This window comes from Molothrus aeneus, chromosome 5, assembly GCF_037042795.1.
Source record: "Molothrus aeneus isolate 106 chromosome 5, BPBGC_Maene_1.0, whole genome shotgun sequence".
Lineage (NCBI taxonomy): Eukaryota > Metazoa > Chordata > Aves > Passeriformes > Icteridae > Molothrus > Molothrus aeneus.
Genome location: NC_089650.1, coordinates 68,954,776 through 69,096,164, shown reverse-complemented (window position 1 = coordinate 69,096,164; position 141,389 = coordinate 68,954,776). Strand labels below are relative to the sequence as shown.

At 49.3% G+C, this 141,389-nt stretch overlaps 3 protein-coding genes across 3 annotated transcripts; 1 reads left to right on the top strand and 2 right to left on the bottom strand.

The window, feature by feature from the left end:
• Nucleotides 1-8,397: 8,397 nt before the first annotated feature.
• TUBAL3 (tubulin alpha like 3) lies at nt 8,398-17,541 on the top strand. The gene is made up of 4 exons (XM_066550140.1): nt 8,398-8,406; nt 13,872-14,115; nt 15,214-15,362; nt 16,230-17,541. Exons 1-4 carry the CDS (start codon nt 8,404-8,406, stop codon nt 17,211-17,213), a joined length of 1,380 nt encoding a protein of 459 aa, XP_066406237.1. The 5' UTR covers nt 8,398-8,403; the 3' UTR covers nt 17,214-17,541.
• Nucleotides 17,542-26,274: 8,733 nt separating this feature from the next.
• Nucleotides 26,275-33,565, bottom strand: UCN3 (urocortin 3). The gene is made up of 2 exons (XM_066550352.1): nt 33,447-33,565; nt 26,275-26,978 (listed from the first exon to the last, which is right to left on the bottom strand). Exon 2 carries the CDS (start codon nt 26,967-26,969, stop codon nt 26,505-26,507), a length of 465 nt encoding a protein of 154 aa, XP_066406449.1. The 5' UTR covers nt 26,970-26,978; nt 33,447-33,565; the 3' UTR covers nt 26,275-26,504.
• Nucleotides 33,566-41,441: 7,876 nt separating this feature from the next.
• Nucleotides 41,442-137,314, bottom strand: LOC136557330 (collagen alpha-1(VII) chain-like). The gene is made up of 82 exons (XM_066551065.1): nt 137,239-137,314; nt 135,168-135,351; nt 134,450-134,609; nt 133,691-133,784; nt 132,523-132,696; nt 130,826-130,980; nt 128,329-128,458; nt 126,005-126,121; nt 125,345-125,500; nt 123,939-124,055; nt 120,697-120,843; nt 120,415-120,534; nt 118,586-118,744; nt 116,232-116,360; nt 115,853-116,002; nt 114,215-114,352; nt 113,265-113,411; nt 112,421-112,540; nt 110,161-110,307; nt 109,819-110,007; nt 109,002-109,141; nt 107,705-107,828; nt 106,381-106,524; nt 104,897-105,087; nt 104,382-104,450; nt 103,756-103,836; nt 103,634-103,660; nt 103,390-103,434; nt 102,681-102,749; nt 102,508-102,585; nt 101,012-101,038; nt 100,811-100,864; nt 100,109-100,180; nt 99,811-99,870; nt 99,589-99,624; nt 99,040-99,075; nt 98,740-98,775; nt 98,147-98,179; nt 97,024-97,086; nt 96,679-96,738; nt 95,569-95,604; nt 93,906-93,968; nt 90,876-90,920; nt 90,457-90,528; nt 89,392-89,445; nt 87,925-87,963; nt 87,719-87,754; nt 85,784-85,909; nt 82,912-83,028; nt 81,242-81,355; nt 76,963-77,151; nt 76,114-76,149; nt 75,576-75,620; nt 74,998-75,042; nt 74,555-74,599; nt 73,202-73,237; nt 72,404-72,463; nt 71,684-71,809; nt 70,970-71,041; nt 70,777-70,812; nt 70,424-70,483; nt 69,595-69,639; nt 68,472-68,507; nt 67,543-67,578; nt 65,530-65,586; nt 65,327-65,398; nt 63,850-63,921; nt 63,348-63,383; nt 58,677-58,757; nt 57,502-57,555; nt 57,192-57,245; nt 56,120-56,182; nt 55,630-55,692; nt 54,384-54,500; nt 51,793-51,870; nt 50,518-50,571; nt 48,640-48,688; nt 47,796-47,834; nt 47,172-47,336; nt 44,525-44,581; nt 42,953-43,123; nt 41,442-41,717 (listed from the first exon to the last, which is right to left on the bottom strand). Exons 1-82 carry the CDS (start codon nt 137,312-137,314, stop codon nt 41,704-41,706), a joined length of 7,119 nt encoding a protein of 2,372 aa, XP_066407162.1. The 3' UTR covers nt 41,442-41,703.
• Between the last annotated feature and the right edge of the window lie 4,075 nt (nt 137,315-141,389).

The window sequence follows — 141,389 nt, the reverse complement described above, 5'->3', positions numbered from 1 at the left end:
GGAGCAGCCTCAGGCTGGCCAGGGCAGCTTCAGGGGGGACCCTGGGGACAATTCCCCATGGAAAGGGTTTCCAGTCATGGCACTGGGCTGCCCAAGGCAGGGCTGGAGCTCCCATTCCTGGAGGGGTTCCAGAGCCCTGTGCATGTGGCACTTGGGGACAGGGCTGTCTGATGCCTCCGGTTTGGCTTTTCTATTTGTCCCATTCTGAGCTGCTTTGGTGTGTGGGTCTGAGCTCCATATTATGGGATGGTGAGTGCTGTGCACAGAGCAGGGAGACAAAACAATTCCTGCTCCAGCTGGGCACCAAGGACAAATGACCCAAATCTCAGCCCAGGAGCACAAACCCCGTGGGCTGGAGAGAGAAAAACAAGCAGGGTGGGACTGCAGGGGCTGAAGCTGGAATGGGACAATGAACTGCAAGATGCAAATGGAGCAGAACTGATCCCAGGGAGAGACCCCGGGAGCGCTGGTGCATTTTGGGGCCATTTTGGTTCATCCTGGGTGCAGCCCTGGCTGGGCTCTGGTGCTGCCCCAGGTGGGTCCATGGAGGAGATCCTTGGAATGAATCCCTGCTTTATTCTGGAACTCTGCCCAGCCTCTGCTCTAGGTCAGCCTGCACAGGGCATCAGTTCCATGGGGAAATTGTCCCAAAATCCCCCCTGAGGCTGCCCTGGCCCAGCCTGAGGCCGTTCCCTCTGCTCCTGTCCCTGTTCCCTGGAGCACAGCCCGACCCCCCCGGCTGTGCCCTCCTGGCAGGGACTTGTGCAGAGCCACCAGGGCCCCCTGAGCCTCCTTTGCTCCAGGCTCAGCCCCTGCCCAGCTCCCTCAGCCCCTCCTGGCTCTCCAGACCCTTCCCAGCTCCCTCAGCCCCTCCTGGTTCTCCAGACCCTTCCCAGCTCCCTCAGCCTCTCCAGAGCCTTCCCAGCTCCATTCCTGGACCCTCTCCAGCCCCTCCAGGTCCTTCCTGACCTGAGGAGCTCAGAGCTGACCCCAAGATTCCAGGGGGTCCCTCAGCAGTGCCAGCTCAGGGACAGTCCCTTCCCTAACCCTGCTGGCCACTCCATTCCTGCTAAAATCCAGGTGCCATCGGCCTTCTGCCCACCTGGGCATGTCCAGCCACTGTCACCAGCACCCCCAGGGACATTTCCAGCCCCTCAGGAGCATTCCATGAGGTGAACTTGGCCCTTGGTCTTGTTGGAATTCCAACGCATCCATTCCCACCTGCATCCCTGATCCCTGGGAGGGAGCAGCTGGAGCTGTGTCAGGTGGGCTTAGCCTGGATTTTAGGAAAAAAGTTCTTCCTGGGAAGGGGAGCAACAGAGGCAAAAAATCAGCTTAAATTTTGGAGGAGAAACAGCTCCTTCCTAAAAAAAAAAAAAAAAAAAAAAAAAGGAAAAAATTCCACCTCAGAAATCAGCTCAAATCCCAAAAATTTGCCTCACGGTCACCTCTCTCAAAACCCAGGGGATTTAAATCCTGAGGCACAAAACCACTGCCTGAACCATTTTGTGGTGAGGTTTTTGAGTGAGATGGAGCTGGAAAGGAGCAGCTGTTTGGCCAGACATTGCAGCAAATCCCCCAAGCCTGCCTTGAAAATCCATCAGGAGCCCCTGCTGTTCCTCCCATCCCCACAGCACGGGCAAGTGCTGCTTCCAGCCAGACTCGGGGAGAATTTCTGGATACTCTCAGGGAAGGGGATCATCTGGAAAGCTGTCCCACTTGGCTGGGACCTGGATTTTGCTCCATTCCAGCCCTTTCCCTCTGCAGAGTGGCAGGGATGAGGAGGGGATGGATGGGGTCTGTCCCCTCGTGGGGTGGCGCCCCCACCCATCCCTGGAACAAGGGGTGGCTTTTCCCTGCTTATGAATTGGGAATGTCTCCTCTGGAGTGCGAATCTGCTGTTGGATCAGACAGATCTGGCAAGAAATAATCTATTTTTAACAGCTCTGACCCCCAGTGCTGGAACAGCCTTTTACACTCCATCAGGTTCACCAGGGTGAGCTCAGCTTCTGGGCAGCCCCTGGATGAAATTCTTTGAAACCTATTAAATTCTTTTTGAAACCCATTAAAAAAAAAAACAACCAAAAACCCCACATGTGCACAAAGCATTTCACTTTCTTGGCTGTATTTAAGTATTAAAAAAAAAAAAATCACAAATTGATTCTTCAGAGATGCAAAACCCACAAGCGGGACCTTGATTCAGACAAGGAGATGCCCCCTCTCTAAACTGCCAAAAAACTGCAAACATAACCAGATGTGAGAGTGAGGATTTAAAGGTTTTAGAAGGAATTTGTGCTGGTTTTTGGGGAAAAAAAGCATCCATTTGGGATGGGAGAGGGAGCATTCCTGGGGCACCAGGTGTGCCAGAGGACTCAGACTCAGCAGGGAAACAATGCCAAAGAAAAGGGGAATAATTTTGCTCTTTTTATTAAAGAAAAGGGAATAAATTTTGCTCTTTTTTTAATTCAAAGGGAATTAATTTTGCTCTTTTTTTATTCAAAGAAAATGGAATTAATTTTGCCTTTTTTTTTTTTTTTATTCCAGTGCAAACTTAAGATGACCAAACCGTGAAGTTTCCATTTGGGTTCAAACCCAAGCGCTTCAGCAAAGCTGTGTTGCCTCACTCCACATTTCATTCATGTTAGCTGGGATGAATATCCATGAATCCATTTTATTTCCACCATCCAAATTCCTTCCCTGTCCTTCCCCACAGCTGAGCCCTGCCTTGGCTGCACCCTGATTTCTGCAATGGCCATTCCCAAATTGCCGTGTCCTGCTGGAAACTGGGACAGACTCTCCAGACCTTCCAAACCTCCTGTCCTTTGCCTTCAGCTGCACCCCCAGCTCTGAATCCCCCCTGGAGCTGTGGGATTCGGGAATTGTGGATTTGGGAATGCCTTTCCTATCAGCACAGGCACTGGGAGGTTTTCCTTGCCCTGCTGAATTCCTCCTCTGGCAGCTCAGGAGGGCAGGGCAGATCCCAGCATGGATCTCCAGGGGCGATCCCATTTCTCCTGGATGCTGGTTTTCAGGAAAAACTGGTTCTCCTCCAGGATTTTGCTGCTTTTTGGCCTCTTCTGGCCAAGGTGAGGCTGCTGCTCCCCTCTGAGAGCTGTGGGGTGCTGGGCTTGCGTGCAGGGCGAAGGGAAGGATCACAGAACCACGGGAAATCCTGAGCTGGAATGAGCCCACGGGGATCAGCCGCCCCAATTCCTGCACAGACAGCCCGAAATCCCAGCCTGGCAGCCCTGGGAGTGGGGCCCTGGAGCAGCCTTGGGAATGTGCCCATTCCCTGGGAGCCTGCATCCTCTGGGGGAAGAAATGTCCCTAAAATCCCCCCTCAGCCTTCCCCGCACAGCCCCGTGCATTCCCTGCACCTCCTAGAGCTCAGCTGCTCACAATCGGCCCCGGGACTTTCCAATCCTGATTGTACTTGGATATCCCAAACCCCATTTTTGCCTGGATATCCCAAATCCCATTTTTACATGGATGTTCCCAATCCCATTTTTACATGGATGCTCCCAATCCCATTTTTGTTTAGATATTCCCAAACTCATTTTTACATGGATATTTCCAATCTTGCTTTTACATGGAGATTCCCAATCCCATTTTTACATGGACATTCCCAGTCCCATTTTTACATTGATATTTCCAATCCCATTTTTGCTTGGATATTTCCAATCCCATTTTTACATGGATATTCCCAAACTCATTTTTACATGGATATTTCCAATCCCATTTTTTCCTTGGATATCCCAATCCCATTTTTACATGGATATTTCCAGTCCTGTTTTTACATGAATATTCCCAATCCCATTTTTTGCTTGGATATCCCTATTCCATTTTTACATGGATATTTCCAATCCCATTTTTACATAAATATTCCAAATCCTGTTTTCACATAGATATTCCCAATCCCATTTTTTATGTGGATATTTCCAATCCCATTTTTACATGGTCATTCCCAATCCCATTTTTGCTTGGATATTCCCAATCCCATTTTTCCTTAAATATTCCAAGTCCCATTTTTTGCTTGGATGTTCCAAATCCCATTTTTGCTTGGATATCCCAAATCCCATTTTTACATGGATATCTCAAATCCCATTTTCACATGGATATATCCAGTCCTGTTTCTGCATGAATATTCCCAATCCCATTTTTCCTTAAATATTCCAAATCCCATTTTTTGCTTGGGTGCTCCAAATTCCATTTGTACATGGATATTCCAAATCCCATTTTTACATGGATATCCCAAATCCCATTTTTATGTGGATTTTTCCAATCCCAGTTTTGCTTGGATATTCCAAATCCCATTTTTGTTTGGATATTCCCAATCCTCTTTTCAACCTTTTGGATATTTTCAATCCTATTTTCACATGAATATTCCAAATCCCATTTTTGCTCGGATATTTCCAAATTCAATTTTACATTAATATTCCCAATCCCATTTTTGTCTCACCCTGTCCATAAACAGTGGGAAAAACTCCTTAAGGAATTCAAATCCATTTTTCTCCAGATTATTTGAAAAGGAACATTTTCCTTAAAGCATTTCCCTCATTACTCTTAAATTAAAGGGAGGGGAGCAGAAATTAGGAATAAACCAAAATAAATTCTCATTGTTGCTACAGCTGGTGCCCATTTTTATTCATTTATTGGGGAGAAATAAATAAATAATGAAAATAATTTTCATTATTTTTTGCTGCTGCTTTTTTTTTTTTTTTGCAGGACAATAAAGAACATCAAAATTCCAGCTGATGCCAAATGCTCTGTTTTAAAATATATTTTAATTAATTAATAATTACGATTAAAACAATGATATTAATTATATTTTTGTGGCAAGGTTAATTGGTTTTGTTTTGGGAGTGTGACCACATCACCCCACTACTGGATGTGTTTGCAGATGGAGTTTGGCTGAAGGAAAATGTGCAGAAATCAGAGGAAAAAAATCAGCAAAAGAGCAGCAAAAATAATGTAAAAATTGGCAAAAATCAGTGGGAAAAATCAGCAAAAAAATCAGCAAAAATAATGTAAAAATTGGCAAAAATCAGTGGAAAAAATCAGTGGAAAAAATCAGCAAAACTTAGCAAAAATATTGGCAAAAATCAGCAAAAATCAGCAAAATAATGGCAAAAAAATCAGCAAAAATTAGCAAAACCCAGCGAAATATCAGCGAAAAATTTCAGCAAAATATCAGCAAAAATTTGGCAGAAAATCAGCAAAATGTCGTCAAAAAATCAGCAAAAAATCAGCAAAAATTAGCAAAACCCAGCAAAATACCAGCAAAAAATTAGCCAAATATCAGCAAAAATCAGGCAAAAAATCAGAAAAAAATCAGAAAAAAATCAGAAAAAATTCAGAAAAAAAGGAGAAAAATTTAGCAAAACCTGGCAAAATATTAGCAAAAATAAAAAAAAATCGGCAAAAATATCAGCCCCCCCCCAAAAATCACGAAAAATCAGCAGAAAAAAATTCAACAAAATAAGTGGATAGCCAAAGGATGGGTTGGATCAAAAAGTGGATTTCCCTTGGGAAGTGGAGATGGAAAAATGGGATCAGATTTAAACAGGTGAACAATGAAATCTGGGAGCAAATTACTGGAATTGCAGAGTTTGGAAGTGCCTGAATCCCCATTTTTCCATTTTTTCAGCTCAGCCAATTAGGCCAACACAGGGAAAAATCCCTGAAACAAAAGGATTTTTTTCCTACCAAAAAAACCCCAAAAACCAACCCAAAACCCAAACCAAACCAAACCAAAAAATTCCAAAGAAATGAAAGAAATGACCATTAAATTAAATATTTTCTCTTCCCAGGGCCGAAATCGTTGGATTTCGAAGCCGATTGAGGAGCCCGAGCAGCACCTTGTGGTGAGTGCTGGCCAAAATTCTCCTCCAGAATGGTTTGGGGTCAGGATTTACCCCGGGGAATCGAAGCAGTGCCAGCAGTGGGGAGCCAGGGGGGATTTGGGATATTTGGGATGTGGGAAGGAGCAGCAGCTGCGAGCCCTGGCTATAAAAATCCTCTGGGAGGGGGTGGGCTCTGCTCGGTTCCCTTCTAAATCCGGCCTGGAGACGAAATCCCAGGCAGGTTCTCTCTGCCACCACCAGCTCCAGAAATTCCCTATTTTCCTTCACCATTTTCCCCCCAAAAACCCCAAAAGTTTTGGGATTAGGGTTGCCCAAAACGACAAAATTTAGTGAAGAAACCACTGAAATTCCTCATTTTCTCATTTTTCTCCAGAAAAGCCGAAATCCCAGGCAGGTTCTCTCTGCCACCACCAGCTCCAGAAATTCCCTCTTGTCCTGCTCATTTCCACCCCCCCAAAACCCCAAAATTTTGGGATTAGGGTTGCCCAAAAAGACAAAATTTAGTGAAGAAACCACTGAAATTCCTCGTTTTTTTCTCCAGAAAAGCCGAAATCCCAGGAAATGTCTCTCTGCCACCACCAGCTCCAGAAATTCCTTCACATTCCCAAAATTCCCTCTTTTGCTTCTCATTTCCCCCCAAAAACCCCAAAAGTTTTGGGCTTGGGGTTGCCCCAAACTGCCATAATTTAGTGAAGAAACCACTGAATTTTCTCATTTTTTCTCCAGAAAAGCCAAAATCCCAGGCAGGTTCTCTCTGCCACAACCAATTTCAGAAATTCCCTCTTGTCCTTCTCATTTCCCCCCAAAACCGCCCAAAATTTTGGGATTAGGGTTGCCCAAAAAGACAAAATTTAGTGAAGAAATCACTGAAATTCCTCATTTTCTCATTTTTATTCAGAAAAGCTGAAATCCCAGGGAGTTTCTCTCTGCCACCACCAATTTCAGAAATTCCCTCTTGTCCTGCTCATTTCCCCCCCCAAAAACCCCAAAATTTTGGGCTTGGTGTTGCCCAAAAAGGCATCATTTGGTGAAGAAACCACTGAAATTCCTCGTTTTTTTCTCCAGAAAAGCCGAAATCCCAGGAAATGTCTCTCTGCCACCACCAGCTCCAGAAATTCCTTCACATTCCCAAAATTCCCTCTTTTCCTTCTCATTTCCCCCCAAAAAACCCCAAAAGTTTTGGGCTTGGGGTTGCCCCAAACTGCCATAATTTAGTGAAGAAACCACTGAATTTTCTCATTTTTCTCCAGAAAAGCCGAAATCCCAGGCAGGTTCTCTCTGCCACCACCAGCTCCAGAAATTCCCTCTTTTCCTTCTCATTTTTCCCAAAAAAGTCCAAATTTTGGGCTTGGGGTTGCCCAAAAGGACAAAATTTAGTGAAGAAACCACTGAAATTCCTCGTTTTTCCTCCAGAAAAGCTGAAATCCCAGGCAGGTTCTCTCTGCCACCACCAGAAATTCCCTTTTCCTTTCCCATTTCCCCTCCAAAAAAAACCCCAAAATTTTGAATTTTGCATTTCCCAGAAAGGTGATTCAGTGGTTAAACCCCTACAATCAGATTTGGGATGCATCCAAGGATTAAAATTCCCCAAATCTCTCCCCAAATTCCTGGGAGTTGAATGCTCAAGGCTCAGATCCCATTCCCTGCCCCAAATCCACCCCAATCCATGGATTTGGCTCCAGTTTACCAGTGGGGGGTTTTATGCTGGGAATCCCAAAGAAAATCCCAAAAAATGCTGAACAAAAGGGGGGAAATTCCTGCTCCCGATCCCATTTGGGATATTCTTGTCTGCCCCCAGGCCAGAGCTGTTGGGATTTGGGATGGATCAAAGGAAATTTGGGGATTTTTAATGGGAGATGAAGAGGTAAATAGAGGAATTAGGGAAAAGTCAGAAGAACCACCCAGGTATTTATGGGATTTGGGAAATTCCATGGGAATGGGGCCAAAAGTGATTCCCAGTCCTTGGCAGGAGGGAAAAATGAATCCTAAAGGAATCCAGAGGGGCTGGGCCTCCACCTGAACATCCCAGAGGTGCAAATCTCAGCAGATCCCCTTGAAATCGTGGATGATATGGGGGGAAATCGCCCCAAAATTTGCAGGATTTTGTCTAAAAACTGACAAAATTAAAAATATCATCGGCAGCGCTGTGAACAATGACAAAGGCAGGTTGCTCCTGCTGGATAAAGTGAATTATGTGGGAACACACAAAACTCTTCCTTTCTTTTTCTAACCAACCCCAGGCTTAAAAATCAACTTTTATTCCCCTTCAAATAAAACCCTTAAAAAAAAAAAAGACAAAAAAAAGAAAAATAAAAAAGACAAAAAGCTGCCTTTAATCAGAGAAATCCTGCAAGCTAGGCAGGATTTGATCCCGATTTTTTTGGGGTTTTTTTTGGGGATGGAAGGAAAAGGAGCTCTGCTCCTTTAAGCTGGAGGAAACTTCTTTAAATTCAGGTGGAGTCAGGATTTCCTGGGCTATAAAGTTGCAGGGAGAGGCAGAGGCTGCAGCTGCTTTGCTCAGATCTTCCCCAGCCTCACCATGGTAAGAGCGTTAAATTTCCAAATTTTCCCACTTTTCCCCGAGGCTTCTGAGCTGAAAATTCCCTTTTTTTTCCCCTTCTGGTTCCTGCCGGGGGTTTTCGTTTCCAGCAGCTTTGCTGGGATTGCTCGGTACCTTCTGGGTTATTGATTCGGGGTTTGCTCCTTATAAGGGAAAAATGAGGGATGTGCTTGGGATTTGTGGCGGTGGCCTCTTGGTGCTTTTCCCCGCGGAGTTTGCAGCTCCTGAGCTGGGCTCTGGAGACTTGCAAAGTTTTTAAAAAGTTGAGATTTTAAATTTTTTTTTAATTTTTTTTTTAGTGTATATGTGTAGAAGCAGGAAAAAAAACCCACCCTTATTTTTTCTCTACTAAGTTATGAATTAAAATCAAAATTTTTCATCCTGCTGCCCCCTTTTCCTAAAATTTTGACACTCCCAATGTGCTGCAACAAGCACAACTTTTAGTTTTTTTTTTTTTCTTTAGGAATGAGCTGCCATGTTGCCTTTGTCTGCTCTAAACCCTTGGGATTATATTAAATGGATAAAAATCCCCCTTTTCCATGTTGTTTTTTCATGGAATCCCTGCTCCAAAACGTTTGCAGCTGGGAAACTGAAGTGGCTTGAGTTGAGGATTAAAAAATAAAAAAAAAAAATCTGGAATTCTGATTATTTCTATCTGCTCCAGCTGAAACTTTTTGGGCAAGAGGATCCCAACTGGCACTTTTTTTTTTTTTTTTTTTTTTTTTTTTTTTTTTTTTTTTGTGGATGCAAAGGAGCAACTTGTTGGGAAAAATCTGGTTTCAAATGGGAGAAAACTTCAAAGTGGCTCCCAGGGATTTGGCTTTGAACTTTTCCTTTAGTCTGAGGATTTCTGGTCTGGCCTGGCTATAAAAGTGTTAAATATTTACATGGTGTTCCCAAAGGGAAAATCAGCTGGACAACAATAGGCTGCCTATAGCCAGAGTCTGCGAAAGGCACTTCAGCTGGATGCAAATGTTGGGAAGATCCCAAAAAAAAAAACCCTCTGGAATATTTAAGAGGAGGGGAAAACCTCCAATAAACCACTGCACTTTTTTCCTTCCAGCAGCTCCCACATATTTCATTTTTTTAATTTTTAATTTTTTAATTTTTAAAAAATATCTCATTTTAAAAAATATCTCATTTTAAAAAATATCTCATTTTAAAAAATATCTCATTTTAAAAAATATCTCATTTTAAAAAATATCTCATTTTAAAAAATATCTCATTTTAAAAAATATCTCATTTTAAAAAATATCTCATTTTAAAAAATATCTCATTTTAAAAAATATCTCATTTTAAAAAATATCTCATTTTAAAAAATATCTCATTTTAAAAAATATCTCATTTTAAAAAATATCTCATTTTAAAAAATATCTCATTTTAAAAAATATCTCATTTTAAAAAATATCTCATTTTAAAAAATATCTCATTTTAAAAAATATCTCATTTTAAAAAATATCTCATTTTAAAAAATATCTCATTTTAAAAAATATCTCATTTTAAAAAATATCTCATTTTAAAAAATATCTCATTTTAAAAAATATCTCATTTTTTATTTTTTTTTATTTTTTATATATTTCTTTTTTTTTAAATATATATTTCTTTTTTTTTTTTTTTATATTTCATTTTTATTTTCCTTTGTTCTCGTTCCCTGAGCTCTGGGCTGCGAATTCCAGCGCTGCCAGTGCAGCAGGTGCTGGGAATGGGGGTTTGGGAGCGGAGCAGCTGTCCCAGGGAAGAGCTGGGATGGGGAACAATCCCAACCACGCTGCTGCCAGGGCTGGGCAGGGCAGCCAGCACTGCCCTCGAAGAGCAGGCGGCAGCTGGGACAGCGGGGACGGGATCGCCCCGATCCCGGCAGGAGTGGGATCGCCCCGATCCCGGCAGGAATGAGATCACCCCGATCCCTGATCCCGGCAGGAATGAGATCACCCCGATCCCTGATCCCGGCAGGAGTGGGATCGCCCCGGACCCCGATCCCGGCAGGAGTGGGATCCCAGCAGGAATGGGATCCCAGGCCCTTCTGATCCCGGCAGGAGTGGGATCGCCCCGGACCCTGATCCCGGCAGGAGTGGGATCGCCCCAGACCCCGATCCCAGCAGGAATGAGATCACCCTGATCCCGGCAGGAATGAGATCACCCCAATCCCTGATCCCGGCAGGAGTGGGATCCCAGCAGGAATGGGATCCCAGGCCCTCCTGATCCCGGCAGGGATGGGATCGCCCTGGTCCCTGATCCCAGCAGGAGTGGGATTGTCCTGATCCCTGATCCCAGCAGGAATGGGATCCCAGGCCCTCCTGATCCCAGCAGGGACGGGATCGCCCCAGTCCCTGATCCCAGCAGGAATGGGATCACCACAATCCCTGATACCAGTGGCTCCTGATCCCAGCCAGAATGGGATCATCACAATCCCTGATCCCGGCAGGAATTGGGATCACCCTGGTCCCTGATCTTTGCAGGGATGGGATCATCCCCAATCCTTCATCCCGGCAGGAATGGGATCCCTCTAATCCCGGCAGGGATGGGATCACCACAATCCCTGATCCCAGCATGAAAGGGATCCCAGTAGCTCCTGATTCCAGCAGCAATGGGATCGTCCCAGTCCTTGATCCCAGCAGGAATGGGATCCCAGCCCCTCCTGATCCCGGCAGGGATGGGATCACCCCGATCCCAGCAGGAATGGGATCCCAGCAGCTCCTTTTCCTGACAGTCCTGGATCCCAGCGGGAATGGGATCATCCCAGTCCCTGATCCCAGCAGCTCCTTATCCTGACAATCCCTGATGCCAACAATCCTGGATCCCAGCAGCCTCTGATCCCGGCAGGAATGGGATCCCAGCCCCTCCTGATCCCGGCAGGAATGGGATCCCAGCCCCTCCTGATCCCGGCAGGAATGGGATCCCAGCCCCTCCTGATCCCGGCAGGAATGGGATCCCAGCAATCCCTGATCCCGGCAGGAATGGGATCCCAGCCCCTCCTGATCCCAGCAGGAATGGGATCCCAGCCCCTCCTGATCCCGGCAGGAATGGGATCCCAGCCCCTCCTGATCCCAGCAGGAATGGGATCCCAGCCCCTCCTGATCCCAGCAGGAATGGGATCACCCCAGTCCCTGATCCCAGCAGGGATGGGATCATCCCAGTCCTTCATCCCAGCAGAAATGGGATCCCAGCAGGTCCTGATCCTGGCAGGAATGGGATCCCAACAATCCCTGATCCCGGCAGGAATGGGATCCCAACAATCCCTGCACACCCGCAGGCACACACTGGGGCTCTTGTCCCGCCCTGGGGTTTGGGGGTGTTTGGGCAGCTCTGGGTCGGTGTCCCAGGAATGATCCAGTCCTGCCTTGCTCTGTCCTGGCTCTGGTGGCCTTTGGAATTCCTCGAGGGATGGGAAAATCTTGGCACATCCACGCTTGGGGAAGGGGATGGAAAAGTTCCATGGTCTCCTCTCCCTGCCGTGAGTGGTTGGTGCCCCGGGATGTCCCGCTGGAATCTTCTGGAGGCTCCTGGGCACTTTGGGCGGTTGTGCCCAGGAGATTTGGGATCTGCTGTTCCCACCACCCCTCTCTAAGCCAGGCTTACCTGGGGAGGCCCAGCCTGGTGAGATGAGGTGAGACCTGAGCCCAGCTGCCCACGGATGATCCCACAAATAATGGGATCAGCTCCCTGCCGGTGTTGTACGGTGGAGCTGGATAATTAATGAGGCCAGCACTTACTGTGGTTCCAGTGCAGCTTCTCCAAGTGCAGGGGAGGTATGGAGAGGGTCGCTGACTCCTGTGTGTGTTCAGCTGGGAATTTCATCCCTCACTTCTGCCCCCTCTGATGTGGAATTTCTCCTGCCTGTGTAACTGGGGAGAAAATAAAAATGCAGCGTAGGGACATTAATGAGATTGACCCCTTTAAGTTTTAAGGTTTGAGTTTTTCCCCCCAGCCTCCTGTTAACGATGTCCCAGTTTGGTGCTGCAGGAGAGAGAGAGAGAGAGACTCTGCATCTGTGCTAACCAAAGGCCAGAGCTAGAGAGAGAGAGACTCTGCATCTGTGCTAACCAAAGGCCAGAGCTAGAGAGAGAGAGACTCTGCATCTGTGCTAACCAAAGGCCAGAGCTCACACCTGCTCGTCCTTCCCAGGTGGGCTCCAGCTCCCTTGGGAAGCAGCGCTGCAGTACCTGGGATTCTGGGCTGGGATCTGGGCCGGGAGGCTGTGCCGTGGCTTTGATCGTGGCGTGGTGGCAGCAGCAGGTGCCAATTACCCAGGGCAGCGCCCAGGGAGCCTCCAGGAGACGCCGCTCCCCGGAGCTTCCCTGGAGTCACAGCCCGCTGGAGATGACCTGGATAAATCCAGACTGGAGCTGCTCCTGGGAGCCTTGCTCTGCCCCGGGGCAGTCCCTGGTTTCTCCAGCCTCTGTGACTCCAGCTTGGCTCAGGTTTTCCAAGCTTGGCGTCTCCCTGAGCTCTTTTTCCCTGGCTCAGGAGCCTGGAGCTGCTGGTGCTGATCCATCGGGGTGGGAGGGAGCTGATGCTGCTCAGCTGCTTCCTGCCCCAGCATGGAGCCAGCAGCTCCTTCCCCCTTCCCTGGGCTGGGAGAGCCTTTCCCAGGAATGCTGTGTCCAGCAGATCCCAGTTTGATCCTGGCTCCAGCTTCCATGGTGGGCAGACACCACCTGTTTCCCTCATCATCCCAGCATGGCTCCACGGGGAGCTCTGGGGGCTGGAACTCCCGATCCCCCTGCACAGGATGAGTGAAATTCCCCGTTTCCCTTTTCCAGAGGGATACATTTCCATCCCCATCCCTGTGTGAAATTCCCCGTTTCCCTTTTCCAGAGGGATACATTTCCATCCCCATCCCTGTGTGAAATTCCCTGTTTCCCTTTTCCAGAGGGAGTGCATTTCCATGTTATTTCCCTTTTCCAGAGGGAGTGCATTTCCATGTTATTTCCCTTTTCCAGAGGGAGTGCATTTCCATGTTATTTCCCTTTTCCAGAGGGAGTGCATTTCCATGTTATTTCCCTTTTCCAGAGGGATACATTTCCATGTTATTTCCCTTTTCCAGAGGGATACATTTCCATGTTGTTTCCCTTTTCCAGAGGGATACATTTCCCCGTTTCCCTTTTCCAGAGGGATAAGTTTCCCTGTTGTTTCCCTTTTCCAGAGGGAGTGCATTTCCATCCACATCCCTGTTTGAAATTCCTTGTTTCCCTTTTCCAGAGGGATACATTTAATTTCCCTGTTGTTTCCCTTTTCCAGAGGGATACATTTAATTTCCCTGTTGTTTCCCTTTTCCAGAGGGATACGTTTCCCTGTTTCCCTTTTCCAGAGGGATACGTTTCCCTGTTGTTTCCCTTTTCCAGAGGGATACGTTTCCCTGTTGTTTCCCTTTTCCAGAGGGATACGTTTCCCTGTTGTTTCCCTTTTCCAGAGGGATACGTTTCCCTGTTGTTTCCCTTTTCCAGAGGGAGTGCATTTCCATCCACATCGGGCAGGCCGGAGTGCAGATGGGCAATGCCTGCTGGGAGCTCTACTGCCTGGAGCACGGCATCCAGGCCGATGGGACCATTCCCAGCTCCAAGCAGGTGAAATCCATGGATCCCAACTCGGAGCAGGTGGATTCCTCCTTCGAGACGTTCTTCTGTGAGACAGCTTCTGGCAAGCACGTGCCCCGGGCAGTGTTCATAGACCTGGAGCCCACTGTCATTGGTAAAGCTGGGATTTTGCCCAAACCCATCTTTATCCGTAATTCCCAACCCTTTTTCCATAGATCCTGATGTTCCCCCTCCTCTGCTCTGGTTAAATGTCCCCGGCCATTGGCAGCAGACAGAATTTACCCTCCCAGAGGGACCAGGAGGGACAAACCCGTGGCTGTCCCTGAGTTGTTTTTGTTTCTTCCTTTTGGGACCTTCAGCAGGTGGGAAGTGTCCTGGATTTGCCAGCCTTGGTGGTCCTGGCTGGAATTCCACCATCCCGTGGCCAGATGTGGCACATCTGGCTCGGATGCCACCCGCAAGGGAGGTGCCACGCGTGCCATGGCTTTGTGGGACCCGGCTCTCCTGTTCCTTGGAGATCTTTTCCAGCCTGATGGCTTCCAAAAGATTCCCACTTCCCCTTCCAGCTCCCTCTGGGATCTCTGGCTGTTTGTTTGTGTGGCACCTCAATTTGAGGTGTCTCCCTAGAGAATAGTAATTATCTGTTTAGGAAATGACTCCAAACCCAACCACCTGCTCCTGCCTTCCAGGCTTCTCCTCCTATCTTTCCATCTGGGCCGTGACTCATTAGCCCTAATTAAAGGGTTTGCAGGCTTTTGTTTGGGTTCTGCTTAATTTTTAGACACCTCATTAAGGTATCAAATGGAGAGCTTAATGAGCGAGCCAGGAGATTATGGAATGTGCCCAGTGTTGGGATGGAGAGGATTTAAAACCCCTCAGGAGGTGGGAATGTCAACTGGAGGGGTTTTGTCCGTGTCCCTTCCGTGCTGGAGAGCAGAGGATGGAGATGGAGCTTCCAGACTTCTCCTCCAGCCTGCCTGTGGTAGCTGATCCCACAAAAGCTCTGGAATTGTGGTGCCCTAGCTCATTAAGCCAGATTAATTCAGGATTTCAGGCTGGGTGAAGGGTGAAGATGGAGTTCTGGTAGCACCTTACCTGCGTGAGTCTATTCCTCCCCCTTCCATCATTCCCACAACCCTTCCCTGGCCGTGCCATGACCTCCTGCTGGACATTCCACGGATTTTGCTTCCGTCAGCCTCACCCAGAACCTTTCTTTGTGCTCTGCTCTGGCTGATTTCTCCTCCTGGTGCAGATGAGATCAGGACAGGGCCCTACCACGGGCTCTTCCACCCGGAGCAGCTCATCAGTGGCAAGGAGGACGCTGCCAACAACTACGCCCGCGGGCACTACACCATCGGCAAGGAGATCATCGACACCGTGCTCAGCCGGATCCGGAAAATGGTGAGGAAAACGCCGAGTGCTGGGCTAAAATAGCGCCCTTCTGGGCTAAAATAGCGCCCTTCTGGGCAGCATTGTGGAGTTTGGGGCAGGAGTCTTGAAGTGAACAACTCTTAAATTAAAAAATAGCTTTAGTTGAGGCCCAAGCTGTTGGGATTTGGTTTGGGGCTTGGAAAGGCTCTGGGTTTGTGTGTTTGTCCTAGAAGTAGAGAATTGTTGTGTTAAAACTGGACTTAAGATGCCTGGGGAGTGTTCTAAGCAGAATTTTGTGCTGTATTACTTGGGATAGTTATCCTGGTCCTTAAATGGATAAATATCCACTTTTTGGGGATAGTTATCCCAGTTCTTAAAGTAATAAATATCTATTATTGGAATAGTTATCCCAGTCCTTAAATGGTTAAATATCCATTTTGTTGGGATAGTTATCCCAGTCCTTAAATGGTTTTTATAAAAATATCCTGTTTGTTTTTTTTTTTTTTTTTGGGATAGTTATCCCAGTCCTTACATGGATAAATATCCAGTATTCCTGGGATAGTTACTCTAGTCCTTAAAGGGATAAATATCCATTTTCTTGGGATAATTATCCCTGTCCTAACAGGGAAAAAGATTCCTTTTCTTGGGATAATTATTCTGGTCGTTACAGGGATAAATATATGTATTCTTGGGATAGTTATTCCAGTCCTGAAAGGGATAAATGTCCAATATTCTTGGGATAGTTATCTCAGTCCTTACAGGGAAAAATGCCCGTTTTCTTGGGATAGTGATCCCAGTATTCTTGGGATAGTGATCCCAGTCCTGAAAGGGATAAATATCTGATATTCTTGGGATATTTTTTGGGTCCTTGGGTAAATATCCAACGTTCTGCTGCAGGCTGACCAGTGCAGTGGACTCCAAGGCTTCCTGGTCTTCCACAGCTTCGGAGGAGGCACCGGCTCCGGCTTCACCTCCCTGCTCATGGAGCGGCTCTCCGTGGAGTACAGCAAGAAGTCCAAGCTGGAGTTCTCGGTGTACCCGGCCCCGCAGGTGTCCACGGCCGTGGTGGAGCCCTACAACTCCATCCTGACCACGCACACCACGCTGGAGCACTCGGACTGCTCCTTCATGGTGGACAACGAGGCCATCTACGACATCTGCCACCGCAACCTGGACATCGAGCGCCCCACCTACACCAACCTCAACCGCCTGATCGGCCAGATCGTCTCCTCGGTCACGGCCTCGCTGCGCTTCAACGGCGCCCTCAACGTGGACCTCATCGAGTTCCAGACCAACCTGGTGCCCTACCCGCGCATCCACTTCCCGCTCACCACCTACGCGCCCATCGTCTCGGCAGAGAAGGCCTACCACGAGCAGCTCTCCGTGCCCGAGATCACCAACGCCTGCTTCGAGTTCTCCAACCAGATGGTCAAGTGCGACCCTCGCCGCGGGAAGTACATGGCCTGCTGCCTGTTGTACCGCGGCGACGTGGTGCCCAAGGACGTCAACGCTGCCATCGCCGCCATCAAGACGCGCCGCTCCATCCAGTTCGTGGACTGGTGCCCCACCGGTTTCAAGGTGGGCATCAACTACCAGCCGCCCACGGTGGTGCCCGGGGGCGACCTGGCCAAGGTGCAGAGGGCTGTGTGCATGCTGAGCAACACCACGGCCATCGCCGAGGCCTGGGCCCGCCTGGACCACAAGTTCGACCTGATGTACGCCAAGCGCGCCTTCGTGCACTGGTACGTGGGGGAGGGCATGGAGGAGGGCGAGTTCTCCGAGGCCAGGGAGGACCTGGCGGCCCTGGAGAAGGATTATGAGGAGGTTGGAAGGGACTCGGCGGACGGGGAGGAGGATGAGGGTGAGGAGGATGAGTACTGACAGACTGCGGCCTGGTCTTGAGCTCGGCTGGAATCCAGACTTGTGTCCCGAGTTCCTGAGGGCCCGGGTGTGCCCGAGGACCGGCCGTGTTTGATGTACTGAACCTCCCCTGCTTGCATAGAGCTCCTCTCTAGCCTGGGTGTCTTGAGCTTTATCCCACTGCTGTTTATTGGTGAGTGACGCTGAGCCGGGCCTAACTTAGGCCTGACATCCCGCCTAGCCAGGAGATCCCGGTTCCTAATCAGGGGGATGTCGCGGGCTGCCTGCTTCGGCTGGAATGGCAAACTCTTGCTCTGGCTTTTTCTTGTAAAAGCACTTTGGAATTAGAAATGCACCTGTAAACTTCTATGCAAATGGCTTTTTGTATATGAATAAAGAGGGTTTTTTTTGGCTCAGAATTCCTTGGATTTCCCCCAGGGGGGTTTTGTGGGGAGGCTCCTGCTCGCAGATGGCCTGAGGAGAAGAGCAAATGCTGATCGGGGTGTGCTGTGAGAGTCATCATCCCTAATTAGTGTTGTGTCCTGTGGGAATTTCTGTCTGGGGCTGGCTGCCGCTCAGGGAATTCCATGTCTGGGATCAGGGAATCACTTCCGGGTGGTGGGGAGCAAATTTTGGCGTTCTCGCCACCTTTGGTGAAGCTCAGGTGTTACCTGAGCAAATCCTGGTGGTTTGGGGGAGTGCTGAGGACTTGGGAAATATTCCCAGAGCAGGGAAATCCAGCCAGGAATGGGGAGAAGAGAGGGGAGCTCTGTCTGGTATTTGGGACAGGAAGGGGAAGGATCCCAAAAACTCTTTGGTGGCCCTAAAAGGACCAGGGTGGTGACAGGAGGACCAGGTTGGAGGTGGCCCCTGGGAAGTTCCAGGTCCCCTGAGCCACCCCAAAGTCCCCATCCCAGATTGTCCCCTGAGAAGATTACAGGTCCAGCCAGGAATGGGGACGGGGAAAGGGAGAGGAGCTGTGTTTGATATTTGGGACAGGAGGGGGAAGGATCCCAAAACTCTTTGGTGGCCCTAAAAGGATGGGGTTGGAGGTGGCCCCTGGGAAGGTTGAGGTTCCTTGAGTCACCCCAAAAGTTGTCACCCCAAAGTCCCCATCCCAGATTGTCCCCAAGAAGATTCCAGGTCCAGCCAGGAATGGGGATGGGGAAAGGGAGGGAGCTGTGTGGGTGGAGTCACCTTGGAAAGGAGAGGAAGGGGATTTTGGGGAAAATCCCCCAGTTTTTGGGGAGCTGGAAGCTCCAATTCTCTCCACAAGGGGTGAATCCCCATAGAATGATTTCAGCTCTATTTTCTCTTCTGGGAATAGCAAAGCTGCTCCTACAGAATTCCAGCCTGTGGGAATGTTCCCATCCCTCTTCCAGCCCATCCACCATTCTTAATTCTGTTTTATTCATAATTAATCCATTGAGTGAAATACTTTGTGCTGATGGTCAATTCCACAGAACCTTTTGTTAAATTGTTTTAGTTAGGCCATTAATTAAGTGCTTTTAACTTGAATTTCATTTTTTAATTTAAAGGTTAAAAACCTTTTAATTGTTGATGAAGGAGCTCAGTTTGATTAAGGAACCTCAGGATTCCATGGGAAGATCTCCCTTGCTCCTTTTATCCTTTCCTATTCCCAATCTCCACACAGCTCATTTTTGTTTATTTTTTTTATTCCCAGATTGCTCAAATTTCGGTTTTATTTTGCTTTTTCCCTGAGCTTTGCCCATCCAGTAAAAGCAGCAGGCTGAGCTTTGCCAAGGAGCTTTGTCACGCTTTCGCTTTTAGATGAAATCCACTTTTTTTCCACATTTCTGCCAGTGATTCCCTAGGGAATCCTTAAACCTCTCATTCCTGCTAAAGCAATCCCCGTCCTGCTGCCAGGGCTGGAAATTTAATTGGAGTTGAGATGGGAATTCCAGCACTTTGGCTCTGTCTGCCTCCTATAAAACCGTGTCCAAGCTCCCTGAAAAAATTCCTTCCCTCTCCTGGCTGCTCCCAGACGTGATGTAAGAATCCCTGGAAGCTGCAAACGAGCTGGGAAAGGGGATTGAGCCCGACCTCTGCCTTTCCCTGGATTGCAGCTGGGTCATTCCTCCTCCTCTGGGGACTCCCCCTGCTGTGAGGGATCCAGGGAAAGCAGCTTGGGCAGGAAACAAAGCAAAGGGAAAAAAAAGGAAAAATGCAAGGGGGGAAAAAAAAGGAAAAATGCAAGGGGGAAAAAAAAAGGAGAAATCCGAGGGGAAAAGAAAAAGGAAAAATGCAAGGGGGAAAAAAAAAGGAGAAATCCGAGGGGAAAAGAAAAAGGAAAAATGCAAGGGGGAAAAAAAAAAGGAGAAATCCGAGGGGAAAAGAAAAAGGAAAAATGCAAGGGGGAAAAAAAAAAGGAGAAATCCGAGGGGAAAAGAAAAAGGAAAAATGCAAGGGGGAAAAAAAAAAGGAGAAATCCGAGGGGAAAAGAAAAAGGAAAAATGCAAGGGGGAAAAAAAAAAAGGAGAAATCCGAGGGGAAAAGAAAAAGGAAAAATTCAAGAGGGGAAAAGAAAAAGGAGAAATCCGAGGGGAAAAGAAAAAGGAAAAATTCAAGAGGGGAAAAGAAAAAGGAGAAATCCGAGGGGAAAAGAAAAAGGAAAAATCCAAGAGGGGAAAAGAAAAAGGAAAAATCCAAGAGGGGAAAAGAAAAAGGAAAAATCCAAGGGGGGAAAAGAAAAAGGAAAAATCCAAGGGGGGAAAAGAAAAAGGAAAAATCCAAGGGGGGAAAAGAAAAAGGAAAAATCCAAGGGGGGAAAAGAAAAAGGAAAAATCCAAGGGGGGAAAAGAAAAAGGAAAAATCCAAGGGGGGAAAAGAAAAAGGAAAAATCCTAGGGGGGGGGGGGAAGGGAAAATCCAAGGCGGGGGGAAAAAGGGAAAATGCGAGGGGGAAGAAAGAGAAGGAAAAATGCTAGGGTGAGGAAAGAGAAGGAAAAATGCGAGGAGGAGAAAAAAAGGAAAAATGCGAGGGGGAAGAAAAAAAGGAAAAATGTGAGGGGGAAGAAAAAGAAGGAAAAATGCGAGGGGGAAGAAAAAGAAGGAAAAATGCCAGGGGGAAGAAAAAAAAAAGAAAAAAAAAAAAAAGGAAAAATCCGAAAAAAAAAGGGGAAATCTGAGGGAAAAAAAAGAGAAAAATAAAACCCCCAAAAGCTGGAATAGAAGGGCTGGCTTGGGAGTGTTGAGCTGAAATGGGGGAATGGAGCTGGATTTCAATCCCAGTTTCTCCTCAGCGGCGCTCCTGGGGCTGGGAGGTCCCCGAGGTGGGAAAGCCCTGGAGCTGCCTCACCTCTGGCTGCCCTTTCCCTTGGAGCATCCCCAGCAGGAGGAATGAGGTTTTCCATGCCTCCTTCCAGCCTCCCGGCCCCCGCAGCTCGAGGAGCTGGGAAAAGCCTCTTGGATTGATGAAAAGTGATGGACTTTCAGCAGAGAAGAGCTCCGGGAGCGTTGGGAAGGGACAATTCCAGCTCCGCCCGCCTCCCCGGGGAGCTGTGGATATCGAGGATCCAGCCAGGATCGCGGCGCTGACGGGAGATTCCTGGAGCTCCCCAGATGTGCCCCCGTCCTCCGTGGGACTCACCTGGCGGGAGGTGGGAGCGCCGCACCTGAGGAGCTCCGGGAGGTCCCGAAAGCCCCGGACGGGCAGGAACGGTGGGAATGGGGCTCTCCTGGGATCGCGGGGTGGGCGCGGAGATGGGGGACACAGGAACGCGGGAAAGGCCCTGCGAGTCTTGGGAATGCCAGGGTGGGGAATGGAAACGTGCACCTGCAGATCCATGGAATTTGGAGGTTTCTTGGATTTTAAAGCCTCACTCAGCGCTGGTTTCCCTATAACGTCCATCAGCAGTTCCCGTGAATCCAGGAAAATTATTTCAATTGTTTTTTTGGTGGGGGAATCAATTTTAAAAAATGAATTTATTTAAAGGATTAAGGTAATATTTTCAGGATTAAGCTAATTTTCAGGAAAATTATTTTCATTGTTTTTTGGGGGGAAATAAATTTAGAAAAGTGAATTTATTTAAAGGATTAAGCTCATATTTAAAGGATTAAGCTAATTTGTAAAGAATTAAGCTAATTTTCAGGAAAAGTATTTTAATTGTTTTTTAGTGGGGGAATAAATTAAAAAAATGAATTTATTTAAAAGATTAAGCTCATATTTAAATGGTTAAGCTAATTTTCAGGAAAAGTATTTTAATTGTTTTTTAGTGGGGGAATAAATTAAAAAAATGAATTTATTTAAAGGATTGAGCTCATATTTACAAAGTTAAGCTAATTTGTAAAGGATTAAGCTAATTTTCAGGAAAATTATTTTCATTGTTTTTTTGGGGGGAATCAATTAAAAAAAAGAATTTGTTTAAAGGATTAAGCTCATATTTAAAGGGTTAAGCTACTTTTCAGGAAAATTATTTTCATTGTTTTTTGGTGGGGGAATCAATTTTAAAAAATGAATTTATTTAAAGGATTAAGCTCATATTTAAAGGATTAAGCTCATTTGTAAAAGATTAAGCTAATTTTCAGAAAAATTATTTTCATTATTTTTTCAGGGGGGAAAATCAATTAAAAAAATCAATTTTAAAAAATGAATTTATTTAAAGGATTGAGCTCATATTTACAAGGTTAAGCTAATTTTCAGGAAAATTATTTTCATTGTTTTTTTGGTGGGGGAATAAATTTTAAAAAATGAATTTATTTAAAGGATTAAGCTCATATTTAAAGGGTTAAGCTAATTTTCAGGAAAATTATTTAATTGGTTTTTAGTGGGGGAATCAATTTAAAAAAATGAATTTATTTAAAGGATTAAGCTCATTTGTAAAGGATTAAGCTAATTTTCAGGAAAATTATTTTCATTATTTTTTCAGGGGGGAATCAATTTTAAAAAATGAATTTATTTAAAGGATTAAGCTCATATTCAAAGGGTTAAGCTAATTTTCAGGAAAATTATTTTCTTTGGTTTTTTGGGGGGAAAATCAATTAAAAAAATGAATTTATTTAAAGGATTAAGCTCATATTTTAAGGATTAAACTAATTTTCAGGAAAATTATTTTCATTACTTTTTGATGGGGGAATAAATTTAAAAAAAATTAATTTATTTAAAGGATTAGGGTCATATTTAAAGGGTTAAGCTAATTTGTAAAGGATTAAGCTAATTTTCAGGAAAAGTATTTTAATTGTTTTTTACGGGGGAATAAATTTTAAAAAATGAATTTATTTAAAGGATTAAGCTCATATTTGCAAGGTTAAGCTAATTTTCAGGAAAATTAATTGTTTTTTAGTGGGGGAATCAATTAAAAAAAATGAATTTATTTAAAGGATTAAGGTAATATTATCAGGATTAAGCTAATTTTTAGGAAAATTATTTTTTTGGAGGAGGGAATAATTAAAAAAAAATTATTTAAAGGATTAAGCTCATTTTCCAAACTTCCCTTGCAACCCACAGGGCTGGGAATGGGATTTCTGCTTTCCACCCTCACTTCCCAAACGCTGGAATTGCTGGGGATGGGGCTCCTGGGTTGGGATCGTGGGGCTGGGATGGTTCTTCCAGCATTGGATCCATGAAAATTTGGCCTCCTTCAACCCAAATTTTGACTCCTCTTCCTCCCTGAGCCCAAACCACGGGTAATGAAAAGCCAAAGCCTTCCCCATGGAGCTGGATCCCACTCCCACCCCTCAGCGTGGCCCTTCCCTGAAACAGGGATAAAAATTCCGTAGGAAATGGGGAATTAGGGATGTCCTGGAGAAGCTGTGGGAGAGGGGACAAAGCCAGGACTGCAGTCACCAGTGAGACCAATCCCATTGCAGGTGGACAATGGTTTTATTTTCCATGCAAAACAGACGAAATCAAGGAATTTGTGGACACGAGGTGTCCCAGAGGCTGGAAAAAAGGAATTTTAAAACTTTATCCAGATTTGGGATGTGGGAACAGCTCCATGGGAATCATGGTTTGGTCCCCTTGGACATTCCTGGTCTGTCCCAAACCTTGCTTGGGTTCAGTGGAGAGTTTGGGATCATCTGAGGAAAGCAGGAAATGAGGCTGTTCCCGGGAAAAATCCTTAAAAACTGTTCAGGAAGGGAACGGATGAGGAATCCAAGGAAAAGCACGTGGGAATAGCAGGGAGCAGATCCCACTCAGCAGCCGATGGAGCTGGGACCTGGGGCAGGGCCTCGCCCTGCGCTGGATTTTCCATCTCCTGTCCGTGTGCTGGGGGGATCCATGAGGAGCTCCTGGCAGGTGGGAATGCCCCAAATCCCGGGATAAGGGGTCCCAGCCCCACCTGGGCAGGGCTGGAATCCCAGGAATGTCCCGGCTGTGGGACAGGACATTCCAGGAGCCGGGCAGGCATCCTGGGAAGGGGATTCATTCCACCAGGGATGGCTCCAGGTGGGCCTGCAGCCCCTGCTCCAGAGCTCCCGGCGGAATTCCCTACAAATCCATCCCATTCCTTGTCCCGTTCCTGCTGGGAATTGCCTTGGTTTTCCCAGCCAAACCCCCATGGATGTGAACGTGGGTGTGTTCCCTAAACACTGGGAATGTACTTTTGGAATCTGTCCCTCAGCAGGTGGGGCTGGATCCTCCTCGATCCCAGGATGGAACTGAGAATCCTGCTGTCCTTGGGAATGTGGGAGCTCTTGCAGCACCCCTGGTTTGCTCTTCCATGTGGGAAGGATCCTTTTGGGAAAGGTTAAATAGGGAAGGGTCCATTTGGGAAGGATCTGTTTGGGAGGGGTCAATTAGGGAAGGATCCATTTGGGAAAGGTTAATTTGGGAAGGATCCATTTGGGTGGGGTCCATTTGGGAAAGGTTAATCTGGGAAGGGTCTGTTTGGGAAGGATCCATTTGGGAGGGGTCAGTTTTGGGAGGATCCATTTGGGAAGGATCCATTTGGGAAGGGTCTATTTGGGAAAGATCCATTTGGGAAGGGTCAGTTTTGGGAGGATCCATTTGGGAAGGATCCATTTGGGAAGGATCCATGTGGGAGGGGTCAGTTTGGGGAGGATCCATTTGGGAAGGATCCATTTGGGAAGGGTTTATCCAGGAGCCAGGTGTGGATGGGGCTCTCCCTGGGAGGCAGCTGGGAAGGGAGGATCCCACTCCTTATCAGCTGATAAGAGTTGTCCCTGCCTCAGCTCTGCCTGGAGCCCACGGATCCCTGGGCTCATCCCTTCCACTTCCCTGGGAATTTCCTTCCCTAAAGGGGGAAGATCCTGTGGGAGCTCCAGGCAGGTGACGTTTGCAATTCCCGTCTGTCCCACAGGGCTGGGATGTTCTCCTGGATGTTCTCCTTGTCCAGCCAGGAGCTGGGAAAGGCTCCCAGGCAGGGCTGGTGGGAGGAAAAGCTGTTCCCAGCCTGGAGCAGGACTTTCCTGGGAATCCCGGTGGGAAACCCCTCCCAGCTTCCTGCTCAAAGCAGGGATTTCTCCTGGGCTCTGAGCAAATCCCTCCTTCCAAGGATCCTCTGAGCATCCCGAAGGCTGAGCCTGGGACACCTGGACAGCCCACAAAGGGGTGAGTGACCAACTGGACACAGAGCAGGTGTGGCCTTGTTCTCCTCGTGCCTCAGTTTCCCTGCATGGAAAATGGGGACCGTGTCCGTGTCCTGCTGGATGAGAACACTGGGAATTTGGGTCATTGTCCCTCTGGTGGCTCTCCAGGACATTTCACACCCACCAGGACCTCTCCAGCCCTCTGGCTGTCCCGTGGTGTCCCACCTGGAATGTCCCCGTGGCCGTGCCCTGGATGGGGCTGGTGGGATCTCATTTCCTCCTCTTGCTGAGCACCTCCTGGGGAAGAAGGGCCAAACTTCTCTCCCAGATTTCTGTCCCAAACTGCTTTCCCAGGTCTCTCCCCCACCTCCCAAACCTGCTGCGTGCAGGGATGCGGGAAGAGGTGGAATTCCGGCGGGGCTGGGAGGTGCAGAGAAAGGTTCAGTGGAAGGGGTGGATATTCCAAGGTGGAGGGTGGTGAGAGCAGGGAAGGAGCAGGGATGGTCGGTGGAGGAAGAGCTGAGCCTGGACCAGCTGGAAAACAGCAGAGGGAAAGTGGGAAGGGACAGGGGGGGATTTGTGATGGGACCCAGGGTGGGCTTTGAGCAGCCACGGAGCCACCGGCGGCTCCTGGGATCCAAACCCACCTCAGGCTGTGGGGTGACAATGGCCCCACTGGGGACACTGGGGCTGTGGGGTGACAATGGCTGGGACCCACTGGGGACACTGGGGCTGTGTGGGTGACAATGGCTGGGACCCACTGGGGACACTGGGGCTGTGTGGGTGACAATGGCTGGGACCCACTGGGGACACTGGGGCTGTGGGGTGACAATGGCTGGGACGCACTGGGGACACTGGGGCTGTGGGGTGACAATGGCCAGGACCTGTCTGGGGACACTGGGGCTGTGTGGGTGACAATGGCTGGGACCCATTGGGGACACTGGGGCTGTGTGGGTGACAATGGCTCCATGTGGGGACACCAGGGCTGTGTGGGTGACAATGGCTCCACTGGGGACACTGGGGCTGTGTGGGTGACAATGGCTGGGACCCACTGGGGACACTGGGGCTGTGTGGGTGACAATGGCTCCACTGGGGACACTGGGGCTGTGTGGGTGACAATGGCTGGGACCTGTCTGGGGACACTGGGGCTGTGTGGGTGACAATGGCTGGGCTCCACTGGGGACACTGGGGCTGTGTGGGTGACAATGGCTCCATGTGGGGACACTGGGGCTGTGTGGGTGACAATGGCTGGGACCCATTGGGGACACCGGAGGGGTGTGGGTGACAATGGCTGGGACCTATCGGGGGACACTGGGGCCAGGTGGGTGGGGAGGTTGTTGCTGAAGGTGCTGGTGACAAACTCAGAGATGTCCCCAGAGGAGGAACAGGGAGATCCCTCCTGAGGTTGTCCCTTCCCAGTGGGTTGGTGGCCATGGCAGGAACAGCTCATGGCGGGATTTGGGAGGGCTGTGGTGGGGACAGGGCCACCAGGCCCAGCTGGGGGAGGTTCAGGAATCCCTACGGACCCAACGGAGCAGCTGGGGCAGGAGATGGGACAACAAAGCCTTGGAAACTCCAGAGATGGCAGCTTTAATCAGGAACCTTCCCGGGTGACGCGTCCCCTGCGCCCTGCTGGGGACAGGAACCTCTTCCCTGCGCGTGGAAACGTCCGGAAGGAACGGCGGGGGAGAGCGGGGAGGAGGAGGAGGAGGAGGAACACGGATGTGGGGTGGCTCGATGGGTCACAGCCAGCCAGGGCCGATGTCCCAGCCGGCCATCAGTCCCCTCGGGTGGCCCCCAGTCACTTCCTGCGCCCGATCTGGGCCATCAGGTGGGCGTTGGCCGCCGCCTTGGCCCGCAAGTTCTTGGCCTTGGCGATGTTGAAGAGGATGTTCATGATGTTGGTGGGGACGTCCAGGGACAGCGTCACCTTGGTGCGCCGGTCGCTCTTGGCCCGGTTCTGCTGGGTCTTGCCCTTGCCCTGCGCCTGGGACACGTATTTGTGGTGGCCGTCCCCCGGGAATGTCCTTTTCCCCAGCTCCTCCTCCTCCTCCTCCATGTCCTCCTGGGACGCCTCCTCCAGGGACGGGGAGGCGGAGCCGCGCTTTTCCAGGACGGCGTTGTCCTCGGGAAGGATCCGGCGTGGCTCCGCGAGGGCGGCCTGGAGGCAGCTGAGGATGGAGGCGGCGCTGGAGAGGCTCAGGGCGTGGCCGGCGCCAGCGGCTCCCAGCAGCACGAGGAGCAGCAGCAGCCTGGGGTGGGACATGGCGCTGGCCTGGCCGGGAGAGGGAGGTGAGCTTCCCATGGGGAGAGAGATCCTCATCTCCTCATCCCTTCCCCATCCCTGAACTTTCCTCCCTGCGCTCTTGGACTCACCTCCCAGGTCCCATCCGAATTTTGGGGCAGGTGGGAAGGAGCTTCCTGGGGATGCAAGCTCCAGGCCTCGGCTTTGGGGTGCTGGTGGGAGGTGGGATGTCCAAGGAGCTTCCATGGAATTTCCTTGGAGGTGAGGGTTTGGTCTTTGCTTCCATGGAGCTTCCATGGAGAGGACTTGGCCATTCCTTCATGGAACTTCCATGGAGCTTCCATGGAGGAGAGGATTTGGCTGGAGCTTCCGTGGAGGGGAGGATTTGACATTTCTTTCACAGAATTTCCATGGAGAGGAGGACTTAGCCTTTCCTTTGTGGAGTTTCCATGGAGCTTCCACAGAGCTTCCATTGAGGGTTTGGCCATTCCTTCATGGAATTTCCATGGAATTTCCATGGTTTAGAGGATTTTGCCTTTTCTTCATGGAATTTCCATGGAGAGGAAGATTTGACCTTTCCTTCATGGAGCTTCCATGGATGAGAGTGTTTGACCTTTCCTTCATGGAGTTTCCATGGAGCTTCCATGGTTTGTAGAATTTGACCTTTCCTTGATAGAATTTCCATGGAACTTCCACGGAGCTTCCATGGAGAGGAGGATTTGGTCCTTCCTTCATGGAACTTCCATGGAGATTCCATGGAGAGGAGGATTTGGCCTTTCCTTCGTGGAACGTCCATGGAGCTTCCATGGATGAGAGGATTTGACCTTTCCTTCATGGAATTTCCATGAAACTTCCATGGAGAGGAGGATTTGGCCTTTCCTTCGTGGAGTTCCCATAGAGAGGAGGATTTGGCCTTTCCTTCGTGGAACTTCCATGGAACTGCCATGGAATTTCCACGGAGAGGAGGATTTTGCCTTTCCTTCATGGAACTTCCATGGAGCTTCCATGGACGAGGAGGATTTTGCTTTTCCTTCAGGGAATTTCTATGGAATTTCCATGGAGAGGAGGACTTAGCCTTTCCTTCGTGGAGTTTCCATGGAGCTTCCTCAGAGCTTCCATGGAAGGGAGGATTTGGCCTTTCCCATGGAACTTCCACGGAGAGAAGGATTTGGCCTTTCCTTCATGGAATTTCCACGGAGCTTCCATGGAGGAGAGGATTTGACCTTTCCTTCATGGAACTTCCACGAAACTTCCATGGAGAGGAGGTTTTGGCCTTTCCTTCATGGAACTTCCATGAAACTTCCATGGAGAGGAGGTTTTGGCCTTTCCTCCATGGAACTCCCGCGGAGCTTCCGTGGACAAGGAGGAGCATTTTGCTCTTCCTTCGTGGAGCTTCCGTGGGTTTTCCATGGAGGGAATCTTCCAGGGCGCACACGCGGCTGCTGTGGGCCCTGTTTGGGATCCCATGGATCCCTCTCCAGCTCCCGGGAGCGCCCCTGGGTGCCGCCGGCTGCCGCCAGGGTGACGTTCCCTGTCCCCTGCTCACCCCGGAGCCACCGGAGATGTTCCTCGAGCCCGTCCCGCCTCCCTCAGTCCCAAAGGGATGTGGGAACGCCGATCCCGGGCGATGGCCCCGTGTGCTCCGGGCTTGCCCCACCCCCCGGAGCCTCCTACGTGAAACGTGGCCACTTTTGGGTCTTTTTGGGTCTTTTGGGCCCATTTTTGGGGGCTGTAAATCCCTGGACAACTCTCCTGCTCCACAAGCCCTCCCCATCTCCCTTTACCCCCACCTGACCCCTCCCAACAATCCACCAAGGATCTCCCGTGGGGCTTTTTGCCCATTCCAGGATGGAAAAATGTCCCCAGGCAGCCCCGAGGCCACGCAGGCTCTCCGAGCTCCTGGAATCCTGGTGGCATTCCCAAACCCCTGGAATCCTGCTGACATTCCCCCAAACCCCTGGAATTTCCAAAAACCTGGAATCCTGCTGACATTCCCAAACCCCTGGAATCCTGCTGACATTCCCCCAAACCCCTGGAATTCCCAAAAACCTGGAATCCTGCTGACATTCCCAAACCCCTGGAATCCTGCTGACATTCCCCAAACCCCTGGAATCCTGCTGATATTCCCCCAAACCCCTGGAATCCTGCTGGCATTCCCCAAAAACCTGGAATCCTTCTGGAATTCCAAAAACCTTGGAATCCTTCTGGTATTCCCCAAAAACCTGGAATCCTGCTGACATTCCCCAAACCCCTGGAATCCTGCTGGAGTTCCCAAACCCCATGAATCCTACTGGAATTCCCAAAAGCCTGGAATTCCCAAAAACCTGGAATCCTGCTGACATTCCCCAAACCCCTGGAATCCTGCTGGAATTCCCAATCTTCTGGCCCCATCTTGTGGCCAGCGGCTCGCACGGCAATTCCTGGCCGGAATTCCATCCCGGGGGCGGCGGGGACCTCAGCCTGGGGCTGGAATTCCGTCCCCGATTTTGGGGTTGGGAGCGGCAGATTCCGTCCCGTGGAGCAGCGGGAGGTGTTGGGAAGGCCCCTGGGAATGGGGGACGTTCCTCAGATCCATCCAAACTCAACCCAGGGTCTGGGATCTGTCCCCTGCTCATTCCAAAATAGCCCTTCCCTGTCTGTGGAGGGGGAATTTTGGGAAGCTTTATCCCCCAAATTTTGCCCTTTGCCAACCCTTGGAGTGGAAATTTTGGTCTTTTCCCCTTAAATTTACCCTGTGCTGTTCCTCAGAGTGGGAATTTTGGGCAGGTTTATTCCCTTATTGCCCTTTATTGCCCAGGGTGGGAGAGATTTGGGAAGTTTTATCCCTTCAATTCTTCCCTTTTCCATCCCTTGGAGAGGGAATTTTGGGAAGGTCCTTTTTCCTTAGATTTGCCCTTTGCTGTTCCTCCAGGTGGGAATTTTGGGCAGGTTTATTCCCTTTAAAATTCTGCCCTTTATTGTCCAGGGAGAAGGAGATTTGGGAAGTTTCATCCTCTAAATTTTGCCTTTTGCCATCACTTGGAGAAGGAATTTTGGGCAGCTTTATTCCCTTTAGGTCTGCCCTGAGGTCTGTCCTTGGAGACGGAATTTTGGGAATTTTTGTCCTCTAAATTCTGCCTTTCATGATCCATTGGAGAAGGAATTTTGGGCAGGTTTATTCCCATGAACTCTGCCCCTTATTGTCCAGGGAGGGAGAGATTTGGGAAGTTTCATCCCCTTAACTCTTCCCTTTTTCCATCCCTTAGAGAAGGAATTTTGGGAAGTTCTTTCCGCTTAAATTTGCCCTCTGCTGTTCCTTAGAGTGGGAATTTTGGGCAGGTTCATTCCCTTAGTTCTGCCCTTTGCCATTGCTTGGAGTGGGAATTTTGGGAAGTTTCATCCTCTAAATTCTGCCTTTTGCCCTTCCTTGGAGAGGGAATTTTGGGCAGGTTTATCCCCCTCAATACTTCCTTTTCCATCCCTTAGAGAGGGAATTTTGGGAAATTCTTTCCCCTTAATTTTGCCCTTTGCCATTCCTCAGAGGGGGAATTTTGGGCAGGTTTATTCCCTTTAACTCCGCCCTTAGGTCTGTCCTTGGAGAGGGAATTTTGGGACGTTTCATCCTCTAAGTTCTGCCCTTTGCCATTCTGGAAATTTTGGGAAGGTCTTTTCTCCTTAAATTTACCCTTTGCTATTCCTCAGAGTGGGAATTTTGGGCAGGTTTATTCCCTTAATTCTGCCCTTTATTGTCCATGGAGGGAGAGATTTGGGAAGTTTCATCCTCTATATTTTGCCTTTTGCTATCCCTTGGTGTGGGAATTTTTTGGGAAGCTTTATTCCCATTAATTCTGCTCTTTGCCATCCCTTGAAGAGGGAATTTTGGGCAGGTTTATCCCTTTAGCTCTGCTCTTTATTGTTCATGGAGGGAGAGATTTGGGAAGTTTCATCCCCCAAATTCTGCCTTTTGCCCTTCCTTGGAGAGGGAATTTTGGGCAGGTTTATTCCCATTAAATCTGCCCTTTATTGCCTGTGAAGGGGGAAGTTTGGGAAGTTTTATCCTCTAAATTTTGCCCTTTGCCATCCCTTGGAGTGGGAATTTTGGGAAGTTTCATCCTCTAAATTCTGCCTTTTGCCATTCCTTAGAAAAGGAATTTTGGGAAGGTTTTTTTCCTCCTTAAATTTGCCCTCTGTTGTTCCTCAGAGTGGGAATTTTGGGCAGGTTTATTCCCATGAACTCTGCCCCTTATTGTCCAGGGAGGGAGAGATTTGGGAAGTTTCATCCCCTTAACTCTTCCCCTTTTCCATCCCTTAGAGAAGGAATTTTGGGAAGGTCTTTCCGCTTAAATTTGCCCTCTGTTGTTCCTCAGAGTGGGAATTTTGGGCAGGTTTATTCCCTTTAGATCTGCCCTTAGATCTGTCCTTGGAGAGGGAATTTTGAACGTTCTTTCCCCTTAAATTTGCCCTTTGCAATTCCTCAGAGCTGGAATTTTGGGCAGGTTTATTCCCTTAATTCTGCTCTTTGCTCTCCATGGAAAAGGGGAGAGATTTGGGAGGTTCATTCCCTGGACTCTTCCCTTTCCCCCTTCCCAAGGGGAGATTTGGCCGTGCCAATCCCCCCTCAGGATTTCAGGGAGCTGCTCCCTTTCCCCTCCTTTGCCTCCCATTTCACCCCTTCCCAAAACCCCCAAATCCAAAATTCCCAAATCCCCCAAAATCCCCTCCACGTTTCCCTGGATCCGGATGGGAGAGGAAGAGGATGATGAGCAGCCAGGGAATGATCCAGGGAAAGCTTTTCCTGCAGGATCAAGGGAGGAAAACCCTCCCCAGGCTCTCGTCCCCCACATCAGGATCATTGAGGACCCCAAACTCTCCTTTCCTCCAGCCCCAAATCCCACGTTTGGCCATCTAAACACGAGCATATCCCGGGATTTCATTTTTTCTTGGAAAATAAAATGAGGGTTTTCCGGAGATTTGGGAACAGGGTTTTTTTTTCCATGTGATCCAAGGCTGCAATCCTGAATGGGATGAAGATTCCCCCCACCCCAAAATTCCCCTTTTTTCCCAGCTGTGTTTCACCTCCATCCACCCTGAGCTCCTGCAGGATGGGATGTTCGGGGTGGGGATTCAGGGAATTCAGGGAATTCAGGGATTTGGGATTTTCCCACCCCAATCCTGGAAGGGAAAGGGGAATATCCCCAAAGCCCTTCCAGAGCTGGCAAGGGATGTTCCTGCCCCGCCTGGAATCTCATCCCCCTCACCGCGGGCTGAACCCAGCCCCTTTCCCTGGGATTTTTCCAGCTTTTCCCGCTCAACAAAACTCCGGGAATGTCAGCTGAGCAAAGGGAAAGGCGGAACAAGGGGAAAGCGCGGCTGAAGCCATCCACACCCATTCCTGCTCCTCGCCGGGATGGATATTCTGGAAAAGGAGCAGGAATGAGGAAAAAAAACAAACTAGGAAAAGCTGATTTTTTTGGGTTTTTTTTGGGATTGGGTTTATTTTTGCCGGGGGTGGGGGTGGGTTGTGCCCCACCGCTCCAGGAAGTTTTTATGGAGCAGGGAAAAAGCTGGAATTGGGGTTTTCTCTTTGCTAAAAAAAGAAAAAAGAGCAGGAAAAGGAGGAAAAGCACCGGCGGTGGATCTGAGGAAATGGGAATTTAATCCGCGCTGCCCGAGCCGCTCCTCCCGCTGGGAATTGCTGGGAGAGCCGGGAGCGTTTTCCAGGAATTTTACTGGGATGCTGCCCACCCTGCAAAGCCTCCCGCAGCTCGGCTGGGAAGCGGAAAATCGCCTCATTCCAGCCGGGAGAACCGGGACCGTCGCTGCCTCTCCCTGCGGCAGGGCACCGGGACGGAGCGGGATTTCCCCAGGTGAGTCTGGGATGAGCCCGGGAATGGGACCTGGAGACTCCCTCAGCTCCGCCTGGGGCTGCCCCCGCCGCTTTTCCCGGGGCTCGGATTTGGATTCCCCAAATCCGGGCGGGCTCGGTGGGACGGGAGGGCGGCCGTGCCTCGCTCCCCTCCCCATCCCCGCACTGACAGCAGGGATTCATCTCCCTAATTTTGCTTTTCCCCAAAATTTCCCAATCCTTCCCATGCTGCCTATTCCAATCTGCCTCCCAAAAATTGCTGGAATAAAAAAAAAAATAATTTTCCTAGGAGGGAGGGTGAGGGGAATTACGAATCCCTTGATATCAAAATATCTTGGATTGCTTTTCCGTACCTTGCCTATTTTTTTCCCCTAAAAAACACCCCCCCCAAAAAAAAACCTGGAAAATTCCATGTCTGGAGCGTGGATTTGCCTCCTCCAAGGACATTTTTTCCCTTCCCAACAAAGATTTTGTGGGGAAAATAAATTTGTGGGGGAGTAAAACTCAGGAAAGCAGCCCAGGATGGGATCCGGAGGTAGAAAAGTCTCTCAGTCCCAAAAAGCCCCAAACCCTGGAATCTGATATCCCAAGAAAAACACAGAAATATTTAAAGTTTCTGCAATTGGGGGAATAAATGAATTCCAGGCACTCACCTGCTTCTCCTGGATGCTTGGGATGGGAAGGATTTGCCGTGGAATCACTCCCAGGAAAGAGGCATCAGGAGCCTTTCCCAAACTTCTCCTCCCTGATTTATTTTTTTTTTTTTTTTTTTTTTTTCCCAGGGATTGGGATTTTTTTTCCCCCTCTCTCTGGAAACGTTTTCCCCCTCCCTGGTGTATTTATAAAAATCCCAGGGATCACGGGGTTGGAGTCGTGATTCCAGCCTTGCTTGGGAATGATTTCATTCCAATGAGGTCAGAGGGAGGCGGTGACGTCATGGAGCCGCTCCCCATCCGCAGGAAAAACCGGGAATTGGGGCGGGGGGGGGGGGGAAACGACGTCAGATCCCAAAATCTGGGAAGAGTCACCCCAAAACGGGGCTGGCGTCAGTGCTGGGATCTGTAGGGTCACTCCTGTCCCCTTGGGAGCAGGGGTGTTGTAATTCCGAAGGTTTTTCCGGCTCTGAGGATGCCATGGATTGAGGTTATCCCAAAAAATGTGGGTTTATTTCCCATGTGGGGATCTGGAAGGGTTTTCCCTGTTTTTCCCATTTCCAGGGGATTTTCTCTTCCCACTCATGCAGGGAAACCCTTGGAAAATGGGAATTTTGGGAAAGTTCTTCCAGGATTTGTTTGCACCAATCCCAGGTGAGGCTTTGGGAGAAGATGGGAAGGACGAGGTGTGGGGTGAGGGGGAAAAGCTGCAATTCCCTGAAACTGCAGCAGGACTGGGATTTGGGATCATCCCAAAACAGCAGCAGGTGGGGAAAATTCCCAGTTTGGGCTCCCAGCACCAGACTGGTCCCAGCGAGCCCAGAGGGGAAACTCCTGGAATTCCCCAAGGTTTGGGAGCAGAAGAGGATTGGGATGGGGATTTGGGACCAGGGATGGGGATTTGGGAACAGGGATGGGGATTTGGGAATGGGGATGGGGATTTGGGAACAGGGGTGGGGATTTGGGAATAAGGATGAAAATTTGGGAACAGGGATGGAGATTTAGGAATAAGGATGAAGATTTGGGAACAGGGATGGGGATGGAGATTTGGGAATGGGGATGGGGATGGAGATTTGGGAACAATAATGGGGATGGAGATTTGGGACCGGGGATGGATATTTGGGACCAGGGATGGGGATTTGGGAACAGGGATGGAGATTTGGGAATGGGGATGGAGATTTGGGAATGGGGATGGAGATTTTGGACTAGGGATGGAGATTTGGGAACAAGGATGGAGATTTGGGAACAGGGATTTTTCCATATGATCCAAGGAAGATCTCAGGTCCCTCCAAAGGGTCCCACCATGGATTTGTAGCAGGGCTGGATCCTCCTGGAGGCACCAGGACCAAACTGTCCAAAATTCCCTTCTGGAACTTCCTTGGAAAAGCCCTTGGTGAGCTGGAGGGGAGCAGTTATCCCTGAGAATGGGGCAAATCCTGCTGAAAGTGGGGAAAATCCCTGGAGAAACCCCTGGAGCCAGCAGAGAGCCGGGATGGCCTCTGATTTAGGGTGGGGAGGTGTTTCCAATCCTGGCCTGGAGAGAAGGAGCCAGAATTGTGGGAATTCCTGGATGAGGATCCGGGATCTGAGCTGGGAATGGTGGGAGCTCCCCTTCGCCTCCAAACCTTGGGAATTCCGCCCAGTCGGGATCCCCCTCTCCAGCAATTCCTTCCTTTCCCACCTCAGCTCATTCCAGCTCCTGGAATGAGGTTTTGGTTTCCCTCCTTCCCTGAGGCCTGGAAGGGAATTTTTTCCCCAAATGTTTGGAATTTTGGAGCTGTTTCTGGGAATGAAAACTCCCAGGTGACTCCAGCACAAGGGGCTGGGTGGGAAAAGCCACATGAGGGATTTTTCCAAGGAAAAGGATCAGGGCAAGGGACTGAGAGACTTCCCTACCTCCGGATCCCATCCTGGGCTGTTTTCCTGAGTTTTATTCCCCCACAAATTTATTTTCCCTACAAAATCTTTGTTGGGGAGGGAAAAATGTCCTTGGAGGAGGCAAATCCACGCTCCAGACATGGAATTTTCCATGTTTCAGACATGGAATTTTCATGGTGGTTTTATTAAGGGAAAGCAGGGAAGGGAAGGCAGAAAAAAAGAAGGAATGTCCTGGTTCATCCCTTGGAAAGCAAATCCGACTTTTTTGGCTGCCAAAGTTTGGAATTCCTCACCCTGAGGAGGAGAATTTGCTGCAGGAAAATTGTGTTTCCAAGGGGAAAATTCCATCAAATTCCAAAATTCCATCAAAATATCCCTCGGGAAAGAGAGAGCTGGGCCAGGGACATCTGAGGGCACCCACAGGACCCGGAGGCCTCAAACTTCCCAAAAGTTTCCCTGAAAAAGTCCTGAATTTATGAGAAATGCAGGACGTGAGGAGCAATCCCACACATATCCCTGGGATCCCACCTCTCCTCACCTTTCCCTGGAGCTGAATTTCCCGGAGTGAATCATCGCTCGTTAAAGTTTCATCTCCACAAGCCGGGGAAAATCAGGGATTTGGGGTCGTTCCACCCCAGGAACTTCGAAAACACAAAAAAATTCCCAAATCCCAGAAGTTTTGCCAGGCCCAGGGGATCCCGTTGGGTGCTTCCAGCACCAGAATTCCATGAGGGAGTTGGACATGGATGCATTGAGGGGCAAAAAGGACCTTTCTGCTTGGCTTTGTCCCTTTTCTCCCCCCAATTTTTAGGGCTCAATTTGCATTTTCCAGGCTGTGGAAGGAGGAGAATTTCCATAAAATCCTGCAGCAATCCCTTCCTCTGCCACGAGGCTGATTTAGGGGATTTTGTGGGATTTCTCTTCGTTCCAGCCCCATTTTTGGGGGGGATTTTCGCTCCTTCCAACAGCTCAAATCCATAAAGTTTTCCCAAATATTGGAAAACTCCATCCAAAGGGAAGAGGAGAGCTGGGAATACAAAATTTTGAATCGTTATTTTGCCCTTTTTGCACTTTTTTTTGTTTTTCACCTTTTCCAAGGGGATTTGCATCCCTGGATTTCCACAGAGCTCTCCGTGTTTCATCTTCCTGAGAATTAATTAAATTGGTTCAATTAATTAAATTAAATTAATTATTTAAATTAATTATTTAAATTAATTGAAGCCTGGAGCTTTGGATGCCAATGGAATGTCAGGAAAGCTCCTTGGGATGAACTGGATTTGAGGCTAATTTGAAAATTCCCAAAAATCACTTGGGCCAAACCAAAGAATCCAATTCCAGCAGCAGCTCCTGGGCGTGGAATTAAATTTGGGATTAAAATTAGAATTAAAATTGGGATTAAAATTGGAATTAAATTTGGAATTAAACTTGGATTTTGCTGCTTTCCCTCCAAGGGAAGAGGAGGAAAAAAGTGGTGGAAGAGGAAAAGTAATCCCAAATCCTCCAAATTTTCCTGGAATGTTTTTATTTCTTCCCCTCTTTTGCAATTCCTGCCCCTTTTCCAAAGGGATTTTTGCACCTCCCTGGCCACGAGGGCAGCACAGACAAAAAAAAAAAAAAAAAATCCAGGAATTTGTGAAGGGATCCTGGATCCTCACTCAGGTTCTGGGAATTTTCCCTGATTTTCTGTGTCCCAGTGGAAAATCCATTTTTATCCCAAGCATCTGAGTCTTGGAGCTGCTCCTGCTTTTTCCTGCACCCAGAACTGGGATCTGATCCCACAGCTGGAAAAGGCTGGAAGAGCTCAGGGAATGTTTCATTCCCTCCAGGTGGGTTTTGGTGCCTTTCCAGGAGTTTTTTTGGGATTTTCCAGGTGGTTTCAGGAGCCAAACGGGGCAGGACAAACAGCCCAGGGTGGGATTTCTCCTTGGATTTCCTGGGACAAACCCATCCTGATTTTCCCCCTTTCCTGCCAGGCACTGAAGGTTTTCCAGGATTTTCCAAGGATTTTTTGCCTCCCCTGGGCAAAAAAATGGATTATGGATGGGAGTTTGGGAAGAGGAGTGGGGATGGGGATTTGGGAACGGGGATGGAGATGTGGGAACAGGGGTGGTGATTTGGGAACAGGGATGGGAATGTGGGATTTGGGAACGGGGATGGAGATGTGGGAACAGGGGTGGTGATTTGGGAACAGGGATTGGGATTTGGGAACAGAGATGGGAATGTGGGATTTGGGAACGGGGTGGAGATGTGGGAAGAGGGATGAGGATTTGAGAACAGGGATGGGGATGGAGATTTGGGAACAGGGATGGGGATTTGGGAAGAGGTATGGGGATGTGGGAACAGGGATGGAGATTTGGGATTTGGGAGCAGGGACATGGATTTCACCCCAAAAGGGTGTGGATGGCAGGATGGTGGAGTCACAGGAGCTTTTCCAAGATTTAGGCCGGGTTGGATGAGGCCTGGAACACCTTGGGATGGTGGGAGGTGTCCCTGGCCATGAGATGAGCTTTAGGATCCTTTCCAACCCAGCCATCCCGGGATTAATTCCAGCCCTCCATTAACAGCATCTTTAATTGCTCCCACTGTAAGAATCCATCATTAACGAGCCCAATTCCAGCTGGGATTTCCTGGGCTGCTTTTCCACCTGGCAGGATTTTGTCGGCTCCTTCCCTGGATCCGATCCCTGGGCACATCCCGAGGGTGCCGGGTGAGGCTCAGGCCTGGCTCGTTATCCAATTACGGAATTATCCCTCTCCATCCCTCTCCATCCCTCTCCATCCTCGGGGTTGCTTAGGAACTGCTGCGGACACCGGAGCTGCGGCCGGGGGGGTTTCGACATTCCCTGGCTGGATGCAGGGTCCATATTCCAACACCCAATATCCCAGGAATCCCCTCCTGGAGTGCCCCTAAATCCACGGGTTTGCATTCCCCAAGCCACAAATCCCAGTCCAAAATCCCTCCTTATTTCCAGATTCCATGAGGAATCCCAGCTGGCGTGGCGCGCTTTGAATCCCACATTTCCACTGCTCAGCTTGGCTTTTCCCAAGGCCTTTCTCCAAAGGATGTTCAGGAATTTTCTGCTTCGGAGCCTGGAAAGCCACCAGGAAGCCTGAAGCCTCTCCCCCCTCTCCTGGCCTAAGATAATTTCAAGGAACTCGATTAGGCTGCCCTGACATTTCCAGGGAAGCTCCAGGGCTCCGTTCCCGGAATGCCGTGGCCCTGCCAAAACCTGGATGGCAAATCCATAGGGAACATTTGATTAATCCATGGAAGATTAAAAAAAAAAATTCCAGTTCTCAGCTTCCCCGAGCTCTGATGGGAATTTGAGCTGGGTTCAATCCACTGAACTCAACCTTAGGCCTGCCTAAATATTGGTTTTCGCTTCCCGGCTCTTCCAAACCTGGATTAAATCACTTGGAGCCCTCAGGAATGTGGATTTTGGTGGAAGGTTTTGAGCCAAATCATTCCCTTGGGAGGCTCTTCCCAACTCCTTTGGATGCTCCAGCACCAGGAGCCCAAATCTTCCTTGGATTTGGGATTTGGAGCCAAAAGCTGCCGAGAAATTCCAAAGCCAGGGAAGTGAGGTCTGATTTTTAGGGATGGCACTGGGCTGGAAAGGGAAAATGAAGGGATTGTCCCAAAAAATTCTGGGAATAACAACACAGGAAGGGAATTTCCTCAGGCTCCCAAATCCCACAGGTCCATTCCTCCCCTCCTGCTGCCTCCGCCCCTGTGGATTCCCAGCTCTAAGAAGGATTTTCATGGAATTTCTGCTGCTTGGGGTCTCCTCAGCCTCGGTGAGAACTTCCCAAAACTTTTGGCTCCAAATCCCAAATCCTAAAGGCTGGAGAAGGATTTGGCCTCCTGGTCCTGGAGCATCCAGAGGAGCTGGGAAGAGCCTCCCAAGGGATTCATAGGTGGGATGAGGGATTTTTGCTCTTGGATTTGGGAGAAAATTCCAGTTTGAGTTCTTAATGAGCACTTAATTATTGAATAGGCTGTTATCCTTAATGGAATGGAGGGAAGAGGGGTTTTAATATGGAGCAATAGGACACAGGGAATGGCTTTAAACTGGAAGAGGAGAGGGATGGATGGGATCTTGGGAATGAGGAATTCCTGGCTGGGCTGGAATTGCCAGAGCAGCTGGGGCTGCCCCTGCATCCCTGCAATGCCCAAGGAAGGATTGGAGCAGCCTGGGATAGGGGAGGTGTCCCTGGAATGAGCTTGGAGGGCCCTTCCCACCCAAACTGCTCTGGGATTCTGGGATTTGGGACACTCAGAATCCATCCCGAGGGATTTTTATGGAAAATGAGGAGAGAAAAGAGAGGAAAAGGGAAGGGAGACCCTTCATGGTTTGCTGAGATTCCAAGTGAAGGCCCTGGGTCCATGAATGTCTTGGAGAGGAGATGGATCCAATGTCAGGCTGGGAGAGCTGGGAATGTTCCCCTGGAGAAGGGAAGGATCCAGGGAGAGCTTCCAGCACATTGCAGGGCCTGCAGGGGCTCCAGGAGAGCTGCAGAGGGACTGGGGCCAAGGCCTGCAGGGACAGCACCCAGGGAATGGCTCCCAGTGCCAGAGGGCAGCCAGGGATGGGATCTTGGCAATGAGGAATTCCTGGCTGGGCTGGGATTGCCAGAGCAGCTGGGGCTGCCCCTGCATCCCTGCAGTGCCCAAGGAAGGATTGGAGCAGCCTGGGATAGGGGAGGTGTCCCTGCCATGGATGGGGTGGAATTGGATAATCCTTAAAGTCCCTTCAATCCAAACCATTCCATGATTTTCCAACCAGGGAACCTCCTGCCTCCCTTTCCCTGATCATTTTTGCCCATTTAATTTGGGAATGGGATGATTTCCTGATTATTTCAAATCCTTTATTTCCCTGTGTGGTCTCAGCTCCCTTGGGGCTGGAACTCCACTCATTCCATATTCCCTGGGGTGTTGGATTCCAGAGGCTGCAGCATGCCAAGATCAGCATCCTTCAGCATTCCTGGGTAAATTCACCCAGGGAAACCAGGAAAATGGGAAAATGTGGGAATGTTTCCCAGAATTCCACTTGTTCCCAAACCCTGTGGAAAAGCCCAATCCCTCAATTCCAGGTGACGCCGATTTTCCCACTGGGAATGTTTTGTTTCTTCTCCCAGGAAGTATTTTTCTGGAATGTTTTTCCTGCCCAAGGACATCTCAGGACAGACCAGGATTTCGGGAGGAGAGGCTGGAATTGTCACTCTGGAAACGGCTCCTTACTAAGGCTTACAAAATTCCCAAAATTCCACGTTTTTCATTTTTTTGGGGGAGGAAAAGGAAGAAAAGTCCCCAAATCTCTGCTCCTCCCTCCTCAGTGCCTGGGACATTGTGGATGAGGAAAATCCTGGGATTTTGGGAATGAGGAGAATCCTTTTCCTACCTGTGCTTCCAGGAGCAAAGGGCCAACCCCGTGAAATCTGAAATCTGGGAATGCTGACAACTTGGAAATCTGAGCTCAGTCTTACCAAATTACATGGAAAACTTTTAATAAATCCCTGTTTTCCCATTGGAAATCCTGGGATTTTGGGATTGAAGAGAATAAGTTTCCTACCTGTGCTACCAGGAGCAAAGAGCCAGCCCTGAATCCTGGGAAATCTGAAATCTGGGAATGCTGAAACCTGGGAATGCTGAAACCTGGGAAATCTGAGCTCAGTTTTACCAAATTACCTGGAAAACTTTTAATAAATCCCTCTTTTCCCACTGGAAATCCTGTAACCTTTCCCAGGGATTGTCCCATAGAGCAGGACCCCTCTCAGCTGTGTCTGTGTCTCCATGAGACCAAAATCCAGGGATTTGGGATCCCTCTTACTGGATTTCCACAAGCTGCAGCTCCAAGCTCCTCAAGGAATTGGAAGTGGCATTTTTTAGGGAGAAGCCTGGCTCCCTGTTTTTTTCTTGGAGAGTTTGGATGGTTCCTTTTAACCTGCCCAGGGAATTCCCAAGTGGAGGAGGAGGTGGAAATTCCTAAAGGCTCCAGGGAACTTAGGGCCAGGCCAAAAGGGATGGGGCTCCACCTGATCCAGCTGGAAAAATAGATATTCCCACCTTTCTCTGCCATTCCCAGGGTTTCCCTCTTCCCAGGTGAGTGATCCAGAATTCCACAGCATCGAGACACGTTTATTTTACAAAAATAAAACTTGGGAATTTGTGCCACCTGGTTTGGCTCAGGAATTCTGCCCTTCCCATCCTCCTTTTCCTGAGCATCCAGAGGTTTCCCTCTCCTCATCCCATAATGTCCATAATTCCAGTTTTTTTCTTTTTCCCCAACATTTTGGTGTTTGTTTTCCTTGTCCATCCCAGAGGTGTTGGAGTGACTCCTCCCAATCCCGTTGGATTTAAATGAAGCACTTGGAGCTGCTCATCTCCCTCTGCCTGGTTTGGGAAAAAGAGGGAAACAATGGGAATGTTGGCTGCAGTTTGGGCTCCCTCTTGGAATTCCCAAGCTCACAGCGGCTCGGGAGGTCCCTGGCACCACGGGATTGTCCCATCCCACATCCACAAAAAGCAAATATCCCAATCCTGGCTGGATCCTGGCTCTGTTTAGGATCAGCCAGGAAAAACAGGAATGTGGAGGACTCAGGGATCTGTCTTGGATTGGGATTAATCCCATTCCCAGTGCTTGTTTCTTCCCACAGACCGTGCTGGAGGTACCTTCAGCCGCTTCGTGAAGTTCCCAGTGGCTCCTAAAGCAAATTCCCTGGGAAAAAAATTTCCAGGGAATGGGAAAAAAAAAAAATCCAGGGAATTCCCTGGAAAAAAATTGGGCAGGAGGAGCTTCACTCATTTCCTGGTGCTGCTGGGCCTGGATTTCAAGCCCTTGGAGTGATTCCCAAAATTATGGATCTGAGCCTTTAATTCCTCTCTCTTTTTAAAGTTTTCCTCAAACCCAGAGCAGATGAACCTCACCAGAGATTTTTTAAAATGGATTGTGGAGAATTTATGGATTTTTTTCCCAAAGGTCTCCAGGCAGAAGGAATTCCCAGAGAGGAATATTTTCCTTGGAAAGCTGGGATCAGTCCCAGCTCCTGCCCTGCTTGGAGCGGGGTTTGCATTCTTGCCAGGCCCCATTTTCCCTGGGATGACCTGGAAATGAGGGAAAATCCACACAAATGGATCCCAAAACCCCTGGATCCGGCAATGGGAGCCAAGCTGTGCTTCCAGGGGATTTTCCCATTGAACCCCTGGATGAGGTGAGACCCCAGCCCTGGCTGTTAATCCAGACCTAAACTGGTCTGGATTAGACTTTGGGTTCTGCCTGGAGGCTGGAGATGTCAGAGTGAGCTTGGATGGAACATTCCAAAGGGTTCTGAGGGCACAAATCCCCAAATTCCTGCAAAATTCCAGTCCTTGGAACATACAAAATGTGTCCAAAACATCAGGACCGGGTGTCCAGGTGGATCCATGCCCATCCCACCCATGGAATTAACCCAGGGGCGACGTCCAGGAGTTCCTGGGAATGATCTGGGAATGGGGAAGGGAAGAAAACCCCGCGGCTTCCTGGCGCTTCCGCCTTCGGGAAGCGGGAGTGGGCAAGCCCTGGGTGGGTTTTCCTGCTCTGGCCTCGCTCCTGGCTGGAGGAGGGGGGAATCTGGAGGGCCCAGGCTCACCTGGGGGGCCCTGGCAGCGGCGCTGGCATTCCCGCCGGGATGGGAAGCGGTTGCTGTTCCCTCGGCAGCCCCCGAACAGGAAGGGCCTGCAGGAGCTGGTGGGGACGTGGAAGTACCAGAGCAAGGAATGGTGCTGGCAGGAGCCCTCATCCATGGGCTGCAGGCACCGGGCTGCAGGAAAACACCCCACAGTTCCCAGGAGCTGGATCCCAGTGGGAAAACACCCCACAGTTCCCAGGAGTTGGATCCCACTGGGAAAACACCCCACGATTCCCCATGGGTTGCATCCAGGTTGGAAAATAGCCCGTACCCTGCCAGGGGTTGGATTCTCTCTGGGAAACACCCCACAATTCCCCATGGTTTGTATCTGTGTGGGAAAACACCCCACAATTCCCATGGGTTGGATCTGGGCTTCATTCCTGCCCGGTCCCACATTCCCCACAGCTTGAATCCAGGTGGGAAAACACCCCACATTCCCCATGGCTTGAATCTGGGTGGGAAAACACCCCACAATTCCCACGGGTTGGATCCCAGTGGGAAAACACCTCACAATTCCCCATGGGATGGATCCCAGGTGGGAAAGCACCTCACAATTCCCCATGGGATGGATCCCAGGTGGGAAAGCACCTCACAATTCCCATGGGTTGGATCTGGGCTTCATTCCTGCCCAATCCCACATTCCCCATGTGTTGGCTCCAGGTGGGAAAACACCACCACACCCACCCCACAGGTTGGATTTGGGTGGGAAAACACCCCACATTCCCATGGGTTGCATCCAGGTGGGAAAACACCCCCACACCCTGCCAGGGGTTGGATCTGCTTGGGAAAACGCCCCACATTCCCCACAGGCTGGATCCAGGTGGGAAAAGGCCACACTTCAGAAAATATCCCCATAACTATCCATGGGTTGGATTTGCTCTGGAAAACACCCCACACCCACCCCTGGGCTGGATCCCAGAGGGCACAAAGGAGGGAATCCAGCACTGGATTCCTGGAATGGAAAAACGGGAATATCCAGGAGTGGATTCCCATAATAAACAAAGGAGGGAATTCAGCAGTGGATTCCCAAAGGGGACAAAGGGCACATCCAGCAGTGGATTCCCAGAGTGGAAAAATGGGATTATCCAGGAATGGATTCCCAGAATGGAAAAATGGGGATATCCAGGAGTGGATTCCCAGAGGGGACAAAGGGCACACCCAGCACTGGATTCCCAGAGTGGGATAAACTCTGTGCTGCTCCATCCCTGTGATTCCTGCCATGGAGGCCCCTGACCTTTCCAAAGGGATGGTTAAACCCTGGATTCCGGGTGGGATATTTTCACAGGAATGTTTGCATTCAGGGGATTCCAGGAGGATCCTCCCAGTGTGTTTTTCTGGATCAAAACCCCCTCCAGTTCCTTCACCACCAGCTCAACACCCCTGCTTTAAGCCAAGCTGCTTTAAGCCAAGCCCAAACTGAGTTTTAACCTTGTGTAACTCCTTCCGTGCCACATCCCTTGATCCCAAGGCCGAGCAGCCCTTCCCACCTGGGAAGTGACTTCCCAAAATGCCACTTAATTCCCAGCTTTTCACCTGGTAATTGGCTGTCGGCTTCTCCCCGAGAGGCTCCCGCCGTCTGCCGCGCCGGGGCTGCGGGGGGGATAAAAAAACCAAGGAAATCACACGGAACGAGGGCGCGCAAACAAATTATCCCTCATTTAAATAAAGCTCCTCGGAGCCTTCCGTGGCTAACGAGTTCTCCTAATAAATGTCACGGAGCAACCGGCCGCGGGCAGCGAGGGACCGGCGGCAATAAAACCCCCCTAATGGTGTTAAACAACTCCGTGGGAAAGGTTGGGCGTTCGTCAGGGAGGATGGGAGGTGTTGGTGGTTGTTTGCAGGAGATAAATGTCAGGCTGGAGCTGGGGAGGCTGGGAAAAGCCGGGAGCGATTGGAATCTGGCGGCAATAACGCTCCGGCCGCAGAATCCTGTTAGCGTCTGGAGCCTCGTCACTTAGCAGAGGGATTTATGAGCCCTCCTGCCTCAGCCCCGGCTTGTAATGGGATTGTTGGCTGCTGCCGTGATTCAATAACACCTGGAATGTCCCATCCATCTGATCCCCAGCGCTGCCGCGGTGTAAATCGAGTTTAGATCCAGATGGGAGACTCTGACGTCCGGCACAGACGTCGGGAGAGAGCCTGGAGTGGGGAATGCTGGGGTTTGGTTTGGTTCTAGGCTTGGCTGGATTTTTTGGGATGTGTTCATCCCTTACATGGGGCCACCATCCATGGGTTTGACTTAAAACCCTTCCCAAAGCTCTTCCTAAAGCTCTCCATCCTGGGGAATCGTGGAATTGTAGAATACAAGCTTGGAACTGGATGATCCTTAAGGCCCCTTCCAACCCAAACTGTTCCATGCCTCAAGTTGGAAAGGGGGCTGTAAAAATCCTGGAATCCAAATCTCTGTTGGACCCCTCGGATGATTTTGAAGGCCTCTTCCATCCCAAATGATTCCACGTCTCAAATTGGAAGGGATCAATAAAGACCATTGAGTCCAACTTTCTGTTGGAATCCCTGCCTTGGAATTGGATGATCCTTAAGGCCCCTTCCATCCCAACCCGTTCCACGTCCTAAATTTGAAGGGTGTGTAAAAACCCTGGAACCCAAATCACTGTTGGACTCCCTGCCTTGGAACTGGATGATTTTTAAGGCCCCTTCCAACCCAAACTGTTCCATGCCTCAAGTTGGAAAGGGGGCTGTAAAAATCCTGGAATCCAAATCTCTGTTGGACCCCTTGGCCTGGAACTGGATGATTTTTAAGGCTATCCCAAACCGTTATATGTCCTAAATTTGAAGGGCCTGTAAAAACCCTGGAATCCAAATCTCTCTTGGACTCCCTGCCTTGGAATTGGATGATTTTTAAGGTTCCTTCCATCCCAAACCATTCCATGTCCCAAACTGGAAGGGATCAATAAAGACCATTGAGTCCAACTTTCTGTTGGAATCCCTGCCTTGGAATTGGATGATTTTTGAGGTGCCTTTCATCCCAAACCATTCCATGTCCCAAACTGGAAGGTGTTGGAAGGATCGTGGAGTCCAGCTCGCTCTTAGACTGGAATTTGGAGCACTGGGACCTCCCTTAGAGGATATTTTTGGGGTGACCAAGAGGATTTAATGGCAGTGCTTGATCAAATTTAATTAAATCCCAAACCCCCAGGCTGGAAAAGCATTCCACTGCTCCATCCCCCTAATTTGGAAGAAATTCCCCAAGAACTTCACACTTGAATCCCATAACAAACCCCCACACCTGCAGGACTGCAGGACAACACCACAGCTGATTTTGGGGTGTAAAGGTGACAACTCTGGGGTGTCTTGCCCAGTGCAATGGAATTTTAAATTTATTTTGAATTATTTCTCCAGCTGTGCCATCCATTGTACCCAACCCTCCTCCTCCTCCTCTTCCTCCTGGTGACAAAATCTGAGCATCTTCATCTGCTGGATTACAAGAAATTATCCCAAACTCTCCCTCCTCTTTAATCCTGTCCTGAAGTTTGGATTTTGAGCCCCAAGTACGAGGAATCCTGCCACAAATTACCCCACAATCCCTCAATTTCCCCCTGTCCTGTTTTCCCTCTATCCCACCAATCCAGATGGAATTCCAAGCCCTGGTGAGGAGATCAGGAGGTCCATGGGTGGCTCTTGCCCTGCTCTAGGAGCAGATCTGGCTCTCCCAGGGCCCTTCCCTCTTGGAAAACACCAACAGGAACAGATCCAGTTGTTTTTTCATGAGGAAAAGCTCATGGAAAACATGTTTTTCCATGTTTTTAAGCTGTGGTTTTATCCTTTATTACAACGTTCACAATGCCCTGGACAGGAATAGTCTGGGATGAATGTTTGGTCTCAGAGATGCCATTTCTGCCTGGCTGGAAATTTTAATGGAACTTGTCAAGGATGTGGTGGGAAAAGTGGGACAAAATCAGCCTGGAAACGGCTGCCTCCTCCCAGCTTTTTAAAAGGAGCCCTTTGGAAGGTTGGGATCACCACTGATCCCATGGATATTTAGGTTTTCCTCACTTCCAGGGGCATGGGCTTATGTCACTTCCAAGAGCGTGGGAGCCCTCACTGGGAATCCCATCCCTGCCTCATTCCTGCCCAATTCCAGGGAAGAGGATTTATCATGGAACACTCCAGAGGATTCATTCCATGGTTGGGAAGATGGGAAGGAGGAGGCTGAACTCACCTGCAAGGAGTGGAGGTGGCTCCATGAAGGGCTTCACTGGAGTCTCCAACGTGGTCTTGCCGTGAGTTGTGCCAAGATTTTCTTCCCAATTTCCACCATTCCCGGCATATTCCTGAGGCTGGGAATACCCTTGGAGTCGCCTGTGGACTTCAGCCACCTCCAGACCTGTGGGTTGAGGGTCACTGAGGATGAATCTGATGCTTTGGGGTGGGCAGATCAGCTCTCCAGGCTCCGTGGGCCATTGGATTTGAGGACTCCATGAGTCCTGGAGTCGATCCTGGGGAATGGTTTGGGATGGTGGAGCAATCCCGGAATTTTGTGGGCAGGGATTGGGATTTCTGTGGGCTCAGCTTTACAAGCTGGGAGTCAGGGAGGGATTGGAGCAGGTCCTGGAGGAGAGGGTGAAAACAGGAGACTTCCAGGTGTCCCTCTGATCCCTCAGATTCCTCTCAGGAAGACCCATCTCCCTCAAACCAGGATCCAAAAGCTGTTGGTGATCCAACATTTTCTGCACCGAATCCCGGAAAAAAAAAAAAACATTTATTCCTAAAAACAACTTTTCACAGTTTTGGGGTGATTTGGGAAAAGGAGAAGATCCTTTCCTGCATGAATTCCCAGCCTTACCCTTTTCCATGGACATCCTTCCCAACTCACCTCCACAACCTGCAGACCAAAGAGACAGGGATGAGTTTGTTTGCTACTTTTTTCCCCAACATAAATAAGATTTTCCAAGGAAATAATTATTTTTATGGGTTATTTTTCTTCCCTTTCCCCTCTTTTTCAAGGACCCAAATGCTTCCTAACAACTCCAGTGGTGGTGAACCTAAAAATCTTCCATGTCCATAGGGAAAGCCCTGGGAATGGGGCAGGAAGGTTCTGCTAGATCTCAAATAAATGGATTTCTTCAGGGCAAGGAAAGCAAAACCCCAAAACCTTTCAGTGTTGGGATTCTGGGATAAACCCCAAATTTGGTGGAATTTTTTTTTGGTTGGTGTTTTCTTTTTTGTTGCTGTTTTTTTTGTGGGTTTTTTTGGGGTGGGTTTTTGTTTGTTTGTTTGTTTGGTGTTTCTGGGATTTTTTGGGGGGTTTCTTTTTGGTTTTTTTTTTTTTTTTTTGGTGGTGCTGGTGGCAGTTATTCCCTGTGGGAACAGAGAATTCTGTGTGCCAAGGAATGCCACAGAAAACTGGGAATTAAAAGGTTCAGTGACTTCCAAGTGACCCAGCACCTTCCCAATCCACAAGGAAATGGGGGAAAGATTCGCTGACAAAACCAAATGGGAAGGGGGGAGGTTGTTAAGGGATAAAAATGGAGAATTTCAGGAGGTCAGGAATCTGCAGGGCCTGGAATTCCAGACTCCTGGAGAGGGGCCCCAGCTCCACCTGCTGCTGAGGGTGACATTTGGACGTGTGCTGGCGTGGAAATGGCTCCAATTTAGCTGCTGGCAGGGTCACCACGGGGCCAACTCACCACAAATCCCTCTCATTTCGCTCCTCAGCACTTCCTTCACCTCTTCCTCCTGTGCCAGAGTGGGAAAAACGGAATTTAGGGATGAATTCCAGCCCTGGCACCATCTCCCTGCTTGTCCCACCGAGGTGGAGCCGCCTCATTTGGAATGACACAAGAGCAGAGATTTGGTGTCATGGTTCAAGATTTACACCTCATTTTCTCTGGAGATTCCTGGTTTTCCTGCAGCTCCTTTGGCCATGAATGTGACCCAAGTCACACCTCAAACCTGGGCTGGCTTTCCAAGGAGTGTCCCCACCCTTCTGGCATCGTCCCACCGATGTGGAGCCACCTCGTTTGGGGTGCAATGAGAGCAGAGGTTTGGTGTCAAACCAAGGGAGCTCGGTTCAAGATTTGCACCTCATTCCCTCTGGAAATTCCTGGCTTTGCTGCAGCCAGCTCCTCTGGCCATGAGGAATGGGATCCCAACCCAAGTAACCCCTCAAACCTGGGCTGGCTTTCCAAGGAGTGTCCCCACCCTTCTGGCATCATCCCACCGAGGTGGAGCCGCCTCATTTGGGGTGCAATGAGATTGGAGATTTGGTGTCACGGGAAGCTCCACCCAAGATTTGTGGCTCATTCCCTTTGGGAATTCCTGGTTTTCCTGCAGCCAGCTCCTCTGGCCACGAGGAATGGGACCCCAAAGCAAGTCACACCTCAAACCCAGGCTGGCTTTCCAAGGAGTGGGTGATTTTTAAGGTCCCTTCCATCCCAAACCATTCCATGTCCCAAACTGGAAGGGATCAATAAAGACCATGGAGTCCAGCTCTCTGTTGGGATCCCTGCCTTGGAATTGGAAGGTTTTTAAGGCCTCTTCCATCCCAGATCATTCCATGTCCCAAACTGGAAGGGTCTGTAAAAACCCTTGTCACCCCTCAAGCCTGGGCTGAGTGTCCCCACCCTCCTGACATTGTCCCCAGAGCCACAATCTCCCAAACTTCCCTGAGCTCTGGAAAGACACGGAGCCACCTGCATCCAAATTATCCTCCAGGACTGCTCCTTGGGAATGTGGAACCACATCTGATCATTTGGAGCTGCACCTCCTCCTGCTTTCTCTGCTTCTGTCCCAGCCAACACTGTTCCCCACGGAACGAGACATCCAATCTCATGGATTTGGAGCCCATCCTTCATCCCTGGGACAGCCAACAGCCACTGATCCCTTTGGGAATCTTCCCTGTGGGATGGTCGATGTCCTGCTGGACTTCCTGGGCTCATCACCTCTCATCCTTCATGGGATTCCAAATTTTGGGGCATTTTCCCACGTAGGGAGCTGGAATTTTCAGCAGCCCAAATTTAGGGAGATCCTTTCCCTGCTAAAATTAATCCTGCTTGGAAAATTAATCCCCACTCTGAGAAAATGGAAATATTGTCTCGGGTCAATCAAGTGGCACAAAATCCAGGATGAAGGTATGTGGAGGGAGCTGCCACAGGAATTTCGTCCTGATCCATGTGGCTCAAACCCTCCTTCTTCCTCAGGATTTGGAAGCCCAGGGCAGCAGCTTTTCCCTAAAGGCTTTGAAAATGGGGCACATTTCCTGTTTTTCCTTTGCTTGGATCAGCCCTGGAGCACCGACCCTGTCGGACAATCAGGAGCTGGGAGTCCTGGCAAAGATAGGGGAGGAAAAATCTGCCTGGCACTTTGGGCTTGGCTTTGTAGAGCCCAGCTCTGCTCCTGCTCTGCCATGCCTGGGTAACACCCACAGCCTCATTTCCCAGATATTCCCAGAGCAAATCCCTTTCTCAGCATTTCCCTCCTCCCCTCGGCCTCTTCTTGGGGCTGTTTGGCTGATTTTCTCCATTTTCCCCCCGAAATGGGAAACGATCCCGGGAGAAATCACTCACGGAAAGGCCCGGCTCTCCCTTGGCTCCTTTCTGCCCGGCGGGACCATTTTCCCCCTGTTAAAAACACTTGGATCATTATCACATCACTGGAGATTGTCCATGGAATGCTCTGGGGACAAGTGCTCCTCAGGGATGATGGCTCCAAAGGGAGATGGGTAAAAAGCCTCGCGTGTTTTCCTATAAATTTTAGGGATATCTGCGAGTGGCTCAGTGGGCTGACAGGCATGGCCTCATCCACGTGTCCGTCAGATCATCCCAGATTTTTTGGGAGCTCTGCTCCATCACAACAATATTCATTAAAAACAGGAGCTGAGAGCCAGCAGCTGTTTCCCAAGCCTTGGCATCCTGATCCTGGCATAATTAACAGCTTGATGTCCTGATCACTTGCAATTATCTCTCCATGGAGAGGTCAAATCTTCCCCTGAAGAGATGAGAAAGGAGGGGAGGAAAGGGGAGGGAAAATCTCCAGAGGGAAATGAGCTGGGAGATGAAATCCATGGATCAAGTCAGGTTTGTTTTCCATCTGGAAGAGGTGGATACATGGAGAGGGTCTGGCCTGCACAGAATCTTTGGGAATCAGCTCAAGCAGAAGATTTGAAACTGGAGCTGCAATTCCAGTGCTGGAAAGATGGAAAAACCAGGAGATGTTGAGCTTTGTCAACAAGGGATAAAAACACCCTGACAAATTTTCCGCTCAGAACTGCTGTAAACTGGATTTGTGGATTAAGGGTGCTTCAAAATATTAAAGGACAAGGAGCACAAGAAGGATGATCCCAATTAAAGCCGGAAGGATCATTTTTCTCAATCCATGCTCACTTCCAGTGCCAGGAAAAATCACATTATCCACCAGCAGCACATGGAGTTACAGCAGTGCCACTCCTGACCCTAAAATCCCTTGGGACATCGGGGTTTGCAGGATGTAGGGACTGACCCCAAACTGGCTGGGATCCAAAGCTCTCGTTGGAATTCTCTGCTGAGCATTAATTATGCATTAATTACCCTGCACTGATTATTGGCTCATTCCTGCTCAGCCTCGGGGATGTGCTGATCCAAAGTTTGATGTTTTCCCAGAGGAATCTTCCCCCCAGCTGGAGACACCTCCAGGCAGGAATTTGGGCAGCACTGCCCATGCCCAGCGCCTGGAATTCGGGATTCCAATGGCTCTGCTCTTGTTGGAAAATCTGGAGAGCTGAGAAATTAAACCTGGAAGGTCCAAGGTTCATCCAACCCCAGTCTGGAATTTTGGGAACCCCACTGGATCATTCCCATACTGACCACTTCTCCTTTTGGCCCATCCATGCCCGGGGGTCCCTGGAGGCAGAGCTGGGATCTCCCTCTTTTCCCTGGTGGACCCTGGAGAGGAAAAGGAGAGGTTCTGTCAGCACTTCCAGAGATATCCCACTTTTTTTCTTTTTTGGGATTTTCCCCCTAAAATCCAGTCTGGGATGGGAATCTGCTCTGGAATTTTTTCCCCTCTCTCCCAACCCCACAAGCCATTCCTGGAGCTTCTCCTTTAATTCCAGGAGAAGCCAAGGAGCAGTGTGGGTGGAAAGAGTGGCACCTCACAGCCTCTCTTTAATCAGTGTCCAAAAAAAAAAAAGCCATTTATTATCCCAGACAGGCTTTTCTGGGCTCGCTAATAACATCAAAAATTCCAGCCTTTTTAAATATCCATGAGGGAATCTTGTACTTTCGGCTCCCTCCTCCCTCCTGTGACTCCTTTGATTTATTTTTCATGGCAAGGCACAGCCTGGGGAGCAAGAGAAGAAAGAATAATTTTGTTTCCATGGGCTGGAGCGGGATTTAATCCATATTTTATTGTTCTGGAAGGACCTTTTCCCACCTTCTTCCTATAACCACCCTTCAAAATTCCTTTTAAAGATCCCTGTCACACTTCCAGCATCTTTATGCAGTGACTTGAAGCTCTTATCTTTAAGGAAAATGCCGATTTCCAGAGGTGTTTTCCAGGTAAAATTCAGCTTCCAAAAAGGCAAATTAGCAGGGAGAAAATCCAAGTGTCTTTGTGGGAAAAATAAGAGAAATATTTAGGGGTTGTTTTAAAGTTGATTTTGTGATAAAGGAGTTGATTAGTTGGTGCCACAAACAAAAATAATTATTGGGAATTTGTGGATGTGGGTTGAGTTCCTTGTTTATCCTTTCTGCCCTGCATCCTTCCTCTTGCCCTAAATCCCCTTTTTTGGGGGGGAATTCCATAGGATCACATATTTTTGGCTTTCTGAACAGCAGCCTCGTGCTCTGATCAACATCTCCTGTTCCAGATATTGATATTGTAGTTTTTAATTACATAATTGATTTAAAAATTGTTTTTCATGTGGAATTTGCCAAAATCCTGCTAATATTTGATCCTGATGGAGCTGATGTGGTGTAGGAGTTGTCAGTGGATATCAGCTTGGGAGAAAAAGTAGGAAAAGTCTGCTGGAATGAGATGGAATTTCGATATTTTAGGGACCCATCCACATCAGAATTCCTGCAAAGATCTGTAGGACCAGGAGAACTTGGAGATCCAGGAGAGTGGATCTGATGAGATCCAGACTTAGATTTTTCCAGAAAATTGGGAATTGTCCCAGCTTCCATCCTCTAAAATCCAAATTATTGCCAGGATTCAAGCAGGACAAAATTTGGTTTTCCAGGTTATTTTATTCCAATTTTTCTTTGATTCTTGGATCATCCAGGTAATTTTTGTGTTCTTTAATCCAAGCCTGAAACTCTCCCAGCAAAACCACAAAGGGAATTTTCATTTCCATCTTTTTTTTTCACTTTGGAAAGTTATTTATTTCTCAGAGCTGTCTCAAGAAAACTTCCAGGGCAAGGTGATCCTGCTCATCAATGGAATTAACATCTCATTTCCCAGGATTTTTTTTCCTTGCATTTCTAAAGGTGCCCAGCGTGGCTGGAATGCAAAAATATTCATTAAAAACGGGAGCTGAGAGCCAGCGGCTCCTTCCCAACCCCTGGCATCCTGATCCTGGGATAATGAACCACTTGGTGTCCTGATCACTTGGAATTATCTCTCCATGGAGAGGTCAGATCTTCCCCTGGAGAGAGGGAAAGGAGGGGAGGAGACGGGAGGAGAAAATGTCCGGAGGGAAAGGAACTGGGAGAGGGAATCCGTGGATCAAGATCCCACGGGAAGAGGGAATGTGGGAGAGTTTGGGAGAGCAGGGACATGGGGACACTTCAGGGGTGTTCATGCACATGAGGGTGTCCAGGAGTGGATCTGTGGGATTCCTGTGGGATTCAGGACCAGCTGGGATTCCTGTGGGATTCAGGACCTGTGGAGTTCAAGATCTGTGGGATTTCTGTGGGATTCAGGACCTGCTGGGATTCCCATGGTATTTGGGATCTGTGGGATTCAGGGCCTGCTGGAATTCAGGACTTGTGGGATTCAGGATCACTGGCATTTGGGACCTACTGGGATTTGGGAACCGCTGGGATTCCTGTGGGATTCAGGACCTGTGGAGTTCAGGATTTGTGAATCCTGTGGGATTCAGGGCCTGCTGAGATTCCTGTGGAATCCAGGATCTGTGGGATTCAGAATCTGTGGGATTTGGGACCTGGTGGGATTCAGGACCCACTGGGACTCCTGTGAGATTCAGGACCTGTGAAGACCTGTGGGACTCCTGTGGGATTCAGGGCCTGCTGGAATTCGGGACCTGTGGGATTTCTGTGGGATTCCTGTGGGACTCAGGACCTGCTGGAATTCAGGACCTGCTGGGATTTGGGACCTGCTGGAATTCAGGACCTGTGGGATTCAGGATGTTCTGGGATTGAGGACCTGTGGAATTCAGGATCTGTGGGATTCGGGACCTGTGGGATTCCCATGGGATTCGGGATCTGCTGCTCACCTGTGGGCCTGGCTCCCCCTGTGGCCCTCGAGGTCCAGCTGCTCCGGCCCCTCCAGGCTTCCCAGGCCATCCCGCTTGTCCCTTGAATCCTCCCAGTCCAGGAACTCCCTTGGCTCCCTGGGAATCACAGGGGTTTTAGGGATGGGGCAGCCAAACCTTTCCATGCCATTGGGAATACAGAAACACCTCCCACATTCCTTGGTGTGGGAGCTCTGCTTTCCACCTTTCCTAGTCCAGAAGGTGCTTGGTGACTTGGATTTTCCATCCAGCTACTCCCTGGAATCCCTAAATTCCCAGCTCACCTAAACAGAACCCTGGGAAAAATGAGGAAAGAGGAAGATCCCAAACCTATAAATTTCACCTTCACTACTGAGCTTTCTCCCAGAGCTGCTGGAACAGAAAATATTCCCATGAAACCCAGCGGAAGGAAAAATCCAACACCCAGCAGTGGTGGAAAACAAATCCGTGGGAGGGGAGAAGGCCAGGAGAGGACGGGAATGACAATTCCCTGGGAATGATCTCCAGGCCACCAACCAGAGACTTCAAGAGGTGCTCGGCCATCAGGGAATGGGAAACAGATTTGTTGTCAATAAAATCCTTTAAGATCCCAAATCCATTGGAGACTGGAATGCGGGAAGGGCCTGAGGGGCTGGAAAATGCCAAGAGATTTGATGGAGGCTGCTGAAATTTCGTTTGGTTTTTTTTCCCTCCTTAAAAATTTACTGTTTTAACAGAAATCCCGTTTTTTTCCCTCTATAGAAAAGTACGAATTTAGGTGTGTTTTTTTTTTAAAGAATAAAGCAGGAATGCTGAGAAGGAGGATTGGTGGGGAGTGATCCAGGTGGGAATTCCTCAAAGAGATGGGAACAGAACTCGGGATCAGCTTGGAGACCTTTCCCATTTCCCATGCCAAGGTGGCCACAGCCTGATCCACTTCCATCCCAGGGATTTACCCTGGGAATGGTGATGGAATAACTCTGCCAGTGAATCCCAGCCCCTCTGGATGGCTTCTCTTCACACCAAACTGGTTCCTCCTGGGATTTTATCCATGCACAGAGGGGAATTTAAGGAGACCTCTCTCTCCTGCCCTTTTCCAACTGCATTCCCTGGAACCCTAACGTTCCAGCCAGTTGACATTTCCCCTCTGGAAAGGGCACCAGTGATGTGGAAAATGTTAAACTTTGTTAACTGCACCTGATGGATGTGGGGTTTATTCCTTGGAAAAGGCAGCATGCTCAGCACCAACCTTTTCTCCTTTCTCCCCAGGAATTCCCGAGGCGCCGTCGCTCCCTGAGGCTCCTGGCTCACCCTGGAAGGAGCCAAGGTAAAATCATGGCTAACGTGGGCTTGGAAAGGCTGGGATTTTGGGAATGAACTGGTTTTTCCTTGGATTAGAGTTATTTACTGAGTGTCACCTCAGTCTGGGCGCTGGTGGTATTCTAGGAGAGGGAAAATTCCCATTAAAATGGAAAAGAGCCTGTGGAGCATCGGGATTGGGATGGATGAACTCAGCTGAGGAGGTGAGTAAAGATCCCAATCCCAATATCCAAGAATCCTCACCCAATCCAGGCTGATTTATGGGAGCAGATCCAGGAAAACCCAATTTATGCCCTCTGGAAGAAATGGGCATTTTCCAGAGGTGGATTTGGGAAAACTTCTGGGAAAACTCTTGTGGGATGACCTTTAATGTCCCTTCCCAAAGCATTCCATGATTCTGGGGTGGTTCAGATCCTCACCTTTGGTCCATGCTGTCCATTCAATCCTGGAATTCCTGCTTTTCCAGGACTACCAACTTCTCCCTGTGGATGGAAAAGCAGTGGAGGGGCTGTGAGGACAAAGAGCCCCAAAAACATTGGGAAAACTCTGGAAAAGCAAGGAAAGGGATAACCCAGGGATGACACACCGAGATGAAGTCTCACCTCAGCCCAGAAATTTCAGATCACTAAAATTTAACTAATAACAAATGAGACAAATTAACAAACTAACACTAATTTAACTCTTAACCAAGATAATTGGGAATCCTTAAAACTGGAAATCCTTAAAACTGGAAATTATCCCAACTCCAAGCTCTCCCGGAGGGAAGTAGGTGGGGAATTCCCCAGATAAAAATTCAGTTACCAAATGGAGCGGCCCTGATGAATCCAAATGTTAATAACAACAATAATAAAAATAATATTAATTAAAAAAATTATTATAACCACAGTAATAACCACAACATTGCCTCTGCCACCAACAGCTCCCATTTCTCTTATCAAGCTTCCCAATCCCTCCATAAAAAGCCCATTAAGGCTCATTAGATGTTGTTTACTGATAAAGAACTAATGGTGATGATAAGAGCCGGGCACCGATTTAGACCTGAGCCCAGGCCGTTGCTAAGCCACGGATCAGGAGGGATTTGGGCTGGGTTTAGCTTCGTTTTTAACCCTAGATTATCCCAAAGTTCCCTGCAATCCTTAAAGCTTCCCGATCCGTGATTCCCTGCTCTTCACAAGCCTTACAAGAGGGATTTTCTGCCCAAAATGGGGTGGATTCCTCAGGATTCCATGCCACGGATCAGGAGGGATTTGGGCTGGGTTTAGCTTAGTTTTTAACCCTAGATTATCCCAAAATTCCCTGCAAGCCTTAAAGCTTCCTGATCCACGATTCCCTGCTCCTCATAGGCCTTCCAGAAGGGATTTTCCCCCAGAAATGGGGTGGATTCCTCAGGATTCCATGCATGAAGCTTTCCTGGGAATGGGTGGGAAGCAGTTTTGGGAATGGGGCAGCTGGAGCAAGGTGGAAAGCTGGGCTTGGCTGGGCTTGGCTCACCTTGGCACCTTTGGCTCCGAGAGCGCCGATCCGGCCTGGAAGCCCCCGCAAGCCCTGGGAATTAAGGAGATCACAGGGAATGAGGGCGGAGGAGGAATTCTGGGGCTGCTGGAAGCTCCTTCCCCATCCCTGCTCATCCCAGCCTTTATTTCCAGGATCATGGAGTGGTTGAGGTTGGAAGGAGCTCTGGAGAACCTTTCTCCAACCCCAGATCCATGCAGTGCCAACCACAGCTGTTCCACCACGTTCCCAGGGATTTTGGGCATCTGTCCAAGGAGTGGGATTTCCCAGGATCTCATCCATGTCCTACCTTTGTCCCTTTCTGCCCGGTGTCACCAGTGGTCCCAGGGTCACCTTTCCCTCCCTACATGGGAAAAGAGGACAAAGGAGGTGAATTTTCAGGAATAATGGGTCAAAATCCCAAGCATGTGCTGGAAGTTTTTTGGAAGCCTCCCTGTGGTGAGAGAGCTGATCCCAGGAAATCCATGAGGGATTTAGTGAAGGATTCCTTGGTTTCCTGCTCTCCATCATGCAGGGAGGGACTTGGGATGTGAAGGGAATTGAAATTTGGGCATTGGTAAGAAACAGAGGAAAACTCAGGCTGGGAAACATGGGATAAGTAAGAAATTTTGGGATATGGACATGCTGGGAACTGGAGGAGGACAAGTCCTAAAAACCAGGCCAGGATGTGCATTGGGGACTTTTCCAGGATTTGGGAAAGACCCTGAGGCCTTTAGGGGGTGGGAAGGAAAAGGAATGTGGGATCCAGGATGGCACAGACAGGAGTGTGGGATTTGGGAAGGAGCAGAAAGAAATGTGGGATTTAGGAAAGCACAGACAGGAATGTGGGATCTGGGAAGGTCCAAAAGGAATGTGGGATCTGGGAAGGTCCAAAAGGAATGTGGGATCTGGGAAGGCCCAAAAGGAGTGTGGAATCTAGGAAGGAGGGGACAGGAATGTAGGATTTGGGAAGGAGGGGACAGGAATGTGGGATTTGGGAAGGCACAAAAGGAGTGTGGGATCTGGGAAGGAAGGAGCAGACAGGAATGTGGGGTCCAGGAAGGCCCAAAAGGAATGTGGGATCCAGGAAAGCACAGACAGGAATATGGGATTTGGGAAAGCACAGACAGGAGTGTGGGATCTGGGAAGGTCCAAAAGGAATGTGGGATTTGGGAAGGCACAAAAGGAGTGTGGGATCTGGGAAGGAGGGGGCAGGAATGTAGGATTTGGGAAGGAGCAGACAGGAATGTGGGGTCCAGGAAGGCCCAAAAGGAGTGTGGGATCCAGGAAAGCACAGACAGGAATGTGGGATCTGGGAAGGCCCAAAAGGAGTGTAGGATCTGGGAAGGAGGGGACAGGAGCGTGGGATTTGGGAAGGAGCAGACAGGAATGTGGGATTTGGGAAGGCCCAAAAGGAGTGTGGGATCCGGGAAAGCACAGACAGGAATGTGGGATCCAAACATTCCAAACAATCCTGCCACTCACCGGCTTCCCTTTCTGTCCCTGAAGGCCTCTGTCCCCTTTGGCTCCCTTAATCCCGTTTTTCCCATCCAGTCCTGCTGCACCCTGCCAGAAAGTTGGGAAAAATTCATTCCAGAGCCCGTGTTTTTTCAGGGAAGAGGGATGAGGACAGTCCAGGATGGAATCCCAACTGTAGGATCCCTCAATCCGAGGGCAGAAGCTCCCCCAGGAACAGCCCCAAGAGCTGAGGCTGGGATTTATCTCCCACTCCTCACCCCAATCCCATGGATTGTAAATCCCTGGAAAATGAAACCCGGGAGGGGATGAATTTGTAATTCCAGCTGGGGGAATTGTGGCAGCAAAAGGGTCATTCCAGGCAGGGAGATTTGGATGGAGTGGGAATGGGAACAGGGATTTAAGGGATGATTTAAGGGGGCTGCAGGATTTTTATCCCGTTGTGGAATTTTTTGGCTTTTGGAGCCACATCCGGCACTGGGACCTCATTTCATGGAGTCTCCCATTGTTGTGGTAGCAAATAAACCTGCTAAAAATCCTCTTTTTTGTTTTTTAATTTTTAAATTTTAAATTTTTTTGTTTTTTAATTTTTAAATTTTTTTCCCAAGTTTGCTGCAGTCTCCTCATCCATCCTGGCCATTTTTGATGGCATTTTCCAGCACCTGGATGTGAAGGAAAAATTTGATTTATCTCCACTTGAGCCCCTCTCAGGGGAGAATGAATTGCCTGCTTGAGCAAATCAGGAGCTGAACAAGTGGAATTCTCTGCTTGGAATTTGTTTGCTGTGGTTGTTGGAAGGAAACAAATTCATTAAGATTAAAAAACAAAAATCAGATTTGTGTGCCAGGGACTCCCTGGATCAGGGGAAATCCATGTTCCTCCATATTCCAGGCATGGATATCTCTTTATTGGTAACAATTTGTTGACACAATCAATAGGAAATTCCATCTGGGGATGTAAATAAACCATAAAACCCTGGGAAAATGGGAATATTTCTGTTTGCTGGGGCAGATTGGAGGGTAATAAACCATTTGTGTGGTGGTTAAATCCCACAAATCCAGGATACCTTCAAGTGCCTGCAGTTTTGAAGGAGCTGGGAGCTGGGATCAGACCAGGAATGGCTCAAAAAGCTTCTTTTTGTGCACTAAAAAACCTGACATTAATTAGAGTTCTCCTAATTTAATTCAATTTAAATTTAATTTAAGCTTTAATATTTCTCTTAATTATCCCAAATATCTCCAGTGCCAGGTTTTCCACATTTTCCTGTCCAACTCATCTTCCTGCTTTCCATGAGATCCTTCTTGTCCTGGAAGAATCCCAGCTGGTTTTAGGAAAAGTTACACTCACTTAAGGATATGCTGAAGGAAAGCTGGGTCTGAGTCTGGCCTACTTAGTCCAGGCAACATAAATAAGATTTAGACCTGGGTTTTATCTCTCTATAATTGGTTTGTTGCTTTTCCCGGGCTGGAGAGATTTTGGAATATGGATTGGAATATTTAAAATCATAAGGACGTGCTGGAAATTGGGTCTGAGTCTGGCCTACTTAGTCCAGGCAACATAAATGAGATTTAGACCCAGGTTTTACCTCTCTATAAGTGGTTTCCTGCTTATCCCAGGCTGGAGAGATTTTGGAATGTGGATTGGAATGTTTAAAATCATAAGGATGTGCTGGAAGGCTGGGTCTAAGCCTGGCCTACCTAGGCCAGGCGACACAAATAAGATTTAGACCCGGGTTTTATCTCTCCCTAAGTGGTTTCCTGCTGGAGAGATTTTGGAATATGGATTGGAAAGCGTAAAATTGGGATTGAACGTGGCCTGAAAGGGAAGAAGGTCATGGAGGTGATGCTTTCCTAGGGCAGGGAAAAGATGGGATTGGAGAAATTTAAAGAGAAAATAAAAGGGGGGAGAAAAGAAAAAAAAAAAGAAGAAAATGAAAAGAAGCCAAATGGAAATTTGTTCCCTCAGATTTCCATCCCGGTGTCGTGCCAGGGAAGTCAAGGCCGGACAATAAATGGGAGCAAATTAAAATTTAAATGGCAATTTAAAGGCAATTACTGCGGGAATACTGGAAACAGACCCCGGCTCTTTGGATTTGGGATTCAGACCTTGCTGGAACTGCGCTGCCAACGCTGCGGGTCCATGCAGAGAGGCTGAGTCACCAACCCTGTGACGCAGGCAGAGGAACCTTGGATCCTCCCTGGCTCCGGGGCAAGAATTCCTGCGGGCTGGAGGCAGGGAGGAGCCAGGGAGGAGCTGGGAATGAGCAGGGATGCGCAGGAATCCATCGGGATGCTCCCCCGAAAGGATGGAGCCCTTTGAAGGCACACATCAAAAGGAGGATGAATTCCCAAACTTCTCCTAAAAGGCTTTCCACCTCCCGGGCTCCCGCTCCTCAGTATTTGATGGGATGATGGGAATGGAATCTCCACCCTGGAGCTCCAGCCGTGGCTTTAGCCCTTCCCTGCTGGGTTTTGGTTGGGTTTATTTGCTGCAGTTTTGAGCAACTTTCCCCCCTCCAAAAATTTGGTGTTTGGGGTGGGAATTGCCTGGTTTGGTGGAAAACTCCCCTTGGCTGGGGGTTTGGAATGAGAGGATCTGGAAGGGAATGATCCAACCTTCAGCATTTTAGGATTCTGGGTGATCCCAGTTTTCCTGGGAGATTTAATATCCACCACAAACTCGAATTCCTGCTTATAAACCATTCCCACTCCTGCTGAACTTTTCCAGGGATTCAGAATCCCTGGAAAACCAAAACAGGGAGGAAGAAACGAGGGAAAAGCGCATCAAAACCCAGAGTTTTGGGGAGAATAACGGGTTAACCCGTGGTTATTTTAATGCACAATCACAGGGAATAAAGAAGAGGAGCTGGAAGCCTGAGTCCATGATCCAAATGACGAGTTAATGGGAATAAAAGGCAGCAATTGGAACATAAAAGAGGGAAGTGAGGCAGGAACAGCAAAATAAAAAGGGAGCAGAGCTTTTATAAAAGAGGGGGAAGGAGGGGGAGGCGCCTGGAATATTAAAACTGAACCTGTGTGGGAAGTCAAGGGGATCCATTGAAATTTTCTGAGGAATAATTGCAGGGAGAAGACACAGATGCTGTCAGCTCTGTTGGGAACTTCCATGGATCAGAAAAATCGGGAGAGTAAATGGATGAGGGCGCCGAAATCGCGGCCAGGGAATTCAGCAGGAGCAGCAATTGTGGGCAATTTGTGGGAATAAAAGACGGGATTAGAGGGAAATGAAGGAAAATGAGGAGCACGAGGCTCTGCCTGGAAGATTTGGTGTTGGATCCAGGCAGGATGGGAGTTCTGTCCTCGGGAAAAGAGGATTTGGGAATGAGGGACAGCTCAGGAATAACTCAGGGAAGGAATAATCAAAGTGGGAGCACTTAGGAAGTGAAGTGGGAGCTTAATTCCCATCAGGATCCTCCCTAAGGTGCCTGAATGGATGGGAATGATGGGTGCGAATTCCCTAAATCTTCCAATAAAACCAGTGGGAAGTGAACCTGGCAGAGGTGGCCCCAGGTGGATGAATTCCAGAATTTATCATGGATCCTCCAGCAGCGTCCCAGCTCGGATCTGGCTTTTGCAATTTTGGGAATGTGGTGAGGGATCAAATCCCATCTTAGCATCCCAGGATATTTCCAAAAGGAAAATTCCTTTGCTTTGCTCAGATGGTGGATGGCAGGACACCACTCTGTGGGAATTATTATCCCCAAAATCCAGGGAAAACCAGGATGCTGGGACCCCTTTGCACTCAGCAACTTTTGCTCCATTCCTGGATGGATTCACCCCATGGAGTCAGGTGTTCCCTACAAAACAATTCCATAAATATCCTCAATCCCACACCTAGCAGCGCTGATCCCAGGTCTTGCAGCACATTCCGGCCTCGAGGCTTTGGCCAAGTGCTCAGAAGGTTGATAATAATTATGAATAACAATAATAATTAATACAATTACTAATTGGATGAGGGCCTTTTCCTCAGGGAGCAATTCCCACTCGGGATTCCAGGCCTGTCAGTAATTCCGTGGCTGTGACCAGGAATCAGTGGGGATTTATTTCTTGGGAACAACCTTGGAAATTTGGAGTTTGGGCCCTTAATTTAAGAGCTGGACTCAGTGATCCTGGTGGGTCCTTCCCAACTCCAAATGTTCCATGATTCCATGATTCTGAGAGTCTTTGGAGCTTGGAGACTTTTCCACTTGGGCTGAATACACCAAAGGCATCAAAACCATTAAGTAAATGTATTTTTCATTGCGCTCCTTAATGCAGAATCATGGAATCACGGAATGGTTTGGGTGGGAAAGCACCTCAAAGCCCATCCCAAGGGCAGGGACACCTCCCACTATCCCAGGTTGCTCCAAACCCTGTCCAACCCGGCCTTGGACACTTCCAGGGATGGGACATCCATAATTTTTATGGGAATTCTGTGCCAGGGCATCCTGAACCTTACAGAGAGGAATTTCTTCCACAAGCCATAACCCCAAACCTGTGGCTGTGATCCCTGATATCCAGGCTGGTTTTCCAGCAAAACCTCCTGGAACACGGACTTTGGGGGAGCAGCTCTGAGTTCCCATGGCCTCTTCCCACCCTTTCCCAAATTCCCGGCCCTGGGAGAGGACCAGGGCCCTTCTCCACACCCAGGGTTTGGAAAGGCAGGGGAACTTTTCTGACTCACGGAAGATCCCGGCGAGCTCGGTTCTCCTGGCTCCCCCTGCAAGGAAAGCAGGGATGAGTTACCCTGGGGAAGAGCCGAGATCCCTCTGGAAACAGGGAATGCTGTAGGAATTCTGGAAAAGGGACAAGGAGAGCTTTGAGGAGCTCCTTACAGTAGCAGCTGGAAGGGCAGTGGGATATCCCAAATATCCCAGCTGGAAAAGAATTGATTCCACCAGCTCTAAATGGAGCTTGGAGAACATCTCTCACCTCCCTGCTGGAATACTGACATTCCAGCAACTCCTTACTGACCATTCCAGCCTGGAAAAGCTTCCAGAGCTCTGTGCTCCTTTAAAATCTTCAGGATTTTCCTGGAAAATGCAGCTGCTCCTGCTTTTCCAGAGCTTCAATCACTCCAATCAGCAATTTTGAGGAGGGAATGAGGGATTATATCCCCTGGGAAAACCGGGATGAGATTTTTCCACCTCAGTCCTGGCAGGAGATGCCTCAAGTTTGGAGCTCACCTTCTGTCCCACGGGTCCTCTGCTCCCAAAAAGTCCCATCATTCCCTTGGATCCAGCTTCTCCTTTGGTTCCCTAGAATGTTAAAATCCCTGTTAAACACATTGTGAGCACCTGCTCTCTGCAACTTATCCATGGAAAAAACCCATGGAGATAACCAAGATGACCAAAAGCACCATTTCCATATCAAAATTCCATCCCAGGGGTCGGGAGGAAAGCCTCCAGTGCCAGGACCCGGCAGGAACCTCTGGGAATTGCTCTGGAGAAGATTCCTTGCCCAGTGGTGGGGATTGAAGGAAAACAGGCAGGAAGGGGGTTTGGATCCTCGGGATGAGCTCTATCTCTGCCAAAAATCCAGGAGAAGGCCCTGCTGGGCTCACTGGGGCTGGAGATTCCACTCTCCAAAGCCATCCAGATATTCATCCCAGAGGAGACGTTTGTGGGTTATCTCATGGATTATTTTTCATGGATTACTTTTTCTGGAGTATTTTAATGGGTTATTTTTTATGGATCTATTTTTATGGGGGATTTTTCATCAGAGTCCAACCGGACAAATGAAATACATGGGATTTTATCCGACTTTAAAAAACATGGGAGAGTCTCCAAGTGTTTCCTTCACTTTGGGGACCTGAGCAGCGGGATCAGAAAAGGGCAGGATCTGCCTCTTCCCAAGGGACGTGCCCACCTTGGATCAGGCAATTCCCACCTGGGCTACACCGGGATGCAGCTTCCCATGGGAAATAACAGGAGCTGGATGTGTCACTGCTGCTGCGGGAACTGGAATTTATTCAGTCCTGGGTCAGGCTAGAGAAGCCAAAGCCATTTCCGCGAGATGGAAATTGGGATGAGTAGGACACGGAGACGGGAGCTGTGACTCAGCTGGGAGTGGGAGAATTCCATGATTCGTCCCAGGAAAACGAACCCAAGGGGCTGGGTTGGGACCTGGGATGAGCTCCTGGGGAGCAGAGGGAGAGGGAGGAGCCATGCCACCACCCAGGGGACACAACAGGGACACGGGAGCCATCCAAGCCTTTCCAAGGGCATTCCAGAGGCTCCGGGAGCAGGGGCGGCTCCTGGAGGGAGAGGGGGATGTGGGAATGGAGTGGTCGCTCTTCCCATGGGACACCTGAGAAATGGGATCTGTTTGGGGTCCCCAAGCCCCTGGCCAACCCTCTCCTCTCCCTGTCGGTGCCAGAACTGGGTGTGGCCGTGTTTTCCAGCAGAGACCAGAGAATTCCGGGATGGCTTGGGATGGAAGTGACTTTAAAGATCACCCAGTTCCAATCCCAGCCACGGAACTCCCTCCATGATCCAGGTTGCGCCAAGTCTCATCCAGCCTGGCCTAGGACACTTCCAGGGATGGGGTAGCCACAATTTTTCTGGGAATTCTGTTCCAGGGATCCAGGGGCACACATAATTTTTCCGGGAGTTCCTTCCACCACCCTCAGTCCCTTCCTCACAGGCTTTGGGAAGTTCCCACCTTTTCTCCTATGGGTCCGTCCTCTCCCTTCTCGCCTTTGTCTCCATCAAAACCTGGCAGTCCCTGCTCACCCTGAAAGGAAAACCAGGAATTGGTGGATTTAAATTATTCCACCTCTCCTGGAAGGATCCAGCTGGATCCAAGTGCTGCTTCCCTGCACTGATCCCGAGCAGGAAAGGGACAGCTTGGAAAGCCAAACTTACGGGATCTCCTTTGGTGCCTTTGTAGCCCTGGGGTCCAAAAATTGTCATGGATTCACCCTGGAGAAAGGAGAGACAGGGAAAGGGATCCACCAGGAGCTCATGGATCCCACTGGGAATGCAGTGATTAACAATGACGTTAATTGTTAGGGTTAATCACCTTTAATTAAAAGCTGGGTCATGAACATGCTCAGAAAACCCCAAACCCTGAGGTTTCCCAGTGACCTCCTGTCCCTAAAAATGCTGGAGCCCTCTGGTGTTATCCCAGTGGAAAGGGACAAAGGGATCATTCCCTGATCCCAGTGCTGGGACAGATTCCATGACTGACACATGGCTTTGTCACTCAGAGGATCCCACTGGGAATGCACTGATTAATGATGACGTTAATTGTTAGGGTTAATCACCCTTCATTAAAAGCTGGGTCATGAATATGCCTGGAAAAACCCAGACCCTGAGGTTTCCCAGTGACCTCCTGTCCCTAAAAACGCTGGAGCCCACTGGTGTTACCCCAGTGGAAAGGGACAAAGGGATCATTCCCTGATCCCAGTCACCTGTGGCTTTGTCACTCGGGGGGTTGGGATTCCCAGCTCTTCCCAGCTGTGGGAAGCAGCCGCCAGCAGGGAATGGAGCTGTCCATGGTGCCCTGGATTATGGATGCAGCCGGAGCTCAGGAATGGCACTGAGGTCACCCCTCAGAGGGAGGTTTTGGGGGGTGACACCCCCAAAGTGTCACCCTGGGAGCCACAGGGACACAGGAACCCCCATGGACACATCCGCGCTGAGCTCCTCAGGGAGTGGAATTCTGTTTTTCCAAGGAATGTCTCTGCTCTGGAGGAGGGATGGTTGTGTCTCCAAAGGTGGGCAGCTGGGTTCCCTTCGGAAAAAAATTCCCTTCACTCACCTCCCTTCAGTGCAAATATTCCTGATCTGGGTGATTCTGCCTTGCTGGGCTTTTACCAACTCCACATCCATCAATATTCCCAAAAATCCGACATTTTTTGGACTCTGCCCAACCCTCACCAGAGGACCCTGCCTGAATTCTGGTTTCATACACATTCCTGCTTCCCAGCTCTCTAACAGAGCCAGGATGGGGCTCAACAAATTTTGGGAATAGAAGGAAGACTAAAAATCCTGCAGTTTAATCCAACCCTGGGAATCCATGGAGTTATGCCTACACTGATCCAGGGAGAATGGGATGGAAAATTAAGCTGGAATCAGGTGGAACAAACCCAAACCAATTTTCCCATCCGGCTCCCGTTTTATCTCCGAGTCCACCTCATCTTTTACAGAGGCATCCTTCGGAAAACTCATCCCGCATTCCTTCGGCCTGGGAAGAATTCCGAGGCCTCCTCACGGAGCAAATTAAGAATTGATTGGTCTCCGGGGCGAGATCCTTTCCAGAGGAGCTTCCTCAGAGACAAATGGGCCTTAATCACGGAATATTGCGTGACTCAAAGGCGGCATCATCACGGAGCTCTTCCAAAACCTCATTTTCCAACCAGCCATTCCGGCCAGGAAGGGACTTAACAAAACACCGGGCACGAGTTCAGCGGTTTCTGAGCATTTTTCCAGGAGCACTTGAGGAGTTATTTTCCCATTACCTGTCAGGAGCCAGCTCGGGCTGCTGGAAATTAAGGTTGGCTTTGGGGTCAGCTGCTCATTCCAAAAACCAGGGGGAATTTTCTTCCTCTCTTAATTCAGGATTTTTGTGCCCCAGCAAATCGTTCCCAAAATTAGTTTCCTTTTTATTCTATTTTTTTTTTTTTGGTTGTTGTTGTGCTTTATAGGATCCCATCAAATCCATCCCACAAACTCAGCTCCCAGAGATGTTTCCAGTGCGAGGATGGAATAAAAAAAAATTTGATTTAAAGTGGTGGAGACCCCCACAAAGGAAGGGGAGAATCCAGGTGTTGCCTCCTCTCAATTTCATAGGCACAGCAAGGAGAGGATGGATCCAGGCTTTTCTGGGAGCCACACAGGGAAAGGAAAACCCCCCAAAATCTGGAATGTCCTTACTCGTTCTCCCTTTGGTCCCAGAAGTCCCCGATCACCCTAAAACCAGGAAAAGAAACAAAAAAAAGGTGAATTATTCCCTTTTTATTCCCTCCTGTGCTGCTCAGGCCATTGATTCCCACTCCAAGCCCACTAAAATCCCCTGGAGCTGGAAGTCAGATCCTCTGGACACTCTGGAAAATGCTCAGCTCGCCATGAAATGTTGTGGAAACCCCAAATTTATGGATTAGACAATGAATAAAACCCCAGGGACTGAGGTGGGGTTTTCCTGACTCCATGCTCAGCACAATGTGGGATTGCTGCTGGAATTCCCATCCCAATGGGATTCAGCACCTCCATCCTGCAGAGGTGGGATGGCATCCTGAAAACGAAGGATTTCCCAAATTTCTCCCTCAAACCTTTTCATAGATTCTGTATGGAATAGGAGCTGGAGTGCAGAGCACATGAGGCTGATCCAGGGGCTCTCCCAGCCCATTCCCAGGAGATCCTGGGATGATTCCCAAAGCTTGATCCAGGGGCTCTCCCAGCCCTTTCCCAGGAGATCCAGGGGCTCTCCCAGCCTATTCCCAAGAGATCCTGGGATAATTCCCAAAGCCTGATCCAGGGGCTTTCCCAGCCCATTCCCAGGAGATCTGGAATGATTCCCAAAGCTTGATCCAGGGGCTCTCCCAGTTTATTCCCAGGAGATCCTGGGATAATTCCCAAAGCCTGATCCAGGGGCTCTCTCAGGCCATTCCCAGGTGATCCTGGGATGATTCCCAAAGCTTGACCCAGGGACTCTCCCAGCCCATTCCTAGGAGATCCTAGGATTATTCCCACTGGTTCAAAAGGGCAGCGGCTCCCTACAACATCAGGACGCCGTGTGGAGAAGATAAAAGATGTAGATAAGAATTGCAGATAAGATAAAAGTTGTAGATAAGATCAGCTCTTACTCTTTGGCCTTTCACGCCTGGGAAGCCTTTTGGACCCTGGAAAAACACATAAAAAACATGTGAGGATCCACAAAAACAGGAGGAAATTGGGAAGTTGGGAAAGAGCAGCCTCCATCCAAAGGCAGAGCTGCTTCCAGGGGTGGGCTCCAGCATGGAAAATCTGCTGGAAGTACCAGCACAGGAGCTCCTACTTTAGTCCTCTGTGCACCACCAGGATTCTCCTGGCAGGTGGATAAATTCAGCCAAATTCCCTCATTTTGAGAATCCCTCTGGGATTTTTGGGACCCTCAGCATCAAGGAAAAGCCGGGCTGCTCCAAGAGGTTCCTCCAAGGTGGAGGTGGATCCTTGATGGGGATCTCCAGAATCCATGGAGGCCAAGACGGGATGGGAGGCAAATTTGGGGAGGGGAAAAGCCATCGTGGTCACTCCTGTTTGCTAATTTCGCGGGAATATGCAGGAAGATGGGAATTTCCATCTGCAGGGACACCTTCCATTATCCCAGGGTGCTCCAAGCCTCGTCCAATTTGGCCTTGGACACTTCCAGGGATGGGGCAGCCACAATTTTTCTGGGAATTCTCTGCCAGGGCCTCCCCAGCCCCACAGGGAAGAATTTCTTCCCAATATCCCATTTATCCCTGGCCTATTTCAGTTTAAATCCATTCCCTCATTTCCTATTGCTCCGTGTCCTTGTAAAAAAAATCCCCTTCCTTTTTCATTCCATGAAAAACAACAGCCTAATAAATAATAATTAATAAATAATAATTAATAAATAATAATGAGTTTATCCAAATTCCAGCTGCCATTTGTGTCTCCCTCTACTCAGCCCCCTCCAGAGGAACAAGAGCCTGAAATTCCTGCTCTGAAATTCCTGAAATTCCCCCAGACCTGACAACAGCAGGCAGGGATTGATATTCCAGGAGGGCTTCCAAACCTTGGGATGAGCCACCCAAACGGACAAGGACAGTAAGGAATTCACAGGATTCCCGCTCCCCCATCCCACTGGAATTCGGGTTCCCAAATCTCTATTTCCCACTGGAAGAATGCCATTTTATTTCTCTCATGGCTCCTGGGGACTCTGCCAGCTGTGGATCCATGGTTTTCCGGGAATATCGGAGCACTCACCATCATTCCAGGGGGACCCCGCATTCCCACGATGCCCTCGTCACCCTGGGGGACGTAGAGGGGCAGGGACAGAAACGGGGAGTGAGGCACACAGGGAATCCCAGACCCACAAACCATCCCACTAGGAATGGGGCAGGCAGAATTCCCTGTCTCCAGAGGACCTGTCCAACCTCCTCATGCCTCCATCAGGATGAGGTGCTGGGTGTTCCTATGGATTGGGATGGAGGAGCTGCACTGGGTCCATGTGCACCTACAGGAGCTGACCCTACAGGCGCTGCCTTTAAGCCTCAGGAATTGCCCAAATTCCAAATAACTGAGGCCAAATTCAGGTCTCCCATATGAAGCCAACACAACCTGAGATCCTGGGATTTAGATTTATGCTGGAGTCGGAAGAGCAGAAACATTTTTCCATCATTTCCTTTGGATAATGAAGCTCCAGCGAGGTTTACCCAGAGCTGTTGACATTTTCAGGGAGTGTTTTGCCTCTGGGTCTCATCCCAAAGCAGGTGGGGAGTTTGTCCTGATGGATTGGGCCATAAAATCCCGATTTTTTTGTGGGACAGCCACAGGAGCAGCAAATTTAAACACGGCCTCCAATTCCGACTTTGTCTTTGCTGGAACAAGACCAAAACTTCTCAGGGATAGGGAATCGGGATAGGAATTCAGGGATAGGAATGAAAAGTGAATTTTGCTGCCTGAAACCCTTCAGGAATTTCTGGGATGGGCAGGAGGGAGGTAATGGATGAAGCTGCCTCCAAAGGGGCTGGAGTCTGCAGGAATCCAAGCCTGGAATATTTATGGAATATTTATGGAATATTTATTTATTTACCCGAGGGCCAGGGAATCCACGGGGACCTCTCGGGCCAGCGGCTCCAACGCCAGCTTCTCCCTGGAAAACAGAGAATTCCGGAGGTGTCACCGGGAGCAGGGAAACCCCACCACACAATTCCTGATTAGTTTGGCCAGGATTGAAGTCCCAGGAAGACTCAGGAGACCCAAATCCATGGATTTTCTGCTGTTCTCTCTGGAGGATGCTGCAGCCACCATGGGAGGAAGGGAGTGAGGGTGGAATGGGATGAAGTAGGATGGGGTCAGGGGTGAGGAGCCAGGAGAAGGCAGGGATTTGTCCCATTCCCATCCCAGGATTTCTGCTCATGGCTTTCCCAGGAGGGTGGCACTGACCTTGTTGCCTTTGGGTCCAGGTGTCCCAGGCATTCCCTGCGGGAGAAGGAGAACGAAATAAAAGGGAGGATTTGCTTTGGAAGTGCTCAGTGCTCTCCTAGCCCAACATTCCCAGAGGATAGAAGCCCATCCAGCCCAGATCCCTCATCCATCCCTCCCTCCCGAAAGGCAGAGGGAATATGTACAAAGCCACCTCTTTTCCTGGGGATCCCGGTGGTCCCATGGGCCCAGGAGATCCACTCCGGCCTCTCCTCCCACGTTCCCCCTGGAAAACAAAACCCTTTAAGAGGAGAACACATGGATGGGAAAGGCCCCAATTTCCCTGATCCAGACGAAAGCAGGAGCTGGTGACGCGAGGGTTCCCTGCACTGGCAGGAATTTCCTCATGGCAGGAATTTCCTCACAGAAAGGGGGCTCAGGCCTTGGCAGGGGCTGCCCAGGGAGGTCTGGAGTCCCCATCCCTGGAGATGTCCAAGGAATTCCTGGATGTGGCACTCACTGGGGATTTGGCACAGCTTGGACTCCTTGATCTTGGAGGGCTTTCCCAACCTCAGTGATCCTGGGATTCTGGGATTCCTCCCTCTGTTCCCAGGGATTAATGACCCCAAAATTCCAGCTGCCATCCCCGTGGCCGCTCCTTCCCAGTCCCGCCATTGAATTCCCAGGAAGAACAATTTCCTGGGAGCTCCACTGTTTTCTTTTGGAACCTGAGGATCTTCCCATCGCTCTAATCATTCCCAGTACCTTTCCTATCCTAACTGGGATTTGTTCCCACTTCCCTGACAGCCTCCAGGCTCAGGAAAACCTGGAATTGTGGGGGTTTGGCCCACAGGGGCCACCTGGCCTGGACAGTTTGCTCACTGCGGTCACCTTGAGGTGACAAACACAGCCCATGGTGTCTCCTCACCTTCTGTCCAGGAATTCCGGGCAGACCTGGAGCCCCTCTGTCCCCCTGGGATCCGGGAGTGCCGGCGTTGCCACGGATTCCTTGGATGCCCTGAGCTCCTGGAGGTCCCGGGGCCCCTGGCTCGCCCTGGAGAGGGAATCACAGGGAATTGGGATATTGGGTGGGATTTGCTGGAGCTCCTGGGGAAAATCTGGGATGTCTCCTTGAATTCCCACGATCAGCACATGGAATTTGGGACATTCCAGTCCTGATCCATGAAGGGATCCAAGGGCTGGTGGAATTGTGACCAAACTTTGGGATGTCTTTTCTTCCCAAGTTTTGGTGACAAAAGGGCTTTTCCGTGGCTAAATAAGGATAGAGCCTTTGGCTCCTGGCCTGTGGTGAATTCAAACATCCCAGGGATCCCAGCAGCTCATTCCTGTCGAGCCCACAATTCCCTGGATTTTTTGCCCAGCCTGAGATGTCCGTGCTGATTAGAGAGAGGTCAGCCCCAACCCTTCCATGATTCCATTTTTATCCTCAGGATCTCCCTCTGGAATGGCCCTTTGGAGGACACAGCGCATTCCCTCTATCCCAAATCCTTCTCCTGCCTTTCCAGGATGATTTTGGTGCTTGCTCTTTGCAGCCACTTCCGTGCTCCACACCCAGCAGTAGAAAACCAGGATGGCAAAGAGGAAAAACCCAGGAAAAACAAAAATTCCAAGCGAGATTCAACCTTACCTTAAATCCAGGTGCTCCAGCCTGGCCAATGGGACCTCTGAACCCAATTCCAGGCTCTCCCTGTGAAAGGAAAGTCAGGAAAAATCAGGAATTCTCCTTCCAGTGTAAACCCAGCACAGGGAGAGTGTGGTTCGTGCTGCTCCGTGGAGATCCAGCTGAAATCCCACGGAGCTGATCCCATTCCGAGGGCTCCTGCAGAGCCTTCATCTCTCCTCTGGATGAGACAGAGCTGCTGGGAATCAGCTCTGGAAAAGAGGGAGCTGGAATGTTCCTGGGAATGGGATCCCAGGATTCTGGGTCAGACTGATTCCTTGGCATTATTCCCAAGGTGTCCTGTCCCTGTGATTCTCCTGGAATATTCCTGGGAACGTTATCCCAGGATTCTGGGTCAGACTCATTCCCTGGCATTCATGGCTCATTCCCAAGGTGTCCTGTCCATGTGATCCTCCTGAAATATTCCTGGAATGGTATCCCAGAACTCTGGGATGCCATTCCCAGGGTCAAACAGATTCTGGGTCAAACAGATTCCCTGTCATGGCTCATTCCCAAGGTGTCCTGTCCGTGCAATCCTCCTGGAATATTCCCAGGAATGGTATCCCAGGATTCTGGGTCAGACTCATTCCCTGGACTTCATGACTCATTCTCAAGGTGTTCTATCCATGTCATCCTCCTGGAGTCTCCTCCTGGTCCCCAGCCACACCTGAGGAGGTGACCTGGACGCTGATCCCGAGCTGGGAATGTGGGATGTGGGAAAAGGAGGAAAAGTCCCCCCTGGCTGGCACCAGCTTTGTCCTTTACCTTCTGACCTTCTTCCCCTCGGTCTCCTTTGGTTCCCTGGGAATAAAGAGAGGATTCCGAGGTCATGGAATTGTCACCCCTGAGCAGGAGATTTCCAGGGATTCTCTGCCTGGAAAGTGGGAAAAAGGTGGGAAAATGCCCTAATTCCGAGGAATTCAGTGATGGGATGAGAGGGGTGATCAAACACCCACTCAGGTTGTGTCTGGATGAGTGACATCAATCTCCACTTCAGTTATTGGGGTTTTTGGCTAATTTTAAGATAATCGCTTTAAAAAAATTATGTAAATAATTATTATAAAATAATAAATATTATATAAAATAATTATATAAATAATTATTATAAAAGCATAATTAATTGCTTTAAAAATTATTGCTTTAAAACAAATTAATTATTTTTCAAACACCAAAATAATTAATTTAAATTAATTTAATTACTTCGGTATCATGCACTGTTCTGTCCTGTCCTGGGAGTTTCAGCTTCTCCATGATAAATAATTCTGATGAAGATCTTTTTTATCTAATTATTTATTAATAATAAATAATTAGACAAAAAGAGTTTAATCAGAAATCATAAATAATTAGTAATTAAATAATAAATAATTAAATATCAAACAAATAACTATTAAAATAAATAAATAAATAAATAAATAAATAAAAACAACAAATAATTATTTTTTTATGTCAATATTTTTGGTTTGCCATCATTAGTCCTGCTGGACAGCAGCTCTTTAATTCCTTGGATTTAATTCATTGATATCCCAGGGCTGGGATTGGATCCAGCCCCACCCAGGCTGCTCTCGGAGGAGATTCCCAAATAAACTTTGGAGCCAATTCCAGCACTCCCCTTCTCTCCAGGTGCTCCCCCATCCCCAGGCTGTCCCTGCAAGACAAAATTCCCTTTCCAGCCCTTCCTCTTCCCTCCTTTTCTCCCAGGGTTCCATCCAAAATTCCCCATGGGATTCTGCCTTTCGCCAAACCTCCCTTTCTCCTGGAATTCCGTGTCCCGTCCCCCTGGATCTGCCACCTGCTCCCTATAAATTTTCACTGCCCAAAGTGTCCCTGAAATGAGGGGGTTTTTTGTGGCATTTTTTTCCATCCCTGCCCTCATGCCAGGGCTGGAATTTCCTTGTCCATTCCATCTTTTAGTTCTCTTATCCAGCAAAAAACGAACGTTGGGGACCCCCCCTTGAATTTTCGGCGTCATAAAATGCAATAATTCCATCATTTAGGCTGGAAAATTCCTCAAAAATCACTAAATCCAACTTTGAACTTTTGTATTTCCTCCTGGACGTGCCATATGTGTGGGAAACTGCTGGAATTTCAAAGGATCAGGCTGGAAAACCCCATCCCTACCTTTTCTCCTTTGTCTCCACGGGCTCCAGGAGCTCCCATTTCTCCCTGGAAAACAACAAATCCCCAAAAAAAAATCAATCCCAAAAATTCATTATTCCTTGGAATTTCCCTTCCCTCTTTGCACCACTTGAATTTTTGGAATTGTAGGATAGAATAATTCCATCATTTAGGTGGGAAAATTCCTCAAAAATCACTAAATCCAACTCTCAAATTTTGGATTTCCTCCTGAGCGTGGCAGATATGTGGGAAACTGCTGGAATTTGGAAAAAAAAAAAACAAACAAAACCAAACCAGGAAGATTTGGGGATAAAGGTGGGAATGGACCAATCCCAGTTTCCACTGATTGTCCTCTCCGTGAGCGTATTCCCAACCGCCTTTCCCTTTCCAGACCCTCTCAACACAGGGAATTCTGGTTTGAAAGATCAGGAAAACCCCATCCCTACCTTTTCTCCTTTGTCTCCACGGGATCCAGGAGCTCCCACGTCTCCCTGGAAAACAACCAATCCCCAAAATAGTCAATCCCAAAAATTCATTATTCCAAGGAATTTTCCCTTCCCTCTTTGCAGCAAGTGGGTGCTGCCCCTATTCCTGCTGCAGTTCTTGGCAAATATCCATGGAGGAATCCCTGAATTCCACCACCCACATTCCCACAACGGATTGGGAATTCTCCTTTGCAGTGGGAATGCAGAGGGAAAAGCACAAATCCTGGAGCAAAGGAAAAATCCAGGGTTTCCCTATCCGAGGATACTAAAGGATGTTAAAGAATTCCATGATTTTGAAGGAGACAGGAGGAATCCCAAACTGATTGAGAATTCCCAAAACACAAATCCCATGTTTGGATCAGCTGTGAAAGATTCCACCCTGGAATTCCTGCTCATCACCGATGGCAGAACTGGTGATTTCACCTCAATTTTCCTGATTTTTTTCCCTGTGATTCCTCAGTTTCCAAAGTGAGGCAGCTCTGGGAAAACGGATCATTATCCTGGGAATGCACATTAAAATGTGGGATAAAAGCACTGACCTTTGGGCCAGGGGAGGAGGGATCTGCTGGGCCACTTCCCTCCTTCTGCAAGGAAAAAGGCACTGGGATGGGATGGGATCCGTGGGATGGGATCCATGGGATGGGATGGGATCCATGGGATGGAATGGGATCCATGGGATGGAATGGGATCCATGGGATCCATGGGATGGGATGGGATCTGTGGGATGGGATCAATGGAATGGGATCAGTGGGATGGGATGGGATCCATGGGATGGAATGAGATCCATGGGATGGGATGGGGTGGGATCCATGGGATGGGATGCATGGGATGGGATCATGGGATCCACAAGATGGGATGGAACGGGATAGGATTCATGGGATTGGATCCATGGGATTCATGAGATGGGATGGGATCCATGGGGTCCATTGGATCCATGGGATGGGATGGGATCCATGGGGTCCATTGGATCCATGGGATGGGATGGGATAGGATCCGTGGGGTAGAGTGGGATAAGATGGGAGAAAGGAGCAGCTGCCTCCTCCCTGGGATAAGAGCAGGACAGGAGGAATTCCGTACCTTAATTCTCCTTGGATGATGAGGGCCTGGATATGCCTTGGATTCAAAAAGAGGAGAGGGAATTGTGAGAGCAGCTGGAAAAACTTTTCCTTGAGCCATGGAAAAGACGCCTCTGAGGAACGGGATGTGAGGAAGGAGGTGGGAAATCCCAGAGGGAAGCTGGGGGTTTCCAGGGATCACCAGGATCCCTTGGAGGGTTCCTGGCTGGATTTGGGGTGGCTCCAGGCTCCTCATCTGCTCCAGTCTGGATGGGACATCTGGGAGCTGCCAGGACCAAGGAATTCCTGAGCAATTCCTGAGCAATTCCAGGCTTTTGGCAGTGGCACAGGTGTCCCACTTCAGCCCTGGAATTTCTGGAGAAGGTGTGGATGAGCTCAGCTCATTCCTCTTGGGAATGCAGGGTGAGGGTCACTCCCTGCTTTCAAAGAAATCCATTCACAGGAAAATCATCCTGAATTTCCCATCCATTCCTCCTGGGAATAGGAATTTTTGCTCCTATATTTTTTTATAAAAATCAACTTTTTTTCCCCCCATTTCTGGGATCTTGTGTTAAGATCCCTGGAATGTCCAGGTGTGTCAGGAATGGGCACGTTTATCACCACCCACCCTCACAGGGAAATGCCTTTGACATTCCAAGGGGATTCCAGTTGTTCTGTTTTCCCCAAAACCCAGATTATTCTGTTCCCTCATTTCCCTGGATAAATTCACGGAGAAGGATCTGTTTGTCCGTGAAAAATGGTTCCTGCAGCACCTGTTTCCTGCTTTATTTATGGATATTTATCCCTAAATTTCCACATTCATCGCGTCTTTACCCAGGTGGGAGAATAAGGGCCCACTTCCATTGCTCACCGTGGATCCCAACGGGAATTTCCGAGCTCCTGGAGCACCAGGGGGATGAGCTGGTGGTGGAGCCGCCAGGGAAGGGGCACTGCTTCCTCCTGGATCACAGGGATGACTCTGGAATGGGATCCTTACAGGGTGGGATCTCCTGGATCTGTGCCTCGGGATCGCGGAGCCGCTGTCGGAATTCCCATTTTCCTGTGGGAAGGGAAACACAGCACCTGATATATGGACAGGGAATGGTTTAAAAACCAACAGAGGGGAGCACTGGATTGGATGGGAGGAAAAAATTCCTTACCCAGGGAATGGGGAGGCCCTGGGAAAGGTTTCCTGGAGAAATTGTGGATTCCCCATCCCTGGAAGTGTCCAAGGTGAGGTTGGGTGGGGCTTGGGAGAACCTGGGATAGTGGAAGGTGTCCCTGCCCGTGGAACTGGGTGGGCTTTAGGATCTCTCCCACCCCATTCCATGATTCCGTGAATTTCTAATTATAAAATAGTAATATTAACACCAATAAAACCAAAATTATCTTTTCCAACCCTAAGAATTCCATGGTTCCGTTTTCCAGTTTATGTCCAGGCCATAAATCCGCGGCCGTTTCGAAGCAATAAAACCTAAAATATTCCAAAATTGAGCTAAAAATCCCTCCCTGCTCCAGCCATTCCCAGGCAACTCCATGTTTACTGCACCTGGGGCATCCAATTGGAATAAACCATCAATTAATGCCAATTAAGGGCCATATGTTAATCAGCCCCCCGGTGATAATTTGGAATACTTAAGGCACACAAGGTAAGGCAAATAATTCCTGACCTGGTTCCTAAATTGTTCCTGCTTTTCCCTGGCAACAGGAGGCAATGATCCATTGGAAAAATGAGAATATTCCTATCAAGAATATTCCCAGCAATTATTTCCTGAGGCAAATATTTGGGGAATATTTGGATCTGAAAGCAGAAATTTGAATTTATTGGCCATAAATGTCCTGAGATCTTCCAGGAGCACAAGAAGGAGAAGGAAAAATCAGGATTTGGTGCAGTTATTTAGGGATATTACTTTTTTTTTAAATTTTATTTTTATATACTACATATTATATATATAATTTATAAATTTTTATATTTATTTTTCTTTCCCCCCCCCCCCCAATAATTTAACGGCTTTTTAGATGGTTTAAGCAGGGAAAATGAATCCTAAACTCCCAGGGAATGTTGGTGAGTGCAGCTTGGTGAGGTTTTCAGGGATGTTCATCCTTTTTTCCTGGATTTTAAAAAACCCACGGGATAATTCCACCTCATGGATAATGAACCCAGCAAATTTCTGGCTCACAAGGGGGAAAAAAACCCCATTTTTTGAGCCAATTAAAACTGGAATTCTTTACTGGAAGAGGATGAGGGGAAAAGGGATAAAAGAGGGATGAAGGATAGGGTAGCACGGGGAGAACCCATCCAGGGTGGGATTTTTTGGGATAAAGGAGGGAAAATCCCCCAGAGGTGGCACCATGGGATGGCACCACTGCTCATTTCCCTGGGAATGGCTCTAAAATGCTCCACAGATCCTCATGGAGGTGATTCCAGAGATTCCAGAGGTTGCCAAGACCTGGTTGAGGTTTGAAATGGATCCCATTTGCTGGGAAATCTCCCTGGGTAATGAGATTCCATTAATTCCGTAATTCCTCTGTAATTTTGGCAGTTTCCTGCTCCAGGAATGAGGCACTTCCAAGAAAAACTGGGAGGCTGCTGCTTCCTCGAGGAATGATTTGTTGCTGGCGGGGCGGGGGAGGGGGAAAGGAAGGAAAAGAGGGAAGGGAAAAAAAGGAGGGAAAATGTAAATAAAAGGGAGAGGAAAAAAAATATTCCTGCAGGAAAGAAAAGGGAAAAAAAGAAAAAAAAAAAAAGAGAGGATTTCAGGGAGGAAAATGAAGCAATTGTGGGTTTATCCTTATGGAGATGAGGGGGATTTATCCAAATGAACTCTGGAAAGAAATAAGCTGAAATCCAGGGATGGAGGACAGGAATTTTTTGGGATGGTCCCATAAACCCAAAGCAGAGGCTCATCCATGGGTGAGTATCCAGCCCTGCTCTGGACACGCGGATTTGAGCTCATCCCGCTCTTCCCAGGGGTTCCTTTGCTTCCCGTTAACTCCTGCCAGGAATTGCTCCTCAGGGATGGAGCTCCTGGGCTCTTCCAGGTGGAAATTTGTGATTCCTGCTGCTGCTACTGGGAAATCTGTCAGGAAAACTGGCTCCATCCCTCCTTGGCATCTCCAGGATGTGGAGCTGCTCCTTCCCTGCCTTTGGAATCTGCTGTTCCCTTCTCATGAGGATAAATGGGATTTTACTCCAAATGCAAGCAAGGAAAACATCCTTGGGATGCAGATCCTGTCCTGCTGAGGGAGTTTGGAGTATCCTAAAATATTTGTGGGAGTTGTTCTGTGTTGATAAAGCTCCTGATAGAATGGGGATCATCAGGAGCTGCTGGAGGAAATCCAGAGGAACCCATGGAGCTGCTCCAGGGCTGGAGCCAGGCTGGGAGAGCTGGGAATGTTCCCCTGGAGAAGGGAAGGATCCAGGGAGAGCTTCCAGCACATTGCAGGGGCTCCAGGAGAGCTGCAGAGGGACTGGGGCCAAGGCCTGCAGGGACAGCACCCAGGGAATGGCTCCCAGTGCCAGAGGGCAGCCAGGGATGGGATCTTGGCAATGAGGAATTCCTGGCTGGGCTGGGATTGCCAGAGCAGCTGGGGCTGCCCCTGCATCCCTGGCGGTGTCCAAGGAAGGACTGGAGCAGCCTGGGATGGTGGGATTGCAATGGGATGGACATTAAGGTCCCTTCTCACCCAAACTGTTCTGGGATTCTGGGATTTGGGACACTCAGAATCCATCCCAAGGGATTTTTATGGAGGTTGGGGATGGAAAAGGGAAGGGAGACCCTTCCTGGAGTCCTGAGATTCCCAGTGAAGCCCCCGGATCCCAAAATCCCTTCCTAGAGAGGAGTCGGGGTGGGGATGGATCCAATCCCAGGCTGGGAGAACTGGGAATGGAGGGAATTCCCTGGGAGAGGGAGACTGGGCTGGGATTTTGGGAAGGGATTCCCAGAGCAGCTGGGGCTGCCCCTGATCCCTGCAATGTCCAAGGCCAGGCTGGACACTGGGGCTGGGATGGTGGAAGATTCCCTGCCATGGCAGGGGGATGGAATGGGGTGATCCTTAAATCCCTTCCCACCCAACCCATTCCAAACCCGATGGATTTGGGCTCCATCCTCTGTGTTCCTCCAGCCTGACCATTCCCAGGGGAGGGAATTGCTGCATCCAGGAGGAAAAGCAGAGCCCAGGATGCTCTTGGCACATCCCGGCGTCTCCAGAGCCGCGGTTCCCACTCCAGGATTTTCTGTTGGAGCCGGGAGCCCTCTCGTGGCCGCTGGAGCCATCGCGACCCCAGCTCCGTGATTATCCCTGGAATTCATTTCCCGAGCCAGGGCAGGGATAAAGGGACGGGAGCAAAAGGAAGAGCTCGGCAAAGTGGATAAACCAGAGCGGGATTTCCTGGAGCTGCATCTCCCCACTTGCAGTCACTCCCGTCTTGCCATATGAAAATAAAAAATATCCTTGCTGATGCTGTTCCTGCAGCTCCAAGGAAATTTCCCAGGGATTTTTCCCCTTTGCTTTTTAAAGCTGGTGCTGTCCTGCCTCTGGGCATTTCCAAGAATTCCATAGGGATGTCCAAACTGGAGAGTGCTGGGTTTGGAGCAGGATTTGGGAAAGGAATCTCTGCCCAGGAGGGCAGGAAAACAGAGGGAAATGGGATTTTAGGGATCAGAGAAAATCCCCAAATTCTTGCCTGGACCCTAAAATCCTCCTCTTTAAATGACTCAGATGCTCCAGAGCACAGCAGGAATATCCTGGAATATCTGTGGGATATCCTGAGACCATATCCAGTAAGTTCCATACCCATGGAAAGTGGGACGGAAAAGGGAATGTCCTGTAGGAGGCATATTTTAAATTCCCTGTTTGGAATCTGCATTATCCCTGCTTTAAAAGTCTTGGGAACCATCAACTTTTCAGTCAACCAAGCTGGAATAACACAAGGATGGGATCAGATAAAATGGGATTATCCTGGTTTTCCCCCCAAAACTGTGGAATTAACCAACAAAACATTTCCCAAGGGATTTTTGTCGCTGCCAAAGGGATTTTTTTTTCCCTGCCCATTCCAGGAGTTCTGGTGTTCTCCAGGGATATGGAGAAGCCTCCCCCAGGATTAAGATTTGCATCCCAGTCCCTCTGAAATCCTTGGAAAATCGTACCTGGCTGGTGTCCTGCTGGGCTTGTCCTTCCAGCCTCTCCTCCAAGGGCTGCAGGATATCCAGGGAATGGTTTTCCTGCAGATCTCCTGGATGTGGTGGGGGCACAGCCAAGCTCTGCAGAGAGGGATGGATAAACACTCACAAAATTCCATTAATTACTGGAAAAACTGGAAAAAAATGGACAGCAGGGCCCTTTCCCAGGCCCTGACACTGATCCATGCAGAAATCCTTTCTCTAATTTCATTTTCCATTGCAATAAAACAGGGGCAAAACTCAGAATTGCAGTGATCTGCCCAGTCAGGCTCTGGGAATTTTAACTCCTTTGCACCCATCCAATCAGTGCCAATGGAAAAGGCAGGATTCCCTGAGGGAATTCCTTCCCTGAGGGACTGAGGGATGCTCTGATGGTCCCAAATCCTTTTTTTCTGGTTTGGGTTGGGCTCCCCAAGCTCAACAGAGGCAGTTTTGGGGTCTCTGTATCCCAAATCCCAACTTTTGCTGGCTCCAGGGTTGTGTCTCTTGGAGCAAACCACCCCTCTCAAGCTCCTAAAATGTCCTGAACCAGCTTGGAAAAACCTGGGAAGAACCTGAGGACATGGGAGGAACCTGGGGCTGAGGGGGAATGTCCTGTCCCACCTTGTCCAGGTCTCTGAGCAATTGGATCATCTTGATCCAGCCACAGAGGGAGATAAAACCCCAGGAGATGCCTCCCACAGGAAGCCCAGCATGGAGAGAAGCCTTAAAATTGTGGATAAATTCCTGATTCCCACAAATAGGAGCTGTTAATTGGGATGGCTGGAATTTGTCTGGTTACTCCAAATGAGGGCTCTGGAGTCACAGAATCATGGAATGTCCTGAGTGGGAAGTGACCCACAGGGATCACCCAGTCCCAGGACATCCCAACAATCCCACCCTGTCCCTGGGAGTGTTCTCCAAACGCTCCTGGAGCTCTGGCAGTCCCAGCAGGGACAATCCCAATCCATCCTGACAACGGGATTGGATCCATCCCTGCCAGGGCAGGAGACACTCCAGAGAATCCCAGGATGGAAAAGAATTCCTGGACCATGGAGTCTGAGCTGTGACTGAGCCCTCCTTGTCCCCAACCCAGAGCTCTGAGTGCCACCTCCAGGAATTCCTTGGACACCTCCAGGGATGGTGACTCCAAACCTCCCTGGGCAGTGCCAAGGCCTGAGCCCCTTTCCATGGAAAAATTCCTGCTGATTCCCCCCTGAGCCTGCCCTGGCCCAGCCTGAGGCCGTTCCCTCTGCTCCTGAGCCTCCTTTGCTCCAGGCTCAGCCCCTGCCCAGCTCCCTCAGCCCCTCCTGGCACTCCAGACCCTTCCCAGTTCCCTCAGCCCCTCCTGGTTCTCCAGACCCTTCCCAGCTCCCTCAGCCCCTCCTGGCTCTCCAGACCCTTCCCAGCTCCCTCAGCCCCTCCTGGCTCTCCAGACCCTTCCCAGCTCCCTCAGCCCCTCCAGACCCTTCCCAGCTCCCTCAGCCCCTCCTGGTTCTCCTGACCCTTCCCAGCTCCCTCAGCCTCTCCTGGCTCTCCAGACCCTTCCCAGCTCCGTTCCCTTCCCTGAATGCTCTCCATGTCCTTCCTGATTGGAAGAGCCCCAAACTGGACAAAGTAAAACCCCCAATTTCATCTTTCCTGCTGTTTATTTTCACCTCAGGGATTCCTCCAGACAGCATCACCTCTGGAGTCTCCAGCTCCAGGCTCTGTCCTTCTCCTGCCACCTCGGTCCAGGCCGAGACATGGTGGGAAGTGTGGGACACCAGCGGATCCTGCCACACCAAAACAAAACAAGGGATTGGTGTGACAGTGACAGCCCCGGATCCTGCCACACCAAAAGAAGGGATTGGTGTGACAGTGACAGGCCTGGATCCTGCCACACCAAAAGAAGGGATTGGTGTGACAGTGACAGGCCTGGATCCTGCCACACCAAAACAAACAAGGGATTGGTGTGAGAGTGACAGGCCTGGATCCTGCCACACCAAAACAAAAGAAGGGATTGGTGTGAGAGTGACAGGCCTGGATCCTGCCACACCAAAGAAGGGATTGGTGTGAGAGTGACAGCCCCGGATCCTGCCACACCAAAGCAAAACAAGGGATTGGTGTGACAGTGACAGGCCTGGATCCTGCCACACCAAAACAAGGGATTGGTGTGACAGTGACAGCCCCGGATCCTGCCACACCAAAACAAACAAGGGATAGGTGTGACAGTGACAGGCCTGGATCCTGCCACACCAAAACAAGGGATTGGTGTGACAGTGACAGCCCCGGATCCTGCCACACCACAACAAGGGATTGGTGTGACAGTGACAGCCCCGGATCCTGCCACACCAAAGCAAAACAAGGGATTGGTGTGACAGTGACAGGCCTGGATCCTGCCACACCAAAACAAGGGATTGGTGTGACAGTGACAGGCCTGGATCCTGCCACACCAAAAGAAGGGATTGGTGTGACAGTGACAGGCCTGGATCCTGCCACACCAAAACAAGGGATTGGTGTGACAGTGACAGGCCTGGATCCTGCCACACCAAAAGAAGGGATTGGTGTGACAGTGACAGCCCCGGATCCTGCCACACCAAAACAAGGGATTGGTGTGAGAGTGACAGCCCCGGACCCTGCCACACCAAAAGAAAACAAGGGATTGGTGTGAGAGTGACAGCCCCGGATCCTGCCACACCAAAACAAAACAAGGGATTGGTGTGAGAGTGACAGCCCCGGATCCTGCCACACCAAAACAAGGGATTGGTGTGACAGTGACAGCCCCGGATCCTGCCACACCAAAACAAACAAGGGATTGGTGTGACAGTGACAGGCCTGGATCCTGCCACACCAAAAGAAGGGATTGGTGTGACAGTGACAGGCCTGGATCCTGCCACACCAAAACAAACAAGGGATTAGTGTGACAGTGACAGGCCTGGATCCTGCCACACCAAAACAAGGGATTGGTGTGACAGTGACAGCCCCGGATCCTGCCACACCACAACAAGGGATTGGTGTGACAGTGACAGCCCTGGATCCTGCCACACCAAAGCAAAACAAGGGATTGGTGTGAGAGTGACAGGCCTGGATCCTGCCACACCAAAGAAGGGATTGGTGTGACAGTGACAGCCCCGGATCCTGCCACACCAAAACAAAACAAGGGATTGCTGTGACAGTGACAGGCCTGGATCCTGCCACACCAAAACAAAACAAGGGATTGGTGTGACAGTGACAGGCCTGGATCCTGCCACACCAAAAGAAGGGATTGGTGTGAGAGTGACAGCCCCGGATCCTGCCACACCACAACAAGGGATTGGTGTGACAGTGACAGCCCCGGATCCTGCCACACCACAACAAGGGATTGGTGTGACAGTGACAGGCCTGGATCCTGCCACACCAAAACAAGGGATTGGTGTGACAGTGACAGCCCCGGATCCTGCCACATCAAAACAAAACAAGGGATTGGTGTGACAGTGACAGGCCTGGATCCTGCCACATCAAAACAAAACAAGGGATTGGTGTGACAGTGACAGCCCTGGATCCTGCCACACCACAACAAGGGATTGGTGTGACAGTGACAGCCCCGGATCCTGCCACACCACAACAAGGGATTGGTGTGACAGTGACAGCCCCTGATCCTGCCACACAAAAACAAGGGATTGGTGTGACAGTGACAGCCCCGGATCCTGCCACAGCAAAACAAAACAAGGGATTGGTGTGACAGTGACAGGCCTGGATCCTGCCACACCAAAACAAAACAAGGGATTGGTGTGACAGTGACAGCCCCGGATCCTGCCACACCAAAACAAAACAAGGGATTGGTGTGACAGTGACAGCCCCAAGCTCCCAGGAACCACACCCGTGAGGAGCTGGGTCCTGGTGGCTTCATCCCAACCTTTCCCAGCTTCCAGCATGCTCTGTCCCATTGGTGACATTTCTGAGCCAGGATGGGGTGAGTGGGCAGCAATTCCTTGCTGGCCACATCCAAACTTCCCTTCCAAGGAATCTTCCTCCCTCCCTGGGATCCTTTTTACTGTCAAGACCCCACTCATGACCCCTTTTGGTGCCTCCAGCCCCACACCCACCACTCCAAAACCTCCCAGAGGGCACAAGGACACTTTGGTGGCCTTGGGAATGGCTCCTATGGACAACAAATGATTGAATGGCAATGATTGAATTTCCTACAAGACATTGGGAATGATTCCTTCATTCCCATTAAAAAATGAATGTTTTGTACCCCTTTATCCCAAAGATCCCAGATCCTGGTGCCAGCCACAGCCTCTCCCAAGCCACCATGACCTGCTTGAGGACAGAGGTGACCCTGATGGCTTTGGTGGCTTTGGGAATGGCTCCTATGGACAACAATGACTGATTCCTTCATTCCCATGTTTTGTATCCCTTCATCCCAAAGATTCCAGATCCTGGTGCCAGCCACAGCCTCTCCCAAGCCACCATGACGACAGAGGTGACCCCGATGGCTTTGGTGGCTCGTTCCCACCTCCCTCACTCCCTGGAGGGCTGCCACCCCTGGCAGCTGAGGTGACTCACGGTGACAGGCACGGCTGCCTGGTTTTCCATGGGAGTTCTGCTTGTCCTGGAGCCGCCCTGGTGCCACAGGAGCCCGTCCAGCCCGTCCCGCAGGATCGCCTCGGAGAGCTCCCTCAGCAGCGCCAGCTGGGGTTGCGGTGTGATTTCAGGGTTTGCCTCAGAACCTCGGGCCCCTCCCCTGATAATTCCCTGCCAGCTGTGTCAGTCATCCCTCCTTTCCCCTCCCAGCACTGTCTGTCAATCCTGGCATTCCAGAAGGGATTGGCAGTTTCAAAGGATGCCCTCTACTCCTGGGGGCATTGGGCCATCCAGGTGTACTTTGTCCCTTGTACCTGGCTGGTGGCTCCCTACTCCTTCCCTGCCCCTCTCCCCGGGGTTAAAAGGAACAGCAACCACATGGTTCAGGGAGTTCTGTTGGAGCTGTGGGCCAGAATAAACCTCTGGACTGAAACCCTCCATCAGAACTGACTCCTTTCCTTCACCATCACCTTGATCACCTAAATCCTGGAATTCCAGAAGGGCAGATTCAAAGGATGCCCTCTACTCCTGGGGGGCATTGGGCCACTTAGGTGTCCTTTGTCCCTCGTACCTGGCTGGTGGCTCCCTACCCCTTCCCTGCCCCTCTCCCCGGGGTTAAAAGGAACAGCAACCACACAGTTTGGGAGTTCTGTTGGAGCTGTTGCTGGATTCAGAGGCCTGAGGGCCAGAATAAAGCTCTGGATCCAAACCCTCCATCAGAACCGACTCCTTTCCTTCACCATCGCCTCAAAGCTTCTCCAGCAGAGGGAAACCCAAGGAGCAGCCCCTGTTATGGGGGGAAGCTCCATCCCAGCACCACCAGAGCTCCTGCAAGCCTGGACTTGCCTCCAAGTGCCCAGCTGCAGCACCCAGCCAGCCAAAAGTGTCTGTGGGGTGAAACACCACACACCCAGCCAGGCAAAAGTGTCTGTGGGGTGAAACACCACACACCCAGGCAGCCAAAGGTGTCTGTGGGGTGAAACACCACACACCCAGGCAGCCAAAAGTGTCTGTGGGGTTGAAACACCACACACCCAGGCAGCCAAAAGTGTCTGTGGGGTTGAAACACCACACACCCAGCCAGGCAATAGTGTCTGTGGGGTGAAACACCACACCTGCCACTTTTTGGTTCAGCACCAAAGGCCAGACGAGCTCAGGCATGTCCCATCTGGCTATATTGGTATTATTCCAATAAGCTGGAACCAGTGCACACCAGTGAGGCAGCCCAGTGCCACCCTCCTGTCCCCAGCATGTGACAATCCAAGGGCAGCCACCCCAAAACAAGGAGTGATGGATTCCCAGGGGCTCACAGGGACAGCCCTGGTTTAAATACCTGGTTTGGGATCAAGGAGATGATCCATGGACCTTTTGTGGGGTCTGTCCCCATCCTAAATAAAAACCCCACATTTGTGGCCTTTCAGGACTTAAAGAGGAGGGAGAGTGGGAAAAATTCCCTTTTCCCATGGGAATATGGGGATATGGCAAGAGGGCAGGGTTTTAAATGCAATGAGGATTTAGGTTGGATATTGAGAAGGTATTTTTCATTGGGAGGGTGGGGAGGAGCTGGAATGGAATTCCCAGAGAAGCTGTGACTGCTCCATCCCTTGGAAGTGTCCAAGGTCAGGCTGGATGGGGTTTGGAACAACCTGGGATAGTGGGAGGTGTTGGGGTTGGAATTGGATGGGCTTTAAGGTCCACGTGTCGCTGTCACAGGGGCCTCAAAGCCACCACCCACCCCATAAAATGGCAGCAAAAAATCTGTCCCAGAAATACCTAAATTCAACCTGGAAAAGGAAATGGAATGAACCTTCCTGGGATTGCTGGGGGAGCAAATGCCACCTCCAGGATTCCAGAGGGAAGCGATGGAAAAGCCAAATTACAGTCCCTGGTCAGGAGGAAGGACAAAGGATCTCCTACCTTGATCCCGTACGCTTCAAAAAGCCTCTCCAGGTCCTGCAAGGGGAGAGAAAAGTCCCAGCTTCTCCCCTCCTCTGCTCTCCAGGAGGTTTCTCCTGGAGGTGGCTGATGGCCAAGGGGACACACATTGGGTCCCCTCTGCCATCCCAACCCAGAGGGGGAGGCGATTCCAACATTTATGTGGTCTTTAACTTTGATTTATTTACCTTCATTTCCACTCCTCTTCCTGGTGGGCCAGGTTCTCCCTTGGAATAAACAAGATCAGCTCATTAATTCCATCATTTCCATGAGGAGAAAAAGAGCAAGGGGGGGTAATCCCATATCTGACCCTTCGTCTGCCACCAGCCCACTCCATAATCCTGGATAAATCCCATTTAAGGGGTTTGAGTTCCACCCTGCTCCCTCCCTCCTCCACTGGACACAGGCACAGACGGAATTTTTGGAAAAGCCTGGCCCATGAGCAGCATCCACGTGAGGTTTGGGCCAGAGCTTTGCTCCATCCCTTTCTCCACCTCTTGGCCATGGGGGAAAGGAAAGATTGTTGAGATCCCTCCCTGCCACCAGCCCACTCCATAATCCTGGATAAATCCCATTTGGGGGTTTGAGTTCCACCCTGCTCCCTCCCTCCTCCACTGGACACAGGCACAGCTGTATTTTGTAGGGACAGCCTGGCCCATGAGCAGCATCCACGTGAGGTTTGGGCCAGAGCTTTGCTCCATCCCCTTCTCCACTTGGCCACAAACATGTGGGAAATGAAAGATTGTTGAGGTCCCTCGGTGCCACCAGTGCCACCAGTGCAGAGGACACCAAGGAGGACGATGGCCAAGGTGTCCCCGTAGCTGGTGGTCCCTTCTGGAGGTGGCCATGGTGCTGCTGGCCCCACACGTGGCTGGGTCCCACACCTCCAGCAGGATGGGCTCCCACAGAACGTCACGGCGATGGAATTCCATCTCCAGGCCAGAGATCTTGGATCATGCAGGGATAAAATCATGGATGAGCTGCAGGGGCTTGGGAAGGTCCAGCCTGGAGGCTCCTGGGGTGAGGAACATGGGCTGAGGTGGGGCTGAGCTGCCTCTCTGAGGGGCTTCATTTCACTGAAATCCGAGTTCTGCACTGACAGATTCCGGTGGAATGAAGGGCACCAGGAAGGCCCCGAGGGCATCTCCAGCCAAGGTGTGCCAGGGAGAACTTGGGATGCCTCTTCCCTGGATAAGTCTTTGCTTTTCCAAAGGTCTGGATCTCGTGGCAACCAGGAAATCTCCCCACTGGTGCTGCTTCCTGCAGCATTTTCCTCTCCATTCAGCAAAAAGCTGCTCCCACCTCTAAAGATCTTGGATGTGTGGGATCCGAAGCCATTCCTCCTTCCAACCCTTTCCATGGGTTGGGGTCCTCCTTCTTCAGCTTGCAGGAGGAGGGAAGGAAGGAATAATCTGTGAACATTCCAGAAATTTATCCTGTTTGGCTCCTGAAGAACATTCTTCTTCCCAAAGAAGCTCTGTGGAGATGTGGGACCATGGCCCCGGACCCACCACGAGTTCCTGAGCCCATCCCAGGAGCTCTGCTTTGAAATCCCATACTTTTGGGGAGTCAGAGGAGACCTCAGATGGGTTTTCCTCCCCTCTGACCTGCCCGAGGTGGTGGCACCACCACAGAAACGTGGACTCAGGACCTACCTTTGGGCCTGGGGGGCCTCTTTCACCTCTCGGGCCATCCTTCCCAGGATCTCCCTGAAAACCAGCAGGAATGTGTTAGTTCCCCTCCAAAATTCCCATTTCCCGGGTGCTGATCCCAAATTAACACCACCTTTTCCAGAGGGACCGACCAACCCCTTCTCATGTCTCCCTAATTCCTGTTTTTAGGTTAAATTAGGAGCAAGTCTGCTCTCCACTCAAAGCTTGACCTCCAGAAGGGCTCATGTTCCTGGCAGTTCTCCTGCTTTTCCTGGCTTTTCCTTTGCTATCCCACCTGGAATAATGGAATTACCTCTCGTGCAACCCAAATTTTGCTTTTATTTCCCTGCCACCACATCTTAGCTGAGGAAGCAACACCATTTCTTTGGGAAAGCCTGGGGTTGGATCTGTTTTGGATTCATGGGGATATTTCCTGCAGCTTTTCTCCCAATCCCACTTTTCCTGTGACTCAGGACACGAGTCTTGCAGGCAAATCAGGAATGGCTGCAAAGGATCCATCCAAAAACACTCTTTGGACCTCTGGGAATGAGTTTTTCCTCCCAGCACAGCAAAATTTCTTGGGACTTGCTGCTGTGGCTGCTCTACCTCGTGTCCTTCCCTGTCCCCACAAAATAAACAGCAGGAATAGATAAAATTCAAAAGAAATAAAATAATTTAAAAAAATAAAAAATTAAATATTATAAGTTAAATAATTTTATAGAATAAATTGAATAAAGTAAATTAAATAATAAAGTAAATTAAATAATTAAATTAAAAATTTAAACTCTCAGTTCTTGCTGAAATGGCCACAGGGAAAATGGTGGGAGAAGGGGAGGAGCTGCTTTGATATTTTTGGGAATCTCCTGAATAGGATTTAGGTAAAGTCATGAGAAACTTGGTAATATTTTCCCTGATTTTTTTTTTTCCACAGGGATGAAAAAAGGATGGAGCGAATCCATCTCTGCTGGATCTATCCACATTGGATCCATCCAACCCCAATCCAAAGAAATAAATAAAAGCTCTCCCAAAATCCACCCTCTCCCAGCTGCTCCTTCAGGGATTCCTTACATCCTTTCCAGGTTCTCCTGGATCTCCTTTCAGTCCTTGTTCTCCAGCTCGCCCTGGGAGTCCAGGAGGACCCTGCAAGAAGAGATTGAGAGAACAAAAAAATCCCAAACAGAGCCCGAGCAGCAGCTCAGAAAAGGAAAATAACAAGGAAAATATAGGTATTTTTCCCCCAGGAAAGGAATATTTGGAAGTGGATATTTCCAAGTGAGGGCTCCCATTGGGATGGAGAAGGGGAACAGAGCACCCCCACCACTCTCCAGGGCAGGAAAATAATATAATATAAAAATATAATATAATTAAAAATATAATATAATATAATAATATAATAATATAATAATATAAAATATAAACATATAAAAATATAATATAATATAATATAATTAATATACTATACTATAATATAATATGGGAATTATTACCCTGATTCCTCTCACTCCTGGCTCTCCAGGAACTCCAGCTTCTCCCTAAAAGAGAGGAGCAGCTTTCCAAATGTTTTCCCATCAAGTGACAGGGATTTTATTGCACTTAAACCTGGAAGAAATGGTTTAAAGGGAGAGAACCAAGTCTATCAAACATTCCAGGGGCTCCAATGGAGGTTAAATCTTTTTAGCCCTGCTTAGTGCTTGGAAAACTGGGATAGAGGCAGGTTTTGGGCTGTCTGGGATGTCTTAAATTAGGGATGGTGCTTTACAGCATTCCCATGAATGAGGAAAAAGGGCCACAAGGTGTGGGGTGACCGGAATATTTAAATTTAGGGTAGGATGAGGTGATTTCCACCAAATCCCACTGGTCTGAGCTCCAGGAGTGTCCGGATAATGATCTCAGGGATGGGGTGGGAGTGTTGGAGTGTCCTGTGCAGGGCCAGGGGTTGGACTGGATGATCCTGGTGGGTCCCTTCCAACTTGGGATATTCTGGGATTCCATTCATGGCACTCTGTTTTCAGCATCTCCCAGGAAAAAAAAAAAACCCCAAAAAAAGCAGTTTACTTCTTTTTTTGGCTTTTCCATTCCAGCCTTTTGGAATGTGAAATCCGAGATAAAAGAAAGGTCAAGAGGATTCTCCACAGCCTCGTTTAAGGACAAATAAAGAGGAAATGAAACAAGCAGGGATCAACTTCAGGACAAATCCAAGGGTTTCATTTTCCGGCTGCTGTTTTCCTGGCACCTTGGGAAGGGTGGGATTACCGTGGTCCCAGAGGAGCTTTTCCTCCCCACAATGCAAAAGTGCTGGGTTTTCCCGAGTTTTTTGTCGGAATTCAGGACCTCCTCTGGCTGTCTTGGATGGCTCGAGCCCCTGCCAGGGGGCTCAGAGACCCTGGCACAGAGCCCAAGACACCTGGGACTTTGGTTACAACCCATGGTAAAAAATTACCAACCTTAGATGAGGATCTGCAAGCCATGAAAGTCTAAGCAGAATAATAATTAGTTTGTCACGGGGTGGAAAAATAGATTTTTGGGGTTTTTAGCATGGGGGTTCAGGGGGCAGGATGGAGGAATCTGAGCGTGTCCAGCCTTTCTCCTTCTTCTTCTTCTTGGCCTCCATCTTCTGGGTGATGGTGGCACTTTTGGATTGGCTTAGGGTAGAAGCTCACTGTCTAACACAGGTGATTGGTATTGGGAAGTTATGGTAAATAATGCACACGGAGTTTTTAGTATAAAAGATAACACTGCCCCAGGGGCAGGCAGTGTGCCACTGACCAACCTGCTGGACAGACCTCAGCAGGCCAGAGAAAGAATGTTATAGATAAGAAACAATGAACAACCTTGAGAAATGAAGAGCCCTGACTCCTTCTTCAACAGCCAGGCTGAGAAAAGAGACTTTCTAACGTGTCTCAGGGTCGCTCTGACCAGCAGAAGTCCCGAGAGATTTTTACCATCATTTCCTACTCAAATTCAGAGCTCTGGTTCTGGAATCATGGCTCCAAAGTCAGGGCTGTTGGAATGCAGCTGCTTCCTTTTTTTCCAAGATTTCCCTGGGTGATCCTATTCCACTTGTACAGGGATCAACCCAACCCTTGGAGCTGCAGAAAGCTCTTCACTGACTGTGGTCAGGAGAGGTCTTCCAGGAGCAAAATTGGGAATTCATGGGAGGCTGGGAGGAGACAGAGGCAGGACAGGTGACCCAAACTGACCACAGGGATATCCCAAACTGACCACAGAAATATCCCAAACTGACCACGGGGATATTCCCAGATCATGTGACATCAAGCTCAATGTATAAAAATCCACTTTTCCAGAAGCCAGTCAGGATGTTTTTGTGAGGGCCCACCTTGTTTTTTGTGAGGGGCCATCTTCTTTGGTGAGGGGTCACCTTGTTTTTGTAAGGGCCCATCTTGATTTTGTGAGGGCCCATCTTGATTTTGAGAGAGCCGACCTTGTTTTTTGTAAGGGCCCATCTTCTTTTGTGAGGGGTCACCTTGATTTTGTGAGGGCCCACCTTGATTTTGTGAGGGCCCACCTTGATTTTGTGAGGGGCCCATCTTGATTTTGTGAGGGCCCACCTTGATTTTGTGAGGGGCCCATCTTGATTTTGTGAGGGGTCACCTTGATTTTGTGAGGGCCCATCTTGATTTTGTGAGGGCCCACCTTGATTTTGTGAGGGCCCACCTTGATTTTGTGAGGGGCCCATCTTGATTTTGTGAGGGGCCCATCTTGATTTTGTGAGGGGCCCATCTTGATTTTGTGAGGGGCCCATCTTGATTTTGTGAGGGGCCCATCTTGATTTTGTGAGGGGCCCATCTTGATTTTGTGAGAGTCCATGTTCTTTTGTGAGGGCCCACCTTGTTTTTGTGAGGGCCCACCTTGTTTTTGTGAGGGCCCACCTTACTTGCTCCCAAGAGGGAACTCTTAATAGGGTTTCTATTCCATTTCCAGAGACTAATGCAGCCCTCAGAGCTGAGGGAAGCTCTTCACTGGGATCAGGAGAAATTTCTAGAAGTTTGTTCTGATGTTTTTGTGAGGGCTCACCTTGTTTGGCCATAAAAGGGAATTATTTGGGCAGTTCTGTGGGGAGCTGGGAGCTGGGCTCCATGATTTTGATGGATCCTTTCCAAGTTGAGATCATCTGAGGCTCAGAACCAGAAGTGACCCCTCAGGGCTGCTGTGGCTGCACTTGAGCTAAATCCACATCAAGCAGATGTGACTCAGTGACAGAAATCCTCATCAAAGAATCCCAGCATGGTTTGGGTTGGAAGGGACCTTAAATTCCACCCAGTGCCACCCCTGCCATGGCAGGGACACCTCCCACTGTCCCAGGCTGCTCCAAGCCCTGTCCAACCTTTCCTTGGACACTTCCAGGGATGCAGGGGCAGCCCCAGCTGCTCTGGGCACCGATGTTGAATAACAGGGAATAAAAGTTGTCCCTTGTTTGTCATTTCAGAGCTGGGATTGTTGGTTGGTCCCGAGGGATCAGCAGCTCCACCATCCCCCTGGATCCTGCTTTTACTCACATCTTTTCCTCTCAGCCCGGCCTCTCCTGGCTTTCCAGGGAATCCTGGTTCACCTCTCTCCCCCTGAAGGAAACAAGACTTGTCACATTGCTGTCCTGCATCCCACAGCCCTCAGACACTGAGGGGCAGATTCCAGCAGCACATCCATGGTCATGCAGTTGCTTCCACAATCCTGGATGGAGTTTGAGCTCAGAGCATTTACCCTGTGCTAGGAAGAGCTGGGATTGTAGGATTTTTAGTATTAATATTTATTTTATTTTGATTTATTTAATAATATATGCTTATAGCATTTCAGTTCATTGAATTATAGTATTATTATTTTTGTAGGATTTTTACTGTTAATATTTATTTTATTTTGATTTATTTAATAATATATGCTTATAGCATTTCAGTTCATTGAATTATAGTATTATTATTTTTGTAGGATTTTTACTGTTAATATTTATTTTATTTTGATTTATTTAATAATATATGCTTATAGCATTTCAGTTCATTGAATTATAGTATTATTATTTTTGTAGGATTTTTACTGTTAATATTTATTTTATTTTGATTTATTTAATAATATATGCTTATAGCATTTCAGTTTATTTAATTGTAGCATTATTATTTTTGTAGGATTTTTACTGTTAATATTTATTTTATTTTGATTTATTTAATAATATATGGTTATAGCATTTCAGTTTATTTAATTGTAGCATTATTATTTTTGTAGGATTATCAGGCTGGAAAGCATCCAGCTCTAACCTCATCTATCCAGACTCCACAGTCATCCCTGGAATTCACTCAGGACGGAATCTGTTGAGGTTCTCCACCTCCAGGAGCAGCTCAGATTAGCAGAGAGTTGAGATGGATCCAGTTTAGGACACAGGATCAGTTCCCATGCCATGTTTTGATTTTTATTCCCATTTCAATCAGCTGAGCTCTCATGGATGGGAGAGCTCTCATGGGTGCTCATCTGCTCTGTTTGATGTTTGTCCCGCAAGGTTGTGGATTTGATCCCATTTCCTTAAGAGCTGGATTGGATGATCCTTGTGGGTCTCTCCCAACTCAGAATATTCCACGAAATCTGGGAAATTTGTGACACCACCTCTCCAGGCCTTCTCCGAATGCAAACACCTTTCCTTGCCTCCACTTTGCCACCTCATTAACACATCTCATTAACGCCTCCTGGCTTGGCTGCATCCCATTTTGTGAAGTCCCATTTTTCCATGCCCTGGAAGCTGATCTGGTCTAAATATTCCATTCACTGATTTGTGGAACAATTCCCAAACCCAAACCCTCCTCCAGCCAAGTCTGGGGAGATCCCTGCTTGAGGAATGCCCACAGTGAGACACTCACTGAACAAATTCCACAGGTGGGACCTTTTCCAGAAATTTCTTGACTGATTTTCAACTTTTCCTGGGAAAAATCCTGCAGGTGAGGATTAGCATGAGTTTTTTAAGGCCTGATCAGAGATGGTGGAAGGAAAACCTCTGAGAACACTTGGTTCCACCCCCATCCATGGACAGGGACACATTCCATTATCCCAGGGTGCTCCAAACCCCAGTGTCCAACCTGGCCTTGGACATTCCAGGGATCCAGGGGCAGCCCCAGCTGCTCTGGGAATTCTGTGCCAGGGCCTCCCCACCCTGACAGGGAACAAAGCTTTCCATGGACTCACCTTCTGACCTGGCTTCCCAGACAATCCCACATTTCCCTGCAGAAACACAGAAGGAATGACACAGGTGAGATAATTCCAGGTAAAATCAGAGAAGGGGAGAACAGAGAATGTCCCACGAGAGACTGTGGGACACTGTGCCCAGTGCACTCTGTCCAGAGGTGTCTCCTGTCTCCCCCACTTTGAAACTATCAGTATTTTGAGCTTCCCACCCCTCTTCCAAAGATACTCATCCATAATATTGGGATGCAGCCACGATATTTTCTGAAAAATCCTTTCCTTAGGATGTTTTCTCCTGAGAAGCTGAGAGGCCTCAGGAACAAAATGTAACCAATGGTTATCTGCTGCTGTGGAATGCAACAGGTGCATCTGGGATTGGGCTCATGGGGTTGTTTCTAATTAATGGCCAATCACAGTCCAGCTGGCTCAGACTCTCTGGTCAGTCACAAGATTTTATTATCATTCCATTCCTTTCCTTTCAAGCCTTCTGATGAAATCCTTTCTTCTGTTCTTTTAGTATCATTTTAATATAATATCTATCATAAAATAATAAATCAGCCTTCTGAAACATGGAGTCAAGATTCCCATCTCTTCTCTCACCCTGGCACCCCTGTGAACACCACCACATTGGGATTTGCCAATTTTTGCTGGATTAAAATGAAGGGGACTGTGATGTCCCTGGAGAAGGGAACAGCAAGGATCAACCCAACCCTTCCTGGACATCCCTGGAGTCATCGCGGGAGCCACCAAGACCTTCCTAGACACAAAAGTCAGGAAGATGCAGATCAAGGTGACTTTCAGGAGGGGAAATAATTGGAAATGGGACTTCCTTGGATTCTGTCCACAGAGCCACCAGCTGAGTGTTGACCATCCGTGTTTTCCTCCAGTCATGAGGAATTCTCCACATTTTGGGGGATCCCATCTTTGCACCTGACCCCATCACCCCAGGCCTCCACAGGGTCCCCAGCCTGGTTCCTTGTCACCTCCCCAGTGTTTGTCTCCTCAGGGCCAACAAATCCATGGAGGCGGCGGAGAGATTTTGTCCCCAAACCTCCTGGTTTGTCCCCTGGGCCCTTCTTGCCATTCCACACCTGCCCCACTGTCCCCACTCACCCTGTCACCAATGTCTCCCTTCAGCCCAGGCTGGCCAGGAATTCCAAATCCTGGACTTCCCTGAAAAAACAAAGGGATTCAGGGTCTTGCCAAGGCAGCTTTTCCAAGCTCAGGAGAAACCTGCCCAGCTCAGAAAAAGGCAGAGCAGATCCAAGATATTTCCACCCCCATGGAGCTGAGCATTTACTCCCTCCCTGATTTCCTTTCCAGGAGCTTTGGATTTCTACACATGGAAATCTTCGCCTGGATTCCTGGATGGATGGAATTCCATCTCCCTCAGAGTTTCGTTGGTGGCCACAAACAAAATAAATCCTTTTATCCCTGAAGGAAGTGCGAGGTCATCACCTTCTCCCCCTTTTCTCCTGGCATTCCTTTGTCTCCTCGTGGTCCAGCTGGTCCGGGATCTCCCTGGGAATAAAAGGCACACCTGACACCAGGAATATCCTGCAGGAAGCCAAGCCCTGCTCCCATGACTCCTTAGGGCTGCATTTTGCACTTTTAATGCACCCTGGAAAAAATTCCTTTGCCAAATCCACCCATCCATCCATCCTGGATTTATAAGGAATTTTTTCCATTTTTTCCAACCTGCCTTCTGCCATCCAAAATTCATCACAGTTGTTGCCACGCTACATAGCGCCATAAATGCATTTTTACTGGTTTAAAGTGAATAAAATGAACGCCTGTCATTTCTCTGCAGGTTGTCAGTGAAATATCACAAATAATAATAAAAAAAATCAGATATTCCAGGCCACATTCCATCACAAGGCTACAGCAAAATTCCTAGGACACCACTTAAGCGCAGCCTAAAAGAAAAGAGGGATTTGTGCCAGCTGAGGTTAAGCAGTCTGGGCAATTAAGACAAATAAAAGGAGGTAATGACAACGTCAAATCCCAGCAAGAAAGTCAAAATTCATTGTGCCTGTGGAAGGAGGGAGGTCTGAAGCACTGTAAGGAATTTCCATGGAAAAGCCACAGGGAACCAGTCCTGCACTAAATCCTTCTCACAGAGAGAAGGTTCTTGGCAGGATGGCAGTGAGAGAGCAAGACTGGGAAAAAAAAAAAAGTTAAAAAATTCCATTTAACATATTCCAGGTCATGTTCCACCTCAAAGTCGCTGAGAAAGTGATTGGAATTCTCTAAAGCAGCTGGAAAATATGGATAATTCAGCCAGGGAACAGCTGGAAGTATTTTCTGGGATTGGGCTGGATCTGCACTTGAGTGATGTCTCCCTTCTGAAATCCCAAATTTTCCCCCAGAGTAAGGCTAGAATGGGAATACCAGGTACAAAATGTGAATAAAAGCAAGAGAAATATCCCCAGGACAAGGCTTTTCCAAGCTCTCCTCTCCTGTCCATCACAAGGGAGATGGAATTCAGGAATCGTGGAACAACCTCTGCTTTTCCAGGAATAGATCTTGCCTTTTCAAGCAGTGCTAATTAATTAATTAATTAATTAAATGTCAGTCTTACCCTGACACCTTTCATGCCTGGAGGTCCTGAAATCTGAGGAGAAGAAATCACAGAAATCCTCTGTTTAAAAAATTTAATTTAATTTAATTTTAAAATCTCCTTGTCATGATACCTTTTCCAAAGCAAGGAATTTTATGGGATAAAAAGAATAACACTATACATAAATTATTATATATATAAATTATTATGTGATAAGAAATTTTATGGGACACAGAGGTGGCCACCCCAGAGGTTTTATCCTTAAAGCTGGAATTTGGGGGGACATGGAGGGCTTTGGGTGTCCAGCAGGGCTCATCCCTGTGGATGAGGAGCTTGGGCAGGGACAGGCCTGGAGCACACGGATTCAGTGCTGGGAATTTTCATCCTTATGTTTCCTGGAGATCAGTGGAGCTCCTTTGAGGGGACAATGGGAATATTGGGAATACGGGAAGTGGAGAAAAGGGAGAAGAGGACAAATTTGGCAGGAGGGTCAGGGAAAAGGTGTGGGTGTTCTTCCCACGGTTCGGTGGGACACAGCTCTTGGAATCCTGGAATTTTGGGATTGAAGCTGCACAGCTGAAGGACAACAAGGGCTCTCAACCACTCCAAGTTACCTCCAAGGCTGGAGCACCTGGAAATCCTGGATTTCCCTGCAAGGCAAGAGGAAGGAATGGTGGCCAATGGAATGAGAAATGTGAGGCAGGGAAAACTTTTTTCTCATCCCTTTCCCACCATTTATTCCTTGACAGTGCCCAAAAGTCATCTCAGAAGCACAAGGGCCAAGGAGAGGGGAGAACTGAGATCAAGGATATATCCCTGCTGGATCCCACAGGGAACAAGCTGGGAAAAACAGGATGAAAAATCAGGATAATTGCGCCTGAGCTGGTCAAATGTTCTCTTACTGTTCCACTCACCTGGTCTCCCTTCTGCCCTGGAGGTCCTGGAATTCCCTGGAAGAAATCAGAAGGGAATTTTTCCACCAGAATGAAAACACATCCAACATTTTTGGCTCCTGCTGCCATCCAGAGGGAGGGAGGGAAAGATGGAGTTCTTCAACCCAATTTTCCATTAATTACGGGACAGCTCTTCCAGCCTGGGACTCTGGAGTCTCCCTGGCCACAAAAGTGCCATTTATTATTGAAAATATCCCACCTTGCTGCCGTTCCATGCCTCTCCTTGGCAGCAAGGAATTCCAGAGTGCAGGGAGTGGAAAATTATTCCCTTTCTTTGCTTTTGAGCCTGGAAGGCTCCAGGTCAGGCTGGTGTGGTTAAAGATGTCCCTGCTCAGTCCAGAGGGTTTGGACCAGGTGGCCTTGGAAGGTCACTTCCAACCCAAACCATTCCATGATCCAATGGTTCCCACAGGAATTATTGTGATGATTAATTATGATGCTGGTTAGGGCCAGAAAATTTCCTTGGAACCTGAATTCCAGGGAACTCGGGCTCAGGATTTCAGCACCCACCTTTGGTCCTGGTGCTCCTGGAGGTCCCATCATTCCCTGAAAACAGCAGAGGAAACAGTGAAAACGCAGATTTTTAAACCCCAAAATCCTCAATTTTCTCACCCTTTCCAATGAGGAACCATGGGATTCCAAGGAAAACCTTAAAACTGGAGGAGACTTTGGAGACACTGAACACTCTGAGAGGACTTCAGTGCAAACCTCACTGCAAGGTTCCCAACCCACCTGCTCTCCTTCTTCCCCCTTCGTGCCAGCAGTGCCAGGAATGCCAACTCCTGCCACTCCCTGCAAGGAAAGCACAGAATCCTCAGGAATGCTGATCCCAGAGCACCCCTCCTTCCCAGACTTCTGCTCCAGAGTCTTTCTTAGCAAAACAGGGGGGGAGAAATTTCCTCTAGAAACGTTTGGCTCTGAGCAGAGCAAATTCCAGCTCTGTTGGGACATCCCAAAATGCCTTCCCACAGGTCTGCCCTGCTCTTCCTGTCACTTCCCCCCTGGCTGAGGGATTCAGGCAATATCCAACCTTTTCTCCCTGAGGTCCAGGCAGTCCAGGAGCCCCATGGAGCCCCACAGGGCCTGGCAAACCAGGCTTTCCCTGGAAAGGAAGGAACATCATCAAATCTCTTTTTCCCCTCCAAACCGGCGAGGTTTATTTTTAATTCTGCGGAGAAATATTTATCCTGATCTGTCCCTCTGAGCAGCTCCTTTAAAAGTGAGGAATTACAGAGCTGCCTGTGCATTCCCAAATTTCCTTTTCCCTCACAAATGAGTTGTGAATCCCTGGCTTTCCTCAGGGAGGGGAAACAATGGGAGACAGAGGCTGGGAGCCCACATTGGTCTGGAATGGTGAATCCAGACCCATGGAAAGGGGCTGGGATATCAGATATGGCTCTCCAATATGGCAAAAACAACCAAAAACAGATCCAGGAAGGATGGAAGAACAGCACATGGGTGTTATCCCTCAGATGGAGCCATTTGCAACACAGGGAATTCCCAAACCAATCCTGGTGTCTCGTATTCCCAGTAATCCTCCATGGACTTCTCGTATCTCCCCTTGAACTCAAACTTCCCACACCCCAAACCTCCTTGTGGGATGATTTCTGGAAAGAACCACCTTTTCCCTGGTTTTGGACCTGCTGCCACTTGGGGCCATTTGTTCTTGATCCACATTTTCCCCTCCTCTGGACCTGCCCCAGTGTTTCCCTGATTTCCTGGGACCACTCACCGGCTCTCCTGTGTCTCCTCTGTCACCTTTGAGGCCACTCCTGCCACGGGGACCCTGCATCAAGCACAGCAAAGTCCCATTCCATGATCCCTTCATGGATCTCCACGGAATTTTGGAAGCCAGGACTTCCTGGGCAGCTTGGAAATAATGATGGAAAAAAGGCTTTTCGTCCCAAAGTGAAAGCTGACCTCAGGTACTCACCCTTATTCCTGAGTCCCCTGGCTCACCCTGAAACGCAAAGGACAAGGAGAATTCCCATGGGATGGGCTTTTAGGAGCTCCTCACCAAACTTCATCCCAGAAAAAAAAAAATCCTGCAGTCTGACAATCCAAGAGAGCAAAATTCCCACTCCCAGCAGAAGGCAGAGCTTTAGGAGAGGTCTCCAGACACCTCCACCTCAATATTGGATGTTGGGTCTCCTTTTCCTGCGCTGATAACTCAGGGTTTGGCTTTTATATTTTTCACATTCTGTGCTGCTTTAGTGTGTAGGTCTGAGCTTCATATTATGGGATGGTGAGCTGTAAGAGCCTAAATGAGAGATGCAGGACTCCAGACAGCTCTTCAAAATGCAGTTTATTGCATCCAAAATGCAGTTTATTGCATCCAAAATGCAGTTTATTGTATCCAAGGTGTCACAGCAGCCCAGGGCTGTGGGTGACAGAGCTGTGCCCACAGCTGTCAGCTCCAGCTGCAGGCAGCCCTGCAGACCCTTTGGTTTTGGTTACAGTGCATTATAGACTTTCCTTTGCTGAGCATCTTCATGCAGTAGAACCAATCTATACCTGAACTGTTATCTACAGCCTGTCATAACTACTGTAATTACCATTTTCATGTTACTGTTCTCCAATCACTCAAAGTTAGTGCATTACAGTTTAAGCTAGAAGTTGGTTTTCAGTTTTCTTGCAGTGGAAAATTCTGAGAAGCTTAAGCTAGAAGTTGGTTTAAGCTAGAAGTTGGTTTTCAGTTTTCTTGCAGTGGAAAATTCTGAGACCTTTTTTCTACTTGCACCATTTGCTGCCTTGTTTGCCTGTGCTCTCTTTGTGCTTGGTAAAAACATCTTCTTGTTTGGGGTGGGTTTATCCTTTGCTCTAAGCCATAAAACCCCTTCTAACTAACACACCCTTTGCCTCCTTGGTTATCCAGTGAGACTGGCTCAGCAATTCTTTTCCTCTATATCAAAACTTGCTTCCATCTCTATTCTTTCATCAGACTCTACATTTAAAAAGCTTTCTGCCAAGCACCCATATATGTGAGACTTTCTTGTCAAAATTTCATCCTTCCCAACACAGAACTCTCTGCACAGAGCAGGGAGACAAAACAATTCCTGCTCCAGCTGGGCACCAAGGACAAATGACCCAAATCTCAGCCCAGGAGCACAAACCCCGTGGGCTGGAGAGAGAAAAACAAGCAGGGTGGGACTGCAGGGGCTGAAGCTGGAATGGGACAATGAACTGCAAGATGCAAATGGAGCAGAACTGATCCAAGGGAGAGACCCCGGGAGCGCTGGTGCATTTTGGGGCCATTTTGGTTCATCTTGGGTGCAGCCCTGGCTGGGCTCTTGTGCTGCCCAAGGTGGGTCCATGGAGGAGATCCTTGGAATAAATCCCTGCTTTATTCTGGAGCTCTGCCCAGCCTCTGCTCTAGCTCAGATTCTCAACCCATCAGTGGCACATCCCAGAATTGTGCTGCAGACTCACCTTGATGGAGATTCCTGGTGGCCCTGGAGAACCTGGTGGTCCTGGAACCCCAGGAACCCCCGGCTGCCCCTTCTGTCCCTGCAACAAGGAAAAACAGGAGAGAGAGGGATTTGGGATCTCTCCCAGCCCTTGGGAAGCTGAAGGCTCCCCCACCCCTGGGGTTTGATACTCACAGGGGGGCCAGGCTGCCCATTCCGGCCAGGAATCACCTCCACGCCTCCCAGGACATAGCCTGGCTCTCCCTGTGGATAAAGGCACCTTGGGAGATCCAGGAGCAGATTGGGTGTAATAGGGGCAATGCCATCAACCCAAAGTGCCTGGTACCCAAAACCGCATGGCCATGACCTGAGTTTTGTTTGCTGGCATGGGAAAAAAATGAATCCCAAGGAAAAAAATGGAAGTTGGCTTTCAGAAGAATCGGTTCCTGATCTTCATCTGCACAGACAGCTCAGGGGAATGCAAGGAAGAGGAGGAATGGAGACTGGGAGAACGGCAGGAAGCCCCCAGTAAATATTGAAATATTTCAGTGTCCTAAATGGATTAAACCAGGTTTGTTGATAATGGAAACTCAGAAAAGCAGAATGACCCCACCTTCTCCTGCAATTAACTAACTAATTAATTGTGCCCAGAACCTGGGATTAGGATTGAGCACTTTTCTCCATAAAGGCATAAAATTCCTGAGGGAAATTCCCCAAGATGAAGTCTGGCAGCGTAGGATTAGGTAGACGCAGCTTGAAAATTCACATTCGCCAAAGATCTCGGTGAAAATGCTTGGAAAAGAGAGGTCACAACAAAGAAATGAATTTTCATTTCACACATTTCATTTCATGTCACACACAAAGAAATGAAATTTTCCCAGTGAAATCCAGGAATGGAGCTCACCCTGTCTCCTTTCGGCCCCGTGGGTCCTGGATAGCCCGGAGATCCCTGGAATTAAAAATAAATTCTGCAGCGTTAAAGAGAAAAACAGCCCCAAGACCATGGGTGCTGATCCCTGGCAGTTTCCAAGGCCAGGCTGGACAGGACTTGGAGCACCCTGGGATAGTGGGAGGTGTCCCTGCCCATGGAATGGGATGAGTTTTAAGGTCCCTTCCCACCCAAACCAACCCAGGATTCCAATACTCACAACGTCACCTTGGCTGCCAGGGAGCCCCTGCAAAACAGGACAGGGGGATACCGGTCACTTTTCTCTGGAATGGCCCTTTGGAAAAGCTTGTTATGGAAAAGTTTGGTAGAACCAATCCATACCATGATTCCAGGGGGGCCTGGAGGGCCTGGCCGGCCCGGCCTGCCTGGCAGCCCAGGAATGCCATCCTTCCCAGGGAAACCCTAAAAACATGGAAAAGACCAGCGTGGGGGGCATGACCTGCAAACCCAAACAGCTTCAGGCAGCACCCTGACACTTGAGAGCATTCCCAAATCCCAGAGTAGGTCCCCTTTCCTGGATTTTCAAAGCCAGCAGAGAGCAGGAGGAGCAAAACACCAACAGGAAAGATTGGAGGGTGATTCTTTGCTCAAACTCTTCCTTGGTCATAATTTGGTTGTATTTACTGCCAGAGGGCAGGGATGGCTGGGATATTGGGAGGGAAATGCTGGCTGGGAGGGTGGGGAGGCCCTGGAATGGAATTCCTAGAGAAGCTATGGCTGTCCCACCCCTGGAAGTGTCCAATGCCAGGCTGGACAGAGCAACCTGGGATAGTGGAAGGTGTGGAGGTTGGAACTGGATGATCTTTCAAGTCCCTTCCAAGCCAAACCATTCCATGATTCCATTATGTTAATTATCCAAGTGGATCACGCTGTGGGGCCATTCCCTTAAGAGCCGGACTCGATGATCCATGTGGGTCCCTTCCAAATGAGAATATTCCATGACTCACCCGCTCCCCTTTCTCTCCCTTCGCAGTGTGGGGGTCATAACCCCTGTGAGCAGCTGAGCCCCTGGAGATCTTCAGTGGAAAGGAGAAAAAAAAAAATTATCAGGGAATTAATATCCAGCAAAAGATGGCAAATAAACCAGAGCGACCTGGAAACACAGACTAAAACATTCCTTGGCTTAGGCAAAAAAAAAAAAAAAAAGGGAAAAGCAAAGTTGTGACCATCCTAGAGAATTCTCAGGCATTTAAAGTCTATTCCTATGAATTTAAAATGTGAATTTTTAATATTTAAGTGTTCTGCAGTGGCTTTATCCACCAAAACATCCCCAGCTCTATCCTGCCTTCCCCAGTTCCACTCCCTGGATTTCAAAGGTTTCTTTAGGGCAGGACAGTGAGGGCAGGATGGGACACAGTGTCCTAAACCTGCTCTGATTCTGCTTTGAAACTTCCCACAGGGAAGATTTTCCTTGTGCCTGACCCACCCCAAGCTGGATTTACTCCCAGGAGTAGGAACTCACCTTTCCCAGTGGGATTTGGGTTCCTGGAGGCTGAGGATCAGAACAAATGGCTTCTATCAGCTCTTGGAGGATTTGGGGGAAGTTGTCGAAGGTGCTGACGTAGAAAACGTTCTGGGGGTTCTGCTGCAGCAAGATCCTGTGGAGCTCCATGGGGTCAGCTCCCGACACCCCCACAGCAATGACACGGAGCCCTGGAATGACATGGATCCCACCACTCCCAATCCTTGGGATCAGAGTTTCCAAACCTCTTCCTGCTAAAAACCTCTGGTGGGATCAGGTAGAGCCCACAGAGAAGTCACCTGGAGCTGGGTGTGAGTTACAGCAGACCAAGGTGGTGGGGAGAGAGAAGAGAAAGGATGAAGGAGGGAAGGAACCAAGAGTGCCCTCAAAGTGACTCCCCACACAGGGCACCTCCCTCAACCCCCTGGAAATCCATGGAGAACCAAGGGAAACCCAATGGGGCAACCTCAGCCCCCTGAAAGTTCATGGAGAACCAAGGGTAACACTTGGGGCAGCCTCAAACTCCTGGAAATTCATGGAGAACTGAGGAAAACACAACAGGGTGACCTCAACCCCCTGGAAATTCATGGAGAACCAAGGGAAAAAAAATGGGATAACATCAACCCCCTGGAAATTCATGGAGAACTGAGGGAAACACAACAGGGTAACCTCAAACCCCTGGAAGTTCATGGAGAACTGAGGAAAACACAACAGGGCAACCTCAACCCCCTGGAAATTCATGGAGAACCATGCAAATAGAATAGGGCAACCTCAACCCTCTGGAAATTCATGGAGAACTGAGGGAAACACAACAGGGTAACCTCAAACCCCTGGAAATTCATGGAGAACCATGGAAATAGAACAGAGCAACATCAGTCTCCTGGAAATTCATGGAGAACTGAGGGAAACACAACAGGGCAACCCCAAACTCCTGGAAATTCATGGAGAACTGAGGGAAACACAACAGGGCAACCCCAAACTCCTGGAAATTCATGGAGAACTGAGGGAAACACAACAGGGCAACCCCAAACTCCTGGAAATTCATGAAGAACAAAGGGAAACACAACTGGGCAACCTCAACCCCCTGGAAGTTCATGGAGAACCATGGAAATAGAACAGGGCAACCTCAACCCTCTGGAAATTCATGGAGAACTGAGGGAAACACAACAGGGTAACCTCAACCCCCTGGAAATTCATGGGGAACCATGGAAACAAAATGGGGCAATCTCAACCCCCTGGAAATTCATGGAGAACTGAGGGAAACACAACAGAGCAAGCTCAACCCTCTGGAAATTCATGGAGAGCCAAGGGAAAAAAATGGGATAACATCAACCCTCTGGAAATTCATGGAGAACCAAGGGAAACCCAACTGGGCAACCTCAAACCCCTGGGAATTCATGGAGAACCATGGAAACACAACAGGGTAATCTCAAAACTCTGGAAATTCATGGAGAACAGAGGGAAACCCAACTGGGAGCTCCTACCCACGGCATGGGCTGCTCTGGCAGGGGACACCACGTCATCCTGGGATTGTCCATCTGTCACAAGCACCAGGACGTGAGGAAAACCCGGCCTCATCCCTCTGGAGGGCTGGAATAATTCCTTTAGCACGTAGGATATGGCATGGCCTGAGCAGACAGGGAGAGACAGGGTGGGAGTCTGGATTAATTCCACAGGTTTGGACTCTGGATCTCCTTCCATGGGTGGAGGGTGAAGGGAACTCCTCAAAAGTGGAAAACCCTGGGTATGGGACGTCTTTTGAAGGAAAACAGCTGGAAATCAGCTTGGCTGGAATGGTTCTGGTGGAATCAGCAGATAGTTTTGGAAAAGGGGAGCCAAAATATTCAGAAAATTGAAGCACTTTTCTTGCACTTCTGGAATAAAATCCACAGAATTCCCATTTCAAATGTCTTTGGAATGATCAGGAAAGAAATCTTCTACAGATTGAAATGGTCAAGAAGCTCCAAAACACTATGGAAAGATTCCTGCATGGAGTAAAATGTCCTTATTGACACAAACTCCATAAAAAAAGGATTAGAAGTAAGGCTAGTCAGGAATTTCCAGCCTGACCAATTTCATGCCTTCTTTCCCTGAGCAATCCCACAAAAATTCCTGTATTTGGACTTTTCTTGGGTTTTTTTGTGCTCTTGTCCAATACCACTGAGGCAGGATGAGGAATTTGGGTGCCTCAAATAAAAAGAATTCATTGAAAAAAAAAATCACAAAACTACAGAATATTCCAAGTTGGAGAGGATCCACAAGGATCATTGAGTCCAATTCCTGAATGGTCCATAGGGGCATCAAATCTTGGAGTTACTGGCACCAGCTTCCAACCAATTGGGCTAAACGATTAAATGAAAATTAACTTTCTTTAATTGACCATGCCTGGTTGTGTTCCTCCAGGGAACCAGGTATTCCCAGTGTCCAGGTGGGACTGAACAGAGGGAAAGTGCCTTCTCTTTGAGTTTTTTAAAATAGACAAAATATCTGGGTTTCAGGGATGCAGGAATGCTTCAAATCAGCTATCCTCATGTTTACGGTATAAAAACCTCCCTCAGGAGGAGGCAAAATCATAAAATAATGAGGAAAACCCAGGGGAAAAACCAGCACATCGATAAAGCACCAAGTGGTTGGGAAAACCACTCCCAAAAATCAAATTTAATCCATTCCTAAATTTAAAACAACTTTGAGCACAACACTCCCACCAAGGAAACGGCTCCAAACCACTCAGGGAAATGTTTTCCTTGGCTTCCAGGTTCTGTCCTGGGCCAGAAGGACCACCCCAGGTGTCCAGGTCCCCTGCCAGACCTGTTTTGGTGTTGCCCCCGGTGTAGCTCAGCCCCCTGATGGCTCCGAGGGCTCCGTTGCGGTCGCGGTGTTGGTTGAAGTGGAAAGCTGCCCTGGGCTCCTCGCTGTATTGAGCGACAGCAACCTGCCAAAAACAGGGATTAAAACCCCCAAATCCCCAGGAATCGGGACAGACTGCCTCCAGTCAGAGCATGGTGCACCGGGAATGGGAAGAGGTTGAATTCTCTGGGAAAAGGGAGTCAGATCCTCACCTAAATCAAATTATTTTTATGTTCCCAGAGTTATTTGTTGACCCAGGGTGATTTCATCGTTCACCTAAAACCTCCAAGCAGAGTCCAAGAAATTCCCATTTCCTGCTCAACTTAAACTGAGCCCCGTAACTCTCCCTTCATAACTTAAATTAAATAAATGACGCCAAATAAATGAGGAACTGAGTCTTCCCATTGGCTTTGCTGTCATTAAATCCTTCAGGCTTCATTTCTTCTGGAGGTGATTCCTGTCATGACCTGGGGCTTTGGTTCTCTGTTGGAGGAAGGAGCTGCTGGGACATCCTGCATTTCCCACTTGGATCCACACCTGGATTTCCAACCATTCCCACTCTGGATTCCCAACCATTTTCCCTCTGGATTTCCCACCATTCCCCACTCTGGATTCCCAACCCTTCTTCCTCTGGATTTCCAACCATCCCCACTCTGGATTTCTAACAATTCCCCTCTCTAGATTCCTAACAATTCCCCTCTCTAGATTCCCAACAATTCCCCTCTCTAGATTCCCAACAATTCCCCTCTCTAGATTCCCAACCATCTCTGCTCTGGATTTCCAACAATTCCCCACTGGATTCCCAACCATTCCCACTCTGGATTTCCAACAATACCACCTTCTAGATTCCCAGCTATCCCCACTGGATTCTCAACCATCCCCACCCTTGTTTTCCAACCATTCCTCACCCTGGATTCACAACCATTTCCCACCATTCCCCACTCTGGGTTTCCCAACAATTCCCCACTCTGGGTTGGCCCAGAAATGGGATCCAAGAGGGGAATATGCACCTAAGAGACCTCTGGGCTAACCTAGACAGCATTTCAGGTGTGGAATTTGCTTTATGCCCGATGATTCAGTCTTGGAAAAATAACCCAGACATGGAAATCTCTCCAAATGGGAAAGCTGACATTGAGGAGACTTTGATTCCTGTTGGTTTTTTTTTGTTCCACATAGGTCTTTCCCTGGTCTTTCTGCTCCACAACTCCTGGGGGGAGAGCAGACTCTCTCCAGGAAAAAAAACTTAAGAAAATCTTGCCTGCGTCCCTCCAGGTCCAATTTTGGGGAAAAAGGAGACAATTCGGAAGAGGAAATCCTTCACTTTGTTGAAGTTGCTCTGGCCGATACTCGAGGATTCATCCACCAGGAACCCAACGTCTGCCTTGAGCTTCCCACAAACTGCAGAGGGAAGAGAGGAATTCCGTAAGCTGAGGGGTCCTAAAGCACCCTAAATCCTGGGGTTTTGCACGTTCAGAGCACCAAAACAAACCCCAAACCTCTTGTGATGCCAATTTTTGGGAGAGCAGCAGCACCTTCACCCCTTGGGGTAGTGCTGAGGCCTTCACTGCATTTATGGGGTTTGGGCCTTCCCTGACATTGTCCACTCTTGTTATTCTGGGAATTAAGACCTTAGTTAAGCTTTAGCTCAAAATTAAGTTTTAGCTCCTGCAATCAGAGAAGATCCTGGTCTCTGAGCTTTGGATCAGAGAAGATCCTGGTCTCTGAGCTTTGGATCAGAGAAGATCCTGGTCTCTGAGCTTTGGATCAAAGATGATCTCAAAGCTTTGGATCAGAGAAGATCTTGGTCTCCGAGCTTTGGATTAGAGAAGATCCTGGTCTCTGAGAGCTTGGGATCAGAGAAGATCCTGGTCTCTGAGCTTTGGATTAGAGAAGATCCTGGTCTCTGAGAGCTTGGGATCAGAGAAGATCCTGGTCTCTGAGAGCTTGGGATCAGAGAAGATCTCTGGGCTTTGGATCAGAGAAGATCTCTGGGCTTTGGATGAGAGAAGATCCTGGTCTCTGAGCTTTGACTATTTCTACATCATTATCATCATCATCATCCTCCCCACACTCACTTGGCCCAGGCAGGGTTGTCAGCGGTGCCGACACCGTGCTGGTCCAAACTGGGGGCTCTGGGAGCTTTGTACTGGTGGGCACTGGGAGAGGAGAGGTCCCCACACTGCTGGGAGATCCTGATGGAGATTTCCTCATATCCAATGGTGCAGGAGCCGCTGGAGCAGTTGGTGGCTCCCTGGGAGCTCCTCCTGTAGGACCCGAACAGAAAAGGTGAATTTTAAACCTCTTTTAGCCTCTCCAGCAAAGAAAAAAAAAAAAAAAAAAAAAAAAGGGTATAAACCCCCAAAATCAGCCTCAAGAGCAGTTTTCCCTGGAAAATCCAGGTCCCCCATCCCTCAGACCTGTTTGTGCAAGGAGCGTCGTCTCTGGTCCCTCCAAGCCTCCAAACATTGGTTTTATGGAAAACAGATAAATTTCCTTGGAGCTCAGCCCTGTAACTCGATGGGATCGGGAAGCTGCCGGTAACAATTCCTGGGAAACAGCAGGAGCTGTGGAAAACAGGAGGAACATGACTGGGAGCCAGGAAAACAGAGTAATTCCCATTTTGGTGGCGTCACTGTTGGCAAACAGGAATTTGGGGATGATTCCCGGGATTTGGAGAAGAGGCAAAAGCAAATAATTCACAAAGTGCAGTGGTCAGGTCCTAAACCAGATGAAATCAGGTTGATTTTGTGCATTGAAAATTTGCAATTTATGCAAAAATTGAGGGAATTTGGTGCTCAAGGCTGAGAGAGCAATTTCTATCCAGTGGTTCTTATGGGTAGAAATAAGATTATTTTCTGGGAATGAATGGAAAGTTTGATGAAAAATAAAATCAAACTTGACTGAGAAATTTGGCTGCACACAATTCATAGTTTTGATTTAAAATAATGATAGGGAAAAAAGTCTCATAATAATGACTGCTATTTCCTAAGTGCTTTACTTTAGAAATAATAAATTTTGAATTTGACATTGTTCAAAGCGGAATTTGTAGCTTTTTTATCCCAAAATACCATTTTCCTTAGAAAAAAATGACCCAAAAAGCTCAGTTTGTATGTCAAGAATTAAAACCAGTGCAAATAATCTGTTCCACTGTCATCAACTCATGGAATTAAGGTCGGAAAAGATCTCCAAGGATCAAATCCAGTTTGCTGTTCTCAATTCTCCACAAAAATTTTTGGAATGAAGGTTTTCCTCCTTTAAATAAAATCGTAAAATCCCTCTTGAAATTTGACTTAAACTCTTGTTCTTCCCTCCCTGAATCAAAATAGTCATAATTGGTTTATTTAGTCTGATCCACAGGTGTAATGATCCCAAGTGGAATAGGAAGGGATCCAATTTTTTTATGGGACAGGCTGGGTGGAATCAGCTGGGAAAAGGGCATTAAATGAGCTTAAAAAGGAGCAAGAAAAATGTGTAATAAAATAATGTTTATTTAGGGAAAAAAAAATCAAGTTGCATAAAGGAAAATTAATCAAGACAAAAAAAAAAAGGGCCAAATTTTAAATCAAACAAAATTTAAATCCCAGTGTTGGCAGTTGGGATAATTAACCAGGAAAAATTGGAATTACTCACTCAGGAGCATAGATTTTATCCTATGGAGAAGTGGGGTCAGGATTCATCTGCTGGTGATGGGAAATCAATGTTTATGAACCCATTGCAGCTGGATCGATGGAGGGAGGGCACAGGGGGACTGTCAGACATGGGATTATCCACTCCTGATTCCCTGGCAACTCTGAAATCAGGGATTTCTGCATCCTTCCAGATCAATACTTGAACAGCATAGCACAGGAACGGGAACAGTTGCTTTGGATCACTAAAATCACTCCAGAGATCTCCAAAGGTTCCATTACCAAACCGCTTTTCCATAATATTTATCCCCCCCAAAAAAAATGCTGCTGTCACGGGATGGTTCACCCTGAGTGACACAACCTGCAAGTTATGGAGCTGCCAATCCTGAAATATCCTTGGAATTTAAAAAAAAAAAAAAAATTAATGCTCCTGGTAGCTCCAAAAGCACTGCAGGGATTACAGGGAATTCCACTGGATTTGGTTTCTTTATTGACTTTGGACATGAACTCATCTTAGAAAAAAGTTTGTGGTTGAAGCCACAGGGACAACTTCAAATTCAGAGAGGATTTTAGTCCATTCCAGGAAAAAAAATCATGGAGTCGGTGCTTTAAAAGGGCAAATCCTGAAAAGCCAAATCAGTTGGGAAAAGGAATGGTGAGGAATGATTAAGGAATTTTTAAAAGCCCTTCACAGCAGAGCAGAGATTTGAAACAGATAAAAATGAGGTTTTATGGATGACAAAACTCCACCTTTTTTTTTGGTGGATTTGATGGACAGGAAGGGACACAGATAATGCCAAATTTCCTTTTTCCTGAGGAAAAAGGAAATTCCTTTTCCCCACCCCTCCTTTTTGTCCTCCCCATGAGGATTTTGCAATGGCCAAATGGGACATTTTGTGAGCCTCCTCCAGCTCCCATTTTCCCTCTTTTTCAGCGAAATGGAGAAGCCGAGATGAAGGAAGCCATGGAAACCTCCAGGGTTCTCCTGCTGAGCAGGATCCAGAGGAGCTCGGGAGATGAATCAGGGTTTCCTTCCTGCCCCAAACGTTACCTGAGGACAACCCCCACATCAGCAAATACAGGGATGCTCCAGGGACGGAATTCCAGGACAGCAAAACGCTGGAATCCGTGGCCTCCTGCACGGTGAATTCCATCACTTTGGGCAAATCCACTGTCGGAAAAGCGAGGGACAAAGCTTAGGGGCTGGAGACGGCTTTGGGGGCATTTCTGCCTCCCAGATTCCGTGATTCTGGTGGGAGGAAGGAGATCCTTCAGCACTTCAGGTGTTTTCCAAGCAGCTGAATCAGACCAGGTTCTCATTTGGTGGGATTTGGGGGAAATTTTGCCAGATCTTCAGTCTGGACTTTAAACCGACTGAAACTTGAGGTTTTGGGATGGGTAATGAAGTTCTTCTGGTGATTTTTTTTTCCAGATGCTCCCGGAAATCCCAGTGTTGGCTCCACACCCCTGATTTTCTCCTTGGTTTAATCTCAAACCTGCCCGTTTTGGCACAACTCATGAGGGATGTTGGCCTTTACCTGCTGGAAAAGGTCAAGATATTGCATAAAGAGGGAATTCCAAGATAATGTGCCACAAAAATGGAAATTATTGGCAGGGGAAGACAGGGAAATACCAATATTCCTTGATAATAAGGAGAAAGGATCAATGTCTGTTTTTTTTTGTCGGATCTGAGAAGAAACAAGGTCGGGTTGGATGGGGTTTGGAGCAACCTACAGAAGGTGTTGGAAGTGGAGGATCTTCAAGGCCCCTTCCAACCCAAAACATTCTGGAATTCCAGGAATGAGGTGTGCATCAACCAAAACTGGTTGATATTTCTTTTTCTTTCGCTCCCCTATGGAGATGCTCTTATCCCGATCCACGAATCCCATACTCACAGGTTTTGGCCGTGAGCACCATGGGGTGTCCCTCCTGCCCCTTTCCCACTGCAGACACGGAGATGGTGTAGGTGGTGTTGTCCTTCAGTCTGGGAATCGTGAAGGAAACGGCCTCTGCTGGGACCAGCTGGGAGGATTCCGAGTCACCTGAGAGGAGACGTGCCAAAAAACCCGTGGTGTCCACGGAAAGGGAAGTGTTAAGAGCCATTGTTACAGCAGCTTCACACACATCTGACAGGGTCTGGCCAGGGAGGAGAGTTAGGGACTCATTTTGCCCACGGGGAAACTGAGGCACAGACATATCTTATGAAAAAATCCTTTTGTGGGGATCTTTTCTCCTGAGAAGCCTCAGGAACAAAATGTAACCAATGGTTATCTGCTGCTGTGGAATGCAACAGGTGCATCTGGGATTGGTCCATGTTGGTTGTTTCTAATTAATGGCCAACCACAGTCCAGCTGGCTCAGACTCTCTGGTCAGTCACAAGATTTTGTTATCATTCCATTCCTTTCTATTCCTTTCAAGCCTTCTGATGAAATCATTTCTTCTATTCTTTTAGTGTAGTTTTAATATATCATTTCTTTTAATATAATCTATAAAATAAAATAATAAATCAGCCTTCTGAAACACGGAGTCAGATTCTTGTTTCTTCCCTTGTCCTGGGACCCCTGTGAACACCACCACAGAAACTGAGGCACAGGCAGAGGAGAGATCTGGTCACAAATGTGGAAAGGAATTAATTCTTGGAATTCCCAAGTCCTAACTATATTTATATCCTTGGTTAGAGCCTAAAGCTTAGCTCAGATCTGGTTTAGAGGAGTTCGGCCTGTCCCTGTAGCCATTGAAGCCCCCAACCTACCCCAACCACCCATGGAAAAAGGAATTTCCTGAGCCAAACTCCCCCATTTTTGTGGGTTCCTTGTGCTCCCTGTCTGAGGATTGGGATTCTTACCATTGGATGGCTCCCAGGATATCTTGTAGTGACTTATCCCAGGAAGCCTTTTCCAGGCCAGCTTCAAAGTGCTGACACCAGTGTCGGTAACCCGCAGGTCCTGGATGGTCGGGATGGGGTTGGAATCTCCAGAAGGAGCTGGAAAAACGAACCAGGATAAGATTTCAGCTCAATCTCGGAGCAGCACCATGCCTTCAAGCTGTGGTGGAGGAGAAAAGTTTGGGCATTCATATCAATATCTACTTTCCAAACATTATCCAGGATGTCAGGCTGAAATTCCTAATGGATCCATGGAATCCAAGCTGAGGAACCTCATCCACATCTCTCACCACCCACACCAAACTGGTGACACGCAGAGGGACACGAAAAGAACTCCAGAAGAGGATGGATCATCCAGACACATCTTCAAATTCCCCGAAAAACTCATTGAGATGGACTCAGGTGAAGAAGACACGGAAAGGAGCCAGAATTCCGTGTTGGAAGAGGCAGAGCCACAACCTGTCGCCCTGATTTTTTAAGATTTTCTGAGCCTTCTGATGTTTACATTCTTGTCACAGACTTTCTCACACACTTTCTGTAAGTAACTTATTCTTTTGCATTCTTTTATGGAGGAGGAGAAATTTGATGGACTGTTGGTTTGTCCAGTGTCATTGGGGAGGTGGCACTGTCACCCTCCAATCCACTGTCACTTTTAGAAATCCATAAATGTTGGAGTCAGGAAATAAACTTCCCTTTTTTCACCTTGCTTGTGTTGTTTCATGTCCTGTAGTGACAACAATCCAAGGAATTCCCAAAACCTCAGGAGTGCAGGCTGGTGAGTGACCCTGGGTGGTGCCTGCGGAGATGCTCCTGCATTCCAAAGGTGCTTCTGGATAAAAAACTCTGGGAATTGCGTTGATAAATCCAGGATTGTCCAACATGCCAGAAGAATGTGTCCACTCCCTCCCATGGGAACAGCCAGGGATTGTTGCCACCAAGCAATGAGGGCTGCTCGTGCCTCCACCATCCACAGGATATCCTGAGCTGTATCCACCAGGACCGTGGAGTCCAGCTCTTAAGTGGATGAACACGAGGATTGAACCCAAAACTTCGGTGTTTTTATCACCAGGCTCTGACCAACTGGGCCAATCCCACGCCCAAGACCAACCCAAGCTTTGCCTCCCAAACTGAGGGAGGGTTTTTTCTGTCGCCATGATATTTTATGAAAAAATCCTTTTGCTAGGATCTTATTTTCCTGAGAAGCTAAAAGGCCTCAGAAATGAAATGTAAACAATGATTATCTGCTGCTGTGGAATGCAACAGGTGTATCTGGGATTGGTCTCATGTGGTTGTTTTTAATTAATGGCCAATCACAGTCAGCTGGCTCAGACTCTCTGGTCAGTCACAAGATTTTATTATCATTCCATTCCTTTCCTTTCAAGCCTTCTGATAAAATCCTTTTTTCTATTCTTTTAGTGTAGTTTTAATATATAATTTTCTTTTAATATAATATATATATATAATAAAACAATAAATCAGCCTTCTGAAACATGGAGTCAAGATTCCCATCTCTTCCCTCATCCTGGGACCCATGCGAACACGACCACATTTGGTGACCCTGAGTGAGGAAAAATTCCACGTTTTCCCAGCAGGACTCACCTGTGAGGTGAGTTAGGATCACCTCGGGCCCCTCGGTCCTGCTGAACACAGCCCGGACGCTGACCCTGTACAGGGTGTTGGGCACCAGCTGCTCAATCCGATGGGCCAGCACTCGGCTGCCCAGGTACCGAGTCCTGGCAACCTGTTTTCCTGGAAAAACGGGGATATTTCAGAGCCTGGAGCTCTCTTCCTTCCTCCAAAGGAAATTGCTGCACTGCCCAGAGCTCTGGGGATTATCTCCATAAATAAAACCAGGAAAACAAAGAGGAGGAAGGACCTCCAACAGGACCAAGTTTCCCAGCTGTGGGATCTCTTTCCTACCCCCCAAGGTGGGGTCAGGAATTTGGGAAGGTGCCTGGAATGTCCTTTCCCTGCTCACCTTTTCCTGCTCCCACAGGGCTCCAGCTGAGTTTGAATTTGGTGGCAGCGGCTGTGGCACTCCAGGCCAAGGACAGGCTGGTGCTGGTGTGGGACGTCACCTTGAAGTTGGAGACTGATCCCAGAGGAGCTGCAGGACAGGGACAACATCAGGAGAGCCCTGATTCCTGCCCAAGGGCTCATCATTAATGAGTCAAAATTATATCCAAGAGTTTTTTGATATAATCGAGTTCTTTGCTTATCCTTGGTGTCTCCTCATCCTCAGCTGGAGAGACGCCACTCCCTGAGGTCATCAAGGAGCACGTTCTGCCTTAGATCCAGTGGGACCAAGGCCAGGCCAGGCCAGGGTGATGGGGACAACATCAGGAGTGTCCTGATTCCTGCCCGAAGGCTAATCATTAATGAGTCAAGATTATATTGAAGGGTTAATGAGTCAAAATTGTATAAAAGAGTTAAAACGGCCTCTTTGCTTATCCTTGGTGTCTCCTCATCCTCACCTGGAGAGATGCCACTCCTTGAGGTCATCAAGGAGCATGTTCTACCCTAGATCCAGTGGGACCAAGGCCAGGCCAGGCCAGGCCAGGGTGATGGGGACAACATCAGGAATGCCTTGATTCCTGCCCGAAGGCTCATCATTAATGAGTCAAGATTATATCGAAGGGTTAATGAGTCAAAATTATGTCAAAGGGTTAAAAATGGTGTCTTCGTTTGTCCTTGGTGTCTCCTCATCCTCAGCTGGAGAGACACCACTTTTTACTCCCTGAGGTCATCCAGGAGCACGTTCTGCCCTAGATCCAGTGGGAGCAAGGCCAGGACAGGCCAGGGTGATGGGGACAACATCAGGAGTGTCCTGATTCCTGCCCGAAGGCTCATCACTGACATGTTAATTAGTAAAAATGGTATAGAAGGGTTAAAAATGGCCTCTTTGTTTATCCTTGGTGTCTCCTCATCCTCACCTGGAGAAACACCACTCCTTGAGGTGATGAAGGAGCTCGTCCTGCCTTAGATCCAGTGGGACCGAGGCCAGGCCAGGCGGTTCAGGGATCCATGGAGTCAGTTCAGGAGATCCATATCCCAGTTCCCCAGGTGAAACACCCACCCAGAGCTCTCCTGGCTGTGGAATATTCCCAGTTCTCTTCCCCACAAGGGTCAGATCTCTTTCTCCAGGTGGTATTCCAGGGTTTCCAGTCACCTGCTGCCACTTCAGAACCTTCTCCAAGAATTCCCCCTCTGCTTTTGGATCAGCAGCGCTGCCCCTTCCCTGCTCCCAGGGCAGCCCGGAAGTTTGAGAGACAGGGACAAGGTTTGTCCATCACCTTTCCCTATTTGACACAAAGGGTTTGCACCTGCTGCCTCTTGCCCAGGGAATCTGATCTCCCGGAAGGATTCCTTTGGAATTATGGAATTCTTTAGGAAGGGGACAGCCCTTATCACCAAGCAGAAAGGACTGCACTAGGATGTCCCACCCTCTTCAACTTCCTATGGTTTCCTACAGCAGATTTTACCCAGATTTCCTATTTTTCACATTTTTTTTCAGATGGATCCTAACAATTTTGAGGACTCAATATTGGTGTGAAATTCAGGATATTTGGAAGACCAGTGAGTTCAGATTGGGCACTTCACCACTGGGGAGAGACTTTGGATGAGGGAGAGTGGCTTTAAACTGAACCAGAGCAGGTGGAGGTTGGATTTTGGGAAGGAATTCCTGCCTGTGAGGGTGGGGAAGCTCTGGCACAGATTTCCCAGAGAAGCTGTGGCTGCTCCATCCCTGCAAGCGTCCAAGGCCAGTTTGGATGGGCAACATGGGATAGTGGAAAATGTTGGAACAAGATGGGCTTCCAACCCTTCCAAACCTTCCAAACTTTCCAATCCTTCCAAACCTTCCCATTCTTACAACCCTTCTAAACTTTCCAACTTTTCCAAACCTTCCAACCCTTTCAACTCTTCAAACTTTCCAACCCTTCCAAACATTCCAAACCTTTCCAACCCTTCCAACTTTTCCAACCCTCCCAAACTTTTCCAATCCTTCCATACATTTCAAACCTTCCAACTTTTCCAAACTCTTCCAAACATTCCAACCCTTTCAACTCTTCCAACTTTTCCAAACTCTTCCAAACATTCCAACCCTTTCAACTCTTCCAACTTTTCCAAACTCTTCCAACCATTCCAACTTCTTCCAAACATTCCCACTCCTCCAGTCCTTCTAAACTTTCCAACCCCAACCAATCTGGGACCTTACAAACCCGAAGCTCTTCCAGACCACAGGGACAGCCCTGGTCAGGGTCACACGAGGTCGAACCAGATACTCAGAGGTTACGTCCTGTAGCAGCTCCTCCATCCTGCCCCTGCACTCACCTGTCCTGGCCGAGGTGGTGACGCCGGGGCCCTCCCCGGGCCCGAAGAGCACGGACAGGGAAATGACGTACTCGGTGTCGGGGGCCAGGCCGCGGAGCTGCTGGGACGTCACCGACCTGCCCAGGGACAGGTGCCGGGGACGGTCCTTGCCAAAGAACTCTTTGGGAGAGAAAAGAGAGAAGAAAGAGGCTGGAGAGCAGCTCCGTGGCATCCTGGGAAATGCACCGCGTTCCCTCGGCTGGAGGACACAAGTTACGAGACAATCCAGGAGGAATTTCTTCACAGAGGACACAAGTTCCAGGACAATTCAGCAGGAATTTCCTCATGGAAGACACCCCCTCCAGGACAATTCAGGAGGAATTTCCTCATGGAAGACACCTGCTCCAGGACAATTCAGGAGGAATTTCCTCATGGAGGACACCTGCTCCGGGACAATTCAGGAGGAATTTCCTCATGGAAGACACCCCCTCCAGGACAATTCAGGAGGAATTTCCTCATGGAGGACACCTGCTCCAGGACAATTCAGGAGGAATTTCCTCATGGAGGACACCTGCTCCAGGACAATTCAGGAGCAATTTCCTTTTGGAAAGGGTGGTCAGGCATTGGAAGGGGCTGCCCAGGGAGGTTTGGAGGGCCCATCCCTAAAGGTGTCCAAGGAACACCTGGATGTGGCACTTCCATCACAAGGTTGGGATTGGGCACAGGTTGGACCTGGAGGTCTTTTCCAGCCTCAGTGCTGCTGGGATTCCATGCGTCCACCAGGGCAAAGGAGAGTTTTCCTGTGGTTATTTATTTTGGAATTTTAACACCTGAACAATCCAAACCAGTTGAGAGGGACTGAATCCAAACCATCTCACATCCAGAGAGCACAGGAATCTGGGAATGCTCCCCGTCTCCTTCCTGGGCTCTCGCACTGTGTGGGGCTGGGGCCAGGTTGGTTCCATGTAGGAAAGACATTCTGTGCTGCTCTTGTGAGCCAGCAGAGGCTTCCTGATGATAAGGAAAGCCCCTTATCTCTCCTGGGGAAGACACCAGGGTTGTCACCATGGAGATGTGATGGAGGAGGGAAAGTTAAGAGATACAGACTCCAGCTGGCTCACAGAATGACTCCCTGATCACCCACTGAGAACTTTGTTTCTTTCCTATAACCAATGGGCAGTGAATGTGTCTGTTAAGTGAATGTAAATATCCTGACAAAGTATAAAAGCAACATGTTGCTGTAATAAATCTCTCTTGTGTCACAGACATCTTTTATGAAAAATCCTTTCCTTAGGATTGTTCCTCCTGAGAAGCTGAGAGGCCTCAGGAACAAAATGTAAACAATGGATATCTGCTGCTCTGGAATGCAACAGGTGGGTCTGTGATTGGCCCATCTTGGATGTTTGTAATTAATGGCCAATCACAGCCCAGCTGGCTCGGACAGAGAGCCAAGCCACAAACCTTTGTTATCATTCCTTCCTATTCTATTCTTAGCCGGCCTTCTGATGAAATCCTTTCTTCTGTTCTTTTAGTATAGTTTTAACGTAATATATATCATAAAATAATAAATCAGCCTTCTGAAACATGGAGTCAGATCCTCGTCTCTTCCCCAATCTGAAAACTCCTGTGAACAGGGTCACACTCTTGCACCCTTCTGATGGAGCCGTGGCACTTTGTGCTGCGTCGTGCTCTATAACGACATCACCTCAGGGCCAGGAATAATCCCTGGCTTCAGCTCACGCTCTGGAATTGCGGGAGAGGCTGCTTGGAGCACTTCATGGGCTGGACCTGCCCCACTCCCAGCACTCCTGAGGTTCTCCCATTCCAGGGAAAGCAGAGGTGGATCTCACCTGGTGTTGGGCCCCAGGCCAGCCGGTACCCGGTGGCTCCCATGACTGAATCCCAGGACACCAGGAGGCTGTTGATGGAAATCTCGCTCACTTTCAGCATCTGGACAGTGCTGGATGCCACTGCAGGACAGAAGAGATGCCCGGCTCCATCGAGGTCCCAACAGCTCCGAAGACGTCCCCAAACCCAACGATGCAGAGAAGTGACAGAAGTGACACCAGCTCTGCGCCAGCACCCCCCATGTCTGCATGGGCTGAGTGCCACCCCTGCTGCAGGACACTCACCCGTGGTGGCTTTGCCAGTCACCATCGGTCCCTCAATGTCCCCAAAGATGGGGTTGATGGTCACTGTGTGCTCCATGCCCGGCTCCAGCCCCTGGATCATGTAGTAGCTGTAGGAGCTGCCCAGGGTCACGTCCTGGATGCTGCCCTCTGTGAAGGGAATGGCGTACCCTGGCTCAGCCACTGTCCCCTGGCTCAAACCGTGTCCCCTGGCTCAGCCCCTGTCCTCTCCTTCCTCTCCTGTCCCCTGTCCCAGCTCCTGTCCCCTGTCCCAGCCTGTGTCCCCTGGCTCAATCCCTGTCCCCTGTCCCCACTCGTGTCCCCTGGCTCAGCCCCTGCCCTCTCCTGTCCCAGCCTGTGTCCCCTGGCTCAATCCCTGTCCCCTGTCCCAGCTCCTGTCCCAATCCCTGTCCCCTGGTTCAGCCCCTGTCCTCCCCTGGCTCAGCTCGTGTCCCCTGGCTCAGCCCCTGACCTCCCCTGTCCCAGCCCCTGTCCCCACTCATGTCCCCTGCTCAGTCCCTGTCCTCCCCTGTCCCACCTCCTGTCCCCTGTCCCAGCTCCTGTCCCCTGTCCCCACTCGTGTCCTCCCCTGTCCCCACTCGTGTCCCCTGGCTCAGCCCCTGTCCTCTCCTTCCTCTCCTGTCCCAGCTCCTGTCCCCTGTCCCAGCCTGTGTCCCCTGGCTCAATCCCTGTCCCCTGTCCCAGCCTGTGTCCCCTGGCTCAATCCCTGTCCCCACTCGTGTCCCCTGGCCCAGCCTGTGTCCCCTGGCTCAATCCCTGTCCCCTGTCCCCACTCGTGTCCCCTGGCCCAGCCCACCCTACCGGGACCACCCCAGGTGGGTGCAGGTGGAAATAACCCACATCCACCGGGAAGAGCTCAGGAATCACCGAGGCAACTCAGGATTTGCCAAAAACCAGGAAAACCCCAAACCGGGCATGTTGGGGTCTGGGAGCGACCCCATAAAGGTTCCACAGCCTGCCCAGCCCTGGTGACTCCGTGCTGGAGCCATCCTGCCTCCCCTGCAGGAGCTGAAGCCAGCGATGCCCCAAAGCCCAGTTTTAATGTCCTTGTTGCGGGCTAAACCCAGCTCAGCTGGGTGAAGCTGCCCAGCAGGAGAAGAGTTAAACCCGAATTCCTGCGGATCCACCCGCGATTCCCAGCGGCAGGCAGCAGGATGTGGAGGAAAACCTCTAAAAGAGGGAAAACGCCTTTCCCCCTTTGGTCACTGGATGGTGCCACGTCCCCATTTTCTGTTCCAGCAGCACCAGGAGCTCCATCCCCCTTTTCCCACCTGCTCTCCACATCCCCCACCTCCAGTTTGGGCTCATCTAATCCCGGTTTTAAAAGCCGGACGAGTAAAACCAAACCCCTCCCGTGCAGCAGGGTCCGGATCCCGTCACCACACCCCTAATCCCGGGATGGGGTGGGGTTTGGGAAGCGGACCCAGAGTTTGGGCTCATTTTATCCCGGTTTTAAAAGCCAGACGAGGAAAACCAAACTCATCACCGTGCTTGGGACAGGCAGCAGGGTCCGGATCCCATCACCACATCCCTAATCCCGGGATGGGGCGGGGTTTGGGAAGCGGACCCAGAGTTTGGGCTCATCTAATCCCGGTTTTAAAAGCCGGACGAGTAAAACCAAACCCCTCCCGTGCAGCAGGATCCGGATCCCGTCACCACACCCCTAATCCCGGGATGGGATGGGGTTGGGGAAGCGGACCAAGGGGGGCTGCCCTTGGGATTTTCCACCCCTGGAATTGGGGTGAGCTGGTGCCGGATGCACAAGCAGCTGGAAATCCGGGGTGGAGGTGTTGTGGTTGTCTCACTGTTCCCTCAGTGTCCCCATTCCCAGACAGAGCTCTGTCCCTAGCTGGGATATTGGGCACAGCAAACTGCTGAGGTTTGGGTTCATTACAAAGCCATAAAAGCTGGTTTATGTCTTCCCTGGGAAGGTTTTCCCCTCCTGGTGACCTCTGGAGCTGTTCTCCCACTTTTCTGGTGGAGATGTCTCCTTCCACCATAACCAGGGGAGCTGAGGGAGAGAAAAATGTGGTTTTGGTTCAAAGCCTGGGTGTCCTGACACCCCTGAGCCCCAGAAACATCCATCTCCCAAGGCCAAAATCTGCCATCAATCTGGAATTTCTCACTCCTGCTCCCTGTCCCAGCAGCACAGAAAATATCTTTGGGTTCAGGGCAGGGGAAAAGCTCCAGCTGAAAAGGTGGATCTGTCTCCAAACTCCCAAATTTGCCCAAAAAAATGAGGATTCTGGGGGATGCAGCCTGGCTTTAGTGCTGCAGAGAGAAAAGCCACGAGCACAGGCACCTCTAGGCTGTCCCCCCAAAAATCACATACTCAGTTGTCCCCCCAAAAAAGGGGTGACTCCAAATACACTCAGGGCTGTGCAGCTCTGCAGGGAGGGCTTTCCCAGCTCCTCTCAGCTATTCCAAGGCTCCTCATGGAATAATAATTCCATGCAACAAGGTTGGATATCCACAAGCCTGCTCCATGCAGGCCCACAGCAGGAAATTTTGCATCCATGGCAGAGAAAACTCCACCGGTTACAACCCCCCCCCCAAAAAAATCCCAGTTCCCTCCGGACACAGATGGAATCCAATCCAATCCAATCCAAAGTGCATCCAACACCTTGGGAATTTCACAGCTCCCACCTTTCCATGACCTGCTCACTGATACACACCTCCAGCCCTGTTTGTACCTGCTGATGTCCAGGTGAGCCTGAATCCCACCCTGTCTGTCCTGCTGATGTCCAGGTGAGCCTGAATCCCACCCTGTCCTGCTGATGTCCAGGTCAGCCTGAATCCCACCTTGTACCTGCTGATGTCCAGGTGAGTCTGAATCCCACTCCTTCCATACCTGCTGATGTCCAGGTGAGCCTGAATCCCACCCCATCCATTCCTGCTGATGTCCAGGTGAGCCTGAATCCCACCCCATCCATTCCTGCTGATGCCCAGGTGAGCCTGAATCCCACCCCATCCATACCTGCTGATGTCCAGGTGAGCCCGAATCCCACCCTGTCTGTCCTGCTGATGTCCAGGTGAGCCTGAATCCCACCCCATCCATACCTGCTGATGTCCAGGTGAGCCTGAATCCCACCCTGTACCTGCTGATGTCCAGGTGAGCCTGAATCCCACCCCATCCATACCTGCTGATGTCCAGGTGAGCCTGAATCCCACCCCGTCCATACCTGCTGATGTCCAGGTGAGCCTGAATCCCACCCCGTCCATACCTGCTGATGTCCAGGTGAGCCTGTATCCCGTTGCTCCCCGGACAGGGCTCCACCGGGCCTGGAGCGTGTCCGTGGTCTCGTTCTGCAGCACCAGGTTCTCCACAGGCAGGAGCTTCACTGGAAGGAGGATGGGAAGAAAATTTCAGAGCATCCACTCCGCTGTTTGTCCATCAATGTTCCCCTGGCTCACCTGGGTGGAGGGAACACCTGAAGGGAGGTGGCCGGGTGGGACTGGGCTCTGCTCCCACGGAATGAGGGGCAGGACAAGAGGGAATGGCCTCAAGCTGTGCCAGGGGAGGTTCAGGTTGGATTTTGGGGAAAACCTCTTGATGGAAAGGGTGGTCAGGCATTGGAAGAGCTGCCCAGGGCAGTGGTGGAGTCACATCCCTGGAGGGATTTCAAAGCCACGTGGATGTGGCACTTGGGGACATGGCTGGGGATGGTTGGATTCAGGGATCTTAGAGGGCTTTTCCGGCCTTAATGATGCCAAGAGAGGGATTTCCAGGAGCTCCTGCCCAGGGGCTGAAGGCATCTCATAAACCAGAGGGAGAACAGCCCAGTCTGTCCCTGTCCCCTGTTTGGGACCAAACAGCCTTGTTTTCCCTCCTGTTTTGCACCCACACTTCACAATCTCCAACATTCCCCCAAACTTTGGGATGGCACTGAGGATGTCCATGAGGGAAGAGTCAGGATGGAATTGGGAAGATCCTGGTGCTGGGGACAGTTGGATTCAGGGATCTTAAAGGGTTTTTCCAGCCTTAATGATTGATTGCAAGAGAGGGATTTCCAGGAGCTCCTGCCCAGGGGCTGAGGGCATCTCATAAACCAGAGCTGGAACATTCCCATCTGTCCCTGTTCAGGACCAAACAACTTTGTGAAGTGTGGGTGCAAAACAGGAGGGAAAACGATCTCCCACATTCCCCCAAACTTTGGATGGCATTGAGGATGTCCATGTCCATGAGGGAAGAGTGAGGATGGAATTGGGAAGATCCTGGTGCATGAGGGCACCAACTCTGAGGTGGGGACGGTTGGATTCAGGGATCTTAGAGGGTTTTTCCAGCCTTAATGGTTCCCTGAGAGGGATTTCCAGGAGCTCCTGCCCAGGGGCTGAAACCATCTCATAAACCAGAGGGAGAACAGCCCAACCTGTGACCATCCAGGACCAAACATCCCCAAGCACCAACTTTGTGAAGTGTGGGTGCAAAACAGGAGGGAAAACCATCTCCCACATTCCCCCAAACTTTGGGATGGCATTGAGGATGTCCATGTCCATGAGGGAAGAGTCAGGATGGAATTGGGAAGATCCTGGTGCGTGAGTGCACCAACTCCGAGGTGGGGACAGGACAGCTGGGGACAAAAGGGGCCAACCACGGTGGGGACAAAAGGGATGACCCCTCAGCTCTTACATGTCCTGCCCAGAGCAGCCACGGGCTGGCTCGGGCCCTCAGGATACACGGCGTAGATGCTGATGCTGTATTCCCTGTCCTCCTGCAGGTTTTCCAGCAGGTGGGAAGAGACATCGCCCCGCAGGATCTGCTCGAAGGTCACCCCGGGCTTGCTGGCTGCAAAATTGAGGAGAAAAGGGACAGTGAAGCCTTCCCAGGAGGATAAACCCCACCAGGGAGGTCATCACACCACGGAGGCGGCTCGGGGGCCTGGTTGGAGCCTCCCAATCCATGTGGTGGAATTCTGGCTGTGCCGTGCCAGCCCTCAGATCCCACGGAGGGGAGTGGGAGGCATCCCAAACTCATCCCAAATCCCCACCAGAGCAGGCACTTGGGAGGGAAAAACATCTGGATGTGCCAGGGCAAACAGGGAATTCACAGTGTCATCCTCAGCTTGTTCTTCCAAGGAAAAGTCCTTCCAAGGACTCTCCTCCATGCTGGAAGAACCACAATATTTGGAAATGTCTATCCTGGAACTCTTTCCAGAGTCATGCCAGGAGTTCACAGCACCTTCCCTTGGATCATTGCTCCTTATAAAGCAAACACCAAGAAAAAAATAAGAAGAATCAATTAAAAATGGATTAAAATTAATAAAATTAATAAAAAAATGATAAAACTCACCCCTGGGGATGTAGATCTTGTAGCCCTCCAGCTTGCCCAGGGGAGGTGTCCAAGCCACCCTCAGGCTGAAAAGCCCTTCTTCTATCACACGGAAATTGGTGACTGGAGGCACAGGAGCTTTGGGGACACAAAAACAGGGCAGAAATGGAGGTGGCAGTGCTGGAATGCTGGAAAAGATCCTTGGAAAATCTTTTGTCTTCAGGGACAGAGAGACACAAAGAGGAGAAGCACCAACTCTGGTTCCTTAAAACCAACAATCCCCCTCCCTACCAACTCTTTTTCCACTGGAAAATAGGGACAGAACATCCCAGGGCAGAAAGTTTGGGAGTTTTCTCTGGGATTGCTGTTGGGATCTGAAATATCCTTTCACAAGCAGAGGAAATCTCCCCTGGGCAGGGGAAACTCTGCAGTTCTTGCAGACTGGGCAGGAATCAAAGCCATGAATCAAAGCCTGCTTTGCTCCCACGGCCACAATTCCAAGGGAGAGGAGCCCATTTGGATCCAGCCAGCCACGGCAGACGGATTTATGGCTCCTGCCTCTGGCTTCGTGTTGGGGATAATAAGAGGAGAGATCAAATGGCTTTATTTCCACCCATAAAGACATTCCATCTTCTTGCTGGCAAGTACAGATGAGCCAAACCTCATTGAGGAGCTTTATTTATTCATCCTGTCAGAGACCTTCCCTCGAGAAGACAAACAATTCCGGGCGGTGCAGGGGGTGAGGGGAGGGAACAAAAGGCAGGGAGGGAAGGAAGGAAGGAATAATTCTTCACAAAATCCCTCGGGCAAAGCAGGATTGGAGCTTCATCCCGGGAGCAGAGTGGGATTAGTGAGCTCTGAAAATCCCTGAAAGCAGAGGTGATGAAAGTCCAGTCCCACTTTCAAACGTTCTCCTGGCATATCCCCATGTCCATTCTTGGGAATGGAGATTCCTGCTTTTGGTGGGGACACCCCTCAAAGCCACTCCTTTATTTATTCATCCTGTCAGAGACCTTCCCTCAAGAAGACAAACAATTCCAGACATAGCAGGGGGTGAGGGAAGGAAGGGAAGGGAGGGAAGGGAGGGAAGGGAGGGAAGGGAGGGAAGGGAGGGAAGGGAGGGAAGGGAGGGAAGGGAGGGAAGGGAGGGAAGGGAGGGAAGGGAGGGAAGGGAGGGAAGGGAGGGAAGGGAGGGAAGGGAGGGAAGGGAGGGAAGGAATAATTCTTCACAAAACCCCTCAGGCTAAGCAGGATTGGGGCTTCATCCCGGGAGCAGAGTGGGATTAGTGAACCCCTTAAACTGTGAAAATCCCTGAAAGCAGAGGTGATGAAAGTCCAGTCCCACTTTCAAACGTTCTCCTGGCATATCCCCGTGTCCTTTCTTGGGAATGGAGATTCCTGCTTTTGGTGGGGACACCCCTCAAAGTCACCCCTTGAGGGTCAGCAGAAGAGATTTGCCCCTGGACATTGGTCTGGGTGAGTGACATCAATCTCTACCTCAATAATTGGGGGGGGGGGGGGGTTTGCTAATTATATTACAATTACTTTAATATAATTACTATAGTATAATTACTTTGATGAAGTGCATTGTTCTGTCCTATCCTGGTAGTTTCAGTTTCTCTACTGTGCAGTAAATAATTTTGATTAAGATCTTTTAATCTACTCATTTATCATAAGAAATCATAAATTTCAACATAAATTTTATATAATCTAAATAAACCTGGTTTGCCATCTTTAATCCCTGGACAAAGTTCAACCACACCTCTATAATTCCTTAGATTTAATGCATTGACAGCCTGGGGTTGGGATTGGATCCAGCCCCATCCAGGCTTCCTCTTGGAGGAGTTTGGAAAGCCAAGGAGCTTCCTGTACCTCAGGACTCACTGGAAGCTTCTCTAATAAAATTTGAAGCTCCAAACCCATGCCACCATCCATCCCTCATCCATCTGTCATCCATCCATCCATTCCTCATGCTTCCATCCCTGTCTCCATCCCCCTATTCATCTATCCTGCTATCCATCCCACCATCCATTTCTCCCCTTCCTCGTCCATCCATCCCACAATCCATCCATCCATCCATCCATCCATCCATCCATCCATCCATCCATCCATCCATCCATCCATCCATCCATCCATCCTCCCCTCATTCATCCATCCATCCCCTCCGTCCCTCATCCATCCATCCATCCCCTCCGTCCCTCATCCATCCATCCATCCATCCCCTCCGTCCCTCATCCATCCATCCCCTCCGTCCCTCATCCATCCATCCATCAATTATCCCTCAATCATCCCTCTGTCCCTCATCCCTCCCTCAGTCCCACGGGGCTGGCCCAGGGGACACTCACCCGTTTTCCCTTTGGTGGCTGCTGGCTCCCCGAGGGCCCCTCCGTAGCTGGCCCTCACCGTCAGCACGTATTTGGTGCTGGGCTTCAGATCTGTCACCAGCACCGTGGTGGTGTCCCCGTCCACCTCCATCTGCCACACAGGGGGACAAGGGACACCGGTGTCACGCCCACAGCAGAAGATCAGGCCACCCTCCACACCTGCTCGAGGTGACTTCCAGGAGCGGGAGCCTCTTAAAACCCTCACCCAGATGTTGTGATCCTCAAATTGTGGAATAACCCGGGAAATAGAGCGTGGAGAGTGCATTAAGGGTAAAGGTGATCTCAAATTCCTTTGAAGAAAATGAAGGGAAAACAACCAAGAAAGTTCCTTTTTAAGCTCAGAGAAGGAATTTTTGATGTAACCTGAGGGCAGGAGATGGAAACAGAACTCCAGGATCTCATAATAACAGGGAAAACACAGAAGCTGCCAAGGATGATCATTCCAGTTAAATACAATTTTAATAATTAATACAATTAATAATCTCCGCCTTAATAATTTAAGCTTTCATAGCTTTGTTCTATTATTAGGAATCAAAGCTTTTAGGGCAAGTATCTTCTGCCCTTCAATGTTACTCCCAAACTTTGTGCTGTGTGGGATGAGCTGGAGCACACGGCAGCATCCCTCACACAAGGACATGGAAAATCCCAAAATCCACGGAGATCTCACCAAAATGAACAGCCCTGGCAGCAGGAGGAGCAGGAGATGCTGCCAGAGAGACTGGATAGGATGGAGTGGTGGCATCATAAAGACAAGGAGAGAAAGGATTGGATATCGGGAAGGTTGGGTGCCACCCCCTAACCCAGCATGACCTCCCAAAATTGGGAGCTGGAACCCAGCGCTGGGAATTGTAACTGGTGAATCCCACGGGGGATCCACACCCATGGAGGATCTACAGCTTCATATCAATCCTCAGGAATTCCTGCCAATCCCGCTGTGCCCAGGATGGCTGAGGGATGAGGCTGAAGGATCCAGGATGGCTGAGAGATGTGGTGCCACCTCCTAACCCGGCCGTGCCCTCAACATGGGATGAACCCCCAACTTTGGGAACTGAAACTTACGGATCCCGTGGTGGATCCACACCCATGGTGAATCTCCACCTTCATTCCAGCCCTCAGGAATTTCCACCAATTCCATTGTGACCAGGATGGCTGAGGGACATGGTGTCACCTCCTAACCAGGCTGTGCCCTCAACATGGGATGACCCCACAACACTGGGAAAGGAAACTCAACATTGGGAACCGAGCCGCAACATTGAGAACTGAAACTGGCAGATCCCATGGTGGATCTACAGCTTCATGTCAAGCCTCAGGAATTCCTGTTGATTCCACTGTGCCCAGGATGGCTGAGGGATGTGGTGTCACCTCCTAATCAGGCTGTGCCCTCAACATGGGATGACCCCACAACACTGGGAACTGAAACTGGGGGATCCCATGGTGGATCCACACCTTCACTTCAACCCTCAGGAATTTAAACCAATTCTGTTGTGACCAGGATGGCTGAGGGACATGGTGCCATCTCCTAACCAGGCTGTGGGATCAACATGGAAAAACCCCACAACATTAGGAAAGGAAACCCAGCTTTGGGAACTGAAACCCAACACTGGGACTGAAATTGGTGGATCCACACTTTCATTTCAACCCTCAGGAATTCCTGCCAATCCCGCTGTCACCGGGATGGCTGTGGGACATGGAGTGACCACCCAACTGGGCTGTGCCCTCAACATGGGATGAACCCCCAACATAGGGAACTGAAACTGGTGGATCCCATGGTGGACCTACAGCTTCACTTCAAGCCTCAGGAATTCCTGCCAATTCTGTTGTGTCCAGGATGGCTGAGGGATGTGGTGTGACCTCCTAATTGGGCCGTGCCCTCAACATGGGATGAACCTCTGGATGTTGGGAACTGAAACCCGACATTGGGAACTGGACCTCAACACTGAAAACTGAAACTGGTGGATCCCATGGTGGATCCACACCTTCACTTCAACCCTCAGGAATTCCTGCCAATCCTGCTGTGCCCAGGACGGCTGTGGGACATGGAGTGACCTCCTAACCAGGCTGTGCCCTCAATGTGGGATGACCCCACAACACTGGGAACTGAACCCCAACTTTGGGGACTGAAACTGGTGGATCCCATGGTGGATCCACACCTTCACTTCAACCCTCAGGAATTCCCACCAATCCTGCTGTGCCCAGGATGTCTGAAGAACATGGTGCCACCTCCCAACTGGGCTGTGCCCTCAACATGGGGTGACCCCACAACATTGGGAACTGAACCCCAACACTGGGGACTGAAACCGGTGGATCCACACCTCCACTTCAACCCTCAGGAATTCCTGCCAATCCCGCTGTCACCAGGACGGCTGTGGGACACGGTGTCACCTCCTAACTGGGCTGTGCCCTCCGCATGGGATGACCCCACAACACTGGGAACTGTAACACGGGAACATGACCCTACCTGTCTCTGGTGCTCCGGCTGCCCCAGTGGCAGCGAGGGGTGGACGTGGACGTGGTACCCTGTCACCCTGCCCGTGGCTGCCACCCACGAGAGCCTCAGGGAGCTGTGGCTGTGCTCGCTGACACGCAGCTCCCGAGGGCCCAGGATCTGCTCAGCTGCAAGAGCACAAAGGGAAGAGTTTGGATTGGATTCCACCACGTGTGGAAGTTCGTGGATGGAGTCAACGCATTCCACAAGAGAAAGCCATGGGTGTCACTCAGGTTGGGAGAACAGGGACACCTGGGGTCTGTTTCCAGACAGGAGATGATCCAGCAGGAATTTTTTTTTTTTTTGGCCAGTTTTTCGACAGCACAAATCAAGAAACCAAAATTTTTTTTGGTTACACTTCCCCAGTGAACACCTGGTTAATGCAAGGGGCAGCAGCTCCTCCCTGCCCTACTCCTTCCCAACGCTGGAGAAATCTGCCAGGAAGCTTGGACTCTCCATGGAATGTCCCAGGAAGCCTGGATTTTCCATGGAATGTCACAGGGAGCCCTGAAGTGCTGCAGAACCACAGAAGAGGCCCAAAAAAAAAAAAAAAAAAAAAAAAGAGAAAAAAGAGACCCTTTAAAGCCTCAGGTGAAGTTCTCCCCATTTCTACCCCAAGCTTTGAACTCAGCTTCCCATGAGCTCCTGAGCCAAGAAGGGGCAGGAATTCAGTGCCATCACCTCTGGATTCACTGCAGTGTCAGGATCTCTTTGGAAATATATTTGGAGACCTCTTTGGATCTTCAGCAGGGAATGGAGTTCTTCCTCAGACCCCAAGCTGTGCTGCCAGAATTCCCTGTGACAATCCCACAACGGAATACCCCAAGGAGCAGAAATGCTGCTCCATCCCATCGCTGCTCCTTTTGTTTGATCCAGCAGCAAAATCAAAAAATAGGGATACCAGGATCTGATATCCCTTAAAAAAAAAAAAATCAAAAAATAGGGATACCAAGATCTAGTATCCCTTAAAAAAAAAAATCAAAGAATAGGGATACCAGGATCTGATATCCCTAAAAAAATCAAAAAATAGGAATACCAGGATCTGATATCCCTAAAAAAAATCAAAAAATAGGGATACCAAGATCTGGTATCCCTTAAAAAAAAAATCAAAAAATAGGGATACCAGGATCTGATACCCCTAAAAAAATAGGGATACCAGGATCTGGTATCCCTTAAAAAAAAAAATCAAAAAATAGGGATACCAGGATCTGGTATCCCTTTAAAAAAATAAGAAAATAGGGATACCAAGATCTAGTATCCCTTAAAAAAAAATCAAAAAATAAGGATACCAGGATCTGGTATCCCTTTAAAAAATAAAAAAATAGGGATACCAAGATCTAGTATCCCTTAAAAAAAAAAAATCAAAAAATAGGGATACCAGGATCTGATACCCCTAAAAAAATAGGGATACCAGGATCTGGTATCCCTCAAAAAAAAAATCAAAAAAATAGGGATACCAGGATCTGATATCCCCAAACAAACTATGGAGAGGCGGCCACAAGAAAAACACCCAGGATCACTGTCCCCAAGCAGGAGCTGGTTGCTCCTCTGGGATCACCCAACCCCTCCAGCTCCCTCAGAGGGACATGGGAAGTTCATCCCCATGGAAGCACACCCAGAGGCTGGTTTAAGCAGATGGAAAGCAGGATCAGGGGAGAACCCGGACACACCTTGCACCCTGTGCTTGACAGGACGTGGTGGCTCTGAGGCGGTGAAGCAGAGCCTCCGAGAGAGTTTGGGAGCCACGTCTGGGAGCAGCTGGAAATCCTCCACGTGAAGCAGGTGCTCCGCGGTGGGATCTGAAGCAATCCTGCCCAGCTCGTTCTTGTCAGCATCCTTGATCCCTAGGGGAGGGAAAGAGGACATCAAACACCATCCACGGGGCAGGCCAGGCTTTGGAAAGGGGGAGCAACGTGCTGGGCTTTGAGTTTGACACCAATTTTGGGTTGTGCTGCCAAGGAAGAGGAGGGAAGAAGGAATGGAGCCTCAAGCTGGATGGGGGAAGCAGAGGAAGCCTCTTCCAGCAGGGAAAAGAGGTCAGGATTTCTCCAGAGGTACCATAGAGATGTCTCAGTGCTGGTAATGGGCTGAGAGGTGGGGAAAAAAGGAACAGGGCAGGATCTGGCCTTGTCCTTCCCATTGGGTACAGAGACATTCCTGCGCTGATTTGGGATTTTGGGAGGCTGTTTGAAAATTCCAGGGTCTTCCTGTGGTTGAAAAAAAAACAAAAAGGGGGAACAACCCACCCAACAAACAAATCCTTCCCCAATTTCCATCTCACATTGGTTCAAATCGACCTGGCTGCTCTTTGTATCAAAATCCCACCAGCATTCCTGTCATTCCCTGGGATATTTGGGGAAGGGAAGGATTTGGCTGGTGGAATTTCACTCTTGGGGATGGGGGGAGCAGTGGAACCCTTCCTCACTCATGGAATTATCCCGAGGGACATTTTTGAGTCAATCTCTGAGTCCCTTTAAGAGAAAACTTCAGAAGTAAAAGCATTTTCAATTTTTTTTTTCTCTAAATGTGACATCAAAACATTTTGACTTTTATGGAACCATTTATCGAACCCTCTCTGAATTCCCAAGTGGCTTTGACAGGTACAAAATCACAGATTCTCACTGAATAAATCAGTTTTTAACAACAACAACAACAAAAATATCCAAGAACACAGCAATTTTCCTGGACTTGCGGGAAAGGCTGAGCCTGGGGATGGGAGCAGTTTTCAGGAAGAGGGTGTGGTGAACCAAGAATGGTTCCTGGGGAGAAGAACGAGGGTCGGTCACACAGGAGAAGAACGAGGGCTGGTCTCACAGAGGACTTGGTGGCCACACGTACCCACAGCAAACACTGTCACCCCCCCATCCTGCAGGATCCGGGCTCCCTCTTCCACGGAATCGCTGGATTTCCCATCCGTGATCAGAACCACCGCCTGCAAGGGTTGGGATAACAGCCAGGGAAGAAACGGGCGCGACATCAGGGGGGTCACAATGGGAGCTGTGGGGTTTTGCATCCATGAAATCCCTCTCTCGGAATGAAATCCTTCACAAACCCCACACCTCTGAGGAGGCTCCCATGGAATCATTGCCATGAGCTGCTCCTCTGAGGATCTTCCCTGCAGGGCCCTCCTGCCCTTGGTGTCTCATCTCTGCTTGGAGCAGGAGCTCCAGGAGGAAATTCCTGCCAGCGCAGGGAGAGGATTCATCCCTACAAGTCCTCATGAGCAGCTCTCAAAGGTTTGGATTGGATACTAGGAAAGAATTCCTCCCTGTGGAGAGGGACAACTTGCAAGATCATGGAGCGCTGGGAGAAAGTGGGAATGGCTTCCCACTGCCAGAGGGCAGGGATGGGTGGGACCTTGGGAAGAAATTCCTGGCTGGGATGGAATTTCCAGAGAAGCTGTGGCTGTTCCTGGATCCCTGGAAGTGCCCAAGGCCAGGCTGGATGGGGTTTGGAGCAGCCTGGGACAGTGGGAGGTGTCCCTGCCATGGCAGGGGTGGAACTGGATGATCTCTGAATTCCCTTCCAACCCAACCCATTCCATGATTCTGGGATGACCCAGCTGCTCCCTGGACAACGCCTCGGGAGCTCGCCCACCTTTGCTGCCTCCCGTCTCAGGGTGTCCTGGTGGGCCAAGGCCTGAGCTGCAAAAGCCAGGGCTGAGCCTGTTTGGAGGCTGCTGCCTTTGGAGGAGAGATCCTGAGCTGCATCCAGCCTTTCTCTGATGGTCGCGTAATCTGTGAGCTCCACGCTCATCCTGGGAATGGGAGATGGGGGAATAAAGAGCAGGGGGTGCACTGAAAATGGCCATAACCAGCAATAACATTGAAATTTACTTTTTTCCAGTTGCCCAGAGAAGCTGTGGCTGCCCCTGGATCCCTGGAAGTGTCCCAGGCCAGGCTGGATGGGGCTTGGAGCAGCCTGGGATAGGGGAAGGCGTCCCTGCCCACAAAAGCTGGAATGAAATGGTCTTTAAGGTCCCTTCCCACCGAAACCATTCCATGGATTTAACTCATCCCAGAAAGTTCTCCTCACAGTGGCCAGGGTAGTGCAGGGAATGAGCCCCAGATCCTGGTACCACGACCAAGGACCTAAAGCTTGGAATTTGGGTGTTAAACCCATCCTTCCTGCCCTGAACTCGGAATTTGGGTGTTAAACCCATCCTTCCGGCCCGGAAAGAATTCCCTGTGGCCAAGCACCTCTGGTTGGCTCTGCTGAGGGTCCAGCTCCTGCTCAGAGGTTCCCCAGAGCTGCAGAAGCGCTTCACCCACGAGCTGGACCCCAGAGGTGGCTGGAGGAGGATGCTCAGACCCACCTTGGTGTCTCCCCATACAGAGCCAGGCCCAGCTGGACTCCTCCTGTCCGCGTCCCCGCGCTCTCGAAGGACCTGGCCACGCTCCCGATGAAATCCTGGAGCAGCCGGGAGCTCTCCTTCCCTGCGCTTCCCTCCGAGTGCCCCACCAGGAACAGGACCTCGGACACCTCTGCTGTCCTGCAAGCTGGGGGACAAGAGGGACAGACAGGGAGGCTCATCCCACACCATGGAGTGAGGGACACCCCCAGAACCGCCCGAATTCCCAGGACACCCAAGGGAAGGAGACGGAGAGACCATTCTTCGGTGCTTCCCAGAGTGTTGTGTTCTCCTTAATTTCCTCCTAACCCTTCATTTGGATGTTCGGACCCAGGAGAAGCTTCTCATCCAGAGATGCCCCATCTTGGGAAGTCTCCAGGGCCAGGACAACCCAGGACAGTGGAAGGTCCCTGTCCATGGCAGAGCTTCCTCCATCCATGCTGGTTTTTGAGAGGCTTCCTCACCCCACCCTCATTTGCATCCGGGGATAATGAGGAGGAAAACAACAAATAAGGGATTCCAAAGGGTGGGATGGTGCCCTTTCCCCTATAAACATGACAATCCCAGCTCATTCTGGGGGCTTTCAGTTTTTTATTTTTTTTTTTAGGGGGGCCAAAAATTTCCCAAAACCTCAGAATTCCTGCTTGGATCAGGCACCCGGAGCTGTCATGGGAAATGTGGGATGTTAAAGATATTTGGATTGGTACCTTCTGGAGGAAATCCCACCCTGGACAGCTCTATCAATCACAGGGGGATAGGGTGGGAGTGGGAATTTTCCATGAACATCCCGTTCCATTCATCACAGCTGTGCCAGAGACATCTCCAAACTTTGATTTATTACCCTGCTCCCAGCCCGGAATTAAACAGCACCAGAGTCAAGTTCCTTGGTTAATTGATGGACAGCAGCTTAATTAAGCTAATTTCCAAGCTGATGCTGAAGATTCCATTAACTCCTTGTTGAATTTAATGGATCTAGATGGATCTGAACCTCCAAACCAGGGGGTTGTTGGAAAAAGGAGGATCCCACCCAGCCTGGGACAATCCTGGGAGCTCTGGGGGATGCTCCCAAGGATCTCCCCCCATGAGACCAAAAATACATCCATGAGACTCTTCCCTGGAATTCCTTTTCCTCCTGCTTTTTGGATCCAGCCCCTCATCCCCAAAAGGTCTTTGTGGGCCTGCATGGAGCTGGGGAGGCAAATCCTTGTGCCATCCCAACTCCCTAAAAACCAGGAGAAGGATTCAAGGCTTCCTTGAGGTTTTCCCTCTCCCATTTCCCATGTGGTGGCTGGAACCAGGTTTTGGAATTCAGAGTGGATTTGTTTTCCCTTTCTCCCCACTTTCCTCTGGAGCAGAGGCAGGACACTGAGCAGAGCCCTGACCTCTCCATGAATCCCAGAGCAGGAATTCAGGCCCTGAATTCAGGCCCTCAATTCAATCCCAGCGCAGGAATTCAGGCCCTCAATTCAATCCCAGCGCAGGAATTCAGGCCCTCAATTCAATCCCAGCGCAGGAATTCAGGCCCTCAATTCAATCCCAGCGCAGGAATTCAGGCCCTCAATTCAATCCCAGCGCAGGAATTCAGGCCCTCAATTCAATCCCAGCGCAGGAATTCAGGCCCTCAATTCAATCCCAGCGCAGGAATTCAGGCCCTCAATTCCGGCCTGAACTCAATCCCAGGGCAGGAATTCAGGCCTGAATTCAATCCCAGAGCAGGAATTCCTCTGAGGATCTTCTCTGCAGGGTCCTCCTGCCCTTGTGTCTCATCTCTGCTCGGGGCAGGAATTCCAGGAGGAAATTCCTGCCAGCACAGGGAGAGGATTCATCCCTACAAGTTCTGAATTCCTTCGGAGGCGCTCTGTTATCCACACGATCCCAACCCAGGAGGATCCTGAGCAGGAATTAGAGGCACCACAGCTCCACCCTGACAGATCCATGAGTGGATCCAGGAAAATCTGCTTGGAAAAGGGATTTTCCTCCCCAAAACACCCCAGGTGCCGCACCCGTGGTGACCCAGGTGTCACTTGTCACTCACCTTCATGAGCAGCCCCAGCTCGGAAGGGCCCCGTGGCCACCACCAGGACAAGGATCTGGATGTGGGCACACGACATTTCCCTTGGGAAGCAGCTCCTGGGAGTTCCTGGAAGCCAGCACAGAGCCTGGAGAGCCCCTCACCTGCAGAGGGAAAGAGGTTGGAGCTGGGGCCACCTGAGGGTGACGCTCCCACCCACCCTCAGTGCCAGGAAAAGCTTTTCTCCTGCTGAAAAGGCTCCTCCTGGCTTGGAAAATTGGGATTGAAATCCATAAGTCCTTGAATTCCTTCATTTCTTCTCTAATGCTGAGAGTTCAGCTTTGCCCCTCCTTTCCCAGTATCAACCTGAGGCAATGAAGCCCAAATGGTAATGTTGGTGCTGGGATAAAAGCAGGAGAAACTTCCCACTTCAATTAATCCGGGAGAAAAAGCCTGGAAAATCAGATTTCAGCTGCATCCAACCCTGATCTCCAGGCTCCTAAATCCAAGATGAACTTGCTTGAGGATGCAGCCCACCATGCCAGAGGAGTCTGGAATTTTGGTCATTCCTGGTGGTTTAAGGGCTCCCCAAAACTGCTGCAGAATTCCCCCTCTGGAAAACAGGGAATTCTCCCTGTGGAGCAGAAGTGGTGCTGCCAAAAGGAATTTTATTCTTTTTTAATGGGCAATCAAATGTTCTTCTCCTGCTCCAAGCCTCACCTGCTCCCAGGTAAGCATGGACAACTTCCAAGGTGGAAATTATGGATTGAGGGAGGGAAAAAAAAAATTCTCAATAGCTTCATCCAGCTTCACTCTTTTCTAGGGATTTCATTCCAATTAACACCAGGGATTAATGAGAATAAGGAGTCCCTCTAAGATTCCTGTGACAATGAAGGTCCCAGGAGTTTAGGAAGGAGGATTTCAACTTGGAACCATCCAGGGGAAAAGCAGGGAAACACCTGGTGAGTCCTGGGAATGACATCCAGACTCTCCTCTCTTTTTTCCTGCTCCATGGTGACTCCCCACAAATCAGATTTTCACACTGAAAACACCTTTTTAAGCTAAACTTAGAGGCTTTTCCAAGCAGAAAATTCCAGCTGGGTGTTTCTTGGGAAGATGATCTCCAGGCAGAACCTTCCTCCCTCTCCAAGAAGCACAATTTGAGGGAAAAAAATGTTGGATTTGCCCATGCAGCTGCTGCAAACAGCAAGGGAGGGGTTTGGTGCCCTGAGCTCCAATTCCTGCAAGAAACCCCAGGAGAGGAAGGAAGATTTGGGGTGGGTGACTCCAAAGGGGAATTTTGTTGGGAATCACCGCTCATCAGATAGATTAATGGAATAAAGAATGGGATATCTGCAGTTTTGTCATGTGGGGCGTCCAGGGGGGGATGTTTGTACGTCTGTTTTCCCTTAAAAATGTGGAATGGGATTATATATTCTCAAAAAGGGAATATCTCCAGGGAAGCAGGATCCATAGCCAAGGAGGGGGGGGGGGGAATCTGTGGGAAAATCGTTGGATTTGAAGGAGGTGGGGGTTAAAAAAGGGTTGGGAAAGTGATGGATGAAGAGATTGAGTGCCTGGCTGGCAGCCAGGGCTGCGGCGCTCCGGTTCCTCCAGCTGGAACTTTTCCAGGTTATTCACATTTCCAAGTGCTCCTGAGGGGAACAGGAGCAGGGACAAAGGAAACAAAGATCCCAAAGGCTCTGCATCCCCTGGTCTCGGGATCTCCAGCTGGTCAGAGTGACTCCAAGGTCAGTTAGAAAGTCTCTTTTTCCATTCTGGCAGTCGAAGAAGGAGTCTGAGCTCTTCTGTTTTCAGTCTCAAGGTTGTTCATTGTTTCCTATCTATAAAATTCCTTCTCTGGCCTGCTGAGGTCTGTCCAGCAGGTGTGCATTATTTACCATAATTCCCAATACCTATCCCCTATGTTAGACAGTGAGCTTCTGCCCTAAACCAATCCAAAAGTGCCAACATCACCCAGACAATGGAGGCCAAGAAGAAGAAGAAGAAGGAGAAAGGCTGGACGTGCCCAGATTCCTCCATCTTGCCCCCTGAACCCCCATGCTAAAAACCCCAAAATCTATTTTTCACCTTGTGATAAATTCACTATCATTCTACTCAAACTTTCACGGCTTGTAATCCTTCATACAAGGTTGGGAATTGTTTTTTCCAAGGGCTCAATCAAAGGCACAGGGGTCTTGGGCTCTGTGCCAGGGTCTCTGAGCCCCCTGGGCAGGGCTCGGTCCCTCCAGGGCAGCCAGAGGAATTTCTTGGGTTCCCACACCCTGGGAGCCTCCTGGGTTTGGGGCAGGGGAAATTCTCCCAGCTGCTGTTTCCCTGGCTCCAGATTCGCTTTTGCTGGGATAAGGCCATGGAAGGAGGCAGCGAGGAGAGTTTGGGCATGGAATTCCCACGTTCCCATCTCCTGACCCAACGCCCCGGGGCCAGGTAGGCACTGGATGGGCTTTAGAGTCCCCTTCCAACACAAACCCCTGAGTGATTCCCTGATTTCTGGGCAGGGAATGGGAGAGGCTGATCCAGAGGCACCCCCTGCCCCGTCAGGAAGAGATTCCCCCAGGCCCTGAGCTGGAGCCAAGGGTCTGAACCCAAATCTCTGACTTTTCCCATTAATTTAATTATTAATTCCACGGGAAGGTGAGGCCTGAGGTGAGAACATCCCACAGCTTCAGCACCACCTGCGGATCCCAAATCCCAAAGAGTCACACTCCATCCGTCCGTCTGTCCCCTGCTCCCCTGGGTTTTCCCACTCCAAGACAAGCCATGCTTGGGAAAACTGAGTGAACCCAAAAGGACCAAATGACACCCAAAAAATGACCAAATGACACCCCAAAATCCAGTGATCCCAAAAAGGACCAAATGACATCCAAAAAGGACCAAATGACACCCAAAACCCCAGTGATCCTAAGATTCCAGTGATCCCCAAAATGACCAAATGACACACAGAAAGGACCAAATGACACCCAAAAATCCAGTGACCCCAAAAAGGACCAAATGACACCCAAAAAACCAATGATCCCAAAATGCCAGTGATCCCAAAAAGGACCAAGTGACACCCAAAAATCCAGGGATCCCAAACATCCAGTGACACCCCAAAAGGACCAAATGACGACCAAAAATCCAGGGATCCCAAAAGTCCAGTGAACCCAAAATTCCAGCGACACTCACTAAGGACCAAAACCCCAGTGATCCCAAAATTCCAGTGACACCCAAAAAGGACCAAATGCCACCCAAAAGGGCCAGGACATGCCCCCGTATCCCTGTGCCAACCCTCCAAACAGAACCTCCAGCCCTCCCCGAGGATCCTTGGAGCTGCAGGAAAACTGGGAAGCTCCAACATTCCCCCGTCCCCTTCCCGGTGCATTGACCACAGGAAGCAATTCCTGCAAATTCCACCCCAAACCACAAAGAGCCTCAAAGACTTCTGAGACATTCCAGGAATCTTCTCCTGGTGGTTGATTTCCTCCTCTCCCAGGAATGAAAACCATTTCCCTGCAATTCCTGATTGCAGCAGAATTCCCGTTATTTTGGGGCCACGATGGAGAGCAGCCAAAAAAAAAAAAAAATTAAAAATTGTGAATCAAAATGAAATTTGTGGAACATCATTCCAGAATCCACAGGGAATTGTGAGGGGATCTCAGTCCCCACCACCACTGCTGCTCCCAGGGCAGGAAAAGCTGGATTGGGAAAGGAGCAAATCCACGGCTGGGTGTGGATTCTGAATCCATTTCCACGATCAAACCTGCAGCAGGAAAGGAGAATTCCACCCTGGAATTTGGGAGTTCCCCAGCCAGGAATGGCCCCAGACCAACCCCTCCTGCTGCTTCTCCCACATCCCACCAAAATATCCATTTTGTTGGAATTACAGCCATTCCCAAGGGATTTGCTCCGTTGTTGTCCCAGCTCTGATCCAGGACTTGCTTCACACAGAACAAGGGAGATCAGAGGGAGAATCCATCTCCTCATCCCACTGGTGGAAGTTTTCTTGGGATCAGATCCTGCCCACTCCATGCTCAGACCCCCTGGATGCATCAAAGGAGCAACAGGAATTGGATTCTTCCCAAAAACACCTCAAAATACCCCAAAACAAAACAATAGAACTCTGGCAATGCCGATGGGGCTGAAGGAGCATTGGGGCAACGCCCTCGGGAACCTGG

Bases quoted from the DNA above. Each gene is read 5' to 3' on its own strand.
- LOC136557330 (XM_066551065.1), bottom strand. From the start codon at position 137,314: ATGTCGTGTGCCCACATCCAGATCCTTGTCCTGGTGGTGGCCACGGGG. The intron at 102,586-102,680 runs GTGAGTATCAAA...TCCTTGTTGCAG, and splicing joins ATGGGCAGCCTGGCCCCCCT to GGACAGAAGGGGCAGCCGGG. The intron at 65,587-67,542 runs GTAAGGACATTC...TCCTTTCTCCAG, and splicing joins TGGGACCAAAGGGAGAACGA to GGTGAATCCATGACAATTTT.
- TUBAL3 (XM_066550140.1), top strand. The intron at 14,116-15,213 runs GTAAAGCTGGGA...CTCCTGGTGCAG, and splicing joins CCTGGAGCCCACTGTCATTG to ATGAGATCAGGACAGGGCCC. The intron at 15,363-16,229 runs GTGAGGAAAACG...GTTCTGCTGCAG, and splicing joins TCAGCCGGATCCGGAAAATG to GCTGACCAGTGCAGTGGACT.
- UCN3 (XM_066550352.1), bottom strand. From the start codon at position 26,969: ATGTCCCACCCCAGGCTGCTGCTGCTCCTCGTGCTGCTGGGAGCCGCT.